This window comes from Cygnus atratus, chromosome 1 (assembly GCF_013377495.2).
Source record: "Cygnus atratus isolate AKBS03 ecotype Queensland, Australia chromosome 1, CAtr_DNAZoo_HiC_assembly, whole genome shotgun sequence".
NCBI lineage: Eukaryota > Metazoa > Chordata > Aves > Anseriformes > Anatidae > Cygnus > Cygnus atratus.
This window is the reverse complement of record NC_066362.1, coordinates 186232878-186375358: the sequence shown is the minus strand read 5'-3', so window position 1 is coordinate 186375358 and position 142481 is coordinate 186232878. Positions and strand designations below refer to the sequence as shown.

General features: G+C 48.1%; 3 protein-coding genes across 18 annotated transcripts in view; 1 reads left to right on the top strand and 2 right to left on the bottom strand.

Moving 5' to 3' along the window:
* Positions 1-24371: 24371 nt before the first annotated feature.
* KATNAL1 (katanin catalytic subunit A1 like 1) lies at positions 24372-64389 on the bottom strand. Of its 4 annotated transcripts, none has more exons than XM_050708379.1 (11): positions 64299-64389; positions 57338-57513; positions 48885-49045; positions 46714-46882; positions 39770-39897; positions 39160-39265; positions 34016-34174; positions 33018-33144; positions 31921-32055; positions 29455-29581; positions 24372-28006 (listed from the first exon to the last, which is right to left on the bottom strand). In XM_050708379.1, the coding sequence occupies exons 2-11, from the start codon at positions 57497-57499 to the stop codon at positions 27808-27810; spliced, it is 1473 nt and encodes a 490-aa protein (XP_050564336.1). In that variant the 5' UTR covers positions 57500-57513; positions 64299-64389; the 3' UTR covers positions 24372-27807. The 4 variants fall into 4 exon arrangements, with proteins under 4 accessions (XP_050564336.1, XP_035398414.1, XP_035398415.1 ...); XM_035542521.2 differs by lacking the exon at positions 64299-64389 and adding an exon at positions 63253-63555; XM_035542522.2 differs by lacking the exon at positions 64299-64389 and adding an exon at positions 59874-60093.
* Positions 64199-119166, top strand: LOC118245912 (uncharacterized). Of its 12 annotated transcripts, none has more exons than XR_004778019.2 (10): positions 64199-64313; positions 67727-67808; positions 84100-84255; positions 92274-92340; positions 97836-97963; positions 112415-112531; positions 114135-114737; positions 116535-116635; positions 118029-118183; positions 118731-119102. XR_004778019.2 is itself a non-coding variant. In XM_035542518.2 (10 exons), the coding sequence occupies exons 4-9, from the start codon at positions 81706-81708 to the stop codon at positions 104209-104211; spliced, it is 933 nt and encodes a 310-aa protein (XP_035398411.1). In that variant the 5' UTR covers positions 64199-64313; positions 67727-67808; positions 76704-77634; positions 81696-81705; the 3' UTR covers positions 104212-104260; positions 105395-106032. The 12 variants fall into 12 exon arrangements, 2 of the variants coding, with proteins under 2 accessions (XP_035398411.1, XP_035398413.1); XR_004778021.2 differs by lacking the exon at positions 97836-97963 and adding an exon at positions 94199-94363; XM_035542518.2 differs by lacking the exons at positions 112415-112531; positions 114135-114737; positions 116535-116635; positions 118029-118183; positions 118731-119102 and adding exons at positions 76704-77634; positions 81696-82035; positions 94199-94363; positions 104125-104260; positions 105395-106032.
* Positions 119167-137349: 18183 nt separating this feature from the next.
* The window catches only part of HMGB1 (high mobility group box 1), an 8484-nt gene continuing 3352 nt past the window's right edge, over positions 137350-142481 (bottom strand). For both annotated transcript variants that reach the window (XM_035542609.2, XM_050708381.1), the window contains exons 3-5: positions 142416-142481; positions 141283-141457; positions 137350-139320 (exon numbers count right to left, since the gene is read on the bottom strand). The exon at positions 142416-142481 is cut by the window's right edge and continues 80 nt beyond it. In XM_035542609.2, the coding sequence (XP_035398502.1) occupies positions 139144-139320; positions 141283-141457; positions 142416-142481 (418 nt within the window). In that variant the 3' untranslated portion in view covers positions 137350-139143. The remainder of the gene's footprint in view (positions 139321-141282; positions 141458-142415) is intronic.

Below are 142481 nucleotides of genomic sequence, written 5' to 3'. Positions count from 1 at the left end.
CCCGGCTGAGCAAAAGCCTTCTCCACCTTCTCTCCATCACCGGTTCCGTTCTCTGTAAGCACGTCCAAGGCCACTTGCAGCACCAGCATCTGAAACCACCAGCTTGACAGCCACAGGTTCCCAGTCCAGGTCCTCAGAAAAGCAGGTCTAGCTCCACAATTAGCCTTATTTAGTGCGAAAGAAAAGAAAGAGAGGGAAAAAAACCAAAGGCTATCAGTTGCTGAAGTCAGATTTACGTGTCCCCGATTTCTATGGCAACTGTCTGCAGTCCAGCAGTGACACTGATACATCCACAAGCCCTCGTATCAGCATCGACCAAACACCAGCAGCCACGATGGAGATGTGTCTGGCCACCCCGAGAGCATGGGATGGGAACTAAGGGTTTCCAGCAGCGCCAGAGCAATGCCAGGTAATGGGTCCAACAGTGTTTTTTTCACTTAAGTCTTAGGAGATCCTTGGTGCAAATGCAAACTGAAGTTTCTTGATACCGCCAGTGAATATTTCTCCATACCTTTTCCCTGAGGCTGAATATCTTTAATAGCTTATGTCCTCTTCCTTCTTTCTCATTTCCCACGTCATCCTCTTCATCTTATTCTAAGTAAATGCAGTCTTTAGGCTTCCTGAAAAGCCAAATATTGAAGCAGCTCTACCAGAAATGGCTTTTTCCCTCCAAACTCTGTGGCTAGCACATCACTGTTTGTTAGGAGCTTTGTTGAGGAGGTGAGGGCTGGCCACACGTGGGTCACCTTCAGCAGGAGCCTACTCGGTGGCTGAAGTACAAAACCCAAGGCCTGGGCTGGACTTTGAAGCTAGCCCCAGATTAAATTATTCTGTGATTTACAGTTTCATTATTCACATGAAAAAATTACTGCAAAAGTACAAAGAAGAGTAAATATGTTGTTTCTGTTTCATTTTTGACAGCAATAAAAAGTAAAGCAGCAGTCTTGAGTACAGCTCTGAAATGATTCAGTCTGATGAGTCTGCTGCTGGTTTTGCCTGGGAATAACAAAAACTGCAAAATATAGCTGAGTGTTGTTTATTTTAAACCTAACACAAAATTTTCCCTTTTTTTTTACTTAAGAGTTTCCAAGTTCACACACGCAGCTCCTGCCTCCCTCGCTGCACCCATACCAAATTTGCTTTGCTGTACGGAAGCAGAGCCCGTGCAGGAGCTTCTAAAAATCCATTTCCCAGCAGGAGGCTGTGTTTATTCTAGGTAAGCTCCTTGTCCCGTGGGGCTGTGGCATTTCTGATTTGCTGGAGGAGATCCCAGAGCCCCGTCTGCCTTCCTGCAAGCCGAGGGAATCCTCTCCATCCCACCAGCAGTGGTTTTCCCCACCACCAGGCGCAGCAGCAGCCACGCCTGATGTGTGCCATCTGCATGCTGCTCGCATCAGGCTTTTGAGCTGGGAAGGTCGGAGACGATCAGCTGGTGGTAAGGAGCCCGCTGCTATCTCTCAACATGGAGCTCTAAAAATACTGCAGACTGCGAGATGCTCGGGACCACATTTTTGGTGTTATAACTGGCGTTTCTAATTGTTTCACCAGGGTTGAGGATTTCATCAGTACCTGCTGCGACTGTCCCACAGACCAGCTGCCGACTTCCGCAGCCCCCCAGTGATGCTGGGCACTGAACCTCCTGAAGGGAAGCAGAGAAAGCTGAACAGGGAGCCCGGGCATCTCTTGTGAGTGATGCTGGGGAGCCCACGGGGTGCGACAGGGCTGGTGTAAAAGGGACGACTCGGGTCTGCCAGGATGCATCTCCCATGGGATGCCTGAAACTAATCCTTCAGGTATGGCCCTTCTCCATCGCAGGAAGGGAGTCGCTCTCCTGATGTGGCCATCGGCGGTGACGAGAGATTAGGAAGGAAGAGAGCTATCACGGTGACGAGCCGTGTTCATGTGACATCCTGCAGCGCAGATCCAGATAAGGATGCTGCCTCAGTCAGGCAAAAAATAGCAACGAGATTGCCTGGCCGGCTCGCAGCACCGTCACAGGTTTGGATGGGCCGCTGTGAGGGCAATTACAGAAGGATGTCTGTGCCCTGTCCCCGTGCTGTGGGCATGGTGCCAGCTCCAGGAGCATTGTCACAGCCACACGCTGCTCTGCGAGCTGGGCAGGGCTCCTGGGGGGGATGCTGGAGGGCACAGAAGGACCAAGGGACCCACTGAGGGGACATCTCCCCGAGGAATGGGTCCAGCAACCCATGTTGAAATGGATACAGCTGAGCAGGTGCCCGTGAGTCACAGCAGGGCGGGGAGTGAAGGGTTTCAGCATCTCATCCCCGTAAAGGGGTCACCTCAGATGATGCCTCCTGCACGATGAAGAGAAGGGAACCCTGCTGGTGTCCTCACCCCCAGGATGTGCCCATGGGGGCCCTGGGAGCCGCCGGAGGAGCTGTGGGATGCTGCGGGCAGGACCACGGGGTTCGCCTCCAGCCTCTGCATGAGGGGGATGCACAGTCAAAAGGAGACAGTTCCCACACACTCCCTTTCTTTCCCTTTTCCTATTTTTACCCCTGCCAAATCGAGAACAAAGCCAGCACCAAGGGAACGCAGCCCACATCTCTCCAAAGCGATGCGCTGGGGAGAAACCTGTGCAGGATCCACACACCGTGAGGGATACATCTATATCTATTTATATACCTAAATCTATATCGACCTGTGCCTGGGAGGTCTCCGTGTGGCACTGGCAGCCCCCAGGAGGAGCTGACCAGCTCCAGCCCAGCCCCTGGCCCCAGCAGCCTGGGCACAGGGACGTGCCTTTGCTCACAGGAGAGCACCGAGTCCCGCTGGCAGGCAGCTCTCCAAAATCCCATTGCAATGGAAAAACCCTCTTAGCCCGCCCACTTGCTCTGTCTGAGCATTGCCTCAGCATCTTACGAGACTTTATTGATCATTAGGCAGGTAATGAGGAGTGAAATTGCCCACCTCTCCCCCTCCCGCACCTGCCTTTCACAGAGTACACTCGGGGAGCCGACATAATATTTTCATTTATTACCCACTTGTCTCGGACACATACACTAAGTGATTACGGCACACAAAACAACAGCAATCAGAAGAAGGTATATAGTATAGCAAACCTGCAATCTACTTCTTTTTTTTAGCTGCAGAGTTGCATTTTAAGCTGGGTGTTATACAGCTTACTCACCGTCTTATTTTAAAACCTACGGAGAGCGGAGGAGCCCCGTGACTCACCCCGCCACACCGCTCCTCCCTCCTGGCCCCAGCTCCGAGTTCAGCTGCCCCGGTCCCCCCGGGAGATGATGTGAGACCAGATTCAGGGCACAGAAGTTAATTATTGAGTGCAAGCAAACATCCGAGCTCAGTAAAACACCAGTGCGTAAGGAAAGTGGCAGGAGAAGGAAGGTGCACAGGTATGCATGGTTAAGGCTCAGGGACTTGTTTCTGCAGCCAAAAGGGAAATGTGCTGGGTATCCAGCTCCTGGGCCCCCCACGGGAAGCAGCAGTGGGAACAATTTGGATTCATGGAGACCAGCGTTGTGGTTGACGCTGAGATGGGCTCAAAGTAAGATGCCATCTTCCTTCACCAGATCTTGGATGCAGATCAAAGGACGGGACACCAAGCAGTCTTTTTTGGGTCAAAGATGCTTTAGTTAGCCGGCTGAAGAGGCTCCACGGTTGGATAACCAGGCTGGGAGCAGAGTCACCGAGGGCTGCAGGGAGGAAGGTGAATTTCGAAAGGTCCACTTGCAGCTGAAAGATTTATCGCTCTGCCTGGCAGCGATGCCCACAGAGAGGGATGATGCACTAGCTCTGGCGAGATGCCTGCCTGCCTGAAGCACAAACTGCGCCCCCACTCATCCTTCCTGGGTTGTTCCAGATTCACCCGAGGAACCTGCCAGCGAGAAATGAGTTTGCTGCCCAGTGCACCTGCTGAGGTCTGTTTTTTTTCCCAGGTGATTTGGCTGCACAGTCCTGGAAGCAAAACCAGGTCTGGGAGTCAGCATCACCCCCTCTGCAGGGCTCACCCGCACCACATCCCGGAGGGTGCAGGGCACCCACGGCACAGTCTCCATTTGGAGTGACCCAGGGGACACCGCGACCCTCAGGCATTTTCAATTTCCCGGTCTAGGCTGGTTTTGGAAGAGGGCTATCAGCCTTTCCTGACCTTCTCATGTTAAACAGATGTTTCTGCTCTATCGTTCATGCACCGCAGAGACTTCAGGTGATGGCTGCCACTGTTTCTTTTAGGTTTTTGGACTCCGGTGCACAGCAGCAGCTCCAGGCTGAGCTAGCCTCTTTAATTAGTTATTAAAACGGAGGCGCTTTCTTCCTCACATCTCCTACCATTCTGGAACGGGTCCACTACAAGTAGACACAACTCAGACTAGCATCTATTACTAGGCTGTGAATAGAGGGAAGAGGCTGGCAAGCCAGACTCGCTCCTTGGAGCCTGCCAGGCATCTGACTTGTGCTAGCATCCACTTTTGGGAGGTGTCCTGGTTTCAGGTAGGACAGAGTTAATTTTCCTCCTAGTAGCTGGCAGGGTGCTATGTTTTGGATTAGGATGAGAAGAGCGCTGATAACATGCTGATGTTTTAATTGTTGTAGAGCAATGCTTACACCAAGCCAAGGACTTTTCAGCTTCTCGCTCTGTCCTGCTAGCGAGCAGGCTGGGGGTGCAGCAGGAGCTGGGAGGGGACAGACCCAGGACAGCTGACCCCAACTGGCCAAAGGGGTATTCCATACCATCTGACGTCATGCTGAACAATATATAGGGGTGGCTAGCCGGGGTGGGGGGGCCGGCTGCTCGGGGATAGGCTGGGCATCGGTCAGCGGGTGGTGAGCAATTGCATTGTGCATCACTTTGTACACATTATTACTATTATTATTATTATTATTATTATTATTGTTATTATTTTCTCTGTCTTAATAAACTGTCCTTATCTCAACTCACAGGCTTCACTTTCCCGTTTCTCTCCCCCATCCCGGAGAGGGAGGGGGGAGGGTGAGCGAACGGCTGTGTGGTGTTTGGCTGCCAGCCGGGCTAAACCACAACAGGAGGGTACGGCTGCCGTGTCACTGCACGGTCCCTGTCACCCCAGCATCCCCCGACTCCATCCATTTGGGGCGAGGGCTGTGGCACCCCGGCTGTGAAGGCCTGATTACTTGCCGGAGGTGTCTGGTGGCAGGGTTTTCACGTCCTCACCATGGCTGGGGAGCAGGGCAGGATGGCCGGGTGAGTCAGGAGAGCGCTGGGGACGATGTCTCTGGTCCAAACTGGGAAAGAGATAGAAACGTCTGGGGGCAGCTGCACCACGCTGTGCAGGGGCAGGCCCCAAAACACCCCCTCTTACCCCCCAAAAACCGGGATTTCAGCATTAGTTTTTCCAAAGCTCCTGGGAAAAGCTGAAAGTTTGCTGCTAAAAAAGAGTAAACTATCAAGGGGGATGTTTTCTGGTCAGATAGGAGCGTTTGTTACCGCTAAGCAAATAAGAAACGCCTCAGGGCTACGCAGAGCACTCGTGACCGCCTGCTTTTAGATATTTGCATGGGTGGCCGAGAGCAGAGCAGATCCCAGCAAGCTGCCATGCCTCTGTGGAAGCCAAATGTGCCTCTTATCTGATCTAACTCAGGGCTACGTCCCGCTACGCCGCATGTAATCGGATGCAGGTTGTGGCACTTTGCATCCCCGGCCGAAGGCGCTGTGCGAGGTTTCCTCCTGAAGGCTGGACGTGGTGCCTGGGGACATGGTTTAGTGGGTGACATTGGTGGCAGGGGGATGGTTGGACCAGATGATCTTGGAGGTCTTGTCCAACCTTGATGATGCTATGGTTCTCCTCATCCCCTGTCCCTCTTGTTGGCGTGCTTCGTGCTGAGAAAGAGGAGCCGTGTCCTGGCCAGGCAGGGCTGGGGTAGGCGCAGGGTGCGGGTGTGAGTGCATATCTGTAGAAAAAGCTTCCCACAGAAGCAGCAGAAGCTCTTTATCAGCTGGTGATTTCAGAATAGAAGGAGGGCCGGGCTGCTCCTGCAGCGTTTCCGAGGCGTTTGGCCCCAGGGACAACCCACAGCTGCTCCTGAGAGCGGGGACAGCAGCACCAGCTGTGGCTGCTTCCCCTTTCAGCCCCTACTCAGACTCGGGGCAGGAAAATCCCTCTAGATTTCATTTCTTGTTTTGATCATCGTTTTGTTTATATTGCAGTTTCCAAGGCTGGCACTGCCCCGGGGTCACCTCCCACCGTCACCTCTCTGTTTTCTCACACTGCCATGCAGCCTCGCAGGCTGGCCAAACCAAAGACCATGGAGGGGATAACTTCATAAGGCACGGCAGCCCCTGACAAGTCCAGCACGGGACACTTGGAGCATCCACGAGCTGTTCATAACACCTAAATTCATCTTTTGTACATTTAAGGCCAGGTGAGATGGCTCCCCATGGCACCCTCTCCCCAGCTCCTGGGGTTTGAGGTCCATCACCCCAAGACTTCCGCCGTCCTAATGTGGGCGATTACCATCCCATCTGGTCTCAGGGCAGCCCCAGCAACACCTCGACGTCTGCAAATAGAGAGCAGTGCCAGTTTACCTGATGGAGCTGCACCCACACGTGAGAACTGGCCCAGCAAAAGGGTCCTCCGACACTTCGATTGCAGCCGACTGAGTGAGGTTACGGTGGATGCTGTGCATCGAGAGGCCACAGCATTTCTGATTGTGTGTGAGGACCCCTCGTATTGGATTAATGTGTTGTTGAACATTTACACGCTGATATGTGAGTGGGAGACCCTCACCAGAAGATGGTCAGCTGGAGCCCCTGGGTGATGGCAGCTCCTCCAGTCCGATCCAAGTGTAGGCAGGTATCAGCGTGGTTTTCTTTCATTTCCACTCACCTGACCCCATCATAAATAAATTCCATATTTGTCCTGTATATATTTAGACCGCTTAACTGCTCTTAAGGGTCTTCTCAAGGCTACTGAGAGGCATGAGAGCACTCCACCCCTAAAGGCATGGGGAGCTTTTGAACCAAGGGGGGTTCACACAACGTCTCCAGCACCTCAATATGATTCTCAGTACGTGTGTTGGGTGCGTTAGCCAGGAAAACCTCACACCAGGCAGTGGGGTGGTGGGGACGCTCTGGTCATGCAGCAGGACCTGGTGGCGATGGCAGCAGAGGGGCAGCTTGTGTCCCAGCCTGCCCCACAGGATCTCCACCCAGGATCATATCGGGGTCCCCATCCAGGCACTCAATAACAGGTCTGAGGCTCTGGTAAGTAAGGTCTGCCTGCTTTCAGCAGGGCATTACCCATTACCTTTGGAAAAGCTGCATCCCCACGACCTGCCTGCGGCCGTCCTCCCTCGGCAAGCAAAGTGGCTGTGCAGCAGGACTCCCGTCACCGGGCTGGGAGCTGTCATCACGCAGCCTGTAATTGTCCTGCCAAACTGACGGGCTGCCGAGGCGTGCCACGAAATCACCACCACGGGAGAGCCGGAGGCAGGGCAGAAGCTGCGGTGTTCCTCCCTGCTTCGGAGAGGCCGAAGAAGGTGAGCACCGCTGCTCGGGTGATGAGGGTCACCCGTAGCCTTTCCCCCCAGCAGGGGGATGGCTTCATTGGTGGCTGCGGATCACTCAGGTCCCACGGTGACAGCATTAAAGAAGCACCTGGGAGGAAAATAATCGATATAACACCTGATCAGGGATCTCCTGGGATGCCCGCGATCAAGCCACACACTGAAGGCAGACAGCAAAAGCGGGAGGTGGGTGCGAGAAGGAGGTGAAGGTCCCAGACACAGCCCCAGGGTGGCTGGGGAGGGGACACCAGGCTGGTGTCTCCTGCCACCTCCCTGCTGCAGGACGTCCTTGCCCGGCCCCGGTGCGTCACGGCGCGATTAGAGGCTGCCGAAACGTGTCAGCGCGGGGTGGGTGGGGACGGGGCTCCGATCGCTGCTGGCATTTTTCTCATTTTTGGCAGCCTGAGTAATTTCAGACTCATTCGGTGTCTCCTTGTGCTCCGTCACTTGGGTTTGCTCTTTGTCATTATTACTATAATTGCATTTATGATCTTTTTTTTTGACTAAATATCAAATAGTAAATACCCACATTCAGTCATCACAGTAAGATACGCTCAGATTTTCTCTCCTGTCTCCAGCCTGCCCCGGAGCACCCAGCACAGGACTCGGGACCTGGGAGCAACATGTGAAATCAGGAAATGAAAATCAGAGCATCGCCTCTGGACAAGCCCAGAGCAAGCCCCAGGAGCCACCGTTTTAGGTCCTCGTTGCTTCCCTCCCTGTAGTCACCTCCTGCTTTTGCCTCCACCTACAGGAGGCATGAATATTCCCTGTGATATTTACTTCTGCAGTCTCTCATCTCTTAGGCATTTTAGGATGCTCAAAATTATCTTCAGATGCACTGAGATATGAGAGCACCCCCAGCAGCAACATCCACTAAGGCACCTGCAGTTTTCCTTGGCCAGGGCTGGGATTTATCCCCTCGGACACGTTACAATTCCTCATCCTGGGTAAGGATGGCACCTCGACTCGGGAAGTTATTCATGCCCACTGGTGATGCCAGCGATGGCCACAGCTGCTGGGTCTGCTTAAACCAAAGCCAGGGGCACACGTGTAGGTTAGTGCCAAGGCTCAGCCACGGGTTGTGTGCCCCATCTGTGACCACAGCATGCCCGTGGGCATCACGAGCTGGCGATGTGGGCAGGGGACACGAGGCAGGGATGGAGGAAGGAAGGAAGTCATTAAGGACAGGACAGGAGGTGTCCCGTCAACATCGCTGCTGCTTCTGGGCGGAGGTTGCCCTGCAAACGATGAGCACGGGGGACGTTGTGTGCTCGTGAGCTGTCCCACAGCCCCGGGCAGGCAAAGCCCTCCAGTGCTGCTTCGTTTTTTGGTCAGTTCCCATTTCTTGAAACCATTGGGATGGCAGAGCCAGGGCTCTCAGGGTGCCTGCCTGTCCCCATGGCAGGAGGGGACATCTTCGGCCAGCCAAGGAGGAATTCAAAACATGTGGCTGCAACCTGCCACGGAGGAGAAACCTGCCCTGAAAAATGCTGGGGGGCTCCAGGGTGTCCAACACTGACAGCACCGAGGAAGGATTGAACCAAACGGGCCTGGTTTGGACGGACGTGATGCCTGTGCTCTTGAGGAGTGCCGTGAGGCCGCTTTACACCTCGCTGCAGCCACCACGCACAGGACCTGGGGAGGACCACGCGTGACCATCCCCGCCAACACGCGGGCGGCAGAAATAGGAACTCGCCCACGAGAAGGTGCTCAGTCATTTCATTACACCCCGGGGTTTTCATCACCCCAGTCGGGCCAGTCGCAGCCTGACTAATGGGAGGCCAGGCCTATATTTACTGCAATTCATATAAATCAGGAGAGATCTCGTGGAAGACAAACAACCGGCCTAATTGCTCCAGGGACAAATTCCTTCTGACACACACACACACACACACATCCGATAACATCAATTACCTGGCAAACAGACTGATTCAAGTGTTGTGGGTGTTTCCAGAGGTGATAAACACAACGGGAGGAGGCTGGAAACATGCTGGCAAAGGCAAGGACCTGTAAGGCTCTGCATCCGTCGGGGGGCACACTCAGGGGCAACAAAGACGCCAGGCGGGCATGTTCACATGTCCCTGCACAGCACAGGCCCAAAGAAGCTTCCAGCATCTTAGAAATCTCAGACCTCTGTTTAAAAAATTAAAAAGAAAAGAAAAAAATCAAAGCTAGGCTGTGCTAGAGCACACTGCCATGTCAAAATCTCCTGCGATAGCAGGGAATACATTGAATAAAAGACATTTCAGAGTGCTTGGAGCCCTCTCCTCCACGAGCCTCTTCAAAGCCTCTCCAGCCCCATCCCAGTCTCCGTCCATACCCCATCCCGTCCGTAACCCATCTCCATCCCCATCCCCTCCCCATGTGCCAGAGTTGGCCTGGGCTTGGGGCCCCACACAGTGGCCCTGCAGCCATTCGATGTAATTGCGTTGTTGTTTTTTTTTTTTTTCTTTTTCTGTGGTTTTCCAGTTCAGAGCATCTGAAATAACAAGAGGGCTGTGTCATTGCCTGCCAGTGCTGCCTTCTCATAGAATGGCACCGCAGGTGAGTTTTGTGCGCCTTGGGGTGCAATAAAAGGGCTTGATGGCAGAGGGGCCACTGGGGTACAGCACCGGGGGACCATTGAGCCAGACACAGCGCAGCAAATAAAGGCTTGTTGGAGAGGCTCAGGGGGGCAAATCTCTCCCCTTGGTGCTCCCTTTGTCCTCAAAGAGAGTTTGTTGGCTTGGCAGTGAGGGGGGAAACCAGCGCTGGAGCCACGTGTGCCATCGTGGCGGGCAAGCCAAGCAAATTGTTAGTGCAGAGGTGCAAGCGTTGGCATCCTCCTGAAAGCAAACTCCTAGAACTTTTGTTTGGACTCACATTAGTCCCAGGGGCTCTTCAAGGCAGTTTTTACTGTCAGCTTCCAGCTCTTGCTTCCACCACAGAAGTGAGGACATCTCCAGCCCCCAGAGCGATGCAGGGTGGCTCGGGCCAGGCTGGTGCCACCAACCCGCAGGTCGGGCTAGATGTGGGACCGGGGCAGCCTGCCTCACTCAGGTCCTGAGCTCATCCCCAAATCGTGTGAAATGATAGAAAAATGTTTAGTGTTGTGGAAAACAAGGAGCCAGCTCCCACCACCACAGAGCCTTAGGATGTTTCACTGCTGGTGCCACCAGCACAGGGTGGCCCCGAGTCCCGCCCAGTGTCCCTGCACCTGGCCGTCCCTTCCCCACCCTGCACTATTGGGAATTGCTCTTTGAGTGCACTTTGCCCTAAGGTCAGGATGAACTGGGGCCAGCTGGATATTAGCCCTCTTTTAGGGGGTTTATTTTGGGGGTGATACCAACACCAAGTCTCTGCAGACCTTCCCAGCAGCCGTCCCGTCGAGCGTCTCACTCGCTGCAGGTAGGAAAGGGGAAGGGTGAAAGGAGGAGGAGGAGCCAGGCAGGAATTCGGAGCACTGCAAACTAGGCTAAAAGGAGGGGAAAAATTAAATAAAGTGATTGGGAAGCAGTAACTACAGGGGTCCTAAAGGAATCCTTGGGAAAAAAAAAAAGAGGACGGAGTCTCTGTTACAGCAGAAAGTAGGACTGAGCTCTCCGAAAGCACTTCCGTGGCTGTGAGAGCTGGATGCCAAAACGAATACATCACAGCCCACACTCCCACACTCAGAAACGCTGCAGCAAACCACAACACCATGAGGCACATCCGTAACTGAGGGACGGAGGGGCTCGAGCTGGGAAGGACCTACGGTCTTCGCCTTTTCCTAGGACCTGAAAATCCTACGGCCAGCCCCAGGTGAAATGCAGAAACTGAGAGGCAGGCGTATGGAGCTAATTGGTCCTGATTGGAAAGAACTAAAAATAAATCCTGGGGGAAGACCTCGGCAGACAGACGGCGCGTCCCAAGGGGATGCTGACTCAGCCAGCAGCAGCACGGCGCAGCCCCACGGGGCGGCGAGACCATCCCGAGAAGAAACCTCGAGACCATCCCGAGAAGAAACCTCATCACGGCTGCTGGGCCATTCCTGCTAACCTGCCTCCTATTTACTGCCCCCGGGGCTTCAGCAAGGAACGTTAGGACTGAAATACAGAAAGGAGAAATGCGGGTTGGCTGTCTGAAAAAAATCTCCCTGACACAGCAAGATGCGCCGAGCGTGTCCGCGGGGAGATTTTCCGACACCATCAGTCTGGATTGAAACTCCTTGGGGGCTGTCTCCCTCCCTGCCAGGCACCTGGGGGCTCCTGGTACCTGCAGATGGGGGCAGCAGGGATGCAAAATTCCCCCTGAGCATCCTCAGGGCAGGGATGCTCATGATGGATAGGAGGGGGATATGGACTTTCAGCCCCCAGATGCGCTGAGCGGAGAGGCGCAGGTCGCGTGCAGCGGTGGCCGTGCTGGAGCAATGAAACTCAAGCACGTGCCCACCCAGCACAAACCAACCAAAAAATGAGAAAATTAAAAAAATAGCACCATAGACCCAGCCCTGGCGGTGAACAGCATATCCCTTCCCATTCTCCTGTCCCCAGGGCTGTCCTCTCCGGCACCCAGCACAGGCACCCAGGCTGGCACCACAATTAGAAGCTGCCATGTGCCGTCTGTCCTCTAATTTCCTACACTAGCACAGGCGCCCGTGTGGGTAATTATGCACACAGTGGGCTCTGCAGCATTACACGGCGCCGCTAGCATGAGCAAAGAGCCAAAAGAGAGAGGCTTTTGTAAGAGGGCAGCTGGGGAAAAAGTCGGTGTGGTTAGAAAGCGTGGCACGAGGTGTGCCAGGGCTCCCCGTGGGGGGGCTGGTGGGAGATCACTGCCAACTTCCACCTTTATGGACAAGAGAGCAATAAATAATTTGTGATGATGGCATCCTTGTTTGCTTGTCCATCGCTTCTGCTATTGCAGTGTAGCCATCCTGGTGGGAATGGTGCCAGAGGCAGGGCTATCTCCGAGACGAGGAGCGTAGCCACCAGGAGGGCTGGTTTCCAAAATGCATGCTAGCACAGCAGCACTCGCTGCCAGTTTGGGTGGATGTACACCCACGTGGATGTACATCCTTCAGGAAGACAGTATTAATCCCCCGGGTACCTGTAAGCCAGGGAGGGCTGGAGGGCTGGAGGTGAGGGGCGCAGATCTCCAGCTCTCAGGAGGACAGCCCTGCGTTGAAGACTTCAAGCACGTGCCCAGCTTCAGCGATGGGCTCAGGTCCCAGCAAATCCCAAACACGGGACCATGACCACGCCAAGCCCCGTGCAGGCTCCTACCTCGTCTCTGCCACTGGGAACCCACCCCAGAGACTATAGCAGGAGCTGCTAGGGGCTTATTGGGCAGGTGGCGGCACTAAGTCTTTCTTCTCGAAAGGTTTCTGTCCCGAAGAGCTGCCGCTTGTGGGCTCCGTGCTGGCTGACCCTGGGCGAAACACCAACCTGAGCTATGGCTTCCTCCACCCAAAACAGTGCTTGTGTTCCCCAGAGCAAAATCATCCCAACAAACTCTTCCCATTCCCTTAAACAACATCAAAGTATTCCTGAAACTTGTGGCTGTCCAACCAAACAGCCATCAATCACATGAGATTAGAAAGCAGGGTGGGGACAGCTTGGTTTCAATTCATTGGTTTTGTTCCAAGAGGAGCAATGGGAATAAAGTTTTTATTCCCCGTTAGCACCCCCAGGATGCCCCCCAGGACCCCCAGTTTTTGCTGCTGATGCTCTGCAGGCGGCTCCAGGTGTGGCATTGAGTGGGACAAGAGGAAAGCAGGGTAGGGTGGGTGTGACAAGCAAAAGGACAACCCCAGATGGAGCTGGGAATTTTTCCTCGTGCTTTTTTGGTCATAAGGAATGGAAGGCCAGGTCTTGGGGGCCCAGCATCCAAGTGATGTGTACGAGCAGTCAGGATCCCACACAACATCTCAGCTGGCTGCCTTGCATGGGGAACGCAGGAGCTGACCACGCTGCTGTCATGTGGTGACACCACTGACCTGTAGCTGTTGTTGTCCTGCTGCACGGAGCCCCCACGCCCCAGAATTGCTAACAGGGATGCAGAGTAAGCGTCAGGGAACTTATGCCTTCTCCTTTCTTTTCTGGTCACCTGGAATGCCACATTGCCTGCTAAATGCACCAGCGTGCGACCACCAATCCTCCTTTATGACAAAAGAGATTTGCATTAAAAGCTACTATTTAAATTCATTTTTTAAATTTTATTCGAGGGATTTATTGCCCAATAAACCACCCCTCAGCCAGCTCTCCCTTTGCAGCAGCAGAAAAGCCCTGGGGGTGACGCAGGACCACCAGGAAACCCCAAAAGCAGAAGCAGCATCTGGGGACACCCGAGCCAAGCCCCTCCATCCTCTCCATGCCATCCAGGTGCAGCGGTGCTTACAGCTCTGATTTAATTTCCTCCTTCATCATACAGCAGTGGTGAGCCTGGGGAAGCTCCAGGCAGCCAAAACACCATTTCTGCACGCTTCCACGAGAAGATGCCGCAACGCAGGGAAGACCAGCTCATTTCCAGAAAGCCTTGTTGGCCGCAGAGGAGCGTGCCCATGCCGGCCCCTTTATATCCTAAATAATAAACAGGCGGGCAGCTGTACAGAGCGGAGACAGCAGAGGGCAGCTCCACCCTGCCTAACGCACAAAATATTGTGTGCAAGCAGTTTCTGTTTGCACGCTGCATGCAAAGGTGAGGCAGATAATTTCACAGCCAAAAAAGAGCTGGGATGATGCTCCTCATCCCATCCATCCATCCATCCAGAAGTGCTGGGGTCTGTCACATCGCTGGGGCTTTGAGGAACAATCTGTGTGGTCCTGCCCTGCTGCTGGGGGCTTGATGTGGCCCTGGAGCTGTCCCCCTGAAGCCCTGTGTCCACATGGGCGGGTGATGGGGCTGTGGGGATGCTGGCCTTGTCCTGGCCCTGCTGGGTATGGGCTGAAGTCTGCGTGGATGAAGCCTGTGCTGCCCGTGCTACAAATCACCATTATATGCATATATAAATCACCTATATGTACAAAAATCAGCAGTAAGCACTCTCTACCTTCCCTCGTGCAGTGGGTCCGACCCCCAGGCAGAGGAGGCTGCCCTATCCCCCCTACACCTCATTGGGCTGAAGCAATGAAGTGGGATAAAGTAAAATCCAGGATGTGCATTTCTGTAGCAGTTCCCGAGGTTTGGAAGATGGTGAAACCCAAGGGCTTTCACTGTGCTGTCGCAGGAGGTCTCTGCACATCTCCAGTGGCAGCCCATGTGTCGAGCAGTTGTGGGTGCACTGAGGACCCTCCCGCTGAGCTCAGCTGGGGCATCCTCAGCCCCCCCTTCCTTGTCCTCTGGATGAGGACAGCGTGTAGGGTGGTCCCACCAGGACTCACTTGGAAATGCCAAGCTGTGCATGCACGGCCACCATGACCCACACCAGGACCCAGCATCATCCCATCCACCTGATTTCCCTTCCAGTGACTCCCCCAGCTTTTCTCTTCGTGCCACAAAGCCCCAAGTTGGAGACCTTCCCATTTTTATAGGGGCTTTATGCACTGGTCCTTAAGCTCCTTCCCCCTGAGCCACAGCTCGCTCTCGGTTATACGCCTCCAGCAGAAGGTGGGCAGAGGAAGTTTTTTAGCTCTCAAGTGTACAACGAGCGCTCAATAAATAGAAATCGTTTCCCAGACATGAAAACGCAGCGGTGGAGTCACCGACACCCTGGGGCTGTTTGCTCGACTGTGCAATTGGCAGCGCATGGATCCGGCTTTGTGGTGCACACCGCGGGTTTCTGCTCGAGCACTTCTCCTGCCTGCCTGCTCGGCTCTGAAATAACCACGAGGTACAGCCTGCTGCTGGGGGGATGTCTCAAAGGGGGCAGCCCCAGCTCGGCCCTTCTTGGACGGGAGAACAAGAAGACCTGCTGGGAGGGGGGATCTTGCGGTCTCCCTCTTTTCCCTTCGTCCATCCCTTTTGGCTGCTCTTCCCCGGTGACTGCAGCAGCAGCAGGGGCCTGATCCTGCCGGGTTTGAAGGCAAAGCATTGCTCCTTACCTCGTGCGAGGGCACAGCCCTGCTCCTTCCAGCAGCCCCTCTCAGCACCCGTGGTGCTGGGGTAAATCCAGCACCCAGCTCTGCAAATATACATTATCATTCTTCATTGTTGTCTGACATCGTATTTTACAAAAGCAAGTGAAAACACACTCATGATGGACCAAAAATTGGAATTTCCTGTCAGATACCCTGTCAACAACATCCCTGTTCACACCACAGGCATGGCAGGCAGCATTCCCTGGGCTGGGCCTCAGTGCTCCCCTGCGCCTGTCCAGGCCGACCACAACTTCCCCATCCCCTCCTGAGGAGGCTCTGGGAGTAATTATGGGACAAAGACCCTTCCCAGTAGGCTCCCTGAGTGCAGCCACACAATTTGGGGCTGACACGGCCTGGGTGGGTGGGTGGGTGCCAGCTCCCTGCTGAGCCCCGTGTTCGGGTGCCCTTTGCCCACAGCTCACCTCCAGCCCACCTCTTGCTTTTGTGTCCCACCTGAGACAGCAAGAGCATCAGGGTGGATGTCACCAGGGCATCTTGACAGGGAAAACGTGGTTATTTGGGGTGTAATTTTGGTGTGCTGGTGCAGCTGTGGGGCAAGCATTGTCCCCACCCCTGAGCCATGCCTGGCCAGCAGGTCACACCTCCTTCCTTCTTCCCTCCCTCCGCTCCGTGCCCTGATAGCCCATCTCATTTGAAACCTCATCACCTTCATTTAAGAGGTTATTTTGTGAGGAAGAGCAACCTGTACTGAAGCTATGCATGACAGGAAGTGTCACCTTTTTACTCTTTAAGAAGTGCTTTTACTATTAGGAAAACATGCACCCTGCCCCTAACCTTTCCCCACTCAGAAAACCCATCCTGCCTATCAGGGTCACCAAGGACAGCCAAGAAATGAGGGGCCAGGCCTCAGCTCCTGTACGGCCCCAGTGCTTCGTGCCCTGTTACGAGCAGGACGTGTCGGGAGGAAGGAGGGGAGGAACCCCGACCAGCCGCTGTACGCCGTGGGGTTGCGAGATATCATCAGGAAGACATCGGGGCTCGTGGATAATATCTGGCTTCTTGAGCCTGGCAATTAAATGCTGAGCTCCTCATCTAATTTCCTACCACATTAAGCACAGAGAACGACAACTTAGTCTTTTATGATTGCTCCCAGGGGAAGCTGAGCCATTGCAGCAGCCTGCAAGATCTGAAGCGAAGGCTGGAGGTTGCTCCCACGTCGCCAACAACCTTGCTGGGAGAGCCCAAAATCCAGCAGCACCCACACTTTGGAGCCACCAGGCTTGTGCCTGCACCCTGCCAGCCAGCTCCCTGGCCTCGTCCTCGTGGGGTGGACAGCCCCTGAGATGCCAAACCCTAAATGATGGCTTTTTTTATGGCCATGGGAGAAGGAAATGGTCGTGTCTTTAAGAATTACAACAACAGAAAGGCCCTTTGCTAATAGGCAAAAATCATTAAAAATAATAATAATAATAATAAAAAGTGTAGGTATTTTCTTCCAGGGCTTTTCTTCCACCTCCCTGGTGAGCTCCTTTTGGCCATCCATCTCTCCTTGCTCTCTCTGACCCCTTGCTTCCCACCCCAGAGCAAAGCCTACCACCTCTCTGCAGCCTCCTTCTCACCCTACAGCTCTCACAAGAGATTCAGGGCTTTCCTCTTCGTCGTTCTCCTTCAATCTCATTTCTTCAGCTATCAAGTGATGCTTAATGCAAATGTCCTCATAGGTCAAGTCATTTCAGACGCTGAGCCTCCGGAGCTGAGAAAAGCAACAGGTTGCTGTGAAGTCTGCTCAGTTTCTATGGCAGCACCGAGAGAGATTTTCCATGAGGCTCCACTTTTGAGATGCTGCCTCCGGAGCCGATCCCAGGCCCTGGCAGCGAGCGGTCCCCATCTGACCTGGGGCATCAGGAGCCGCCAGACCCATGGAGGTGTTGCTGATGGAGCTGGATGGGTCAGGAACGGAGCAGGGGCCACAGGGCTGAAGGGCTATTGGGCAGCAATTCGGGGCAGCAAGTGAAGGAATAGGAAAACTTGGTGAGGGCGGACTGGTAGGTGAACCAGATGAACCAGCACTTGTGCTCCTTCAAGTGGTCTCATCACCAGAGGACACGGTCTCAACCCCTGAGACCTAACAAGAAAAAATCTGTTTTTACAAAGAGGTGAGATGCTGAACAAGCAACGAAAGGTTTTATCCTACATGACATTACGCTGGGCTGAAAGGGCATAATCAGATACTTAAAGAACAGGGAGACCTTTGCCTTGCAAGGGTGGAACAAAATCTACACGTTAAATTTGATTTCATGTTTCTTATGGACAACCTCAAGCCCACTTTTCCACTAGTGGTGTTTGGCAATGAATGAGAGCCTGTGGGTATCAGGGCTAGGAGTGCTGGGTGAGACAGCGGGGCTTTGTCCATACACTCATAGGGATCCTCCAAAATCTTGTTTTGAGTTTTCCACAGATAGAAAACCATATCCAGCAGGTTTATGCTGACAGAACACATCTTTTTTTTTAGCCGTAGCCCAATATTCATGGCTTTATTCTCAGCTCAATTGCACTGATAAGCCAGATTAGTTGTTTTCTTGACCAAAATACAGGTTGTCTTTGGGAATTCTTCCCCAAGTTTGTGCTCTTCTCTCTCTGAAGAGCAGGGAAGGCCTTTCTGAAGTCTCATGAGGCTGCCCCCAGAAGATGTGCCATGGTAGATGTGCTTGCAGAAGGGGCAGGAACCTCCTCTAGCACAGGAGGTAGGACCGGCAAACAAAACGATGGACACCATTTTGGGGAGAGGTCAGAACATCGGGGAGGTGTCTGCAGTCAGAAAGATCACGGCTGCAGATTACTTCAAACACGTCAAAGAATCACAGAATAGCAGGCTGGAAAGGACCTCTGGACGTGGCACGGTCCCATTCCAGCTCAAAGCAGGCCCAGTTTCAGCAAACTGGTCAGGGCTGTGATGACTTTGAACAGATCAAAGGACAGAGACACTTCTGTGGGCAACTCATGCCAGTGTTTGACTGCCCTTGTGGTGCCAACACAATCTGAAGTTTCCTGTGCTGCCTCATCCTTTCACCACACACCTCCAGGAGGGGTCTGGCTTCATCTTCCCTGTTACCTCCCCTTGGGTTGCTGTAGGCAAAATTAGCTATCTCCTTTGCCCTCTCTTCCTCTCTTTCCTTGAACACCCCCAGGACGGTGATGCCACCACCTCCCTGGACAACCTGTCCCAGTGCCTGACTGCTCTTTTTGGGAAGAAATGCCTCTGCCAGGCAGTGCAGGAGCACCCCGACCCCGCAGCACTCCCCAGCCCACCCAGCACATCCCACCCTGTGGTGCTGAGCCTGCCTGCCGCAGAGGTGCCTGGAGAAAACAGCCAGGGCACCGGCCTCTACCAGGCTCTGAAGTGGAAGAAAGTGTTTTCTCAGCATTTTATTTCAACTAACGCAGTCAGGCTAGTCTCACGCTGTGCTATTAATGCCGCCCCGGTTTGTAATTCTGCTTTCACGTCAGCTCCATTTTTCTCTTTTAATGCCGCTATCTAGCCTCGCGGGTCTCAAATGTGGGACCTATTTTTCCGGCTGCTGTAGCAGAAAGAACTAATTTGGTCCTTCTGTGTATAAGCAAGAGGACTGTGAAGAGGAATAGCGGGTGATTTTATCTCCGTGTACGTCCTTGGTCAGGCTGACACCATCCTGCTGAGGTGCCCATATTTTAAGGAGGACATCACAAAATTGGAGCGGGTGAAGAAAAGAGCCATAAAAAAATGGCTTTAGAGCTGAGGAAAACCACTTACAGGGGAGACTTCTGGAGGTCAGCCTCTGTAACTCCTCAGAAAGAAACCCAAGGAGTGATTTGATGATGTGTGTAAGTACATGTGAGGAGAGGAAATACGGGATGCTAAGGAGCACCAAAAAGTTCGTCCGAGAGAGGCACACAGCGAGGCAGTGATAGGCAGCCAATGCTCAGAGCTGAATTAGGAATCAGACTCGCTTTTTAATCACAGGGGTGTTCACTCTCGGAGCAAAATTGCAAAGTGAGTGATGGGTTGGAGGTGAGTTTGGGTGCTAGTGCTGCACTTCGGGCCAGAGGTCCCGGGGGAATCACGGTGAGGTTGCCCAGATACAGCCCGGGAAGGGACGGGAGTTTGGGGAAGGGTACTGCCCATGAGTTCACATCTTCAGTTTGGGAGAAGGCAACAAAATGTTGCAGTGGCCAAATCATCACAGAGATCATCAGGAGCAAGTCTGGAAGACGACATAGCACACCCGCAGCTAATACATGTCTGCAGGCAAGCGCTTCGGGTGCTGAAATTGCATCCAGCCCCAAACGCCGGAGCCGCCCCGAGCACAATCTGAAAGTGCCGAGCATGTAGAGCAACTTCTCACCCTTAAAACTTCCTCAAGTGCTTACGAATCTCAAAAGCAGCTAGACTATTTTCTTCCCCTGATGATTTCTTGCTCCTGAAGGACGTGTTTTTGCAGACGGGCACAGTCGGGAGGACACTATTAGCTTTAGGAGTCAAGTGGTCTTCAAGAATTCAGAGCCCAGTGCAGCTCTGAAACCTTTCCAGCTGAGCTCTCATGCTCTGCAGCCTCTGTGTCGGGAAAGAAATGTCAATACCTATGAATGTGGCACATCCCGAGGAACCCTAAATCAAAGGGGTTATAAGCTCTGCGAACACGGCCTTAAAAACGGGATCTGTCCATAAACCGCGTGGTTTTGTTTCGTCCCCAGCAGCTCACTCGGCAGCCCAGGTGTCCCTGCTGGCGGCCAGCTTTAATTTCCACCTTGGACTTGCTGAAGAGCGGGGCAGAAAGCCAAAAGGCTGGAATTTGTCGTGCATCAGGGGCTGCCAGTGGGTTAGCCGCAGGGCGCTTTCCTCCAGGGTTAACCGAGAACTGCTCACAGCTTTCCATCCCGCGGACATCCAGCTCCAGCAAAGCACAGGGGAGAGGAGGGGTGGGAACAGGCAGCCTGGCAATAAATAAGTCTGGGAGAATGAACCATCTGCTTACTGCTGGCCACAAAATGTGTCCAGCGATCTCCTGAATCAACCTCAAAGCTCTGGTCGGGGACCAAAACCCAGCGGGCTGCAGGGAGGTGTGAGGGGACAACCATTGCTCTGCAGCAGCTGGGGGATTTCTTGTTGAATCATCATGCCCCACGCGGAGGTCACAACTATTCATCTTGAGTGGCTCTGAGTCCTTCTGCAACCCGAATCCGGGGACTGGTTTCACCACGACCTAGCAGAACTCACCAGCTGTAAGAAACAAAGGTTCAACCACCAAAGCCATATAAACCGTGAAACACTTGCAGAGCAGTCGTCTTCCTTTTAGCACATTTGGAGCTCACAACATTTCCAGTCACCTTCCCCAGGAGGAGATCGAGCTTTGCCCCAGCCTGAAGGACGGGGAGACCTGGCTGTTATTTGCTTGATTACAACATGCCACCGTGGCAATCTCAATTTTCCTTGCCTTGCTGGGTCATTTGCCACGTGCGGCTTACTGTGCACCCTCCTCGTGACTTGTGTTAGAGAAAACCCAAGCAGGTGCAGGTGGAAAGAAAGGCTGCTGAAGACGATCTGTCTTATAAAAAAGGGCTGAAAGGGCTCGTGCTAACAAAGCACAAGGTGTTGCTTTACGTGGCGACTCTATAAATACATCCACGGATGTAGGGTAAGTGTAAGTGTCAGGGAGCAGAACTCTTCGTTACAAGACGGCACTAGCACAAGATCAGCTGGATACAAGTCAAGCAGGAACAGATTCAGACTGGAAACCAGTAGCAAGTTTCCAAATAACCCGAGAACGCCAAGCCTCTGGTTGTGCCACACAGCTGGAGGAGGGTCACTGGCAGTGGCGGGCTCCACTCCGTCTTCAAATTGGGTAAGGATTTGGATCCGGGGAGGAGAGCTGACCTGGCAGCACCTGCACCCTCCGGGCAGCACGAGGATTGCTCGGCTCCTCCTGGTCCCCCGGCACCACGGCAGAAATGTCTCATTAGGTACAGCAGAGAAATAGATATGCATGCTCAGGGCCCTTCCTACATGGGCATAAATTAAAGAAAGGCAAATATTTGTGTTAAACGGCTGTGCCATATGCTGATGAAATGCTAATCTGCGCAGAAAAGACGCAGCGTAAATAAACTCCCCAGAAGCACCTTGCATTCGCCGAGCTTCGTCTTTCTCAGCAAACTAACAAGAAAATAAACCCGACCGCATCCATCATCTTCCCTTTCATAGGAAATTCAGGCGAGCTTAGGATGACATGGGCCAGCGCCTTCAACGCTATTGCCTGCCACCCCTGGGAGCAGCACAGCCTGTTTGTAAGGTGCCTGCAGGAGGGACTGAAGAAAAAGAAACTTACTGGGTTTGGCTCACAATATCTTCGGCCTCGGTAGGAAAAACACTAGGGTGCTGCAAATCAAAAGCAACTGGAAAACACTATTGTACCATTTAGGAACTGGAAGTCAGAGGGATGGTTTTGGCCCCATGGCCTCAGGTGAGTCACTTCAGCTCTACCTCCTTCCCCAGCACACCTCCCTGCGAGCAGTACAGCATCTCTTCTTGTGCACTGGGGCGGTACCCAGCACTACAGAGCCCCAGCACCCTACAGAAACAACTCCTGCCCTGGCACACCCAAAAGCCTGAAGACATTTTGAGGTGGGAAGTGAGCCATTAGGATTTCAAATCCCTTCCCATGCAAGGCAGGTTTTGCCGTGGCTGTAAGAAGCCTGCCCTGGAGGCTGGCAGGTTTTTAAGCAGCAAGGCGGGCGATGCAACCTGTCAGCAGCATCTGCAGTCGGCTTTCTTTGTTCACCGAGAGCGACTTCCATCCCCTCACACACGTCCTCCTCCCTGCGAAGGATGCAGAGACCCCCCGCTTTCATCAACATGCACATTGCAGCGCTGTCGGCAGCTCCTTAAGGTTATTCCCTTTTCTTTGGGGCTATATTTATAAACCCTGCGCAGAGTTGCTATGGTTTCTGTTACCGTCAGTCCCATTGGTATTCAGAGCGTTTCCTCTCACCTTCCCCACGCCAGTGACCTTTCCTTCAGGAGGAAGATCTCTTGTACCATCGGCCCGCTCGGTGAGACGGCATGCAACGCGCCGTGCGAGAACACCCACCGCCGAGCAGGAGAGCGCTCCGTGGAACCAATTCATCTGCAAAACGCCGGCTGCGAGGCGGATAAACAATGGTAATTATTTCCAAACAAATTGGAACCAGAAAGCGCAACCCGGCAGCCTAGCTGCCAGACAACATGGGAAGCCACAAAAAGAAGAAATCTCAGCCCCTAACATCTCGGGTACTCTGCTATCTCCCTTTAGGCAAATGTTTTTCTACCTTTCTTGTTCTCCCAAGCTCAAAAACTTCTTACGTCCACGACAGCTTCTTTTACACCGGTCGAACAACTTATGCAAGGGGCTGCTCACAAATGGGAGCTACAGAGATGTGATCCACTGGTGAGAACTTCTCTCTTTGTCAGACCGATATTCTATTTTAAGAAACTTTGCACAATTCTCCGCTAGTTGCTGTACAGCAGGACAGCCAAGCAAGATACACGATGTTTTCCTCCCCAAATAAGCGCGCTGGGGATGGTCTCAACAGCTCCACGTGCCAACCAGATCATTGCATCCCCAAAGCCCAGACATGGAGCAAAAACACCGTGGCTTCCCCTTAACTCAAAGAAAAACGCTCCTCCTACTGCAGTCACAAATGCAGAAAAGCCAGAAAAATGGAGCCTGACCATAACACCACCCTAACCCTGCCCATGCAGTAGGGATGGGAACGTCCCAGCACTTTGCCTCTTCATAGCGAAACTTTTCTAGTGGCGCTTTCTTAGCTGCTGCCACCCTCCTGGGTGGCTTTATACCGCCCATTTCTTCCCACCCATTTCTTCAGAGGGCACTGAGGCTGCTCCCACCTGGCACACCAGTGACACCAGCGCGTCCCTCTGGGGTCCCTGGGCTCACTGCTTCCCCCCTGGCACCACCGTGTCACCCGTGTTTTCACCGCGTTCTTATCCGTAACTGCGGATCGGAAAAAAACCTCAGTCCGTGAGCTGATTCAGGAGAGTCCGTTCCAAAAACATTTTTTTTCACCCTTTCCTCTGCTGCTTTTACCTGCTCATGTCCGGATTGTGGGGCTCACTCTTTACTCACTTGAGGTATGCTGTAAAGAAGTCCTGCAAGCCCTTTAATCTTCTCCCTGATCAGAACAAGCCAGCGCACCTTTCCTATTGTGCAGTCTGTTAAAGCCGAGCGAGCTGAACTTTCTATGCAAAGATTTGACCTCTCCCCAAGTCCCTTGATCAGCAATTTCCCCTGCTCACTCTTTCATGTCGGAGGCATTATGAAACGCTGGAAACTACACATGCTTCCATGAGGAAGTTAGCGAGAAAATTCAAATAATCGACTCGGCCCCAAGAGATGTGGGGTCTCTTTCCAGCTCTGAAAGCTCTTTCCTAATAGGAGTTTGGCTTTTGAAAGCCTTCTGGTGAGCGAGCAGCTGATGATAGTTTCTCTAGAGCCTGGTTAGACGTTCAGCCCAGGGGCGAGCCATAAAAAAAAACCTGCCCAGCTCTGTGAGGTCTGAATCAGGTGCTAACACTGAACATCTGCTGGGGCCTCTGCTCTCCTCTCCCCCCTCCTTCCACGTGCTGGACGCTGGAACATTTACCATTTTATAGCCCGGGGCAATGAAAGGCCAATTTAAGAGGGAAAGCATTGCTGACAGTGTTATCCAAAAAAGACCAGGCTCTGCTGTAACTGCTCTCCGCCCAGGACTTCGGTGAATCCAACACCACTGGGACACGCTGAAAAAATCCGCCTTTGGAAACAGTCAGAGACAGGCAGACTCTCCACGTACATTTATTACTTCATACAACCAAACTGCTCGCTGTACAGAAATTAACAGTGCCGCCCAAGCGGGCATTTCACAGACGTTTTGAAGGAGACGCATAAACACAGCTTTAAAACGTGTTTTTATGTAAGGTAAAGTCCAAGCCACCGAAGCACCACGCGCCACACCGTGTGCGTATAGCCACGTACACACATCCACGCGTGTGCGTATGCAGCTCCACACACCAACAGGCTGAAGAAACGGTTGCAGCAGGCTGTGATATGCTAGCAAGTTGCTCTCTGATGAATCAAACGGCCCTAAGTAAGGGTTTCCCCCAGAGGGATGGGTGTTGGACTCATGTAGGGTCTTGCCTTGCTACCGCCGTTGGCCCGGCCTTCCTTCCCTGTTCCTCCTTGCTCCCTTTTTGAGACAATAACCCAGCCTCTAAAGGTGGGTGCACCAGTGAGACTTGGTGGAGATGTAAGGGTCAGCATACACGGTCTGACACCTACGCTGCGGTCTCGGCAAGGCAGGGGTGGTCTCTGTCTGATCAGCGCCTGATCTAGAGGAGCTCAACTCACGGGTGCAATGCTTGGGCACAGCCGTCGTATGGGTAAAGAGCTATGGCCTGGAAACTCTCCTTTCTGCAGAAGTATAAGATGAATGGGCCTGTACAGAAAAGAAAAACACATTTGGAGTAGAAATCAGGACCTTTCGAGAAAGACTGCAGCACCTGAACAATTGCCACTAGAGGGAACGTCCAGCGTAATGGATTTTGGTTACCATGCAAGAGGACAGTTTAACACCTTAGGGTAGGAGGTTCACCAAACACCCAAGGAAGGACATTTTTGCTAAACGTTGTGCTTTCAGCAGCAGCAAGGGCCCTGCTGCTTGCAACATGAAGCTGAGAAAAGGGGTAGCTACACCTTGCTAAGCAAAACACTGCTGAATCCAGCACTGCTCCCGGGCAGCCGAACGGTGTGGGTTATTGGCATTCACGTCTCTTCCCTTCTAGGGCTTGCCTGTGCAGAATAAGCTCCTCGGGCAGCAGTGGTCTGAGACTAGCGAGAGCCTCTGAAGTGCTAATCTGGCACCGGCCACAGAAGAGTCATAGCTTTACCCATTTCTACTGCAGTAAAAGAAAAAAAAAAAAAAAAAAAAAGAAAGCAAAGCAAAACAGCCGCAGCACACAGCTTTCAGGAGGAAGAACTGACAGACTGTGGCAAGGCTTTCAAAGCTTTCTCTCTGTAAAGATCCAGTTACTCCCTGGGAGGAACAGACTGGCACTGGGAGGAATTTATCCTAAAATTATAGAGTCGACACGGCTCTGTGCTTGCTCATCTTCCAGTGCAGAGAGAGCTGCTCCTTCCAGAGCCTGTGAAGCCCAAGGGCTGTTGGTGCAAAGTGGGCAGCCAGGAGGAAAGGGGAGCTTTAATTCTGCCCGGAGGTGAAGAGGGAAAAGCCGATGTTCTCCCTGCACTGACCTCCCTGGCCAAGAGGGTAACTCCAAGATGCGCTGTCCTTGGGCAGACGTGAACAGCAGCTGTGTCTCAGCCAGCCCGGGGACCACAGAAGGTGGATTTCTGCAGTGCCACGTGGAAACGTGCCTCCAAAGCCCCAGCTGACTTTTACGTCAAATGGAAGATTGACAAACTCCAAGGCGTTTCCCCATGGAAATTAGTGGGGCCCTTGAAAATGACAGGATCAGCCTGAGGTGTAGTCTTTACACAGAAAGGAAGAGAGAAGGAACGCTGGCAGACAAACGGAGATGGTAACACGACCACAAATGTTGCTCACGCAATCAGATAGATGCTGCAGAGTTGTCAAGCACGTATCCTGACAGTCCCTGCTACTGAACAGGAGGCGTGCTCAACAACCATTTGCCTTGGTGGTTCGCGTGTCATGCCCTGAGAGACCACTGTGCTGGATTACGGACATTATTTGCAACTTCCAGAACTAGCAAAAAGGAGCAATAAGGACATACTTCCATCCAAGAGGAGGTGAGCAACTGTGAATGCTTGGCCTAATTAAGAGATCCATGTCTTACTCCAGCTCCCCACATCTGGCAATGCCACCTGACGTCTCAGCAGAAAGCCAGAGCGCACAGTAACCCCCTGAACTGCACAGCAACTCAGATCCAACACAGTACTTGGCATCCAGCTCACAAAATCACCACGAATTTCAGAGCTTGCGTATTCCTCTGTAAATTTGACCTATCCTTCTCATTCCTTCCATGGGAAACCTTCACGTGTCAGACTCGCAGCCCAGGTCTGTGAAAAGCGTGACAATTATGCTCCAGAGAGGACTTCTCATGCTAGGGTTTGTAACCCAACCCTTCTCATCCTTGCACTTGGGAAGGGAAGAAACAGATAAGAACATAAATGAGATTGTACAGGTTATTTTCTCCCTAAATCAATTGCATTTATACATTTGTAAGAAATCTTCATAAAAAAAAAAACATTAACAGTTTAACAGTTCTGCAGTGTAAACAAGTGCAAATTCCATCGCCTAGTAAAGCTAGGAAAGGGTTCAGGCCTAACTGGAAGAACTGGAAGTCCACAGTCATGTATTTTTAGGACAGCCTTGATATTAGTGTCTTTACTGTATTAAAGTCCTACTTAAATAACAACAATAACAATAATAATAATATCTAGAAAGCAAAGTACAGGATTCTACATAAGCATAAAAGTGCACGATATAACTTAAGCCAAAGTGCCTACTGGTCAAACAGGTACAAGTTATGTTCAGAGATCAAGTATGGGCTGAAAGCAGCCAAGGCCCTTTCCTTTTCCTCTCATTTCCACCAGGAGAAGTCAAAAAAGTAACATCAGTCCAGTCTGAAGTCACATCGGTGCCAAACGGGTGTACGAGAGAGGCGAGCCCCCGTCTTGATGGCAAACCGATCCTCGTTTCCTCTGCGTAAATGCCAATTAATCCACAGGCTTTGCTCTGGAAATCTGTGCGGAGAACAGCAGCAAGGAACAGCAGCTTCGATGCCACGTCCAGGGGAGGCAGAGTCGGCGGCTCAACAGAAACGTAGCACTTCGAGCAGGGGGTGCAGCGAGCCCTTGTTAGCTCCTCTGGAGTCACGTCCCCCAGCTGATTTACTGATTCTAGCCATGAAAGATGACTATTAGAAGGTAAACAACACTGCTCGTCATTGGGAAAACGAAAAGGTTATTCTCAGAAGTATTTTTTTCCCTTCCTGTTTGTCTGATTTTACTATTTCAGACATAAAATATATATATTTTTTACAGTATCAGCTCGTTATTGTGTTCGCTCCCTTTAAAGGCAAATGGAGTTTAAAAGATCTTGTCACCAGAAGGGGGGCAGCACGGGAGGGGAGGCAGACCTTTTATTAAACCTTTAAAAAAAGATTTCTAACTCATTTTGCAAGTGAAAACAACAAAAGCCATAAAACTCTAGCAACGGAGAGCTGTCGGTGAGATTAAGCAGATCCAAACTCCGCCATCCATTTTTCATACTTCTCCAGGTCCGCAGCAGAAACAGATTTGGAGATTTTCTTCAGAGCCAGCTCAAAGTCCCCCTTGGTAACCGGCATCTGAAGTTCCTCTTTAGAAAGAGCCCGAATCTCTTCTGGAGTTAAGCCGTTAATACGCCGTCTCATTGCCATTAGAGAGGCATCCCTGGAAATACAGGACAAGGTATGGGAGCTAATTGCTAGCAGCACGTGCCGCAAGCCTATGAATTTTGATTGTGCTCTCTTGCTAGCAACCACTGGCAGGAACACTTAAGAGAGCATTTATTTACCACGGAAGATGCAGTTCGCGTCTTTGTTAGCATCCGCGTTCCCGGATCCCGACATCAATCCAACATAAAGAACGCACTGGCACCAAAACCCATTTAAGCATATGGCAAATGCGCAGAGCTAATTAAAACTATAAAACTGAAAGCCTTTTACAATGATTCATAGAGACGAGATTCTACATCTTCAGCGCAGGGAAGGGCACGGTGGGAGAGGAACTGCACCCAAGGAGATCTATTTATCTTTTTCTTTTTCAAAAGCACTCTGGATCTTGCAGACCCCTCTTTAAGATTTTCCCCTTCTCCCCACCATGCAGCCCCAAAGGACAGCCAGCGAGCGTCGTGCTAACGCCACGTGGCCCTGCAGGGCTGAGGCCATCGGTGCCCGTGGCTTCTCGTGCTCTACCTGCTCCTCCACTCCTCCCGGCTCTGACGCTTACTAGCGTGGCCAACTGACACGGAGAACACTGCTCATTTCTCACGCCACGGCCCACCTGCAGCTTGAAATTACCTTTTCTCTTTCCCCAGTTTTTTTCCCAGCAGGGGATAACACAGGCCTCGGGGAGAACAGGTAATTTAACTATTGCACTGTGTGACACACACCGAGTTTCCAAAACCACGGAGTCATTTCACAGTTTCAGCAAAGAAGCAAGGGAAAAAAAATAATCCCAAGCCGTGTTCCTGAAGGATCGGTTTCTCTTGGCAGGGACCCTATCTCTGTAAGGGACGGACAGCTCCTACTGGTAAGTTTAACCAAATACCTGTCCTCCCAGAAAAGCCTCATTTGTCAAAAATTGACACAAGTTGTGCAAACGGGATGGAAATGAATTCAATGCTAATGGTATACGCTATCTGTTATACCCTTGCACTTATAAAACTCCAGCAGAAATCGAGACACTGCTGTGCTGGGGCTGTCCAAACATACACCACTGGGAAGCCCCAAAGAAGGCAAAAAATTCAAGGAAAAATTCTTTTCCATTGCACAATTACAAAATTCTAGCTCTTAAACTCACAGGATTTAAGAAAAGAATCCAACCCAGTTTTGCACTGCATTAATAAACACCAGTAAATGCAGACAAGGGTAACACAAGATTTGCTCAATTTTTTTCCTCTTCAGATCTAAGCAAACTTGATTGCATCTCATGCAAAACACCACGGTTTTTAGAGTGCTCCACATGACAGCAATGCACACTTTCAGTAAATAGATTTGGGCCCCAAAAGTAGTCACTGTTAGCTCGGCTTCAGCTGTTGTGGGTATTGCCTTTTATCACATAATGCAAATGACGACTTGCCAGGCAATTTTGTTTGCAAATTAAGGGGAAGGAGATACCTGCAAACATTAGTGATGTCAGCACCAGAATAACCTTCAATCTTCTCAGCAATTTCTTCGAGGCTGATATCAGGATCCAGTTCTACTTCCCGAAGATTAATCTTAAGCAGATCTGCTCTGCCTTTTGCTACAACATAAAAAAATATTTGTTTGAAGCCTTGCAAGAGTAACATTAAAAAAAAAAAAAAAAGAAGATACGAGCACAACTTAGATTTTTCATACAAACAAAAGGCTTTAATATAAGGAAAGGAAAAGGACAGAACAAATCATAAATCTTAGCAAAGTGCGCAATCAAATACATCAGAGTATATGTTTTAAAATTGGATATTAAAACAGCATACTCTAGAGACGTTTTCCAAAGACATACATCATTAAAAATGCCTGTTATGTCTCAGGTGACAAAGCATTTGGTGACATGCTACCCAAAGGCACTAAAGTACAAGGCTACAAACGTCTGCTGCTTCTCACATCCCTTTGGATTCACTCTCTCCTCGAGTGTTTGATTGCATATTAGTCACACAGTTTCATTAAAAACACAACGAGGATTCTATTAACAGAGCTTTAAACAACACCAAAGCCCTAACAATAGGCTGAACTTTAAGCATGTGTTTAAGCACTTTACCCAGTTGGGACCCAAGAAAGCTGCTGAAGCCTGATAGAAAACAGATACATTAAGAGGGTAAATACATTAACGTATTTACAATCCAAACGTCCTGGCATCCCACTTTCAGACCTGGGTGCAGCGTACATACAGTGATAACCAGCTGTGTAAATGAGTACTTACGCAGCCAATTAACCATTTTGCTTGTGGAGAGCACACAGGCATGTGTGCATTTGGGTACATATGCTAAAGAGCCCAGGCTTCTAACAGGGAATTCGCACTTGACAGCTTGGGCCTCGGTGTTTCTCTGCATAATGGTGGTAAAGGAGGGACAAATGCTTTCCTAGCTTTCGCTGTGCGGAAACACAAAGCAGCTCAGCATCTTCATATCCACAGTGACCACTTTTTATGACTTTGAAATGAGGACAGCCATGGCAGAGGAAGTAGCACTAGGAAAAGCTAAAAGTCTGAAGGAAATATCCACACGTTTTTATTCACTGATGCCACAAATTAAAATAAATAAATAAATAAAAGCAGAGGGGAATCAGAAAGCTCATCCAAGGCTGCTGGCTTGGAGTGCTTTGCAGAACTGTCAAGAATACAGGCAGGTATCAATCAGACAGCTGGCACTGGATATAAAATGGGGATTTACTATTTACAGAGCGCAGTGTACACACGGCGTGCCTGCAGAGAGCTTCTTGGATCAGAGAATATTCTTCTAATTTTTCTACCGGGATGAGCAAGCCCCTACAGTATTCCAAAAATGAAACACTGTAGAATATATACTTGTGTCAAATTGTACAATATAGAAGCGTATATATGACGTATCTCTCTTTTTTTTTTTCAATTAAATTGCCTGACCACATCGAATGCCACAAGGCAGTTATAAATGCATCATTTAGACTTGCACAGAACAGCTCAACTTTCTTATACACAGAATAAACACGACAGCACAGAAGACTGGAAATAAAACAGGAGCCCATCTTGTATGTTGTCCAGGGTGTAATCTACTGTGTCAAAAAACAATCTTGTTTAATTAGAAACAAGAGCAGGAGCTGATAGGATTTTAAACTAATTGGTCATAAAGACAGGCATCCCGTTAGTAGCTGTTGCTGCCTGTAACCTGCACAGACAAGCTGTAGACTTATTAAGTGTCCTTATACCTGCTAAACTCAATCACAATTGCTGTCACCACACACACAGCATCTTGTTATCTTGAGTGCTCATGCAGGGAGACGAGGCGCCCGCTGCACCGCGCAGAAACAAAGCTATGCAAACTTCAAGCGAGAGGGATCTCAAAATTAATAGGACAGCTGAATGACAGCTAGAAAAGACAAGACAAGCTGAGCCGTCTCGGGGCAGGAAAGCAATCAGCCCGCTGCATTCGGAGTGACTCGAAGCCTAGTCGTAAGGCAAGCAAGTGGTGATTTACAATGAACTAAGCCTGTAAGCGAAAATTCATGGAGCCACTTCTTTGTATTCATCTGCAAGGGCACAGGTGCATTCGCAGTATTTCTTAACATGTCCAAAGGGTGCCTTTGATGATCAGTCAAGGACTGACTGTTAAACATTTAAAATAATTCCAGGCTCATTAAAATGAACTCTCTTTCAAAATGTAAGAACCCAGCAATGGGCTTGCAAAGCAATGCAGCAGCTCTTTGTTTTTAAGCCCCCAAGCAAGGGCTTTTTTTTTTTTTTTTCTCACTCTTTTTAAAAATAAAGCAATCCTACCAAACGATTAACTCCTGAATTTCACAGCTCATCACAAAAACATCATGATTCCTCCCAAATCCAACAGTCCCCGAGCAGTCCTAAGGTAGGCTTGTAAAGGCCATTTTAAAGTAAAATGCTTGTACCAAACATACCTGTGGGTAGAGGTATATAAATCCTCTTTTCCAGTCTCCTTCGGAGAGCTTCATCGATATCCCAGGGAAAATTAGTAGCAGCTAACACCATAACCATCTTGGAGGGGTCGTCGTTTTCCAGGGCACCACCTACCCCTGCAAGCACAATGGTTGAGAGAAATTTCTCTTGAGATGCTTGCTAAGAAACATTGCATGAATGTTGCAAAAGCTCAAACAAAGCTCAGCAACTGCTCCTTATGCTCCTAGAGCCACTTTCCAGACTTTCCATGGCTTAGATGTGGCATCATCACTGTCACAGAGAGGGGAACAGCTCATTCTTTTGCTGAGTCAAGGAAGGGCTTTCTTTGCCAGTGCTAATAACACTGTATGTGTGAAATAATGTGCGTGTTAATAAATTTATGTGTTAACTAATATGTGCATGCAGCGCTGTTGGCCCCACCAAAAATGCTCTCTGTCAAATCTGGCCACAGAAGTAAGAAAATCACTCCCTGGCCTCCCAAATGAGGACTGCAAAGAAATGATGACTTTGAGGCAAAAAGTTGTTTACGCAAGGTGAATATTTGAGGCAATTATACATGGTGGTTCAACAGCAACTGCAGTACAGAGGTGATTATCAAAGCACTACCCCACAAAATGTTCCTCAGGTGGTGGGGCCTCGGTGCACAGAACTGGTACTAGATGTGACTAAAAGGGTAATATTAGCTGCCACCACAGCACACAGCAAAATGAGATCTGATCACTGGGTCCCTGAGCAGGAGATTTGAGAAAAGAAGGGAAATTTGTTTAAATTGCATCAAAAATGAAGGCCTGCTTTAAACTTCACAAATTTCCATTATCTGCTTCTCCTAGAGTAAGGTGTCTCTTAAAAATGAGTTCTCAATTTTCCATCAAAATTGGTATCTTAGAAAGAAATAAAGCAGAGCACCTTTTTCAGTTATCTGCCTTCAAACACTCAGGAAATGTACTCCTCCCAGTTTGTCTTATTTTCCCCCCACCCACAAAGCTAGGTTTTCCAGATGGTTCAAGTTTTTTACATTCCCATCTGTAATGAAACAGCACCCCGGCCCCAAAATTAAAGCTAAGCCTGTAATCTTTACCGTCCATTTGCACCAGCAACTCCGACTTGACTCTGCGACTCGCCTCGTGCTCGTCAGACGTGCCTCTGCGACTGCAGATGGAATCTATTTCATCAATGAAGATTGTTGTTGGAGCGTAAAACCTCGCCTTTATTCAAATGGAAACATCGCTATTAAGACTTGTGCAGCAAGCACAGGCCCTCGTCTGACCACGACGCAGTTCAGCCTAAAATACCACATAGACGTCTTCCCCGCTTGTCACAAGAAAAATAATTCAAAATCTTTCATTTACAAACTGCTTAAGTTTATACACTTCAAATTGTGCCCCTCGAGTCAGAGGTCTTTCAGTGTTGGTTGGTTTTCCTCAGATACCAGTCTTGAAAAGGGGAAAAGGAACACAAGCACTGTACAGGCAGTTTTTAACGTCCAGGTTTTTGTGCTGGTGAGGGCAAGGCACAGGGGACAGAAAGGAACCTTGTCTACCCCAAAATAGAGAGGTTTCAGCTGAGAGTGTGCTAGAAGCGAAATGAAGATCCCAAAGAGGTGAATGACCCTGCAGTGTAGGTCCACATGGGCCTGTCTTTCACACAGCCCACATGACGGGCTGTGCTCAAAAATTCACTGAGAAGCTCGTGTCCATCACTCAGAACAGAAACAGATCTAAAATACGTATTGCTCCTAGAATAACAGCTCCCAATCCCTTCTAATTTCAAATTACTTCCTATTACTACGGGCTTGGTATCCCGTAACTAAATAACTGAATTTCTGTCAAGATCACTACTCTACCTTTAGCCTGGAAAAAGCTCTCCTGAACATGGGTGACGAACTCTTTCCTTCCTAATCCTCAGTGACATATCTGAACAAGATGGATACACACGGATTGTCTTTTTCTGCCTGGTTGAGGGGGGTCTCGGTGCAGTGAACTCCATACTTTCAGAGCGCTACAGAAGGGGCAGGGAGTCGAGACGGAGGTCCCTTCTCACCTTAGAGCTCCCCAGACCACACCATCGAGGACGTACCATTTCAAACAAGAGGCGGACTAGCTTCTCAGACTCGCCCCTGTACTTAGATGTCAGCGTGGAGGAAGACACGTTGAAGAACGTCGTTCCACATTCTGTAGCAACAGCTTTCGCTAGCATTGTTTTGCCAGTGCCGGGAGGGCCAACCATCAGCACACCCTGAAAGGTGAAAACAAAGGGAACGAACAACAAATAAAGGAAATTTGCACTATCGTCCTCTATACTGTACCTCAGTATAATCCAAAATCTGTATTTTAATTGCTTAATGACAATTGTCATCAGTGGAAAACAAAAGAACCCCGTATAATGAGAACAGCATGGAAGTGTTCTGCAATTTATTTGCCTTACCACTTCACCCGAGTCAGAATCATAACAGGCAACAGCTGCTGCTGCAGCTCTCACCTGGCAGGCAGGTGACAGATTTACAGCCTTGCTCTGAAACAGACAGAGCCTGGACTTGAACTTGGGCCCTTCCCGTCTCACAAGTGGCTGCACACGTGGATGAAGAGAGTGAAGTCATCATCTTTTTGGAACAAAGGCTCCGTCGTGAAGAAAGTTTCACAGAAACCAAAATACTTTTGCAGAAAGTAGAGCATTTTTCTACAGAACAACATTTTGCCAACAAATCCTAACCAAGTGTGTGTATGAATCTGGTTGATTTTTACAAGTCAGTGTGCTGAAGAGCATTCAGTGAACACAAGGACGTGTCGTACTGTTTAATCTCCCCATCTAAGTAGTTCTGTGGCCGTCAGGTTGGGCAAAAAACAGATTGAGAGCAGCCCTGTGGAGAAGGACTTGGGGGTACTGGCGGATGAAAAATTGGACATGAGCTGGCAGTGTGCACTTGCAGCCCAGAAAGCCACCCATATCCTGGGCTGCAAGGCCAGCAGGTGAGGGCGGGGATTGTCCCCCTCTGCTCTGCTCTTCTGAGACCCCACCTGGAGCCCTGCGTTCAGCTCTGGGGCCCCCAGCACAAGGACAGGGACCTGTTAGAGCAAGTCCAGAGGAGGGCCACGAGGATGGTCAGAGGGCTGGAGCACCTCTCCTATGGGGACAGGCTGAGGGAGTCGGGGTTGTTCAGCATGGAGAGGACAACAGGACAAGGGGTAATGGTTTTAAACTGAAAGAGGATAGATTTAGATGAGATATTTGGAAGAAATTCTTCCCTCAGAGGGTGGTGAGGCACTGGCACAGGTTGCCCAGAGAAGCTGTGGATGCCCCATCCCTGGAGGTGCTCAAGATCAGGTTGGATGAGGCCCTGGGCAACCTGGTCTGGTGGGAGGTGTCCCTGCCCATGGCAGGGGGTTGGAACTGGGTGGGCTTTAAGGTCCCTTCCAACCCAACCCGTTCTGTGATTCCATGGTTGTCTCAGCAGGACTTGCTCTCAGGACTCATGTTAAGACTGTAGCACGGAGACTGGTTAACCACCCTGACTATAAAGCAAAGACAGGCTCTTTAAGTGAGCCACGACAAAAACAATACAGGTTTCTGAAGACAGGTGACCCATCGTGAGGTTACCGCTCACTCTCAGCACTAAATCGGGATAACGTTTTTAAATAGTTATCTTCATGAATCATCTTTCCAACCCTTTCAGCACCAGAGCTGGGACAACACATTGTTCCACCCCCTCACAGCACTAGAAAAGGACACCGGCTTTTTGAGCATGCTATGAAAACGCAGTGCTCCAGCAGCTTTTTTTTTCCCCCCACTGCAAGGCCTGATTACATGCTAACAAGAGTTTCCTAAAGTAAAGTTGTGGTGTGTTGCAGGGGTAATGAAATTAGCTGGAATTAGAATTGCACATCATAATGTGCTTTGCAATTAATATCTTACATAAAACGCCACAGCAATAAAGTATCTGTTAAACGCAAGCCACGGAGCAAATTAGATTTCATCTGCTCCCCGCAAAAAATTTACTTCAAAAAGCACAAAGAATGACATGGAAGAGATCTATAAAAACAAATCAACCGGGAATGCAATTATTCAAAAACGCACTATTCAAAAGCAATCGCCTCTCTGTATTCCATTTTCCATTAACTCTTAATACCTTTATTGCCATTTAACACTTAGCTAACGCAAGCTCAACATACATTCATCGGGAAATTAAGTCAGAAATGTTCATACTTCCCCCGTACAGCTAACGGCCCAATGTCACTCTTCAGGCTGCTCAAGGTTCCCTAAATTCCAGGGCAGCGAGCATGAAAAGTAAATTGACTTTTTTTCTCTCCCCACGAACACTCAGACATATACGGATTTGAGTTGCTGCAGAGTCACACCGATGTTATGATAATATTGCAAGTACAAGCCCGGAGTGCCTGGGTGAAAATTACTCAGCCTGTAACAGGCAGGTCAGAGATGACTTACCGGCCTCTCGGAGTTTCAAAATGTGCTTATTTAATATTTTAAAACAAGCATCGCCTCACTTCAAATCGCACTTGACCTGCGTTCGACGAACTGCACTTACTGCAGGACCTAGTGACACAAGGGGCTAACATCATTTCTTTGGGATGTAGTTTTAGTCCTCCGTCACTCTGGAAGGTCAAATCCCAGCTTCAGCTACACACCCTGCTCACTGCTGAACCCAAAGCCCATCACTTCGTACCTCCTGTGCAAGTACTACAGCGAGCATTACCTAGCACAGGATACTGGTGGCATTATCTATGTGCCTGACACAGGTGCAAAGCCAGGGGAACACCATGTTCTACAGGGACTAAAAAAAAGAAAAAAAAGTCAGTAATAAAAAAAAAAATCAGACAAACCTTGAATACTCAGGAAAACAAGGTGTTCACGACTGCAAAGAGAAACACATCGGATCAAGTTGCTCTTTCTCTTTGCAACTAGGAGGGGCTGCCACTTACTCACTAGTTAAAATCCTTGACGAACACAAAGGCTTCTTTATTCCTCCTCTAAGGCTCTGTTAATCCAAAGTATTCCAATAAGAAGCTGAAACACACCACGGGGAGTAAGTGTTTTGATGAAATCACTGCGGGGTTACTTCTTGTTGTTGTAACAATCACTAGCAGAGCAGTGGGAAGCACAGAGAGCAACTGGGCCTTCTTGGAACAAAACAGTTCAGAGGAAAAGAAAGAGCAAGCCTTTGGACCCTCAGAAACCCACGGCTGCAAGCACACAGCCCAGTGCTGAATCGGGAAGGCAGCTGGCTCCTTCATGCAAGGCACTGTCCTGAGCATGAATGCAGGGGCAAACTGCGAGGGCTGTCGTGGAAATTGTTCTCAGGAGCATCTGAACATCCAAAAACAGATCTGGCTGCCTCTTCCCTGAGTTATTGTCCTGAATGCCCAGGCTCAACAAATGCCTGCTGCTCCACTGATTACCGCGAGAAACAGCCTTCCCTTCAGAACTTCTCATCCTTGTAGCACAGTCAGAGGTCAACAGTAGGGAAAATACACGCTGTTCTACGTGAAAAATAAATTCAGGAGAGTTACAGCTTCACAAGCCCCCAGGGAAAAGGCTAACAATGAAGACTCTTCATGGACTCGTCAGAAATCAGTCTGCATTTCAGGCTGAAGGGAGGAAATAATCTTAGCGCTTTCTTCCACGTCTGCAACCACCTAGCTTTCAGAAGTGATACTGGCCAGCAAGAAAGGATAATCTCATGCAAAGAGAAAGAGACTAACTCCGAAGATGAGGCTGTTGTTTCTCTATCTACTGCCACAATATTTGGAGAGACAAGCCATTGGCACTCTACATTCCCTGCAGCCTGCTGAGATATCTGCCTTAAAAGACAGATGGCCACTGCATGCTCTAGGCATGTTAATAGGTGGAAAAGCAGCACAGCAGCTCTTCAATCCCTTAAAAAGTTTCTGAAGGCTGGACAGGTAGTGCCCCAGTAGCCTAAAAAGGAATGGATCAAATTCCTCTGTGCCAAGAGGAAGGGAGAGAGATTCAATAGACATTAAAATCTCTCTACACTTGTGACCCACAATATCTAGGCTTCATCCAGCTTGCTTAACCTCGAGCACACTGGCACTGACCACAAACACACTAAACCCCAAAGGCCACGCAGCTCAGGCCCAGAAGGTGCGCTGACCTAGGCTGGGACTCTCTCCCTACAACAAAAACCTCCGTGAGCTTCCCTCAGGCAGCAATCCCACAGCTCCTGCTGCTACCTCCCACCCTTCCAACTTCCCCTCTTTGCTGCCTGCAGACACAAGCCCCAGGAATGACACGTCTTCCACTCGTCAGTTGCTGCAGCACTTTGTTCCATAAATAAACAGCGCAGGGGGATCTAGGGGTGGCTCAGGCTGGAGGAGGACAGCTTTGAAGGCCAGTCCTAAACGTGAGAGAAGTATAAGGACCAAACAGGAAAAGACGGGGCAAGCGTTAGTAACGCAAGGTCTGATGTACGCTGCTGAGCCAGCGTACTAAAAAACTACTCATGGACACAGCACTCCCTACACATGCCATTTCTTTGGAGACTCTGGATGGCAGACAACTTGCAGCAGAGCCTCTTCACCTCAGTTTATCACCAAATGCTTCCCCGTAACCAGAAGGCCCCTATGTTGTGACTAGTTATTCCCCAAACAAGTGTCAATCCATCCCATGACAAAAGCAAGATAATTTTATTTTTTGGCTACAGTAACACCCGCCAACCTCCTCGCTCCTCTTCATTTTTAGGTCTGAGCAAGGCCCAAGCTGGGCTCATCTCTGGTCCGTCAGGAGCCCAGCCCAGCCCCATATCCTTGCTGTTGCCTGCAGTTTGCAGTCAGCGTGAGAGAGAGCTGGCATATGCAGAATAAAACAGTCCAACAACTGCTTTCCTCGGTGAAATGCTGAAAAGCAGCCGTTCTATTAAGCAGAGCTTTCCATTAAGTGTTTCTGCTTCTCTCAGTGTACCCTATACGCTTGCTAATGTGTACAGGCTGACATACAGAAAGTATTAACATCAAGAAGCAATCACGGAGTAAACACTAGAGAATTATTTAGTGTAAAACCCGCATCCATTTCCAGCTGTTTATTTCAGCACATTTTACTTGAATCGTTACGAGAGGATTTCACGAACAAATTCCTGAACTTTCCTGTTCGGCGTTCTAGCCATCTACTGCAGCCATCCACACATGCTAAAACAGCAGACGTATGTAACTACGGCTTGCCATTTACTCAGACACCAAATAAATCCCCACCTTCCAAGGTCTTCTGATCCCTTTGAAGAAATCAGGCATCCACATCGGAAGAACGACAGCTTCTCTTAATAATTTCTTGGCTTCTTCCAAATCTGCTATGTCATCCCTGTGCAAGAAGAAACTTTTATGAGATTCCCGTACAGCAATATTCCTCCTGCTTTTACCTAAGGACAAACAAAAGCTTTTCACTCGGTGCCATCCCTTTTTAGCATGCCAGTGTATGCCTCGTGAGAGCACTCCTATAATCCCATGACCTAAAACTAGATCCGTTTGTGAAAGGTAGGGAAAAAATGATTTTCGACTCAAGTTACTCTGAGCTGCTTAATTAAAAATTGTTTTGGATAATGTGAGCACCAAAGCAGTATCTTTAGAGATCTCTGGAGTATGCCTTTATTTCGGCAGCACTTGCAATGGATGTGCTGCACTGCAATACCAGTTAGCAGCAAAAGCCTGATTGTAATCAAATTAATAAACTGTTAAAACCAAAAGATCTTGCTTTGCTCAATTGTATAAGATTGTGATGGCTCCCTGTTTTAAAGGCTTAAGAGAAGAATAATTTCTCCCCTCTTCCATGCTGGCAAAACCACTTCGATTGAGAAAATCCTCATACCAGTGAATGCTCGGATTCCTTGACACAATATCCCTTTCAAGAGCTTCAACCAAGTCTTTGTCGTAACCCGCTCCATCAAATTTTGGAATTTCCCCATCACCAACACCTTCCTGGGGTATTTTCTTTCCCTAGAAGTGAAAGTCACACAGGCTCGTAAGGACATTTTTCTTTGCACATATCCTTTACCATTAAAACATTGCAATAATGTCTGCTTTAGCCTCCGCTCGAGCCACATGGAGATATGAAGCTCTAATGCAACTATCACAGCACCACGATGGGCAGCAAAACCAACGTTTTCACACCCTGCACGCCACGAAGAGTCCCCAAACACCTGTGGTTGCTGCCACCACAGCTGCACAATGCTTTCTCCAGGGATGCAGCTCACGGTGACAAACCCATGCCAAACCTCATTACCTGTCACAGTGGGTGGGTTGGTTGGTTAAATTAGTGAACCTGATTCTCTTACCAGTGCTAAACCACTCTTTAGATGACTGACACACTCCTCGGACGGCTGAATGCACGAATGCAACTCGTGTAAGAACGGAGACGGTGCTGGAACTTTGTGCTGCACTGCAACCTGGCTGAAGACCAGACCATTTGAAGCCTGTTTGGAAGATGCTACCCCTGCTGCACCGCCTGCCCGAGCTCAGCCAGGGGCACCCCACCACGACAGAAGAACACAAAGCTCTTACACCCGCTGTCTTTGACAAAGGAAAACCGAGAAGGGTCTCTCCCCGTGTTCAAATAAAGCCTTCTTGCCCAGCAATTTCTCCTGCAAGCTATCCATTTTCCCTTCTCTCATTCACACGCAAGCTCCGTAAAGAGTTAAAAGCTTGCAAAAAGGCCATATTTATTTAAGGACAGCACTGAAAGCCCTAAGCAAGCTCCCCAACCATCCAGACGTCTTTAACTCCAGTCATTTCTGCAGCAAGCTGCAACCCATTCAGAGGCCAAGCCCAGCCTTGCCTCTGCCCCCAGCAGCCCCCACTTTCTGGTTTAATGCCTCCACAACGCCGGCAAGCTGACGGGGTCGAAGCAATATTTTCGCTTTGAAGCATCACAGCTCGTGCTCCTCCTTCTCTTGGGCCTCTGACGACAGAAAGCACTTCGACGGCAGCGTTGGGCCGTGCCTGAAAAGCAGCTGCACTGTTTTACCCAAGGGGGCCGAGCAAGGAGCTGCTTTAGGACTCTCTAACTCAGCCTCTAAATGCCATCAGCGAGCAAGTTAAAGAATCCCAGCTGGCGGCACAAGAGCGGCCTCAGCGAAGGCCTGAGAGGCAGCTGGAGAGAACACAAATAAACTCACAGTGGAGAAAGGACAAAGGTAGCGACTGCACCCCTCCTGCCTGCCGTCTGCCCACAAGGCCGGTGAGGGAGCAGTTTATCTCCCCCTTGTTTTTATTTCTTCCTTCCAAGCGAACGCGGTGTTGTTCAGTGCTCCCAGCTCAGGGTTTCTGCAATGGAAATCAAGCTGAGGGTTGTGGTTAGACAAAAAGGTAGTGTCAAAAATGTAATGGCCTGGCGTAGAAAGGAAAGGGAGAGAAAAAGCCCTGTGGAGTTCGGAAGGTTTCAGAAGAGAGAAAATGGAATCCAAATGTAACTATAGAAAAAATCAGTAAATAAAATAAAAATCAGTAAATAAAAAATTCAGTAAAGCAAAAGGTATTTGCTGTCTGTCTTTGTTAAAATTTCTCTCATATCCATCTATAAGGAACTGATTTTCCTAGTGGAAGAATTTCCCTGTGCCTCTCAAAACGCATCGGCTGTGTTGCTTTTTCAGGGTGAAACTGAGCAAGGGCAGCTCAGAAGGCAGGGCGAGCTGCTCAGCTGCTGCGCCTGGTGGAGGAGGCTGGAGCAGCTCGAACCCATGGCCCTGAGGCAGGGCTGCCTGCTGGAGAACAGGGGGGAAAGAAAAAGGGATAAACAAATAAATCAGCCCAGGTGATGGTGGGCTCTTAGTGTGATATAGCTGAAAGAAGGCCCAGCCCTGGCCCAGGGACTCTTCTCCTGCCTCCTGGGGGACAGCAAGAGGGGACGCCACCAGGAGACGCACTGTCAGCGTCATGCTGCTGCCATTTTGGTGAAATTCAGCGTCTGGGGGGTTTAGTCCTGGTGAGATTTAAAGAATTTACAGTCACGTGTGTAATAAGATTATTAGGGTTGGTCCCAAATTGGCCCAATATTCAATCCTCTGTCAACAGGTGAGTGGAGACCTGAAAGAAAGGAAAGCGTGTTGCCTGGGCGCAGGCAGCAGGACTGAGTGACATGTTCTCATAGTGAGTAAGCACGATTTCCCCAGCCATATCCTCGTCTCTTTCCCAGCTTTAAGTAAGGCTGCAGTGACGGCTTCTCTCTAGGGATGCCTGTCCGCAGACAGAGGCGTACAGGACTGCAAGAGACCGCTCCCACCCAGCCCCCTGGCAATCGCATCACCCAAACCTTCTCCTCAGACAAGTCCTGACCTCAACGCAGTCAGAAATCCACCAGGAAGGGGTATCAGACCCCCTCACTGGAATAAACACCTTATTTCCGAACTGAACCTCTCTGCTCTTGCACTAGGTTTGTGCATTGCTTGCAGCAGCCGTCTCTTTGCTGTGTCCACCACCCCGCTGTGCTTGCAGCACGCCTGTGCTCTGCCCTCATTTACCAACCCCTTTTCCCTCCCCTCTTGCAACACGAGCACATCTTTGTGGAGCACGGCTGCTGAAACGCACACAGAACAGCCCCACCAGCGCCTCACCAGTGTCACCTGTAACAGCATCAGTATCTCTCCTCTCATCCAGCTGGGCTGAGGATTTCACTCTCACTCCCATCACACTGCTGCCTTGCAGTCAACCTCCAGCAGATCATTCACGTAGGATAACCGTGGGGCTGCGATGACCAGAACCGGGTACGAAGACACCTTTTCTTCCTGCAGGCTCTTCCCACCACACAGAAGCAGCAACAACTGCCAGATGCCCTCCACACCCTGTGCTGCCAAAGCTGAAGGTGGCACCTCACTCAGGCAGCCAGCCCTTCCCATCACCACCAGGGAAAAGGTGATGTGCCAAAGCTGGACACGATGATTTCTGCTGATACATCCCAGCCTGTCTTCTCCACAGCTGCTGAGCTCCCCTCTTCCAGAAGAAATTGTCCTTACTGTCTCTGAGGGCATGGCCTGCCACTCCGCACCGCTGACCACCGTCCCATTTCCACGACATCCAACTCCTCTTGGCTCATCCTCCTCAACTGGTGATGGTGCTTCCCAGCTCAGTGACATCAGCAAATTTAATCCGCACTTTTGTGCAGAGGTCATTAACTTAAAGGTAAAATAAGAGTCCTGGTCTTGAGGAAATCCATAGGTGATTTGCCAGTTGACTGATATTTTTGGTTTAAACTCCCCTTGCTGCTTAATTCCTCCCCAACTCTTCTTCTCCACCATACGCCCTCTAGATTAACTAATTAATTCCCATGTGGCACCCAGGTAGATGAATTTCTTTCTCTAAGACATTAACTCAAACTCTGTTTGAGTTCTTTCTTTCACAGGAAGTGCTAGTAAAGGCAATACCTGTGCTCAAGCCATTCAATTTCCCTCCGTTCTGCATTTGTTCCACAACTTTGCGTACTGTTTAGATAAAATTAACAACTCCAGTTGCCTGGATCGCTTTTCCTCGTCCCGCCTAAATACAGGCATGGTCAACACAGCTCACCATTCCCCTGAGACAAGAGCAGACCCAGGAAGTTTGACTGGAAATCCCTGCTCCCAACCCTGCCATATCGCCTACCAGTTCTTTCAGCGTTCTGGAATGGAGATTAAAAAGCCTTCCAGTCCCAGCTCATGGAGGTCTGTACTTCCACCTACGTGCAACTACCTCATCTCGCATCTTCTTTTCCATAATCTGCCTTGCCTATATGCTTCTGATGTTGCATGCTGGAATAATCAAGCAAAAAACCTCTTTTATGGTATTTTAAAATCACATCTTGATCAATTTTAATATTCACTTCCCTGACAGAGCAGCACAGCCCTTCGCTATTTCATATCCTTTGCAGCAACCATCCTTGCCCACTGAGGATCAAAAATAATCTAAAGACCACTCCTAAAAGCATTCAGGTATGGTATTATGCAATTTCTAAAAGACAGACAAGGTAACATTCGTGCCACCTCTTTAAGCTGAACTATCGAACAGAAGCTACGATTCTTGGAAATGATGCAGCAGAAGGTACCTTGAGAACCAGCCTAACAATTTCCCATGGAAATAAGAAGAAAGCACCACTTGAAAGCAGTTATTTTACAAAAAGGGATGTGTAAATGTAAGGGTTTAGTGGATAAACACCATCCGTGTGGGTTTCGGTTCAAAATTATTTTACAGAGCACTCTAAAAGGCCATTTTACAGGCATAGTCAGGTTAAAGCTCCTAATAGCAGGATGGATACAGCCAGAATGAAAAGATGATATGGCCTGGGAAGGAGAAACAGTGATAAAAGGCTTCACACACATAGGCAAGATACTCTTAAAATATACATGCTATAGCTGCTTGAAAAATATTAGAAATAAATATGCATATTGCATGGTAATATAGCCAGGAAAGGGTACAACCTATTGTGCTGCAGCAAACATCTTAGGAAATGCTTTAACTGTTGTTTTTAACTGAACATAAAGTGTTAATGAACTTTTTGATTCAACATTCAGGGTGACCTCATTGCAGCTTTTCAATACTTAATATTATAAAAAAGACGGAGAGCAACTTTTTGCTCAGACAGACAATGACAGGACAAGGAGGAAAGGCTTTAAACTCTAAGAGGGGAGAATCAGATTAGAGGTTAGGAGGAGATTCTTCCCTCAGAGGGTGGTGAGGCCCTGGCACAGGTTGCCCAGAGAAGCTGTGGCTGCCCCATCCCTGGAGGTGCTCAAGGCCAGGCTGGATGGGGCTTTGGGCAACCTGGTGTGGTGGGAGGTGTCCCTGCCCATGGCAGGGGGTTGGAACTGGGTGGGCTTTAAGGTCCCTTCCAACCCAAGCTGTTCTACGATTCTACGAACATACTAGGCCACAGATGGAAGTTTCTCTTAGCTTTACTCCAGAATGAAAGCCTACAACACTTGCAAACTAAGATAGGATAAAGCTGAAAGGGAAGTTAAAACTATCTTCATGCCTGTGTATAAAACATAGGAAGTTGCTTTAACTTCTTTCACTTCCCTTGCCTGGCTATTTACTCTTTCATTCAAAATTTTCTTCAAAGGAAAACCATGGGTTCCTTACATAAATCACCAAACAACACAGGAGAAGTTGTAACCTGGTGTGACTTTTGCAAATATACCTCAGACAAAGAAAGTAAAATGACCACCAGGTAGCTAGAAAAATGCAAAAAGAAGAACACATTTTTTGAGTAGACATTAGTAGCTATTTTCCTTCTGCCACCTAGTGACCGATTTATTCAGATGAGGGTAGCATTTAAAACGTACCAGGTTAAACAGACCTTCATGACTTCCTCTGTCTGACAGCAGCAGTGTCACTAATCGTGTTATTCCCAGAGATAAGTATTGTACAAGTCATGTTGGTGTGGGCTCCTTATAGTAAACCCTGGTAATACTCTTCCCAGGGAAGCTTCTAGAGCCCAGTTCACCCTCATTAGAGCCAAGGCTCTGAAGGCTGCCTCACACGAACACAGCTGGTGAACCTGTCACAAACAACGCCTCCAAGTCCCTGTGTAGCTGGCATAACTGTAAACAAGTTCGCAGATCCTTACAAGCTTTTCGGAGCTTGTAGGACATACCCTTGTTATTTTAAATCTTACTGATCCAGAGGCGAGAGATTTCTAAACCGATTACACTTTAACCGTGCAGTCACTCGGTGGCACTGCTGAAGATGTGCCTGGCCCTACCTGCTAGCAGTAACAAGGGCTGATATTACTCAATGCTTTTCTTGAATATCAGAAAAGCAATTCATGATGGAAAGAGTGCATCTTCTGAGTTTTTCCTGCACTGAGACACAACCTGTAATAGAAGGGCCACAAAGAGACTAACCGAAGTCATCTGGAGGGAAACTGGACTAAACATTTTCTTATTTGTCTGCCTAGATCCATACAATGCTGACTGTGTGCCCCGTAGGAAGGGGCTTCTTGTATCACTGTCTGTCAGGAAGGGAAAGCCACTACAGCACACTCTGGACTTGAATCACGTATACCACAGATTCCTTGTGTTCCCAGCACTGACTCCACAGCTGAATTTAAAAATGCAAGCGTCTCAGAAAGCAGTTTGCGCACGCAGGCATTTTTCTCAGCCACAAAACAGTCCTTCCTATATATCAGTTGATTTGACATCATTATTTGACAGTGAGTCACTGTTTCTGCTTTTCTATCACTTCAGCACTGCTTCTTTGTCACGGGCCCACAGAGGAAAGAATCCCCAACTTACTCCAATTCAATGAATTGTTATTTTTTTTCTTAAAAAAAAAAAAAAAAAAAAGACAAAGCCTTTCCAAGAAGCATCTTCCTAAACACCATAATAATAACAAAAGCTTTTTCATAAACAAAAGAAAATTAAAGTTGCTCAGGGTTTGCTTTCATTGCATCTCCTTCACACCAATTTCAAATATGTAATTTCAGACAATTTGGCACACATTTGCATACCACCACATCACTTACAAAACCCTACTAGACTTCCATGCACACCCAATTTTACTTTGGCATGGCAGCAGCGACAGCACTGTGGAACTCTTTTTGTAATGACTGAAGTCTAGAGAAGGGCTCTGGTCCCACTTCCGTACTTTTTATGTGGAAATCTTTACACAAGACATGAATTGGACCCCTTTTTTTAAAAAAGGGGGGAGAAGGGACTTTACCCTGACAGATTAGAGTCAGGATTATTGTGGTTTCTTTTTCTTATTTAAAATTTGTATTTAATAAGTGGAAGTATGAATGCTTCCTTAGCCACCTGTGCATGGCAGCTCCTTCCCCCCATGTCTTACCTTGTCATCCCTCCCTCTAGCCCTCGGCTCCCTGTCACGGCTGCCTGCGGACTTGTCGCTCCTCGAGGCCGGGTGCGCTCTGCCCGCGGGCCCCCGGGGCTGCAGTCCTGGGGAGTCCTTCCTCAAGGGCTTTGCTTCTCGGTTGGGACGTTTTATCTGAGGCGGGGCCCTAACGATCAAAAAAAAAAAATCAAAACAAAAAACACAACAAAAACATGCTAGAAACAGAGCAAAGAGAGCAGTGTTAAGGAGGAAGGATTCTAGTAGTTCGTTAATGGCGTTTAGTGAATTATCATCAGAGCTGACAAGCCCCTGTGTCTTAGCTCTTGATATCTGAAAATCCTGCAACCTATTTCTAGTTTTGTCTAACACTCAAAGACAGAAAAATGGCAAAACACAGTTTCAACAGTGGGGAAAAAAAAGAAAATTATCAATATTATTATCAGCCAAAACTATTGTACAAATCTTACAACAAACCTGTACGCTTGCAACAAGAGAGGAAACAACTTGGTAAAAGAGATGGAATTACAGTTTCCTCTGACTCTAAATCACAAGAATATACCAGGCTATATTCATATGCACAAGTCCTATACAGCCAGGAGACACTGCTAGCAAAAAAAATAAATGCTGGCTAATAACTCTGACAGGCCCCAAAACAGAAAGAGAGAATTAAAAAAAAAAAAATCCTCCTACCTCCAACTTAATTCCCCTGAAAATGTCAAAACGTAGAAATTGCCCAGACAGCAAAAGCAAGCAGAGCCAAACTGCAAGCACCTATACTTGCGTGCATCACCCACGATATCAAAGGGAACTCAGCAGTGGCATGAGGAGGCAGAATTTGTTTTTATGACGAGGTGTCACAGTCATTTTGCTCTAGGGATAAAACTTGAACCAGAAAACTGAAATACGTGGCCAGAAATGTCACCCAACTTTAATTAGTGTTCCCTCCTTAATCTTCTACTTCGTCTTGCTCTGAGTAACTCAAAATTTGCTAACTGCAAAAAACATTTTCGTGGAACATGACTTAAAAGGAGTACGTATGGATACGCAGTCTTGCATAAAACTGCTGCATTTTGCTTTGTATACATTTTCATCAAGCTTAACAGCACACAAGAGTGGTTAGTTTTCCTTACTTATTTGCACAAAATTTAAATTTCAGCTTAAAAATGCAGATGAACTATTGGGCCCTTACCTCTACAACAGATATGAGAAGGAATACATCTTGTACTTCCCATGACATTACCACAAAATTCTGATAATCATTTCTACCACTCACTAAAGGAATCAACGTTAATATTAATTTCACATTTACATTTTTTATTTTTTTTTAAAGTGAAGAACAGCTTGTTTGATAATCATACAGCACATGAATTTACACATAAACTTGGCATTTCTTTCTGCCAACCCAGATCTTTCACTTTCCTTTTTTTCCTTTGAATATACGAGTACACAAACATCAAAATTCTTCGTTATTAAAATACTAGAAGAATGTTGGCATATTAACCTTTATTCTTGTATTTAAATTAGATTTGTTTTGGTTTATTTCTTCCAACAACCTGTGTCAAGTTCTATTAGGGTAAAAACAGGAATTTCACAAAACACACATGCAATTTATTTTAAGAAAACTATTAGTTAGCTGAAGTTACTTTTAGAGTGGTTACAAAAGGAAAACCAGCATGTATAGCAGAACATGGTTAGCTAACCAAACTAACCAGCTGATTAAATAAAGGTGATATTATCTCTAACTAGGGAGCAGTTTCTAACCACTCTGTCCTTCCAGCTCCTTCAGTTCCAGCTCCTTACAGAGCCCTCAGCCATAAACAAATTCAACTGCTTAAATAAATTGAAGTGGAAAAGTTTTCTCTCTCCATATGACAAAGGCAACCGTCACCAAAAGCTCACTGAGCTCTCCAGCAGACTCTAGCTCCAGGACTTACTTAGTCCCTCCCACCAGAATAAAAGCCTGACTTTCTTTAGAACTCCAGTAACAAATCTGACTGTAATTTATTTACACTTTTTCCCCAACGGATTATATTTAAGCTTTATTAAAAGTGACTACGGTATAAATGAAATGTGATTTTCGTGTTACAAATACAATCAGAATGAAAAAAGAACTTGAAATTAAGGCAAACCAGTTTTATTCCATCCACCCTGCCTGAGCCTCTCATTACCTGTGTTCAGCTGGAACAGGAGGGGGCCAAACAGCGGGGTCTCTGTAAGGCTCATCTTGACAGGATACGGGGATATCTGCAGGTCTGTCCATTTTAAAGCTCTCTAAAGTGTTGACAATGCTCTTAACTTGCTCGTATTCTTCAACTAATTCTTGTCGGACCTTCAGAAATAGATAACTTAAAAATAGTTACAATTCCAACTTCTTTCTTAAACCACAGAAAGCAGTTCAAAACACGCACTGCCCTCAAAAGCTGAACACTTCCACTCACCAAGCCCAGCCCTATCAGGCTGACAACACCATCAAAAATGGAATCTGCTGGGTTCATCTTCCTGCTTGTGAGCGTCACGACCAGACTTGGAGATGTGACTTTTAATGCAGGGGCCACCGCTCCGTAACATGTTACTGCCCAGATTTACACGTGCATGTTGACACATATGCACACACACACATGGTTTTGTAGTGTAAGGGCCCCACCGGCAGATCTTTAACATTTGGCATAAAAGAAGCACAATCTCTAAGGTCCTAGTTATAAAACTGAGTCTGTAAAATAACAATGCTATAAAATTAACTGTGATGTGCACAGAACTACCATGCAATCGAAGCACAAGACCATTCTTTTTTTGGATTAGAAAGATTAGAAGACAAAAACGGGATCACTAATGCCCTATAGCATCAATTCAAATGATAAGTAAAGCACGCGAGGCAAGAACGAGAGGAAATTATGTCTCAAAGAAATCTGGTTGCAGAATTCTGCAGCTGAATTACATACTTGACTTTTCCATCGCCACTTAGAACTAGCGCAGTAACTTCAAAATTACTTACTCAGTATTGGTTCACTTCAAGTTTTCTGTCCATAAAGCCTAGAAAAAATAAAATCTGAAGGTATTCCACAAGCTTTAAGTGATACGGCTTGTTACAAGACGAAGTTTTCTATGTTAAGGTCACCAGTTCTTAGCACACAACAGCAGCCAAGAAAAAGGCACCGTGCACCCTTGCTCAGAAACACAAGCTCTCGGTGCATTAGTTTAAGATGTACTTGAATTCACCTAAGTGCACTTGTACAGCATTTTACCCATCTTCTACCTATCGTTCAGTGATGCTTTCCATCCTGTGGGATCAACCTCCGCGCTTACTTCATTTCCACCTGCTCAAGGGTCGTAACATCCAGATGTCACCTCTTCACCGAAGGGCTGGTGCGCAGCTAAAACCAATCCCTGCCTCGCTGTGTGTGCCTGGAGGTCAGAATTGGCATGCCACAGCTAGGATTACCTTAGGGCAACGTGAATCTTACCCGTACCAGGCTGGCAGCTGGAACTACAGAGACATCTCGGACCTTTCTATCCTCTGGAAAGGCACACAGTCCCTAAAAGCTCTTGAGGAGACGCGCTACAGCAAGGGTTATTTGCAGGCTGCCACCAGGCACACAACTGAGCAAGGCCACAACTAGCATACCCTGCAGGGCTGAACCTAAAGCCAGGAGCAGAAGTCAACCTGTGAGACAGCCAAGGAAAGACACAGACACCCAGCTGTGCTCATGTCGTGCGTCCACATGATAAAGAGCTGGGACAAACACTGCCTGGGAATGCTACACCGAGGCTTTGCTCCGTGGCAAACAGAGGAAGGCAATCGAGGACAACATCAACAGATGTCAACGATGTTGCCCAAAATCCAGACAATCTTTGCTGTGCATATCCTGAGCAGATTCCAAGAGGAGAGGAGAAAGGAGGTCTGCACGGCCAGCCTGCCTCCTGAGGTTATAAATATAACAGCAGCAAATCAGGAAACTACTACTGAGCAGCATCACGCTTCATGAACTTTGTTCCTGGTGGTGGTTACTGATGAAACGATGTGGCCACTAACCTGAGATCTTCTCCATGCGTGCTTAGAAAGGAACCACAATGGGCAAGTGCAGGCGGCTGTGTCTCGTCAGCACATGTCCAGAAGCATGCCTGATTTTCACCTGCTTATCCCATTTCTCCCTCACACTCTTGGGACCATCAGAACGGCACCCTTCCTCACCCACCCCACTCTCCCTATTTAAAAGGGCAGCAGTGGCCCTCCACTTTTGCTGGGAAAGCTTCAAGACACAAAGTGCTGTCTCACGTAACCATTTGCTGGTGTATAAAAGAATGAACAGAGCGCATTCAGAAACAAGCACACATCACCTCCTCCTGGAAGTTACCGGTCTCCTAAAATACTACCAGGTACCTCCTGTGGTGATGTCTCATTCTGCTCTGTAATATTTTCCAGGAACTTCCCCCCACAAAGAATAAATTAGGACATTTTAGCAGTACAAAGAAATTATTTTCTAGACTAAAATTTAAGCCCTGTTTAAGAAGAAGAATATATATGACTATCCTCAGCCAAATACCAGCAAGGACAGAGGCAAAAATGAAGGATTAACCCTTGAGGTCCTGCCCAGTTCTTGCGACACCACATTTACTTCACCAGGATTTCTCCCTGCGTCTGTACCAAAGGTACCCGAGGGCATGGCAGAGCAGCCTTCTCGCTCATTCCCGATGGGATATCTGCGTCGTTCCAAAGATGCAGGACACCCAGCTCAGGCAGGGTTGTTCCACCGACAGTCAATGCTCGACGTGCCCTGCTACCCTGCTTTACTCCCTCTGCTTTCTCCTCACACAACCAGCACGCAGCCCCCGGAGCAAGAACTTGCTGCTGGGTTACAAATGTGATTGATTACTGCCTCGGTTCCCTCCAACTGCCTGACACGCATCCCTCCTGTCCAAAAATAAATCCAGCCGAACAGCTGCAGCGAGGTGCAGAGGTACAGATGCTGCAGCAGCCCTCCAGGGCACCGCTCCAGGAGACAGCCGCCGCCTCCTCTGGTGCTCCAGGAACACCGACGGGATTCCTCCTAGCAGCCTTCCAACACGTGCAGAAAAAGTTGGTGGAAAAGTAGTGGGAAACAACTTGCCACCACTGAGGACCGGTGCACCGGAGCAGGAAGGAGGGTGGTATCTGAAAATGCAGAGAAAGTGAGCTTTGGATGCCTTGGAAGCTGAAAATTTAACAGCTGGCCGTTTGTTATCGAGACCTGAGCAGCCCAAACTCTGAATTACACAGCCCCTGTCACTGACTTGGTACCTGGCAAGGCAACTAAAAACCCTCAACGTACTCAAACAACGTGACCACGAAGGGAAAACAGTTGACAAATTCCCAGAGGCCTTAAAGAGACCGAGTCAGATGAAACAGGTGCAGAGAGAGCTTCTTGCAGCTGGCAAACGAACAGCCCAGACCCCAGGCGAGAAGGGCCGGGCTGTAGTTACGGAGGTGACCGAGCGCAGCCTCTGAGCGATGAGCACGACTCTGCAGCAGCCTCAGAAAGCTGCAAACAGGGAAATCACTGGGCTGGGCTCACCCAGTCTCTTTGCCCCTTCCCTCCGGTGTAAGGGCTTCCAGACAGCTTCAGCTCAGGTTCTAGAGAACCCCCCAAAAATTTAGGTTATTCATGTTAAAGTAATTTTGAGAGAAAGCACGGGCTTAACAGCTCACCACCGCCAAACAGGAAGGTCTCGCTCTCCTTACTTCTTCTACCTAACCACGCTCTACTGGAACTCTTCTGGATTCAATTCTGGAAGAAAACTACCCTAGAAGGGTAATAAATAAGTATATATATATATATATATATAAATAAAGGAGAGCTTTGTGAGGTTAGCAAGCTGCACTGGCTGACTACCCTGTGACCAGATAACACCAGGACAAAGAACGACAGGGTGCAGAGGAGGGAGAGGAGCTGGTGATGCAGGAGGGAAGGCTAGGTGGGAAGAGCTTGGCCTCTGGGCACCAAGCAGAAAGCACATACGGGTATAAAACAGAGCTGGGTTCGGTCCTCCTTGTGACAGTTCCAAAAAAAACACCCCCCCAAAAAAACAAGCAAAAAAACCCACCACGTTTCAGAGTTCCTCTGTATTTCAAAATCTTGCAACTCCAGCAACCTTTGGGATCAACAGCTTTTCTTCATTATATTACAGCCTGTACTTCTACACAACTTTCCACAACGTGGGTATTTTATACTCTGGTAAATGCACACAACACGTGGGGTTGTTTTTAATTGCATCGTGCTGGAACTAAGCTGATCAAGTTTCTATAAAAGCGTTTTCCAAACCTGAAATTACTGCCTGCAATTAGCGTTAGTTGTTCAACAATCTCCATCCAAAAAAAAAAAAAAAATGAAAGTAATTCCCCCAACCTTACTGTCTGATCCCACAAAGTACAGCTCCGGCATTCGCAGATCTTCACGAGCTGCCTGCTGAATATCCCTTAATTACTCATGAAGAAATCTGTGAAGTGCTAATAAAATGGGCAAGAGGCAGAAACAGCATAAGCACAGACTGACCGAAACGGGCTCAAGATTAAAAACAAAAATTAACTGTTATTCTTTGAGCAAGACCACAGCGCACCTCACCACCTCCTCCAGCAACCGTGGATGGAAAGGGCGTGTTGTTGGCTGCTCAGAGCTCTCCAAGAGGATCCCTGAATTTCTGCCTCAGCTCCGGCTCCAGCGCTCCCAGACAGCGTGCAACACGCAGCACACAGTTACAACACGCAGCAGGTTTTGCTCAACAGCCTCTGGCCTTGTTGTAAGACGGCGCTCTCTCCCGGGGGCGCGCTCAGCTGTCGTTCTGCAGCTGCCGAACTGTCACCGAAGCAGCTCCTTCCTGCAAGCCAGCTGTCTAGCAAAAAGACCACAACAGCCAAGAAACTCTCTCGGAGTAAACAGGGGGAACGTCAGAACTAGTAAAGCTCACGACGGTGGTCAAGAGAGGAAATCTAGCTTTTATTGTTGGTAAGCACAGAGAGAGACGAGTTGCTTTTGATTTTAAACGGGGCTACTCTCAGCCATTTTTTTTTTTAACCTCAAGCCCTTTGAATTTTCCAAAGGGTTTGAGGAATTCTCGTATCGTCACATCGCTGCTTTGGCGGGCCGCGCACTGACCTCCAGGATGCATCTTTTGTCCTTTTGAAATTCTGCAGACTGTCCCAGACTAATCATCCCTCTCCCCTACTCAGCACTGGTTCTGACGCCTGGGATGCAGCATTGCTCCAAGTGGAGCTGCACCATTAAGTCGTTCCCAGCGGAGCAGATGATGCATGTTCATGTTCCTTCTCCTCCTAATTATCCTCTCCGTGCCAAGCACATGAACTCCTGGAAATCATGGCGCCCAGTTTCACAGCCGAAGCTGTCTGTGCTGTGTGGAATACAAGCTACCAAATACTCGGATTGTAGCACTGAGTTATTCTGTCCAGACCAACCCGTAGGAATATGAAAACGATGACACCTAGGCAAATAGAGGTGGACCAACAGTGTTTGGGAGTCTGACCCCAAACCCTACCTAGTTCTGGTTCACCTCTGCTCTACATCCCTCAGAAAACCGCTGGCAAAATCCTCTGTAGTACACGAAGCAACGAGCCAGATTCACCTAGCACGAGGGAGCTGCCCAGGATGGAGCACCCCTACGGAGAAGTGACCGTATGGGGAGTACAACGCTTCAGATCGGGGGTATGAGTTGGTCAGCTGCAGCGGCACGGCTGTAACTGCACTTTGAGGTGTGTTACCTTTACAGACATTCCTATTTTAGGAGGGAACGTGTACGCAAACACCTGAAACTGAGTTCCCGACCTGAGAAGTGGAAAGAAAAAACACCCTGTTCACAACCACACAGGAAAAAAAGGGCACGCTCCACGCTGCCAGCTTTCCTCAGCGCCCATTTCCCAGGAATCCTTCAGGGGGTTCAAGGAGGAAGGCAGATTGGGAACATGCATACAGACAGCAGATCCCAAAGAAGAACTGGTTTAAATAATAATCTTTTCTTCTCCTTTAAGCACTTACCTACGTGCACATTCACGCCATGGACCGCTCCCAACAGTTAAAGCTCTACCTACCCAGAGAATGCCAAACTCCACCTCCAGCAGGTACCAGTGGCATTATCCTCCTCAGGTTCATCAGAGGATGAAGAAACCAAAGTGACTAAAGAACAGGTTTGTTCCATATTCCAGGTGAGACAGAATTTAAGGTAAAAACCCATCAGCATTCATCCCCTTAACCACAACCTAAGGTTGTTTTGCTTCTGATGCTACTTACAAGAGGACACGAGGGCAGGAGAATATTCTAATTTTGTGCATTACTGGGTTAGACCTGAATTTTGATAAATCTATGTGTACAAATTCCGGTGATGTAAATTTTTCTTTCACTTTTCTCATAAGAGGCAGCGTGTCTGACAGGTACTGCTGACTGGAAGTTTGGAGGCAGCCACCACTGGAGCTGGAAAGCAGTGTTAACATCCAGATCATCAGAGTCCCTCTTACTCTGTCTCAGTGAGTGAGAAGGCACTGCAATTATTTATCTAGGGTGGGTTAGAAAGCACGTCTACCTCTCCAGGTCCCAGCAGAAAAGGGGCAGCTATGGAAAAGCTGGCGATTCCAGGGTTATCATTTGCTCCCAGGGCTACAGGTAGTCCCATCAATTAATGACAAGGCAAACAGCCTTGGGATGAAGAACAATATATTTTTTTCCACCCCATGCTTCTTATTCTTTGGTATTTGTCCCTGAGCCAAGGGCGGCACCAGTAATTGCAAAGCTATACTCTGACCAAGCTTATCTACCACCGCTGCGTTAGAAAGCTTCAGAACCAGCAGGAGCACACAGCATGACAGGCACTACCCCACCTGCTGCTGATCTTTCTGGGGATAGCTCTCTCTATAGTGTAAGGGACACTGTTGGGGCCATTCTGTTCTTATATAAAATGGGGTAATTTCTGAGACGGTGCCAACTTCAGATCCTCTGCTAAGGAACCAGCTGCCTTCCCCAAGGAGTAATCCTGCAGACTGTGTTACTGGCCCCTTTTAACATGAGGCTTGTCTGCAGTGTACAGCATCCAGTCCACGGTGCACAGGCTCCTCTGAAGCAGTTGAAACAACACCATGTCACGAGACTTGAAGTAATCTTCACAAGACAAGAGCTGTTAAAAGCTTAATGGAAGAATCGATGTAATCAGAGGAAACATGAAATACTAGAAGTGAAGACAATGCAGAGATACGGCTGCAGAACAAGGAACAAACTCATGCTCTACCTTCATGTCAGCTACAACCTCAGCAGGAACTAAGGACATGAACATCTCTCTGTACCAGAATGGCCAGGGGCGAGGAGGAGCTTGAATCCATACACCTGAATGCGAGTATCTCCTAGCCAACCTTCAGCTTGTCACAGCATCAAGACAGCTAGGCACTATCACTGCTGCCTGTCCGCACACATACTTTGCAGGCAACATCTTAATAAGCAAACAGACTTTTACGGTTTCATGATAAAGACCTATGAGTGGAATGTGATTAGAAAATGATTGCCAACAGTTTTAGCTGTCGGTATTCAAAAAATGTCAGACACTTAATGCACAAAATCATGACCACAGCACCTGCTGCAATAAACATAAAAATTTGCTTCCATTTTAAGTGACGTTAGTTAAACACTAATATTTGGAAAAACACTCCTTGAAATCTTCTCTTCACCCACTGCGGAATTTTATCTTCTGTAAAGGGGTTCTTTCAAAAATAACATTTACGCACCATGATTTTTTTTCCCTTCAATATACCTTTACATGTTTATCCTCCGAATATTATTATTGTTATTTCAGATGGAGTGCATTTTCTACAATGAAAAACATACACATGTAGAAGGGTGATGTATGCGATACATGATCCAGACTAAGAGTATTACCTGGGGTTTTAGAAACCTGATCCAAATTTGCACATTGTAGAGTCATAGCTACCTGCTACTCAGACAACCGCTCTGCTGATGCTAACCCATTCACAGAACCACAGAATATACCAAGTTGGAAGGGACCCACAAGGATCATCAAGTCCAACTCCTGGCTCCACACAGAACCATGTAAAAATCAGACCATGTGTCTGAGAGCGTTGTCCAAATGCTGCTCGAACTCTGGCAGCTTGGTGCCGTGACCACTGCCCTGGGGAGCCTGTCCCAGTGCCCGACCACCCTCTGGGTGCAGAACCTTTCCCTAACCCCCAGCCTGACCCTCCCCTGTCCCAGCTCCACGCCATTCCCTCAGGTCCTGTCGCTGTCCCCAGAGAGCAGAGCTCATTCACTCACATCTTAAGGTTACTGGACAAAAGATAAAACAGCAAGGAGAAGTCTTCAGCGAAACAGTTTTGCCAAAGAAAGCAATCACACACAAACAGACCAGTGATCAGCCAAACATCGCAAGTGAAAGCAAAAAGATGTTCAATGAGAACAAAATGATTCCTTTTAAGCACACCATAAGAAATACTTCCCCATAAATATCAACCAGATATTGTGAAGAAAATGTTAAAAACTTGGTTGAAATGTACATCCTCTACAGCACAGAAGTTTTGGGATGTACAGCGTACTTTACAAATATCAGGTAAGAGTGTCCAGGCAGCCTTACTTCACCTTACCTGTTGCCATTTGCCCTTTATCGCTGGATCTCTGATCGACTGGCAGTGTCTCTGGATCTGTTGGATTACACCCTGGTAATATACCATAGAGGAGTCATAATTCCCAAGGAGCGCGTATTCTCTTCCCTTTTTGGCATTATCGCAGATCTCTGCTAAATTCATCTTCGCTCAGAAGTCTAAAAAAGAACACAATCATCAGAAAAATTGCAGACTCTAGAATAATACAGGCCACGAAACTCCGGTTTTGTTGTTTCTCTCACAGCTGAATGGTGTCTTTTTTTTTCTTTACCAGTCATTTAGCTCTCGGAGTACTTCTTTACCAAATTAAGGTTAGAAGTCATACGTCGCAATTCTTTTACAGTGATTAAAAAACAAACACACAAAAAGACTGTACAGCTTCTTCATTGCCTTTGGTCCCAATCCTGTTAAATTAACGTAAGAAAATTAAATGCCCTGCCCACACTGAACTTCAAGGCCTTAACCAGCCAAACTTCCACTCGCAGATCACCACAATATATTAGCGCATGAATCACAGATCACACGAGGCATTAAATTGCTTTTTAAGCTGGTGGATCCTATACGTGCCTAAATGCTCTGAGCAGCACCAGGGAAGTCTGCGCTTAGCTCTTTCAAGAGCCCTCACCCTAATGAGACGACAACGCAGCTGAATGGCAGCTCCGCAACAGGCAAAGCTGAGAACCTCCTTCTGCTTCAATACTCCTGCGAAGTACTCCAACGTCCGCGTGTTGACTTGCACCTTTTCATTAAATTTAACGTGTCACTTGGGGGTTTATGGCAGTTCAAGGCTTCTTAAAACAGCAATTCTCAGAGCACCACCTTCCCCTAGCCCCCAGAACAATTTAAGGTTAATATTTTTACTAGCTTTTTCATGTATAAGCAGCAAATCACAGCACAACTTGAAGGCAAACCCGTAGTCCAACTTCTCCAGGCTGGAAGAAGGCAGTATTAAACCACACGCTCTCAGGCAAGGTGTGTTGGACAGAGTGGTTTGTATCTCAGGTTCAAGATGCAAGCGATGCCTGCCCCTTTAGTTTACCTGAATCCCCCACAACCCAACACCTAGGGCCTTCCCACCCAAAACAGCATCAGCTCCTGTGCCACGACGCAGAACATGGGGTTCCTCCACGTTCACCCAGATGGAGACCTGTGGAAATCCAAAATAACCTTCAGGTTCATAGCTCTGCAAGGCGAAGCCGCATCCTCCCAGCGAAGCCACCGGAGGCTGCCACCCGTCCCCAGACCCAGGGCCACCTCTGCTTCTCCTTGCTGAAGGCCGTCCTGGCAAGAACCCGCTGCTTGCCCGTAAGGAAAACACTCCTCAGCCCCCCGGATGTTTTCCATTTCTAAGGAACCGCTGCACTCAATTCCTAGAAATCCGTAATATTATGAAAAGAACATGTAGCTCCTTCAGCAGTCTGTTGGTTCTGTTCAGGACAGCCGGTTCCCACCTTGCTGTGCGCGTTTAATTCCCTGTGGCCCTAAGAAGGCTGACCCTCACGTCTGGATCCGCAATCCTGCTCGCAGGAGGAGATGGCCCCATCATTTTGGTGGGAGCTGGGCCACCCTACGGCACTCAGGAGGGCGCCTGGAAAGCAGGAGCTAGAAAACCTGGAAAGCAGGAGGTAGACAATTTTACATTTGGAAGGAAACGCCAGAAGAACGTCCCATTTCCTCCAGCAGCTCCGAGTTTGGGGGCTTCTGCCCTCGTGCTTGTGACGCAGAAGCTCAAGCAAGAGCTCGGTGCCTGGTGCACGACACCACAGGGTTCCCACACACCCACAGCACCGAAGCTTGGAGCTTACGGGGAAGTCACTGGATGTACACACGTGCTCCTAAAGACAGGAGAATGCCCATCAATGCCTGCAGAGGCAGAGTGACTAGCTGAATCTCTGGGATTCAGGCACTTTGGTTCTACCCAGCACCTTTTCTAGGCACCAGAGCAGATGCTATAGACCTGAGGTGTCCCTATCATCACCCCTATATACCTGAAACATGTTGGAAACTGCAGCTGTGGACCTCAGTCCTAAAGCAGCACTCAGGCAGTGCCGAGGACCTAGTGCAAAAAGACTGCCTCCTTTAAACTAATGGCCCCAAAATAGTTGAAACAAGTTCCAAACCTCTTACACCCATCAGCTACGGCACTCTCAGTTCAAAATAGCCAACTTCCAAAGCAAGTCAGAACAAATATATCCAAAATTAAGGGGAAAAAGAGTTCTTTTGGGGAAGGCACTTTCCTGGATGGTTTTCTGAACAACCCCCTGCTGCAGCGCCAGGGGTGGGAGGAGGTAACGAGATTTAGGTATGGATTTTTTCCATGCTATATATGTATTTTTACTGTCTGTTCTACATCATATAATGGAGTTCACACATTGTATACACCGAAGAAACCAGAAATAGAAAATGTATAGTTTGTGGTTTTTGCTTTGTTTTTAAATATTCGTTTTTCGCAGCCACGTGTTTTAAGAAGATGCACAGCGAGGGACGAGCGTTGTCAGGCACCCTCAGACCAACTTACACGTTCCTCGTGACACCAGCTCTCCATCCGACCGCAGCGTGGCTCCGTCCTGCACCAGACCGGGACAGCTCCACGGCACGCCAAGGTGCCCTCCGAGATCCCTCAGCGCACGGATCATCGACGAGGAGAGGCGTTACAGGCGTTCACGTCGGCGGAGTGGCCACACGCAGGGTCTTAGCCCACTCGTTAAAAACCCTGCCGCAGCAAGGCTAAAAGGTCGCGGGGGATATTAACCGCTGTGCTTTGGAGCATAAGCCCGGCTGATCCATCCCTAGCCGGGGTCAGGAGAGAGTTTTTCTCACGACTGAGCGAGATCCAAAATTTGGTCTGTAATATATCCGGTCTTTAACTCAACTCACGTCCTTCTCTGACCAAAATACGCCCAAGCAGACCAAAAATTTTCCGCAGCTCCCCGAGACTTGTGGCCACACGGCTTCACCTCGTAGCAGCTGAACTGCCCGACTGGGCAGCTGAACATCTGGAAAAGCCCGGGCAGGCACGGATGAAGAGCTGTTACTAATTCTGCTTTTCGTTTTCAGCACATCAGCCACACAGCGTGGCGCTGGGCGTCCCGAAACGCAACGTGAGAGCACCACCTTGCTGGCATCCAGCACCACCACCACGCTCCTTCCCCAGCAGGGGCAGCCCTCAGCACCGGGACGTTTTTCACGTGGAGCAAAGCAAGGAAGGCAACTCTGTGTTAAGAGGCTTCAATTTTTGGACATACCCACCTTTCACTTGCACCCATTTCCATTGCCAGAGCCTAAGGAGTGAACTGGTGGTTGCTCCTTTCTTCTTACTGCTTGGAAGCTTTTCCTTGCGATTAATCTAAAGCTGCCCTTCTTAGTTTAAGGCCACACTGTTCTTCTAAGTCAGCTCTGACCAGTTGCAAACATACTCCTCTCCTTCAATCATAATTTCATTGAACATAGCCCAACAGTCTTATTTTCCATCTTTCCCTTCAAGGTCAAAATTGGTTAAAACAGAGACACGGAACAGTATGACAACAGGGCCTTACCTGGAGAGGCATAACCTGCAACACTAACTGGAATGATGTCAGAGGAGGAAAAAACATTTTCACCACATCACCCGCAATCCCCACCAGAAGCCTGCAGAAGCGTATTTCTATCAGACTGTATTTCTTCATGTGCCTGATTTATTTTAATTGAGTTTTACGGATGTTGCTCAAAGACGCAATTCCAAAAGAAATTAAATAAACCTCGCCTGTTCTATTAGAAAGATCATCGCCTTTATTTTGGATGTGGGCGCAGAACCACTGGTCTTCCCTTCCCGTAACTGACCGGCCCTGCTCAGAAGCAATCCCTGATGCCGCAGACAATTGTCAGGCGTTACGCTGGCACGCCAAAACCAACATTTTAACCCATCGCTGTCCGACGAAGCACAAACAAACAGCAGGGCTTGCCAAGTCCCGCAGCTGAATTATTTTTTTCTTTCTCTAGTAACTTGGCTTTGCTTAAATTTGCTCCGTGGCCCTGGATGGGGACTAATGATTCTTACCTCACAGCATCCCAACTTCTTTTTGGTTTATATATATGTATGTATGTATGTATGTGGTTCTTTTTGTTATATATATATATCTATATACACCTGTGGTTCAGTTCCAGCAGGTCTGGATTTAAAGGGTGATTCAAGGAGCCATTTAAATAAAGATAAAAAGTGTGCTCTAAGATTTTTTTATGTTCTTTTTTTTTTTCCTTTTGCTGTGCACATCAGCAGTGGCACGTACGGATACAAACACGGCAGCGGCAGCAGCGCTGGGGGCTGCAGCAGGTAATGCCATCAGAGCGTTCCCTCCTCTTCAGACGTGTCGCTTTGAAGAGCACACACTGAATAAAGTGTGTGCACACCCTGGTCCAGGAATCCCAGCACTGAGGGGACTGTTTTCTGTCAACCAGTGTTCGGCTTCTTTGCACTGAAACTCTGTTGTGAAATAGAGTTAATATGGAATGCACGTGGGTGTCAAACAATGTGTGTGTGGATTCTTCTGAGAGCTAACTTAAAATATAAAGGGGAAAAAAAATCTTCAAATGAAGTAAAAACAATCACCACAAGTTAATGGAAATCACAAATATACAACAAACCACTGAGCAAGCTGGTCAGTGCTTCAGAGATAACATGCTATTGCACTGAACAGTGAGCATACTGGAGAATGAAATGACCATGTGCGAAGCCCCTGAACTACAGTTTTCTGAAGAACTAGAAAGAGAAGCACCAGAGACTGCTGTGCTGCTCCTAAGACTGACTTCAAACTATATTCTCCTCCCAGGCACCTTATGTGCCAACTTCAGGTATGCCCACAGCCACATCTGCACTACTTCAGGTGATGAGGTGCTCGTCACCCAGGCTAGGTAACAGAAATGAAAATGGCAAATACAAGCTCTGTGGGGCACTCAAGTGGACATAACTCCACACACACGTGGGTTACCCTGGGAGAAGATTACCATCTTCCTTACTGTCATGGCCCCGCTGGCCCACGCACCTCTCTTCCCTATGGCACGCTCTCCTGGGCTTCTGGCATTAGCGCCACACCAAACCCAAACCAGCATCAAGCGTCCATGCGGTACCAACCCTGAGGTGGTGGATCCCTTCCCCGACAGGATGCAGGGCTAAGATAACCTGAAGGCTTTTATAGGGCCTGCCCGGAGCTCAGCCCAACTCAGTAATCCCTCTGGCTCCTTGCGGAGCCACCTGCATCTCTGCACATCACACGCATAAGCGCTTCTGGCAGAGCAAACGTGCCACCAAAGACTCCCAAGATGGGTCTGTGCAGAGCCAGCTTGGGTTCAAAGCGTTTATTAGGTCAGGCTCTGAGCCAGGGTAGTTAAACTGCTTCTGCACCTGGCCCTGGATACGGCACATCCATGTTCCCACACCGCTGTGGCTCCTCAGCCCTGCCAGCCCGCAGCCAGCTCCGCACACATCCAGTTCTGGTGCTGCTACATTCCTAGCGCAGCCGATCTGCAAACCAGATAAACTTTCCATGAATAATTGCAGGCTTAATGGACTCGCATGTGTTTATAACCCTGACTCATAAGGTCAGAATTTAGGCCTGGATGCTTTTCCTCCTTTTGAATTCCCATTTGAATGCTGGAGAATTGGCTCCTTAGGACTATGACTGCATATCTTTTGGAATTTTGCTTTTTAAAAATTCTTTTGAAGAATGTATTCATTAAGTAGAAGAATTTTGAAGAATGTATTCTATGGATGTATTCTTTAACATGTGTATTTATATACATCCTGCTGTTAGTGCTACAGCCTTCAAGTCATTGGATTCCTCAGCTCATCACCAACAGAATGAGTTGTTCTGCAATTATTTACATAGAAAGCCGCAGATAAAGGCCTATTGGTATTTCCCTACCTTCCAGTTACTTTTCAATCTTGAGATTGTGACTGGCTCAGGGCAGGACCCGTTCCTTCACCAGCAGCTCAAAAGCCAAATCTCTGTGAGCAGAACACTTCTGTGGGAGCATGCTGCTGCAGAGGCAGTCACTCCTGCAGTACAGCAAGTGCCAAGAGCTGCTGAGAACGTGTCCGACATTGGGGAAAGGGAGAAGGAGAAGGAGGGCAACACCTTCAGCTGCAATAAAAATCAAGCACCCACTGGACAGAATCCCATCTCTGAGCCAGTTAATGCTGCATATACATGTGAAACTGTGCAGAACTGGAACAGACGCTCAATGTTAATACCCAAAGGAGCACTACTGCAGCGACGCTTGCACGATACCGCTCTGCAGGGAAACTAAAAAAAAAACCACACTTCCACACAGCATGCCTGCGATAAACACATATATTTTAAATATCCCCTAGGATGGGAGCTGCGGTTTTATTTCCCTGCCCCTCCCCACGCCTGTTGCAGACCAGAAGGACAACATCAAACCCATCACCAGGGGTAACGGGGGGGGGGGGGGCAGCAAACACACAAAAAAATCCAAGAGGCACGACAAAACCCCGCAGTTTCAACAAATAACGAAGAGCCTGCGGGCGTTAATACCCCCTCACGGACCCCCCCAGCCCCAAATTCCCCTCTTCTAGCCCCCAAACCCCCTCCTCTGGCCCCAAAAAAACCCCTCCCCAAGCCTCCTGCCCCTCCATCCCCTCACAGGGGGGTCGGGTCCCCCCCCCCCCCGGCCCCTCACAGCCCTCAGCGGGGGCAAAGCCGCTGCGCCCATCCCTGCGCATGCCCGCTGGGACTTGTAGTACCCGCCCGCCTCCTCCCCCCTCAGCGCCGAGCGCGCGGCGGCGGCCGCGGGACTACATTTCCCAGCAGGCTCCGCGGGAAGCTGCCCCCCCACCTCCCTATACACCCCCCCCCCCAGCTTCTTCCCTCAGCGCTGCCGCGGGGCCGAGCCGCCTCGGGCAGTGCCTTGAGGGACCGCCGAGGGGCCGCCGGGGCCCCGCCGTTACCTCGGGAGCAGCGGGGTGCGTGGCCGGGCGCCGGCGGAGCGGGGAGGGGGGGCGCGGCCCCTTCGGCTCGGCCACACCGGGGGGAAACGGGGGGGGGGGGGGAGGATGGGCGACGGGCGGTTGCCATGGCGGCGGTGGAGGGGGCGGGGCTTCCAGAAGGGGGCGGGGCCTCGCCTCAGGGAGGCGGGGCCTCGCCTCAGGGGCGGTGGGCGGGCTCGGGGCCGGCTGAGGGCGGCCGGTGCTGGCCCCTGGAGCGGGGGAGGGCTGAGGGGAAATATGCCCTTTATCCCCCATATACCCCTTACGGGGGGATTTGGGGTCGTGGTGAGGTGTTTTCGGCCAGCTGGAAGCAAATTAGGAGCCCCCCCGCCTGCTGGAGGGTGGCTGGGGGTATCGTGTACATCCCCCCCCTCCCGCTGAGAGCCGTTTTTGCGGTCGTTTTTGTGTGGTGATGGAGGAATACAATTTGGGATTTGCCTGTTCTGGCACCAAAGTGGCACCTGGTGAGGGTGGAAAGCACACGGGCTGACCCAGGTTGTGGTGTCTGAGGGTGAACATAACCTTACATTTCCGAGCACCCGTCGCCCAGCCCCTGCGGGCAGCCTCTGAGGGAGGCGGTGCCCGTACAAACCTCTCCCAGGGCACAAACCCCTCCGAGGGTGCGGCTTCGCTGTTAACGCAAAGCAGCCCCTGCCTGCATCGCCACCAGAAAGGGCAGACCTGCCCGCCTCTCATCTTGGCCGGGCTTTCCTGTTTATTTACACAGCAATAACCCTGCTGTTGCCATCTGGCGAGGCGTGCCTGGGCTCCAATGCGGCCGAAAGCCCGTTATGCCCCTCGCAGAAAAGAGCTGGTTTTCAGCGGGGTCAAGCTCCTGACCCTACAGAGCCGCGCCAGGCACGAGGAAGACGAAGATGTGGAGGCAGAAGGAGCCCGTTCGGATCACGGCCGCCCCGAGCTGCCTTTCTGTGTGCAGCTGCTCGCTGCCGCAGCTCCCTCGTGATAGCTCTGAGAGCGTCCCACTAACCATGATCTGGTGATAGCTCCCAACGGCGGCATGTGATTGCTCTGGAAAAATGTAAATTGTTATCTTAAGGTAGCAGCCTGAGGTTGCGTCTCGCAATAAGAGCCTCAGAAATGTTAACTGACACGAGTGAAAAGAGCAGGGACTGAAGCTAATGCTCAGGACGCCTCTTAAACAATACAGCATGTGTGGATGTGTCACTCATATATGTAGATATCTTGCTTCCCTCAAAATCATGTGGAGATTCTTATGCCTTTGTGAGTATTTTAGAACTGGAGCCAAAATCGTGATGAATTCATAACAGCTGCAACTCTGGCTTCCCCTTCTTCCAGATTTCTTCAAACTTGCCTGCCCATGACTCCAATTCCTGCTGTTTTTTCACATACCCAAAAGCGTAGATGCTGTGCAGACCTTACAGAGCTCAACGCTTTTTGAAGGGGGAGCAGATCATAAGCAGCCTGCCCCCCTGTACCACCATAAATATCCATTCCCACAAGGCTCTATACCTCTGATCCCATTAGACGACACATGAACTGCTTTGTCTGAGGATCGTATCCCTCAACTGGGAAACTGTGACACAGAGAAGGTTGGGTAGTTAGTCATAACCTCTGTCTGTTGTTTCTTTTATTTTTTTTCCCTTCAACTTTTTCAGTAATACTTGAGTCAAGTTGGGCTGCTTCCTAGTGGCATCGGGTACCCTTGCTCCCACTGATTTCCCTCTGAAAAGTAGTTGCTGAACGCTGTAGCAATACCTGAGTCGCTCTGGTTGGACCCCTCAGAGGGAAAGTTTGTTTTGGGAAGCATTGGTCTGCGTATTTTGCCAGGATTTGCTAAGGATTGGGACAGCAGGAAGGGAACCACATCTCCAAGCTCCCACCCCTGCACATTAGCTGTACTTCAGGATCATAGGATAACTGAGGCTGGAAGGGGCCTCAGGAGGTCGTCTAGTCCAGCCTCCTACTCTTTTTCGTGATCGAGCTTGTAGCCATACTGCTGCGTGGTCTCTGGTACAAGAAATGACAAAAGGAGGGGGAAGGATTAACAGGCCATCGAGAATTCATAAATTTGTTAATAAAGTAAAAGAATGGTAATCATGAGGGTGATATTTCATAGCTTTTACTACTGCGATGATCAGACAAACTCCAGCATATTTGGCTGGAGAGACCCAAGAAATATTGCTCCCCCGACCCTCTGTTCTGCCTCCTTACTGAAGGTTCCTGCCCCCACAACAGTCCCTGGAATGGAAACCACTAATGTTTCTAATCCATTTTAATACAAAATATGGCATTAAACTCATCTTTATCAGCAGTTTAAGCGAATTTGCTGGACCTTGTATCGAAACAGCTGGGACTTGTGCATGTATTTCATTTCAGCAACTCTGCTGTCAGGCAGTAATCTCAGGCAGAGGGAAGGTACAAAATTTCTGTGCGGGGGTGACACTCCAAACCACTGAAACTTTTTCTACTATGAGTGTGTTTTCGTGGCTTGCGTCCTTTTATTTTTCGATGGAGGCTGTATACCTAGCAGTTCTGGGTAAGACATGATGTTGGTGGGTGTCAGCAGCTGTGGCTAGATGGGCTCCAGCTGTGCTGGTGGAGAAGGGCATTACTCACAGCCAAGCCCCAGAGACTTATCATGCCCCTTTCAGCGATCTGCAAATCTGCCAGCTGAGCTGATTGCATGCCCTCTCTCTCTGATTTATTCTAGTCAGTTCAATCAGAAGCTGATATAAATTAATGTAGCTCTTTTGCTGCGAATGTTTGATTTGGTTCAAAAGTGTCTCTTAAGCTAGAGTAATTGCAGACTCTGTCAGATAAGTTTAGAGCTATCCACGCTTAGGGTCTGTGTCAGATTAGCAAAACTGGTTTCTACATTGATTTGGTTATTGTTACATAAATTCTGTAGACTGTGTCTAACTCAGATGGCTGGTACAGGCATTTAGGACAAAGTTGCAGGGATCTTCATTTGTAACCTTCTCCCACGCACAAAGTTCTGCAGGAGGAGGTTGAAAGCCTATGAGGCATCTATGAATTATCAGCTGCCCTTTGCTTTTGTCTTTCCTTCCCCTCACAATTATATTTAACTAGACTACCAGCATTATTATGCCTTCATGATATTGTTTAATGCTCACGTGCAAATATAACTCTACCAAAGGTCTTACAGGTTGCATTGAGAAATGCTGTAATAATGGGAGGTAAAAAAATGTAGGGAAGCAATAAGGAAAAGAGGGAGCATGTAACATATTCATGGACGTTAACCTTCTAAGGGAAGTTATGTACAACTCAGTAAAGGCATCAGTAGACACCCTCTGTTAATTTCCATGCACACATAGTAATTCTTCTGCCTATGTGTTTTTGTTGTATGATATTTATCAGAATGACGCATCCATGAATTTCTCTTCTAGGAAAGAATGTCAGAGCCTGAACCTTCAGAATCTGTGATGGAGGGGCAACGCAGAAGGGTATAGCCAACATCTTTCACACAAGGTACGTCTCAAATGCTATGGATTGTTAACAAAGAACAGTTCAAGGGAAAGCAGTTCATTTTCAAATGAGACTTCAAGTTAGCCACAAAATGAGAGTAGACATGGCCATAGTTTATTGTATTTAACTGGTGACACGTGGACATCTGCCTTGTAGACTTGTGCATCTGAATTAGCCTTCCTCTTGTTTTTTTCGTGGTGGAGAGAGAGGGAGGTACTTCCCTCTTTGATCAAGGTGGACTGTGTCCTGACTGTGTTTAATATTTTTTCCAGTGCTATTGAAGAACTTAGCCAATCACCATAAATGTGGGTGTTTGCAACTGTAGGTGCATAAAGTTAGATGAGAGGAGTACTACCTAAGGTGTTTGTTGCATCATTAGAGCCACAGAGAGAAAAATATGTCATGATAGTTATGACTAGGTTGATTAAAATGATGAAGAACGAGCCAGTGACAAATTAATGAAAAATACGGGTAGAAAAAAATGTACATCTCTGAGATGGGTTGAAATAAGCTCGCAGTAGGTTGGAAAAAAAAAAAAAAAAAAAAAAAAAAACAGTAATTCTGCTTGGAGTCTTTGGACAGAAATTGAAAGAATTATCAGAAATTAGGATAGTGAGTTTCTTTTCTGTGTATACTTAATATGCAGAAGCATTTTGCATCTGCTACAGTATTAGTCTTTGGAGAAGGATTAAGAAAGCAGTTTACAGAGGTCAAAAAGAGAGTAAGGCTTGGACAGAAACCTCAGAGAAAGTGGAGCCAGGCCCATGAAGCTGCATGTCAGCAATTGTTACCTGAAAGCTGAGGGCAGGAAAAGAAAAATCCGGTCACATCATCCCAGCCCTGTGACAGGTCACCAGACAGTGTAAAGTGGCAGAGTTGGTGGCAATTTCATCCGTGTGCGAGGGTTGACAACTAAGAATAAATCTATGATGCACGATTAAGCAAAAAAATATTTGGCAATATAATTCTTCTGTGGTGGGTTGTGGATTTTAGACTGCTTTGCTAACGATACAACGCTTCTGGAGTTGCACGCAGTCTGTCCCACTGCGGTGATTTTAAACCTCATTGGCCAATTTCTACTACATTTGAGAAAAGGGTGGAAGCCTTAACGATAACTGAGTTCCTTTTAGTTTTCAGTAAGTGGCCTGGTAGAAAGCGTGGGCTCAGCTGGTGCCTCTGCTGAGCACAAGGTAGGCAGGACGTAGCTGTTAAATATTTCATCTGGCAACAAGCTGCCCAGCCAGCGTGCATAAAGTGACTGACCGCTCCGCGCTGACTGCTGCTTGCAGCACCCACTTCTGTGCACGGTTGTGGCGTTACGCATGACCCGCAGGCAGCTGTTTTATTGAAGTATGAGGGCCGAGGGGAAACGATCACAGAGCCATAGGATGCTAGCCTTCCGTAGTTTGAACCAAACTGTTATCTCAGTCGAGCCGGTTAACTCAGACACAGGCATAAATTTAAGTCATGCTGGTATGTATTATTCTCCTTCCCCTGGAAATATGACTTAAACGTGGAAGTTTCAAATGAGGGAGCGGTTGGGCAGCTTTTTTTCACGCACTGCTCAGATGTGGAAACCAGTAGAATAAACATAGCATGGTCTAATACGTATTAATGCCTTGTCCAGCATCCTCCATTTCTTAGGCATTTTAGATCCAGTTCTGCAGTGTGGGATTTTAGAAGATGAATTGGCTTTAACAATCCATTCCTGTAAACACGTTCGTCCAGAGTAGGAGACAGCTACGTCCAAAAAGTGTCCTTTAAAGTATCAGAAATCCTTTTCAGGATTGTCTTGAACAGTCCTTTGAACAGTGCTGTGAGCAATGGCAGTGAAGGTGGTTATGTACAGAGAAAAATACACTGAAAATTTGTGTTCTGGCGTGTGGCTAAGAATCAAGAATGTGCGAGTCAGGAGTGCAAGAGGTAAGCAAACCAATGCCCATGAATCAAAAACAACTTTTGTCATTTATCCGTAACTTCTTACTTCCATCAAGTAACGTGTAAAAAGTTCTGAGTGGATAGGAGCAATGTACTAAATGGCAAAATGTAATTACCAGAACGTAATTAGCCAAAATCATCCACAAAAACTTCTAAAAAGTGCTTATGGAGAACAAAAAAATGGATAAGATATGCTGGTGATCATTTCAATAATCACTTTGTCCCTTTCTGGTCCTCTAATATGATCACTGTAGGGAACATGCCGTGGTTTCCACGTGAACGACTTAATCTGGTTTGTATTTTGAGAGTAAAATTGGGAATCTTTTTTTAACTTTAAAGTTTGGACTGCGTGTGGAAGATGTGCATTTCTTAACTTTGTTCGTTTATCTAACAAATGAGAAACATTATTGTGTCAGTGGAGGGTCAGTGGCGCAAAGACAGTATCTGCAAAAGAACAGACATTGTTATCATAGCTTCAGTTAAACATATTTCAAATTATTATAACATCCCATTCACATTCTCGGGGGAAATATTCACTGCATACGTTTAAACATCTAACTTACATGCCTAAATTAGGAGGCTTGTCTCCCTAGATGCCTTGCATAGTTGAAGGAGTGAGAGAGGTTCCTCCAGGGAGCAATTCAGACTATGTTAGCGAGGCTTCTGCTCTGAATTATCATCTGGAGGAGCCTCTTCAACTTTGAGTGCTGTTCTGTGCTATTCTTTGCATCTTTTCCTTGGCAACAAAACCGAGTTAGCTGATCTCCACCCCTCAACACTTGTTCTTGCTTTTGCTTATCACTCTGTTGCTTGTGCTGGTGCAGCTGTTTGTGCAGTGGCACCGCCGGATAGGCTGGTGAAATCAGCTGGATTAAAAGGCACCCTGAGAAAGAAGTCGTTGCTTTTCACCCAGACCACATCTCTGATCTGGTGCGTTGTACGATCTTGTAAACAGTTAAACCCACATATCCGAGGCAGCAAGGAGCTTTAGCAAGAGGCAGCGATTAATCAAACTCTGGGACGTGTTTGCCAAGTGTCCTACCAAGAAAAAGATCTATTCAACTTCAGGATTTAAGTAAAGGAGACTACGTCCTTTATCAAAGCATGTCTGTTTGTGTATGTGATTTTTATACCATTAGTGTTTCACAAATATCCTGGAGGTCTGTTATAGATTGCATCACTGTATGAAAGAGGTAAGCTAACCTTATGTCTGTGTTATTCACGTAAAAATGGCCATCATTTACAAACAAAGTAGCTTACAGGATTTACAAATGTACCATGAAAAGGTCTGCTGAACTTTAGAAATTAACCTAAAAGCACGGGGTAGCCACTAACACAGAGCAACTGCAGTCAGGCTTGAGTAGCAGAAGTTACCTGCCCTTCAGCCAAGAGTTGCTGATGTTTCGTCAGAGACACGCTCAATGCAATTTACCTAAATTTAATGATTTACAGTGCAGATACCTGCACACGAGCTAGCTGCCTTATATTCCTTTCAAAATCGCTGGAAAACCTGACCTTTTGGGTGGTGCTTCAAAAAACCTCTGCTAGATACCTGCTGTATGACAAAAACGAAGCAGTTCTGTAAGGCCGTGACTGCAGAGGGAGGCAGGTTGCCTTCGTCAGACGTGAAATAGCGGCGCTGGGCCAGCTGAATCCCACCCGCTGGTCCTCGTACACAGCACCACAGACCACAGACTACACTCACACTCAGCTGCAAACGTGACAGACTAAAACTTCATTTTCTGATTATTAAAAGCCCTTCCAGTTCAGAGGGATTTACTGCCACCGGTGACTACCGCTGGGACACTTTTGCAGTCTCTAGCAGTTAAGATATTTAACGTTGGTATAGAATTAACTATCGTGTTTTAAAGCAGTATGCTTTTAAAACAATTAGGAACGCTGGCCACAAACCCAATGAGCTGAGAGAATGGTTAATGGCTTGTAATGGTTAATAATTTTACATGGTATCTGGGGCGCTGCTTTTTAAAGTTGTGTAGCCATCAGGATAGGCTTCTTAATAACCTGTGAAGAGATTGTTTAGTTACATATTTATCTGTGACATTCCATATGCATTTATCTACGACGTGACCTGGCTAATTGCTTCTTCTAGCTGAAGTCTCACCTCTTTCTGGTCCTTCTCCATGTAAGTAAGACTGAAGACATTCCTCAAGAATCACTGGCTCACACCCAGCTACTTAGCACTACTACAGTGTCCTTTCCATGACACACAGCCCTCTAACCTGGAGCTTGAGGCATCCTCCTAGCCCTGGAGCAGAATTATTATTTTAATGTGTTTTTCAGCTTACATTGTGATATGTCAGGGCCGTACAACAACCTATCAGAGTGATGTTGTTATAGCTTGAAATGAAACATATGTATTATATGACCTGTGATACAAGTGAGGGCGTCTGGGTAGAGGGTTTGCGGAGTCTACTAGAATAGTGTTGCACAACAACATGGATCTGAGGGATCCAAATATAAAGTTTGTGGCCTTATTTCTGCTTGGGGGTAATCCCGAGAGCAAACTACCCGAGATCCATGCCTTATCCTGAAGGTAAGAGATGTACCTTGACAGATTCCCAAGGAGAACGCTAACAGTTAAGCAGTGGGGACAAGTGGATGCTCAAACTTTTTCCCTTTTATTGCTCTGTAGACTCAGTGTAGATGTCTAAGTGCCCAGTTTAGTCTCGTGGAGGAATGTGTACAATAAAACTACATAGGTTCAGACAGATTAACTGTAATTGTAAACAAATTTTGAGAACAGAAGTGGTTAATGCCATGTATCACAAGCGTCTGAACATTTCATACATGCTGCTGAAATAAAGCCGCTTGCATCCCTGGTTAATAGCTCTACCTGCAACTCAACAGAGCTTTGGCTGGCTCTTAGATCTAAAAATAAAATTCTCCTCACTGAGATACCATGTAATTCAGTGATGTTCTCTGTAGGAAGGGAGTGTAAAAGTGGAGTAGGTTATATTTAATTATTGTATGGAAGCTTTCGTACGTTGCGTAGGAAACTTTTATTGTATTCTTGATTGTACCATATGGCATCCAAGTGTAATGTGATAAAATTACTAATACAGGACAATAAATAACATCATGGTTATGCGTTCTGGGTGCCACCTCATCCATGCAAAACAAGTAATTATAGCTGGAGTGAATAATGGAGGTGTGAGTGTTATATCTAGGAATATATTAAAAAGGACACAGTTTGCTATTAAGGGTGGGAATTGTCTCATCTGACTTTATGGATTCAAGAAGTAGGTGTCTACACTAAGCCAGTCATCTGCAATTGCGTCTGTGATCAGCGGAGAGGAACAGGCACTTCAGAAGATAAATGGCCCCTCCAGTCTTAGACAAATATTTTCAGAGAAATGAATCTCAAAACCTCGCACAAACGGAAAATCTTCAGCAGTATCTTCCAGAGTGAAACACATCCAGGAAAACCTGGTCACACACTGTAACCTTTCTCAAACAAATCACCAAGCCTATTCTCTGCTTCAGTGGACAATCATCAATAGCAAAACTTTTGGTAATGTTTGTTTATGTTTTTTTACACATCCCAGCAATGAAAATTTCACCGTTTCTCTGGACAGTTTATAGTAATGCTTTATTTTCCTTAATCCTGGGCAATTGTCTAACGTAAATGTCTTTAACTGCAGTTTAACTCCATTGCTTGTGAGCTAATGGACACAAGTAGCAGTCTGCTTCATTCTTCTTTATGACTGCTTTCTGCGTATTTGGAGATTATTATTCCCGCTTCCCTCCAGTTTCCTCTATTCTTGACATCATTTGTATCTTGACACTGAAATAAAGCACTGCTGTGATACTAGCAGGATTTATGCGCAGTTAAGCCTCTCAGATAAAGTGTAAGTGGAGTTAAGGTCTGGAGACTGGGCTGGGGGAGGAGGAAGGTCTTTCTCCATCTCAGCCTTCCCTCAGCCCCCTGTCCTGCGGCCAATTTGACCTGATCCTGGACTGTTCCTGTTCCTGTCCACCACACTCTAATGGATGTTGTAGGACAAGGTGACACTGGGGCCCTGGAGCTTCCTCTTCGTTCCTCATTACTTGGATTTAGAAAGCAAACCAAACCAACGCCTGCTCTCACCTGCCCCTTCCCGGCCCCCGGTAATCTCCGTGATCCAGTAACTCCACGGGAGCACTGATACTTCCTGGTACGCTTACAATTGCAATACCATTATGTTGTTAGTCCGTCACTCAGCGCTAACTTAGGTTGAGCAATCCCAGTTCGTTCTGTCCTTCCTGATACATCGGGGGGAGGAGGGGATTAAGAATTGGATTGTTTCTCTCACTCTTTTCTGGCCTCTGACTGGTTCACCGCTCTTGAAGGCACGATGGCTACACTAAACAGTGAAAATGTTGAGGCTTGTTAGGCAGTTTTTACAAGCATAATGTAATTTTTGTATCTTATCTTCCTTTTTTTCCCCACGTGCTGTTTTCACTGAGTTTCTTCACTTTCTAATTTTAAACGCAAATCCAGCCATTTTATTTGTGTGTACTGAAATATGCTCCAGGATCTTGCAAGTTACCTTTAATACAGCACGATTCTCAGGACTATACGGTATACCACAAAAATATCCTCAACATGTTAATTTGAAACATATTTTTCTTTAGATTAGTTCATAAAGAGAGAGGAAGGAAGATATTTAGCTCCAGACAGAATTTGCAATAGAAACTGGTTATTTCTGTACAGCATCTTTCCTTTGAAATATCACTAAATGATTTCCAGAGAGAGGAAGAATGTAATTTAATGATCCCTTGCACAGCTCTAACACCTTTCATCAGAGCATCTCAAAGCACTTCAGGAAAGCCTGAAAGCTTGTCTCCTTTTCCCCAGCTCTATCAGTTGGCCTAATAAAAGATATTTTCTCTTCCTACACACCTTGTATTGTTTAGCACTCAAAGTATTATCATGCTTGTTTTACAGATAACTAAAAAGAGACCCCAAATCCTTGTAGTTTTATTTCAGGCAATGAATCCGAGATGAGCTCTGTGGGGTCCCATTTTCACCGAGGCTCCAGGACTTGCAGAATACGCGTTCTCGGATTACAGTCAGACATGTGGAGCGAAGTCTTCGTCCCACTGACATCAGTGGCAAGTTTCCCCTTGATCTGAATAAGGCTGAAATCGTGTCCTAGCTTCCCCGACTGCTGCCTGCCAAAATCGACTTCAGACCTGCACGTCCTTCCTGCTTTATGCATCACTGTTAGTAATGACGGCGCTGCGGCCCGCATCGTGCCTGCCGTTATGTTCTCGAGAAGCGATCGAGACGAATCTGACCGAGGAATGAGAGACCCCAGCAACAGGAGGGGTCGTCGCGCAGCGAGTGTGCTGTGTGTAGTTAGCAGTCTCCGTGCTGTCACCGCAGAGGGATCCATCTGCCTTTTATGCACATACTCTGTGCTGACGAAACGAGCCATACGAGAGCCCTTTGAATCAGCTCGTCCTGACGTGGATGTGTGCTGTCCTCACTGGTGAGCGTCCCAGGTTACAGGTGTGCTGCCAAGACCACTGCAAAGATTTGTCACGTCCCCTCTATCTTTGTCCTTTTCTGATTAAAGGCCAGCCTAACTTTTTGGAGAAAATGGAGAGATCTCTTCCAGCTTCATTTTTTGCCTAGTTAAGGCTGTGGATATGGGTCTACAGCACCCAGTGCACCTAAAGACAAGTGTTGTCTTGAGAAATTGCAGTCTCAGAGAATAATCGAGAAGTCTTTCTGCTGTATTGTCCTTGGAGTATGCGCTAGCATTAGAAGCTATATTCTACAACACAGACACTTTAAAATACAGATTTAAAAAAGAACACAAAGGGAGAAAATGCCTGTGTATGCAGTGTACAGCTGTCATCTTTTGCTCTTGAGGATGGCTGAATATGGTCCTGGTGAGGAAAAGGGGATTCATTCATTCTCTCCCCCTGTATTGTCCACTTTCCCCTTGCTGCAGGAGTCTTCTCAAGCTTGATGGAGATGTGGCCACCCAGTCTTAGTATGTTCTTGATGATTTTCTTGCTGGATGTTCAGTGAATGCTCCGGCTGTTGTGCTAGCCTGAGAAAAGAAAGCTCGTGCTCATCTGGCATTTGTTATCCACAGCTGCCTTTCCCTCTTTCATAGCATTTCAGGTTATGGATAAGCTGGAGGAAAAGAAGAGGGAGTTTTTTCATACCACCAGTTTCAATTTGAAGCTAAAGAGCACCAAACAGCTGAGGTCTGAGAGTAACTGCTAGTCTCACGGAAACGCTCTCGTGTCTTTTTGGCTGAATTAAACGTTGGTCTTTCTATTACGTCTCGTATTATGGGCTGCTTGCAGATCTTTCTATCTGATCGTTCTCTCATCCTGTTGGAAAACAATATGTGGGAGTTTCTTTCCACACCAGATCTTTGCGGGTTACTTGCTAGTAAACTAATTTTACATGACTCAGATTTAAATAATAAAAAGGCTTAACTCCAGTCTGAGAAGAGTTTATTGTCCACAACTGTAGCCTAGAGACAAACCCCAGCACCTTTGGGACTCAGCTGAGGCAGCAATTAGGCAGCATTTTATTGTGATGCAGTGAGTGCGCAAAAGATGAAGCTGGACTACTCTCAAGAGCTTAGAAACAAAATTGGCTTCCTGGAGAGAGAACATAAGAAATCTGGCAACCTAAAAATATTTAAAGAGCTTAGGGTTCCCAGGGGAGAATTTCAAGCTATTGAAGTGGAAAAGACTGAGCATTTGCTAAGATTGGAAAAAAAAAAGGGGGGGGAGGAGGGGGCTACATGAAAAACGACAAAGTGTACAGATTTTTTTTTTACTGTAGCATGTTTCAAAGGGGAAAATATAATAAACCTGAAATCAATCAGTAGCACAGACTTCAATGCAGCCTTCCAAATCAAACGGCCTCAGTTTGAAAACCGGAGTCGAAACAAGTTTTTTTTTTTTTATTTTTTTCTCTCATTTCAGAATTACGAGTGATCGAGGCCAAGAAAACATTAAATGAGGTGAAAGGTCTAGGCTAGAGGGCATCTTGAGCAAGTCTAATGAAGTCATGGTTGCTTCAGTGGCCGCGTTCCCAAAGGATTTTGCTGTGTCTGTCACTGCGTCTCTCTGTTCCTCCACACCAGGCACCCGCCGTAGCCCTGCTCCTGGCAGCAGCCCCGTAGCGTGTAGCATCCCCGTGTCAAAACAAAGACATGTGAAAGGGGATTTATCTCACCCAACGCTCCTAACAGACATTTACCTGTGGGCTGGTCGTGCCTGACTGCCTCTATTGTCAGCGGAGAGCAGCAGGAGCTTGCGAGGCACGATTTAGCCCAACTGAGTGTGAATTCCTAATGCCTGCTAAAAATGCCAATTTCTCTGTGACTTAAAAAGGGGTCCTAAGGTGGTTAACTCACAAGTGGACACCCACAAGTTAAATATCCCCGTTTGATCAATGAGCTCTACCCACACAGCTCCCATTCCTTTGGTGCAGGCTGTACATTAGAGGTTTCTCTGCTGGCTTTGGGCTATCCCTTCACGCACCCTCTAATTAGGCCTGTATCTAGGGCTACGGCAAATTACCCGAAGTGGTTTAGCTTATCCCAAGACTGACAACCACCCAGGCCCTGCTGCAGGAGCACCTGGGGCTGCACCGCAGGTAGGAAGCATGCCACCCCGCAGCTCTGGCACGAAATAAACCCTGCCAGGAGACACACATCCCATTTCGCGTGTCAGCTGTCTGTCAAACGAAAAAAGAAACCCCAAAAGATCTCTGACGGATTTCTGCACCGAGGGTCAGAGCCGGATGACTGATCCACGTGGGAGGTCTTCTCTGCTCTTCTGTACCTGAGGAAACTTCGTCTGCGCAAAGTCTTGATGTCTGTGTTGTGTTGACTTTGACAGAGCTACACTGGTAGGCAAAAGTTGTCCATGTTTTTTTTTAAATAGTCCCATAAGGAGTACCCACTCTGTGCTAAACGTACCCTAAGGCTTCCCTTTCAAGTGTTTTATGTCATAGGCTTCCCGTTCTGTTGTTCCACCACCAGTTGGGAGGTTTCTACACGCTGTGATTTGCAGGGCAGACAAAGTTTGTTGCCATTATCACTAACGGGGCGGTGTAAGGGCTCACCTTCTGCGAGCCCAAGGCTTGCTGCAAGCTGCCTGGTGTTCCAGGCTTTTGTGGAGCCCTACGCACAGTGCTGTGCGTATTGTAAAGCCATCCTGCTCTTGATTATTGCTAAATTGCCCAGAATCCATCCCTTTTGTTTGTCAGAAAGGAGGCACCTCCGGTAAACAATCAACAGCAGGAAAAAGGACGGCGTTATCCCCTCCGAAGCGTACCAGCAGAGCGTGCCAGTTGCATTCACAGAGCAGAAAGCAAACTGCTGGCTGGTGTGCAAATGTAGCAGCAAACACAGCGCTCCCCAGGGAGGCCGAGCTGCAAGGCGCACAGACGACGTGGGAGCAGCTCTGGATGAGCAGAGGACATGCGTATCGCAGTGCCTTGCGTGAGGCTGGGGTTCTGGTAGTCCCTGCTGCAAGGCCAGATATATATTTAAGGCATTTCCTGCTTCAGCATCGTCTGCTAGGAATATGAGCCACGTTTCCTAGGTTGGGTTTCTGTGCTTCCCAAAGACCCAGCGTAAACGCAGCCACGGCTGTAGGAGGGAAGGCACCAGACCCTATGCCCAGAAGTGCTCCCCGGCCCCTGCCACGTCAGTGCTGAGGAGCCATGCACACCGCACAGCTCCCCGTGGTGCTGAAGAGGGGACAGTGCCGAGGAGCTGCTCAAACACACCAGTCCCTGACTTCACCAGGTAACCCGCTTCACGCTCGAGATCCTGCTCTTTGCCAAAGTCACCTGGAGGAGGAACAGTGTTCGGGTTCGGTGGGATGTGGAAACGCTCAGCACGGGCTATGAAGGGAGATGGGTATACCTTAAATGTGTTTTCCTGCTGACAGCAGCAACCTGCAGCCCCAGAGCCAGGGCCTCACAGTAGGAAGAGCCACCTGTCCTACAGCACACCATTTCTTGCTGAAGAGCCCCTCCAGAAAAAGCACGTTTTGCAGCAAGACTCGAAAGAGGCAGGTATAATCAGTTGTCGTATCTGGGTGACAAGAAAAGAAATGTTTTTATGCCTACTGAGATGTGACTAGCCTGTCAGTTATGAAACCTGCTCGTTCATGCTGTTGTCATGATCTACGAGTAGTTTTTATGGCAACAGACCTTAGACAGCTTCTTGGCCTTAAAGATCTGGGCCATATTACACTAAGCATTATGTGTAGATATAGAAAGGTCTCAGAGTCTTCCGTGAGCTCTGCTTGTGGCCATACATTTGGTGTTCTCACATTAACCCAAATTTGAGATATAGAAACAAGCAGACTCTTTTGAAAGAGTTGTGTTTTTGTTGTTGTTGTTTGTCCGTTTGTTAATTAATTTATTTAATTTATTTTATGCTTCTGTAATAAATAGTTCAGCCAAATCAGGGCTTATTTTTTGGTAGACCTGATTGGAGACCGGCTGTGCAGTGTCAGGTCAGAAAGTGCTTGTTTAGGGCCCTTTAGCAGTGCTTCGTACTTTTGTTGAGATGTTCTTTGACCGTTTCAAACCGTCCTACAAACTGAAGCGTTAATCCTGACTCCGCTGTAAGAGATCTCAGCGTTGCTCCCATTACAGACAGGAAAATGAAAAAACCAAAAGGGGCGGGCATTCATCTCTTGTCAGTGGCTGGGACTGGATTCGCTTGTCCTGATTTTTGGCTCTAAGCACTAGACGCGTTGTTTCTTAGGTGTTATCACAGCCATCCTTTAGCTGATGAACGCTGGGGGCAGGAAACAAACTAAAGCCTAATGAGGCCAATGTTCTTCTCAAGGTAGATTGATACTAATGGAGCTGGAGAAGCTGCCTTGAAATTACTACAGGCTGACACCTCATTAAAGTCAGGAAGATCAAGAACAGCGTATTTTGGGGAGGAAAGAAGTCCTATGGGCAGAGCTCACACAAGACTGAAAGTAGCTGGAGGGCTAGCTTCTGATTATGGTATCAATTTCTCTCTTCTTCGTGGTATAACTGAGTTTGATAAATGGCTTTACTCTCCTTGTTTTACTGTCATTTTGTACCTGGAAACTCAAGCTCGAAGGAATTGTTCACCAGGTGCTCTGAAAGCACAGTGACACCAGGACACCATCACCCTGTGCTGTTCCTGAGCAGGATGTGAAATAAAGCTGGCCAGGGAAATAGAAGAGGCAAGGCAGCGTGCATCAGGACACCGAAATGAGATGGCGCCTTGATCTCCTGAACACCAGGACACCGCCTGCCTCTCCGCAGGCGTCCGCATGAGCAGACTCAGCTTTTAGAATTACAGGTTCCTGGGCACGGAGGAGAGGGAGCAGAAACCAAGATAAGATCCTTTCCCAGGCAGAGAGGAGCCCGGGCAAAGTGCTGTGCGTGCCATGCAGAGGGGGAACAGCTTTTTTTTGGTTTCTGTCATGTGGTCCTCTTGCAGGAGTGACTTCCCCCGAGCGTCCCTCTTCGCTCCCTGCTCTGCCATGCTCCTTGCCCTCTGCTCCCCGCACTCCTGTCCGGTGGCAGACGCAGCCAGGACGTGCCTCGGAGAAATCAGCTCCTCTCCAGGACTGCATGCTTCTTTTGGAGAAGAAAAGGACTGTGATTATTGCTCCCAGAAGAACCGTAATAGCTATTTACCCATGGCAAGAAAATGTTATTTTTGGGCAAAAGGGAGCTGTAGTGTTTTCCTGTTACAGTAGTTGGCAGCATTTCTCTATAGCCCAAACCTATCTGTCTTCATGGGATCTCTACTCGTTGCTGTAAGTTTACTAGAGGGAGAGAAGCGTATGAACAGTTTTGGAATTCAAAATATAATGAAAGTAAGGGAGCTTTAAACCCTGGGAGCCCAATAGCGATTGAATGAAAGAACGGCAGAATAGGACCCAGAACCAGGAGCCTAAGCTGAGAGGGCACTGGTGGTGAAGTGCAGTGTTGTATGTACAGTGACTGTCAGAGCACAGGCTGTTTGGAATACAGACGGCAAGGACATCGCTTCTCTGGGTTCGTCCAGATGTTTCAGCTTACTACATGTGAGTGGTGGCACGGGGAAATGGGAACCAAATGGATTAGCTGGGACAACCGCGTTCAGAGGCCAGCTTTGCTGAGCGAACTGATCAAAGACACCAAGGTGGATTTCATGGAATAATAAGAAGAAGAAATAAGAAAGATAGGTGGTGACCTACCTCTCCTACAGAACTGATTATAAACCATCCTGTGACCCCGATTTTCTCTCCCATTATCGTCTTGTCTCTAATCCGCCTTGGCTTCAGGGGAAGGTTACTGGAGAGGCTGCTGTGGGTAAGCCCTGGTAGAACTCGTCCTACCGTGCAGCTTCCTCTTGCAGTGCCTACACAAACCTGACACAGCAAGGGAGGAACGAGCTCCCGCTTCAGGGAACGCCTTGGGGGGCCTTGTTCAGCCAGGTGCCAGCGCTTGCCCCAGTTTTCCCTTATCACAGCGTGAGCACTGTGATGAGGGAAAGTGAGCCCTGCATGGCTCCCCATGCAGCTGCATCACTGGCACGTCACCAGATGCCCTCCCCGGGCACCCATCACAATACATCTCCCATCCTAAACCACCATCAGCCTTAAACAACGTGGGAAGCCACTCGATTTTGGCTGTCACTTTGTTCCCTGGAGAGTGCGTTGCCCGTGTTATGGCGCTGCTGACCGGTAACAGCCAGACTGCAAAGTGCTGTTGTAGCTACAACTGTGGTGCGTTGGGTGTTAAATCTAGTGCTTGCCTTGCTGGAGCTGGAGAGGAAGGTTGGTGCATAGCTGGATAATAAAACAGTAAGCACCTTAGGCCCAAATACCACAGGAAAACCCCTCGGTTACGTGTATATCAGATGCATGGCACTGTTCTTTAACAGATGGCTGTTAACCCCCTTCTCTCTATGTTCAAAGGCACCGAGGAATGTTTGCATCCCATCCCAAGGCAGCTGCTGGCCCTGACCCCCCATGGCTTTGGGGGTTTGCGAGGTGCCTCAGAAACCCATTTCGGGTTCACAGCCCCAGTGGTGCCCAGCGGCTGAACATCACATCTCCTTGGGCCAGCCCTGGCATCCACACGGCCACTCAGCCAGCCAGCAAGCTGAACGTCCTGCAGATTAACCCTACGGAAGGGAGAACAAGGAGGGAGGATTGCTCCGAGACCGCACAGCCAAAGAAGCACAAGTGTCAGCACAGGGGAGAGAGCGAGGGCGTGCGGCCGGCTGGGGGAGCTGCCTTCTGGCAGGAGCCCAGGGTAGGTCAGCTTAGGCCAGTTGTGAAACTGCACATTCACGCAGTTTCGATCTCAGGAAGCAGCCTGAGAGCTTCCCAGGGGCCCGTGGTCCAGTGTGGGTTCAGGAACCAGCAGCATCTTCACTGGATCCAGTTACTTCTGCAGTTCATCTCGAGACCTTGAAGATTTAATGCCCGTTTTCCCGAGCAGAAAGGAGCAGATTCATGCTGCACGTGAGGGTGATCCGGCGTTATCCCAAGAGACTAAGTGCCCCGGGGCAGCGCTAGGGTCTTGTTCTCCTCCAAAGCGGCTGGCATAAATAGTTAATTCAAGAACAAAAGAGGGCAGCCACACCGGGGTTTGCACCAGAGGGAGAGAGGGAGAGCGCAAATTAACCTTTATGGCTTGCCTTTAAAATAATGGTACAAAGTTTTGGATATCGTTTCAATGGTGCTGCAGCAGTAATGATGTCAGGCTATAAGCAAGGCAGGATTTATAGGAAGAGATAAGGCCTTTTATTAGACCAGCTGGCCGAGCTGTAGAAAGCAGACACATAAGCCCTCCTTCAGGCGCCTGTTTCAGATTGGTAGAGCTCGTGTCTCGGGAAGCATGTTTTGCCTTTGAGACGGGTTGGGTTCATAAACCTCTTTTCTACCAGCCTCACTCCACTCCTGGTTCATGTGGGCTCTTCAGGCCAAAGTTTCAGCTCGTTGAATACAAAGCTCATTTAAGTGGGCATCCCTGATCCTGGAAATTCACTTCTCACCCCTGAAACGTTAACTTGTAGGTCCACATTTTTAAATACACAGCAGAGGCAGGACCATGCTGAAGCCAGGTACGCAATGAATTAAGTCTTCCCTCGTCTCCCCCCGTGCCAGGCATAGCCACACGCCATCTAGTGAGGTGACACAGACCGCTGGGTTATGTATCCTGCACATGGAGCTTGCATTTATCCTATAAGCCCTGCAAGGACGCCTACTGGAGAGCAGGCAATTTTTTTCCAAAGTCAAACAAGTTATTTGTTTTAAGGTAGCTCTCCGAAGGAAAGGGCCTGTCCAAGCCATTGCTGCTCAGTAAACTGAGGCGCTTTCCGACCACCACCACAATGGGATAGACACATGGAAAATAAACTAGGTTTTCAGAAACAAATGCTTAGCACAAGACCAGTAACCTGCAAGGGGCCCATAAGGTAGCTGTTTCCTACGGTGCTCTCTGGCTACGGTAGCTGCTGTTGTAGAAGTAACTTTATCGCCGTGTAACCGAAGTGAAATGCAAACCTTGCAACTGAAAAGCTGAATTCCTTCCTCTAACCAGGCTGCAGCCGCCGAGGAGCTGAGGAATCCCCTCGCTTCTTCCTGCTTCGTGCTTCCTCGCTGTAGCTGCAGTCGGCGTTACAGGAAGCAATGCAGAACACACACCCTCCTTTTGTGCTTTATGAACCCTGCACTGGCAACAAACACTTGTCTTTTGTCAGCGAGTAAAGCAGCTAGCATAAGGCGCAGAAGATTTATAGGTGTAACATCCCAGCGCCGCGCACTTGGATTTACCCTCACTCCAATCCCATTTACTTTAATAGGAATGTTGCTGCTAAACCCCGATGCGATGCCGAGGATATTTACCCCATAGGGAGCAGATAATCTGGGAAGTAACAAGGTGCCGTTTCCTCCTGGATGTGTTGTCTGACTGCAACCACATGTTAGTGGTACAATTTAAGGCCACGCTGGAGCGAGGCGTCTATTCACCGCTTACCGGCGCGGTTATGTGCTGCCATGTGAGCTGGGAAGGCTCAGTTTGCTGTCATGCCGATAATTTTCAAATTAAAAAAATAAAAACATATATATTTAAAAAAAAAAGGATAAAGGAAAAAAATTAAGATACCAAAAAAATTAAAAAATTAAGATACCAAAACTGGAATGCCAGGCTTCATTGTGGGGCTTTGTTTTCGTATTTTTATTTATTTATAGTATACATTATAAGTAAGATTATATATATCGTAAATTATAAATAAATATTTATTTTGCATATTTTGGAGTCAAACTCCAAAGGTTATTAGATTTCTGCTAGATTTCTACCTCCTCCTCACAGGTGACAGGGTGGCTCCAGAGACCACAGGACAGCAGGTCGCTTCGTGTCAGAAATCCTGTCTTCCAAAAACGACAAAATGCTGCCTCGCCCTTCACTTCTCTGGTATTTTGTTTATCCTGCTGTGGACACCGGCAGATCTTATCCCATCCTTTGCAGGTGAGCAGCCAGGAGCTGAGCTATGCCACCACGTCCCCAGCACTCTGAGCCAGCACGACACTGTGAAACCTCAGGACACGTCAGCACACACAGCAGTTCCCGTGAATTTCTACTCAGTCACATAATGACAGGACAAGGGGGAATGGTTTTAAATTAAAAGAGGGGAGAGGTAGATGAGATGTTAGGAAGAAATTCTTCCCTCAGAGGGTGCTGAGGCCCTGGCACAGGCTGCCCAGAGAAGCTGTGGATGCCCCATCCCTGGAGGTGCTCAAGGCCAGGCTGGATGGGGCTTTGGGCAACCTGGTCTGGTGGGAGGTGTCCCTGCCCATGGCAGGGGGTTGGAACTGGGTGAGCTTTAAGGTCCCTTCCAACCCAACCCATCCTATAATTCCGTGATACTCTGAAGCCCGTGGCGTAGCTGTAGTTCTGCTCTTCCCCAGGCTGCAGCTGTACTTGGCCGACTCTCCTTGTCAGTGGACAAGGAGATGAGTTTGGGGATGTATTAATGAGTGTGTCAGGGGTGATTAACCACAGTCCCTCACCTTGAAATGGCTTCAGCTTGATTTCTTATGGAAATGAGGCTTCTGTGGTCGCATGGCAGCTGTATCCAAGTGTTTCGATGTGTGCCTTCCCCTGCGGCTGCCCTTCCCCTGGTAACTTTTAAATTCACTGACCAATTCCAGCAATCTTTAACAGAGCAGTAGCAGTTTTAAAGATAATTCAGTTGCTAAGCGTTCATTAAAGTCGGCAGTCAGCTGCAGGAGAAAGAGCCTATTGTCATTTAGAATAACAATGTGGCTCAAGGCTGCTTGCCCCAGAGAATCCCCGCCGGAGAGGATATTATGCAAAGCCCCTTTTCCGACCCACACGTGTTGCAGCAGAGCAGGATCCAGCCCTAAAAACTGCGGTTCTTTTCCAGATTGTTTATCAGGTGGGGGATCACAGATATGTTATTCAGCGGGTAAAAACTGCCAAAGACTAATGAATTCCTCCAAGCTCGGTGCAAGACTTAGCAGAGTGTGTCTTAGCACCCTGCCAAAGGAAGCAGTTCACTCAAAACTGTAAAAGGATTACCAGCAGCATTACCCAAACCACTAGAAATGATCTCGTGGGATTAGAAAAGTTAATTTTGATGTGGTATGTGTGGCAGCATCCAAACCGTTTTCAGCAGGTCTCTACGTCGAGCCGAGCGTTCTGCCTTCTCCTTCACCCATTTTGTGCTCGCCCTCATCCATTTTGTGAGTGCCAATGCAGCAGCACGAACCTCTGCCTAATGCATCAGAGGAACAGCTGCATCAGCCAGTTGTCGCTTTGCAGGGAGGAATTCTCTCCCTTTGCAGCCCTACCGTACAAATACGACAGGGCAGGGTCCCGAAGCACAGCTCGAGCAAGCGGGTGGCACGGAGGCATTGCTTCTTCGGGAGCCCGAAACCCCTCGTGCCACCGCGCAGTGCAGGGGTGGGGATGACAGGCGTTCCCTGCTCATCCCCGAGCCCAGAGCTACCACTTAAAACAGATGTCTGTGTAAAAAAAGGCCTCACACCTGCCAAACCACCAGCCTCAAGCTTCCTTCCTTGTTTCTTCAGGCCTCAGAATAACAAGAGCGTTTGTGCAATCTGCAGCGCGCCCTGCGGTTTTCTCCTCTCCCCGAAGACATGCTATCTAATCTCCTCAGAGCAAAAAAAAATCAGGCAGAGAGAGAGGAGAAAAGAGGTTAACAGAGAAGCAGCAAGCACGCGGCTCGGCTGGCTTCGCTTTTCGCCACCCTTGTTCAAAAAGGGTGGTACGGACCTTGCAGGAGGGGCGCGCTTGGGCGGATTGCACCGTGCGGCGCACGAGGCGCTGAACGAGACGAATCCGTTAGCTGAAAAGTCATCTCGAATCGGAAACTTTCCAGGGTTCGATTTTAAGCTGCGGCACGAGTTTAGTGTGCTGGTGCTGCTTTGCTTTTGGTTCCTGTTTTTTTTCTTTTTTCGCTAGCATTGAGAAACGAGGTGCCTTAGGAAGCGGCGTGGCGCGTAACACACAGCATCAGCCTGTATACAAAGGAAGGAAGATGATGTGGCAGAACATTGTTGAGGAAAGATCCTGTTTGTACAGGGAGCTGGAGAATAGTAAACCAGAACAGAACGGGGATGCAGAAATGAAAGGAAATGAGCCCCGAACGCTTGTGAATGCTGTTTGTGTGCAAGAGCCCACGAGAGGCGCTGAAACGATTTAAAAACCTGGCTTATTTGTCTTTTCTCAGATTTCCTATCGTTTAATGGAGGGGAGGAGGGAGGAGAAGAGAGAGGAGACACACTTGGCTGCGTTCCTCCGCCGGTCTTTTCTTCTGTGTCAGTCCGGCAGCAGTTAGGCATGTGACTCCTGCAACAGCGAGGTTTGCATGAAAACTGCCAGAGCTGACTAAAAGTTTCTGAACAGTAATTCCTCGCTCTGTTTTATCCCAGCAGCGCTCGGCTGCAGGAACAACTTCTGAAAAGGGCCCGTCTACATCTGTGATTTCGGGAGATATACAGAAAGCCTTCCCTTCGTTCAGCTCCACGAAATAATTAACTGATTTGATGAGCTTCGGTTCCCGATAAACATTTGCCTGTTCCACAGATGCTGTGTGTGTAACAGAGGGAAATTACTTCCCCCCAGTGTGTGCCCATTTGAGCTCATGTACTCTTTTGTTAGCCTTTTTAAAGCACAGCCACTTAAGGTCATTACATTCTCTAAATAAGCCTCTAATGCAATTTTAGATAAACCCATCTTTTCAGAGTCGTATCAAACATCTTGATAATGGAGCGTCTTGTCTCTGCAACAGGAGAATTAGTCTGTGAGTAAGCTGGGTGGTACTGCAGCAAGTGTTTTCTTCTGAATTGATTCAAGCAGTTTATGGTCAAATTTAGAGACCAATACGTGCACAGCAGCAAAACCTTGCATCCAAATACAAGCATCGGTAGTTCCTTTTTGCTTGTGCATAACCTTCCTGTGATGGTGCGAGCAACTTTGATCTTTGATACAGTGACCAGCTTCCTGCAGCAGGCGGAAGATAGAGTCTCAGCGGTGTCTGCAAGCCGTGTCAAGAATTTATCAAAGTTGCTGACTCCTAAAACGCAGGCAAAGCTTGTTATAAATGACCCTTTTCTCCTGGCCCACAGACTGTAAACAAATCTGATGCAAACTCAGGCAAGGAAAGCACCATGCCAAGGTGTTTATTGATTTCTTTGTGTTGTGACTCTGGTGGCCAGGGTGGACCCCGCTAAAGCCGTCTGTAAAAACGCAATGCCTGAAAATGCCTCCCGCATGAAATTAGCAATCATTTTAATTGCAACAACCCCGAGACATTCCAACGTACGACAGAGCCTTCCTGGATCAGAGCAACAAATAACACAATTCTTATCCCAAAGCTCCCATAATGTGGTTAGCCAGTGGGCCTGGAAGAGAAGCAACTGCTCAGGGATGTTCCTCTAAGCATGGAGACAAGCTCACTGCTCGGGTGATTTCCACAGGGAATTTGCCTGTTCTGAGCTTTTTTGTGGCTGTTGTGTGACATTGCTGGATAGTTTGGGTCATTCTCCTGGCAGGTGCAATATGGTGGGCAGGGGGAAAGCAAAGGAGGGTAAAATCCCTGCCGTGTTTAGGTGCCTGCACCGCTGAGGTGGTGGTGGCACCAAGTCCTCTGTGCTGATGGAGTGGGGTGAGAGGAGCCACTGGAGATGTCGGTGGCTCCTGTGCACAGCTGCAGCCAGGCAGGACGGAGCCACAGGCTCCACTGGCACTCTACCAGATATGGATGGGAGCCATATGGGTTGGAGATCTCAAGGCCGAGTCCTGAGGAGCTCCCGGAGGGGTCGGGGCTGTGCACACACAGCTCAGGTAGCCAGCAGCTACCCGCGCGGTGCAGACATCACGGAGCGCTTGGCCCAGGTGTGCCTCGTTCTGCTTCCGTGCTGACTGTGTACGGTAAAATCTTCGCTGTGGTAAGGGTGTCATCTCTTGTCACCGTTCTGGTAAGTTTGTGCAGCCTCTCTGGGTATTACGCGTGTCTAAAAAGGAAATAGGAAGGAGCTTCGAATGGAAATTGTGAGCAATCAGCGATGGAGCAGAACCCAGCCGACTTCCCATAGCTCAGGCGGAGAATCCAGGCTGTGTGCTTCGGCGTGAAATGCTCAGAGACCCTGAACTCTAGCTGGAGTCTTCCAAAATCAGCAGGTGTTGGAGATGCTTTGTCCTGGCCATATGTATCCTGGGTTCAAGCGGGGCAGCCACGCTGTTTTGCTGCTCACACACCCCCTGGCAAGGCTTGGCCTTTGCCTCTGAGCTCTCCCGAGATGCTGTTCCTCCAGGCCTGGACGAAACCAGCCTTTTTTGTCTGGGGGGTGGCTGCGGGAGGGGAGCATGCCCTACAGAGGAGCTCCGCTGTGCCACTTGCCAGAGGGCAAGAGAACACACCCTGGTCTGTTTTGTTTACAACATAAATCACGGTGTCAAATTTGTCTTTAGCTTCACCAGGGATGTACCAGAGAGAGTTTTGGCCCGGAACAGCGTGATGTATGTAGAGCTGCCATGAAAACACATATGAATAGAGCGGGGAAAAAGATCTGGGATCTGAGATCTTAATATCTGTTTTGTCTAATTTTTCTGTACAACACCCCCCAGTCAAGAAGTGGTTACCATGAACAGATAATGCACGGAGGAGTATTGTTACAGCACCTACATTCGTCTTCAGTTAATTAGCTTCTCATCCAAGGACTGCTGAGCGTGTCGTCTCGTCCCAGGGAAGAGCCACTCCCACCAGCAATGCAATTTGACAAAGCTCCGAACCAAAGGAATTGCCAGGCTGCAACACCCCCTTAACAATGGGATCCTCTCCTCGCTCCCTGCGAGGTGTGGTTTTCAGGCAGGCACTTTCAGGCTCTTGGATTCCTTTGCTAGGCTGAAGGAGCTTATGCCATGTGTGTAAGTTGGTACAAACCCTTCTGAGATCTACCAGAATGGAAAGGTTTGGTTCTACACTGAATCTACGCAGGTCTTGGGGACTTGCAGTGTCCCACCCAGGTGGTCGCAGTGCTGGACTGCGTTAATGCAGGTAAAGGCTTCCCTCTGTGCGTGTGTAAAGAGTGAGAATTTGATCGGGTCACACTGTTGCAGGTTTGTAAATACAATTTCTAGAGCAGTGAACTTCAGCGCTAGGTTTGGTGGAAGGGAAGGATGGGGGGATGATATCCCTTGGCAAGACGGGATAGCTGAACAGATGTTCACCTGAAAATGCTGAAAATAAGAGAGCGAGGGGTGCTGATCATCAGAGTGCTTCACAGTTAGAAAAAAGAGAGCAAGCATCCTCAGCTCATGGGGAGATGGATGGAGAGAGAAGGCAAGTCTGGAATATGTGAAGATCGGAGCTTCATACGGCCTTGCTGCTGGGTTTGTTTTCTGTGCCAGTAGCCTATGGAAATAGTAAAATTAGGCTGGGCTAGTAAAGGCTCTAATCCCAGCTCATCGCTTAGACCCTGCTCGTATCCAGGCCTCAGCTGCAGCAGGCTGCTGCATTTCACAACCCTGGGAAGGGCTCCCCAGCTGCACGATCCCAACGTTTTGAAGTGAAACATGGTGCATTATATTAACTCGGCTCAGACAATCGGCTTTAAACATCTGAATCTCATTTCTTGATGTTAATTCCCCTTGCTCAATCTTTATTTCAGCTGTGTGGAATTCTCAGACCTTTCTGACCCTGACTTATCGTTTCCTGATGTTTCCCTGCGAGCTCACCGAGGTTTCAGGGAGGCTGATGTTTCTAAAACGTGCACACCTTTGATTGCATGCGTGCCCAGCCCGTCAGACCCGATCTCTCATGTGCTGTGCATATATCATCGTCTCCATTGCTGTGTCCTCTGCAGCTTTCCCATTCGGCGCACTTATCTGCGTGCCCCACTGATGCAGTCCTCCTTAAAATGTGGTTATTATTTCAGGCTTTTCAAGCTCAGCCTCTGCATACTGCAAAACTTGATCTGAGCTTACGTCCGCTCTTGTCACTCATATACAGGTTCCATCTGTTCCCCTTTTCCTCTCCCGTCGCTGCTTGCCACATCCAGGCCACATGCTGCTTATACATTGTACCAGAGACATTTCTGCACACACACTTCTGAGAATGTGGCTCTTAGTGCTTTATTGTTCACATGTGTCTTGTTGCTTAGGGCAAGTTTTATCAGTAATGATTTTGTTGTTTACTGACATGTAGAATAAAATAGGGTACTGTTAAAATGTGGACGGGGGAGAGAAAGAGGGCCTTTGATACACCAATTACGCTGCTTCTGCCAGCTTTCTGATCGTGCCCCCCTGCCACCACTTCCCCAAATTTGGCAGTTGCCTGAGGATAACACCAGATCCTACCATCACAGCAATGTATGGACAGCTTCTCTCTGTGGTAAGGGCTCCCAAGCATCTCCTACACCCCTGTGCCCAGTGAGGAGAAGGGATGGGATCTTCTGTCACCAAAGGACTCCTTCCCAGCCCTCCAGCCCTAGCTTCCGCGTTAGGGCTGCTTTACGGTTGCACCTCAGCACCTCTACACAGCAGCTATACTCTTCCATTTGAAGGGGGAAAAAAAATCCCTGCAGAACCTAGTTTGGGAAGTGAAATCAGTGCTAGGAGCTGTGTGTGAAGCCCCTCCTCTCGCAGGAGCTGAGCTGACCCCCAGCACGGGGACTGGAGCGGACCCACGGGCGCGCGGCGGCGGTGAGTTGCTGCGGGCAGATCCACTGGGAGCCATTTCAGATCTCCCCCATCACGCCTTCCTCCGTGCCTGCGGTGAGGCCGAAGTACCTGCACACAGATCGCGCTGAGTGCAGCTCCCAGAAATGTTCCTGGGTGTCTGCAGCGGGGATGGCGCGGAGCCCATGAGGCTGGATTATTGCCACCCGGGGATTTCCCGCAGCAGGAAATCCCCAGCTGCCCCGAACCCCTGCTTTCCCACCTGCGGAAGCCCAAGACCTGCCTGTGGTGATGATAATTCCCACTGCTGGGGAAAGCGAAGGCTTATAGGAACCCACACATGATGGGAACAGACCCAGTTTCCATCGACGACTGTCGGCTGCTCCCTTCCCAAGAAGAGGGGCAAACAGCCACCCGGCTCCATTCGCAGGCCCACTGCGCAGCCACACGTCTGTTATGTACCACCCTGCACCCAAGTTTGAGGCCGTGGATCAGCCAGAGTGGATGCAGGAAGAGTATGAAAAAAAAGAGAAAGGAGCGGAGGTCTTGGCAAGCTGTCGTAGATTAAAAAGGAGGCAGGTAGGAGCAGAGCTGAAGCAAGTGCCTAAAAGAGTTATTCAGGAGAAACAAGAGCTTCGAGTGACATTTGAGTATGGGAAAGAAATCAGCATCCGTGGTTTTCATTGGTGTTCGGAGCGCTAAAAGCAGAAGTGGTTGCTGGAGTCTGAACAGGAATCTGAGGCTGAGCTCGCAGCTTCCTTCCAAACTGGGGGAGAAACTGCTCACTTGATTTACAGGCTCAGTGGCAAAAGAGTTCTTAGTTGTAGAAGTTTACTTTTTTGGGGGAAACAAATCACTTTGTGCGCTGTGGAACTAGTGACACCTGGTTTCCCATGGGTCCGTGACCCTTGCTCCTTGCTCCTCCTACACAGAGCAACAAGCCCAGCTCTCCCCTGCCTCTGTGTGCTAAGATTTCGCAGGGCAGCAGGCAGGTACGTGTGTTCAGGCTGACCAGCTAACGCCGGCACGGTCAGCCAGCGTGCAGGCAACCACTAGCCAAGTTGGCTGCTGGCCCCATTTCTCTAACCGAGGTCTCTATCCTGTGCCCAGCCAACCGTTTTCACAAAGTTTAGCAGGGAAATCAGTAACCTTTGAAATTTCTACCTCTCTGTGCTGTACAAAAGCAAGGTAAGAGTTACTAATGGGGCTGGATAGATTGAATCTGAGGTAAAATGTTCTGGTGTATTGTCTTTGGATGTATATTTAGGATGTCAGTTCAGGTTCTGGAAATCATTTCTCTCCCTCTCTCTCTTTTTCAGCTATTTTTAACCTGGACGTGTTCTGTGATTTGTTTCACGCACAGCACTGAAATGGCACAGCTGAGGGGTGAGTGGCTGGTGGGAGAGGGGAAGGGGGAATCAGGGGCTGCTGATGTTGGCAGTGCTGCTAGAAGAGGTGCTCATGAAACGATAGCCTCGGCCTCTGCCTCTCAGGTCTGGATAAAGTGGAGTCTCACACTGTTGTGAAGCCCAACAGATTCACAGTCCTGAACTGCCCAGATATAAGGAGGTAGAGAAATCAAGGCATCCTGTGAAAAAGCACCAGAGAAAACGGCCAGTTTTGAAACGTAATGTTTTCTGTCACAGCTCAACACGTCAATACTGCCCACGCTTCTGCGTGCGCCTCCCTCTGTGCAGGGTCTCCAAAGAGAAATCCTTTTTGTGGAAGCCCTGTCACTGTACGGAGTGTGCGTCGATTCACGGGATCAAGCCCTAACAACCCTTTATCTGAGCTACCGCCAATACAAACTGGGGGCTTGGAAGAAGGGAGGTTTTATCTGGAAAACACATAGGAAAAAAGCTTCTTGAGCGTTAATTTACAAAATGAGGGCTCTAATTGCAAAGCATTTCTTTTCTTCAGTTAAATATAGCTGATTATAATGTGTGAGATCTGTCTTTTCCCCTTGTGTTCTGTTTAACGCTGTTTGTTCGACATGAAAGGAAAAGAGGATTAAAAGGGAGAGATTGTATCGTAAACAGCCCTTCAGGGTAGGTGGGAAAACAACAGTAACTCTCTGAAACAGAAAACAGGGATGCCCTTAGGAAAAGGTTTTGAAAGTGTCCTGCATTTGAAAGTTAATGAGTAAATAGATCTCAAACATTACTTTAAAGACTGACAGTGCCAGCTTTAACATCTCAAGCATGCACCACAACTGAGAAGAGACAAAGGGAATTTTTAATGGGCAATAAGTGGACTAATATTTTTGGATGCAAAGCTAAAAGCGGGTTAGTTCTGATGGGATGTGGGTTTCTTCTCTACTTCCTGACACAGCAGCTTTACTGGGTTTGTTTGCCTTACAGTATCTTTGGATGAGACACCACTTTTTCCTTTAAAAAAAGAAAAGAAAAGAATAGCTGGTGTTAATAAATAATCTCCTTTGGACTACGGTAGATCTGTTGAGTATAGAGTTTGTAGGCCTTGGGGGTCCCTCGTTACTGCTCGCACACTGCCAGCAGCGGGAGCACGATTTCTCCCCACGAGTTTCTGTCCCACCCTGTTGCACTTCAAACGAACAGACTCTCAGTTACCGTGCTCCTGGATGTGAGGCGTTTCTGAGGAGTGATATTGCTGGGGAACAGGGATGGGAGGGACGCGTAGGTTGGGATGGAAATCCTGTATTAAGGGAATTGCCATCAAGTGAGGGTTGGGAGTCAAGGAGAGAAACAGAGACCAAGAATCCCCATTTCCAGCCCAACATCAAGGCTGTCAAAGTCCCCGTAGACCTAGGTATGCCTTTACCTGCCTAGAATCATTCAAAACCCCACTGATGTTCTCCAGACCCTTTACCCACTCAGAGCCCCCCAAACCATATCACCTATTGCCAGCCAGCCCCCACTTATCCTGATACCTCAGAAATTCATGGATTGTTTCACAAACCCTCTTCCTAACCCCATTTTTCCCCAAACTCCTCTGCTGTTACCACAATATTGAGACAATCTGCCTACACTGGCTCAAGTCACCAGCCTATAAAAAGAAGAATCAGCTCCCTAAGCCTCAGACGTCCAAACATGAGGGAGCCAGCCCTTGACAGAACACATTAATAGCATCTCCAGTCCCTTATCACAGCTGCTTTCTGAGTCACCCTTTTGCCAAGGGCCAGCCACCACCTTCCAGTGCTTTCTCGATTGATAAAAAATACTTGGTGTAATTTTCCTGCTCTGTCATTACGCTGTGCCTCTTCTAGAGCAAGTAAACCCTCGATCTGTCTGCTCACACCTTCATGCCAGACCAGCCTCTCAGAGCCAAGGATCTGCACTGCTCCCAGAAACCTTCCAGACTTCTCCCTGCGCTCAGCCTCTCACCGTGTTGCGTGTTGACCAAGGACATCATCTGCCTTTCTGCAGCAGAGGTACCTACAGAAGATCACATTCCTGCACAGATCACTTGACCCCCTGTCCGTGTGAACTTGAATATTTCAACAACTGGACAGAGGGACGGGCTGTGTGCTCTTCTTCCCCTTCTCAGGGCCTCTTTCAGTACATTCCCAGTCTCTTTCTTCTCACTAGCTCCTTCTGGGATAGTCTTGAGCATCTCCATGGCCAAGTGACAGGCTGCCAGGCAGGCACAGAGCCTTTCACTTGACTTTCTCCAGGGAATGGAGCTTTGACCTGATGCAGGTATGGCTGAGACTAATTCTCCTGCCCAGTTAGCGATGATGCCGTGTGGGGTCAGCTCTGCTGTGCCTTCTCTTTACGCTGTGGAACTTAGCAGCAAAATCTCTAGATTTCTTCTACCCAAAAGCAAGAACACTATTTAGTCCACCTTCCATCCACAGATACATAGGTACCTACATACATAGAGACGCATATATATGTAAGCTTTACCAAGTCCCGTGCAATTCCTGGCATCCTTCTGAGCTCCTGGAGCATGAAAGTCCAAAAGGAAGAGGAGGCAAAGCTGCTCTGTTTATGTTTGAGAGAGACTGCTTGCACAAGTGGCCGTGTCCTTCGGTGCAGTCCCAGCCCCAGGCAGTCAGGACACAGCTGATCGGTGTGAGGCTTCAGCCAAGCTTGTTGTGACCCTCTTTGGAAAAAACCTCAAGAGTTCAGCTTTCTTCTGGCTGATAAAGCCGGTATTGTGAAGAAACCAGAAATACTAGTCCTGCTCGAGAGCTGTGCTGTGCCCCAGGCAAGAATACTAACGCAGGATTCTCCCTTCAAATAAAAGTGAAACAATCAGGTATTCTTAACGCAGTCCCAGGTGGAAGGCCCTGCTAGCTGGGAATATGCAGTTGTGTGGCTCCAAGGGTGAAGATGTGAGGCTGGGGACAGGTGGAGCACGGGAACACAAACCCAACAGGAAAAAGGGGTTGCTCGTGGTGCAGAACCGAAGAATCTCATCACCTGCCTTCGCTAGGTGAAAGTTGGGTGATCTCGATGCCTCTTTGGATTTGGCTCGCTGGGAACAGCATCACATTCAGCAAAAGGTGAAGCACAGGGGAGAGGAACCGCATGGGCAAGTGTATGCAGAAGAGCAGATGGAAGAGGTGGGTGCTCTGATGCTGTTAAGGCAAGCACTGCAGAAAGAGGGAGAGTTCAAAGAAGGATGGGGGAAAAAAAAAACCTTACAGCGCATGAGATCAAATATCATAGAGCAAGGGTAGGTCTGGGACTTTTCAATGGGAGGAGGAAGCCTTGAGCTAAAAGCTATGCTCCCATTTCCTAGTCCACTGCCCAAAGACTCTTGGCAAGAAGCAATACCAAGTGTGAAACATTGGCCTTAGTGGATATCAGTTTAGCAAACCCCAAATTCAAACGAACACCAAATCACAGCCCATAGGATGGCCAGTTTCCCTGCTTGTTTCTTAGTCCTTCTGTGCCTTGCCTCATGCTAAACATGGGTTTATTCTTTAGAAAAAGACACTCTGACTAAACAAGCACTCCTGTTACCTGCTCTGACATCCCTTCCCTTCAGTCCCCTCACTTGAGTGCAGCACGGGGCATAAGTCATCTCTCCAAATCCAGGTGTGAAGCTCAGATGAATGCTCTCAGGACCCCAGTAACTGCAGTGACTAGATTTCCACTGCCTGTAATGGGTGAGCTGTGCTACAGGACTCACTAATACTCCCCAAAAGCCCTGTGGATGCACAGTCAGAGACCTAAAGACAGATCTATAATGTGCTACAGAAAAATAACAGGCGTTGCAAGTGTCTCATGTCCTGCCATAACAGGACTCTTTGGCAAGTATTTTAGAGTGAATGAGTCTCTCTGTTGCATCTAGACCCCTAACTCTGTTCCTGTCCAAAACTGCTGTGTACTTTTTCCTTGGACAGTGCCCAATCTGAAGAGTTAGTGTTTTCCACACAAAAATGCCTGGTTGGTAAACATCCAAGAAGTTCTATTTTTGATTCAATGAAGAACGGCAGCTTTCCATGGAATTTACTTTTCTTTCTCTGCCTCCCCCCCCCCGCCCCTAGTTCCCCACCCCCCAACAAGATTGCTCAAAAATCTGTAAATTTTCATTTGGAAATACTACCAGGGGGCCTTATGGATGTCAGAGTTCAATTGTCTTGGTCTGCAGGAGGCTGGATGGTTTCTGTAGTCATCATTTCTGACTCAAAAAACTACAGTTGTTTTTTTTTTTCCTTCTTTACCTTTTCATTGCTCTGTTTTTTCCTTCTCTTGAAGACAGTACAGCGGAGGCTCTGCCGTAGACTTCTGAAAACTCTCACATTTTTTTTAACACCGTGCTCCCGAGGCCATATGGTCACTTGTGACCATTAGGACAGGAGTCAGAGCTGTGAGGAAAGTGAAGGAACCCACTCCGTGTCAGAGGAAAGATCTGCTGACATGTGGTTGCCCAAGAGCTGGAGATACAGAACTTGCAGGATGGCTTTTATTCTCCTGCATCCAAGGTTCACCTACTTCTGTATACAAGCTGTTCCACAGTCTGCAAACCGTGTCCTAAATAGCTGAGATTTACAAGAGCATGCCGGCTCCTCACTGGCTCCCACGTTCTGATTCATTTCTTGTCCCATTCTCTGTCTCCAGAGTCCTCAGTGAACAAGAACTGAGCTTCTTCCAAGTCGTAATGATCCTCACTTGTTCGCTCTCTCACAAACAGAATCCCTTTGGCCAGCAGCCAGGACTGCAATAAGGGCCAGGCACATACAAGGGCAGCTTAAAAGTACCTCAGCTTTGGGAAATCCTGCTGGGCTGTAAAAGCTGCCCACAAACCCAAATCATATCAAGCAAGGCCTGTCTGATAATTCTTTGGCATAATCCCTGAACTCGCTGAACAGCTTTTCCATACTAAGTATTTCCAGGTGGGTTATTAGGTCCTGTATCCCTTCCATCTCGTATCCTCTTGTGGTTGAAAAAGGCATTCCTTAGAGCAAGCTATTTTTTTAAAGGAAAACAAATATCTTCCTTTACGTTTCTGGTTCCTGCAAACCAGAAGAATACTTTGCAAGACACAAACTCTTCCTGCCCTAACACATAGCATAGAGGTCTTATCTCTCCCCAATGCCTGTAAAAAACTTTCAGTTAGGGCAATAATTGCTATTTTCACAAGGAGGTTGATAGTGGTGCAACTACCAGTGTGCACACTGATATTAACACAAGGCATGCTCTGTTAAAACTAGCTTTCTTTCCTGTATTTTTATAGCGGTATCACTGTAGCCACGTTTGGGGCTGTACTTCTTTAATTGTGCCAGAGTAGTTAAAAGGAAACAGCTGAGCAGAGCACATCCTGCAGTGCCTGCTGGCAGAGCCCTGTGGCTCAGTGGTGCGAGGAGGTAGGATCCTGGACCTGAGCAGCCCTTCCAGCTCGGGGTGCGCACACTTCTGTTGGTTTACTAGTGTTTCCATGTATGCACACAGGACCCATCAGCAAAGCCCAGCTTTGCCAGGAAAAGCTGCATCCCTGTGAGGACCTCTCTGCTGCTGTAACACAGCGAAGCTTTGATCACTTTCTGCCAGGGAAGGCTGCTTTGCAAGGAGAGAGGCAGGTAGGGGGTTTGCTGACCTGCTGTTATTTTTGTTCACTGTGGAAATCCATGTCTACTGTGAACGGGATTATTGAAAATGGACCCCCAGTGTAAGACTTGCAGATCTCTAGGTACTGCATGAGAGCACTGGGTAAAGAAATGATAGAGGTTTTCATTTGGAAATCGTCAATGCAACAAACTGATTGCTTTGCTGATCTGAGCCTTTGGGGTCTCCACCACCACAGAAAACGAAGAGAGGTGGAAACAGAACAGTGCAAAACCCAAAAGGTTTCTGTGAGTTAAAACACGCTGTTTCACTTTGAGAAACTTTCAGGCAAGATGATTTTGAAAGTACACGTGTCTCTGGGAAAAAAAAAAATAACCAACTGTGACCGGTAAGATCTGACCAGGCAGCGTGGGGTTGGTTTGGAAGCAGCCCTGCCAGTGAGGCCTTACTCCCCAGGGAGGCCTGCCTCACCACGGGGTGAAGGACACGAGTGCTGGCTAGGATTTCTTCCACACCACCTCTTGAAAGAGGTAGGTACTGATGGGAGCCCAGTCCCACCTCGGCCGGCCCGTACTCGTGGTTGCAGTGAGGTCAAACAGGCCGCAGCCTTGCGCAGGCGCAGCGTGTTGGCGTGACTCACGGTCCTCCCCGCACAGACTTCCTGCCAGCATCCCCTCCCCGTGCTGGGATCTTGACACCTCCCATTCCTGAGATCTTCTTCTTTATTCCCACCACAGACATCCTGGCCTGTTCCTGTTTGTTTCTGGCCAGCCGTGACTAGCTGCGCCGAGCACCATGGCCTGCCACCATGTCAGGTGCTGGGCCAGCGCTCCTGCTTTTAACCTGCTCCATCTCCCCTCGGGTGGTGAGACCTGGTGAGACCATACCAAAGCTGGTCTGGGTGACAGAACAACCCGGGGTCTCTGAGGTCCTCGAAAAACTGCAGCTCCAACAGCCCTGGCAGGGCCTGCAGAGCCCCATGCTGCTGCTGGAGAGCAAAAACAAGGCAGGGGGTGTTGCAAAGACATTATTTTCCCTTGCAGTGAGCAGCAGAAAGCTCCACCCAAGTTTCACTCTCACTCCCATTTTAAATTAAAAAAAAAAGTTAAAATCAACACTTGCTGCTGTGCGTTGCCTGTGCTGCCATGTGATCCAGGCATGTGATTAAGTTGTTGATACTTGTTTTTTTTATTATTATTATTATTTTTTATAGGATCAAATTTGTAGCTGCTGTAGAAGCCTGTGTAACTTGTCAGAGCAATTCTCTACCCTGGCAAGTTACACAAGCTGTGGAGCTTCTCCCTGCCCCAGGGTATCCTACCGATCTCTGCCTTCTCCCTTCATGGATGACTCCTCCTCGGTGTCCTTTTTGCAAAGGCATCAGCTATAGCCATTTTTAGGAAAACAGGCAGAATTCCTCTTAGCTGCACTGTGGAACATGGTGAGACGCCTTGATGATGAGGCAGTAGTTTCTTCCAGCCCTTCCTCCCGTTGGAAGTAAATAAAAAGGGAGGATGAGTTTCAGCTGGAGGAAAAAAAATAATCAAAAAGAGACTGTGCTTGCCAGCCTGTAACATGCTCTGTGTGTTTGATTTCCTCTTGCAGTGTGCGCAGATCTGCCTGTGCAGATCTGTTTAGTCATGTTGCATGGACTGGATGGGGCTGTTTGGCGGTGTTTGTTCCCAGCTCTCCCGAATGATCAGATGTTACCCGTGCTGGTTTGCCATCACCTCTGAACCAGGCCCCTTCCCTCCCTCCCGGTTTGCTTATTATCAACCTGGTCTGCAGCCAGAGCTCCAGAAGATGAAGAGGGGTGTGCAGAGGGTTTTTTTTAGCAGGTTTTAGCAAGAGGATGTCCTTTTACTGCAGGACTAGAAACAGCCATTGGCCTGTGTCTGGAGTCTTTCTGTGACCAGTCTATGTGCAGCAGGCCAAATCCCAGTCTGATTCTCAGGTCTCAATGGTTCCAGTGACAAAATGGGGGAGCCTCTTCTTGAGTGAGTGCCCTTTTTTTTATGAGAGAAGGTGCAAGCCTTTGCGATAGCTTCATAATCCTTTGCTGTTAGGGCTGGCCTGGGACCAGGCCAGCACCTGATCTCTGATGAAGCATTTACAATCCTGGAGCCCAGCCACGGCCTCACGGTTACACGGAGGCATGAATGGGAAGCAGTCCCGTGCTGTTTGTCCTCCTCACGTGGGTGAGGAAGCACGGGAAGCGTGAAATGCCGGTGCTTACCTTTGTGGTGGTCATCACCCACCACCTCTGTGGGTTATTGAGGCAGAAGATGAAAGGTATGGTGTGAACACTACTGATCTCCCCAGTGTGCACCGCGTGCTTCCAAAGATGCACCACATGCTCTTCCCGGGATTTGATTTTAATTACAAACGAGCTTTTTGTTCATGGGAATAGATGCCAATCCTTCTTACGGGGTTTAACTGCTCATACGGCTGATCCTAGCGGCCTGGGGAGGCCTCTCCGCTCTTTCTCCAGGGCTCACTGTTGTTAGCTTGCTGTTGGTGCTTGTACCTGCCGACACCACCTCCCTATGGAGATGCTGCCTTGTTGCTTTAACTAGAAATCGGGTGTAACAGTTGTACAGCGATCGTGATCTCTATCTCCCCTGTACTGGAAATGTACATCCAAAGCTGCCCTGCAGGAAGCAAATGCTCACCTGAGCCTCCCACTGCTGCATGGCTTTCACTAGGGTATTAAGGTATGTGTTTCTCACTAGAAATAAACATACTGTTTTCCTGAAGATGGTTTGTATTGTTTGTGTCAAAGTCTAGAGGCAACAGTGGGCAAAGTGCTAGCTTTTCCTCCTCCCCTTTCCCATTTTCTTTATTTTGCTACAATATCTTCTCCCTGCTTAGAAAGGTATCTTTTTGATCTCAACCACCCATCATCACCTCTTTTCATACTGCCTGGATTTGAACCAGACAGTCACAGGCACTCCAACTCATTGCAAACTCCCTGAGTTGCCCCAATCTTTGTTTAAAAAAATAAAAATCTAATCTGGTGTTAGTGCTTTCCTCTTAAAAACAAACAAACAAAACCAAAGCTGATACTTAGAAAAGCCATGTGATTTTTAACAGTAGTTTGAACTGTTAAACCAGCAAATTTCAGGCTTCTTATTTCTATGCTTAAGTAGGACTTGAGGTGGATCACACAAAATACCTCTATTTCTTGATTGACTAGTTTTGCTGTGTTTTGCCCCATCTTTTCTCCATGGCCTGTTCGAGGATCCAGTTGTTTCTCTGGGCTCTAGAGCTCTTTCCTATGTCATGTCTGCCTGAAACTCCTTCTTTCCCAAGGATCTCAGGCAGCTCATGCCTGTTTTGTATCTGAGACCTCATGTCTCTGACAAATAATGGACTCCCTGCCCCATTGGTTTTGTTTTGCTGAACAGGAGCCTGCTAATGTTTTAAATCTTATTCCCGTGTTTGTAGAAGGTTCTGTTTTGCCAGATCACCAAACCTTCAGCCTGGAAATGCTGATTATCTGTATGTCACTAAACAATTATCCAGATAGCATTCAGTGTGTCATTCTCAGCAGCAGTCAGCATCATTCCTTGGTTTTCTCAGATCAGTATAGCTTCTTGTTCCGTGCTGAAAATGACTTTCTGCTCTTAACAACTATCTTTCTACTCAAAGCTCTTCTTTTTCCTTAGTGATACCAGCAGGAAACACGTTTATGATGGCAGATATATATATATGAATAATAGACCATCAGCTTTCTAAATTTCAACTTGTTTTCTACTTTTCATATTAAAAAAAAAATCTAAAATATTTTGAGAAGGCCTGTCATTTTCTGAGAAGCTCTGTTAAAAAATATTTTTAAGTTCCTTTCTTTTCTCCTTGCCAGTATTCTCCACTCAGGAAAAAAAAAAAGATATTTCCCTGTGAAAACTTATTCAGGCTCCTGAGCTAGCAAAGGGAGAAGAACCTAAGATGTTGTGGCCATCACGGCCGACCCAAAGCTGTTAGCAGAGGTTGCGGTTTCGCTAGCCCAGAGCTTTGCTGCGTGGAGGCTTCAGCTGCACTGAGACAAGCTGCTGCTTTAGAGACAAGCTTCCAGAGGCTAAACAGCAAGTCTGTTGCAATAACTCTGTTGATCAAATAAAATTTCTGTTCGCAGTGCAGAGCCAAAAACAGTTTTTGATTGCAGCCTTGAGGGGTATTTCTTGGCTCATGTTCGATGTTTTAAGCAATGTGCAGCTCTACAAGTCATTACCAATGTTTAAGATCTCTTCCGTCTTATTATTATCCTCAGAGATGTGGAATGAAGACTATTTACCTTCCCCTCATAGTTCATTAAGGTTATTAAACCATAAGAATGAGGACATGTGCATGAGAGTTGGATATATCAGGCCTGTTCTGGCTCTGTCAACATTATTTCCCCTAAAAAGAGAGTATATTTAGAAATATGGCCAAGTTTTCCTTTTATCATTTTATTCTTGTAACTATGTTTGTATACAAAGATTTCACAATGCCATGTTATATATGCGGTGTTTGCTGAAGCAGTAATACGCGGTTTCTCATTACCACGTTACCAAGACACTCAAACAAGTCCCTTCATTAATAATCCGTTGCCTTATACCTTCAGAATCCACAGTCTGATCTCACCTCTGCTTGCTATCTCATCTGCCCTCCCCTCCGCGTTAGATATGAAGCTATTTTAATTTTCCCACCTGCCCCCCATGCCCTACCAGCTCCTTTAAAATGGGTCCTAAGAATACCCCAGTGCAGTAAGGACCTGCTGAGACCCAAGAGAGATGGGATGGTGTAGGCACTGCAGAGACAAACAGAGGTACTAAAGAGGTTGGGAAGGGGAGTATATTTGCATTAACACTGGATTACACGGCAGCAAAAAAGTCAAAGCTTGTTGAGCCAGGCCTTGACCAATCTGGCTACAGTGATTGTGGCTCCAGGCATCTCAGGCTTTGCAGACCATGTTCACTTGATGCAGTGTAGGTATGTCTTGAAGTCCTTCGTGGCTTTCTAGTTAAATCAAATACTAGTAAGACATCTACATAGCCTGTGTGCGCTGTCATGCTATACAATTTTTCTCCTGAAAAGCAAGATTTTGTCTACTCTGAAAAATGTGCTTGTTTGCCAGACACACCAGTTTGTACCTTCTCCCCATACTACATGTCTTTTATCCTTTGGCAGAGAGCAGCCTTCCAGTACCTAAAAGGGGTACTACAAGAAAGCTGGAGAGGGACTTTCTGGAGGGGCACGTAGTGATAGGACAAGGGACAACAGTCCTAAACTAAAAGAGAGTGGATTTAGACTCAGTTTAAGAAAGAAAATCTTCCTTCAGAGGGTGGTGAGGCCCTGGCACAGGCTGCCCAGAGAAGCTGTGGCTGCCCCATCCCTGGAGGTGTTCAAGGCCAGGCTGGATGGGGCTTTGGGCAACCTGGTGTGGTGGGAGGTGTCCCTGCCCATGGCAGGGGGTTGGAACTGAGTGAGCTTTCAGGTCCCTTCCAACCCAAATTCTTCTGTGATTCTATGCTTCCATGATTCCCTGCTTCTAGATCATTGTGACACTACATTGGAGCCTGCAGGACCAGGGATCGTCTCATGACTTGCTCATGCAGCACCTACAAAAATGAGGTTTTAATCTAGACATGCATCCCTAGTGCATACTATGTAATAAATTGGTGAATGAAAATGGATAAACCGGGAACACAGCTCATTATGGAAATAGTACCTAATATGGGAACAATTCCTAACTCCTCAAGATTCCAGTACTCCTTTCTGCTTTGCTCTAAGCATTTGAAAACATGCTCGCTGCAAGATGGTTTGTGTTAGAAATGATGACATTTGCTTAATTATATTTCAGAAATATCGAAGTGGCAGCCCTACTGCACCAGAGTCAAGAACGTTTGCTTCCATATTTTATGGTGCTTACACTATGTTGCTAATTGGTGGCTAGTAAGTTTTCAGTTAATGTACTTAACATCACATTGCTGATGGCAAATAAAATTTAATGCTTCACTTGAGAACACTTATCAGCACAAATACACTGTTATATCCTAGTTATGCTATGCTAGTGAGAGAGCGGCATTAACTAATAGTTCTGTGGAAATATGGATGGCTTAATAACAACATATTTTGTTTTAGTGATTCTACTAACTAGGTTAATGTTGAAATATTATAATTTTCACCATTCCAGGACACAGGAGTCAATGCTTATAACCAGGATCGTGATGCATTGGACTCTGAACAAGGAACAAAACATGCATGCTCCAAGGAGTTTTGACTGTAAGAAATAACGGGTGGATATAGGCAGGCAGTGGTACTAGGAGCAGGTAGAGCCAAATGTAATATTTATATGCTCACTCGAGCTTTTCCTAGTAGCATTTGCATTCTGACCTATCCACTGCTTTTAAAAACAATATCCAAGGTCTTCTCTGTAGGTAGGTCACGACTGAGTTGCCTTTTAAGCAGTAGCAGATGTTCAGATACCGCTAAGACCATGTAAAGCTGCATGTACATATAAAATGTTGTCAGTTCCCAGCAGTGGGTCCTAAAAGCGTGCATACAACCCAGTCCATGTAGAAGCTCCCCCCAGCTCTCTCTCCGGTCACCCTGCCAGCTGAAAATGCAGTACATGCAGGTATTGTGGCCGCTCTGTGTCATCCTTCTCCTGCTGAGCTCTAGTTTGGGGTGACAAGAGTAGCACAGGCACCCAGACTGCTGGGATGCTCTCGGGAAGCCCTGAGGCAACACTTTTGTGACAAGGTCTTCCCTTTGAGGTTTGAATCTGGCCTAGAGGGCACCTCGGAGCCCTGGGAGGCATATTGAGGGCAGTACTGGGGCAGCATGTATGTGTGCTTTCAATTCAATATGGAAAAGTAAAGCTTTTGGTCAAGGAAACAGCAATTAGTGGGCAAATAGGCAAGTAACCCAGATGCATAAAACCAGACAAAGCAAGTTGTGCATAAACGGTCTATGTAACTGTTTATAAAGTCCAAAAGAAAGAGAAAATACAAAATATATTTTTTTTCCTGCCTGAAAACAGAGGACACAGGCACTATTTTTTGTCCTTTCCATCAGTGTTGTGTAGTCTACTGCTGGTGGTGACACGGCCTGTGCCTGTGGTGCTTTGGGGTGTAGGGCTCCTCACATTATACAAGCACTTCCAGCAGCCATCTAGCCATTTCTGCAGTCTCTGTCAGGTGCATCAGGAGAAGCGTAACAACCACAGGCACCCGCTCATTTGCCTTCTTTCTCTTCTGCCCTTCCCCCTGTATCAAAAGCGCCGACTCCTCCACTGCCATGGAGCAGTCAGTCATTAACAAACTTGCTCCTGCCAGGGTGCTTCTCAAGCCAGTGCAAAGATATTTCTGGGAAAAAGAGAAAACAAGTTAGATTTTCAGCTGCTGCAGAAAAGGAAAGAATAACCATTAAAAAAATATTTTTTTTTTCTTTTTACCCCCAAGGGGTAGCACTGTAGGGCTGCAGCACTGCAGATGGATGGCTTGTCAGAAGCTCTGGCCAGTGCTGTCGTGATGAGTTTATTCTGCGCATAGGTTCTCCTTGGCTTGGCAGGGGACATCCAGAGGATGGAAGGAGCTAGCAAACTTTACAAATTTTGGAGCGTGGAGTTGCTAATCTCTGGCTAAGGATACCCAAGGGCCAGAGAGACCAATTGTTTCAGACAGCCAGAGGATGCTTCATGGTCCCACTGTTAGCAGAAAGGGAGGTCGCTGAAGTGCCTGTGGAGTGGTGTGCATGGGTACGCTGTGGTGGAAGCAGCGATAGAGTCCCTACAGCCAAGAACCTCAAATGAACAGAAGCTGCTCCAAGGAGGCAAGGTCTGGGTTAGCTGACGACAAGCAGAAATCCCTGACACTGCAGCAATTGCCTCCTGCCATGGGATCTCTCTTCTTCGACCATTTACCTCTGAGTGAAGGAACTGGACTGTCAACACTCATGGCCAGACCGTGTTCACAGGACTGCCAGACACGTTTCCCAGGCAGAGAGGGTGTTGGAGGAGGGCACAACGTGCTGCTTCTGGCCATGGAAGGGGGAAGCAACATGCAGGAGGGGCTCAGATTTCTTAACCTTTACTGTTAGTTTCTTGGCAGCTGTCAGCTTAATAAACCAGCAGAGGAAACCTTGCTTGCTTTTTTTTTCCCCCTCTATGCATGGATAATGACACCCATTTTAAATTACTCTCCTTAGAAAGGTAAAGGAGTATGCCAAGAAAAAAAAAAAAAAAAAAACACGTGGTGGAAAAGCAGGAGCTGATGAACACAGCACTCAGTAGAGTGGCTTTGCCTTGGCTTGCTACCCCTGATTCAGTGGAATCAACTTCAACTTTGGCTTTCCAGGTTCCAAAGGCAGCTTTTATGATCTCCCAAGTTTCCCAACGATAGTGTAAGGCCAGTAGAGTCTTCATCTTACTTCTCACTTGTGTCCTGATGTCCTCCTCAGCGTGGAGCTCAGAGATGCTATTTTGGGGATTCCGTCATGTACTTTGCAGGTACAGTATTAGGATGGGATGGGTGATCATCGCCACCTCTTATAGCACATTCCTTCCTAGAGGAGGAACAGAAGAAGTAGGAGAATATTGGTTTTACTGGATGGTGTAGTGATACAACTGCCAAAGGTCCATTGCTTTGACTTGGTGCTGCTTTTCACCCAGCTTGTACCCCTTAGCTTTTGTTACAGGCTGGTTATCACAGAGCTCTGCATACAGTCATTTCTCCTCTTGAGGTTAGGAGAACCTCTTGTTCTAGATGAAAGCATGGGATTTCAGCTAGTGCAAGTACACATCTCCTGTGTAACTACGTTTGTCCTCCTGGAGCTCAAACTAACTTGGTGGAGTCCAAAATTGTGGCCACCCTGGCACCATGAAAATGTGGGATCTCCCTCAGAACTGGTACTTCCATTTCTCTGAAATGTTTTCTAAATAGTGTTTCAGGATTTTCAGATCCTTAGCTAGCATAAAAGGATATGGATCCACATAGCTGAACAGCACTCGGCTTCTTCAAACTAGGAAAACCACAAAATCACAGAAATGTTGGTTGGAAGGGACCTCTGACGGTTCCAAGCTTGTTCAGGCTCCCACTCAGCACAGGACCGCTGCACTAGGTCAGGTCAGCCTTGGCCTTGTCTAACCAGGTCTTGGGAGCCACCAAGGATGGAGAGTCCCCCCCTCTGGGAGATGTTTTTCCTAATGTCCAACCCTCCAAGCTCCATCCTGGTTTTGTTGCCCTTCATATCACCATCTGCCACTCACATGTGGTGTCAGTCTGTGTCACTCGTGTGGCTCCATGAGGCAGGTGTGATTTACGAGAGGCTATCACCCATTCGTCTCCCTATCTTTGGATTAAACCCAACCTTCAGCCTCTGGTACTGGCTTGTGAGGCCTATGCTTCAACCACCTTGATACCCCTCTTCCTCACTCTGAGGGGCCCAGAGGAACCCAGTGTGTCACCCGTGGCCTCCCTGGCACGAAGCTGAGGGGAATTAATAGCTTCCCTCACCCTCCTGGTGTGGCCCACCAGGCTCTTTGGCCTAGTTGCGATCCAGCACACCCTGGGCTCAAACAAGGTGTGACCTGCAGTTTGTAGCAACATGAACAGGAGCAGAGGTTTTGTTCACTGCACTTGAGATAGTACAGTGAGCAAGCAGTTTCAAAATCCAATTTCATAGACAGAGAGATTACATTAATCTCCCTTAATAGCTAAACAATTCAGTTTTCAAGATAGGACAAAGCATGGGATATTCTTGACAAAACTGGCGCTTCAAAGCTGCCTACATCAGATTTAAACTCCTAACTCCTAAGCTCCAAATGATGGAACCGATTGTATCTTTTCAGAGTAGCACCAAAAACTTGTGTTTAATCTCCCCTTTTTAAAACACGCTGTAGCTGCCTGGGCTTGCCTGTTGGGAAGCAAATGTAGATTGACTTTGCCTTCAAATACCATATGAGGAAACTCACTCAGCCCTCACCAAGTGATCTCTGGGGCCTGTGGAATGATAAAAGCTCAAGTTATCAAAGTATCTGTAAACTGCCTTCTGATTTCTAGCTCGAGCACCTCCCTGAATCTGGACCCTTTGATTTAAGGTGGCTGCTTTCCTTCACCGTGTCTCAACAGGCAGAAAAGGGCATAGCATTAATTCCTGTTGGCTCAGTTGCATTAGCTCAACGCGGTGGAAAAGCCCTCCTCAGCTCCAAAAACGCAGGACTGAATGCGGATCTTCATTACAAACTTCTGTCCGTGTAGTAACTACCTTACAATCTCCAGGGACGTTCCCATACCACCAGAAATATCGGTGTCAAAGTGCTTTTGTTGCTGGCGCTATTCAGATTGGAGAACAAACATCAGCTGTCCTGGAGAAGACGTTGTTTTTTGGGACAGACTGCATGTTTGCAGAGAATTTGCAGGTTTTGTGGTCGAGGCATATCCATTTCAGGCTGTTTTCCAGTGTTTGTGCTGTGATTTAGGGCTCTGGCAAATGAGCTCTAGCAAATCATAGCGAGGTGACTGAAGAGGCAACCGGGCCAGCTGTTTATGACTGTTCCGCTGGCAAGGATTTCTGTCCCTGCAGCAGACTTGGCAGAAGGCAACATATGTCCAGGGCAGAGCTGCTCCAAATTGTGTTTTAGCTGAAATCTCCAAGGAGGTGAGATTAGACCATCCAGAAGTCTGTGAACTGGAGATACTGAGATGTTGTCCCTAATGCTCTATGCCCATCAAGGCCAGCACCACTGCCATGCCATCTGTCCTCACAGCTTCTGTCCCGTGTTTCTGTCCCCTCCATGCACCAGAACTGGCAGTCGGCTGACCGTTTCGGGAGGTGATGCGGGGATTTCAGCCAGCCAAATGAACTCCTCACTCACCTAGCAGGAGAGTGTGGGGCTAAAACACCACCAGCTCCTAGCAGCTGAAACAATCGCGATGCCTCTCTACTGGGCAATGCTACAAGTGTCCTGGTAGAATGGCATCGAGCAACAGCAGGTGATAACATGTTCATCTGCAACCAAATGCTAATCAGAGGCCAGAGGCTTCCCCTCATGCTCCTGTACAGCCAACTAGGACCTCTGATGTCGGGGAAATCACCCCTTACCTCTTAGCTGCAATTGCAGCAGGTGGTCTGGCCATCACAGAATCACAGAATCATTAGGGTTGGACAAGACCTCCAAGATCATCTGGTCCAACCATCCCCCTACCACCAATGTCACCCACGAAACCATGTCCCTAAGCACCACGTCCAACCTTTCCTTGAACACCCCCAGGGACGGTGACTCCACCACCTCCCTGGACAACCCATCCCAGTGCCTGACTGCTCTTTCTGAGAAGAAATGTCTCCTCATTTCCAACCTGAACCTCCCCTGGCGCAACTTGAGGCCATTCCCTCTAGTCCTATCACTAGTTACCTGTGAGAAGAGGCCGACCCCCAGCTCCCCACACCTTCCTTTCAGGCAGCTGCAGAGAGCAATGAGGTCTCCCCTGAGCCTCCTCTTCTCCAGACTAAACAACCTCAGTGCCCTCAGCCGCTCCCCATAGGACTTGTGCTTCAGGCCCTTCACCAGCTCCATAGCCCTTCTCTGGACATCAACAACCATTAGAGGTCCCCTCCGTCCTCGGGTGACCCAGAGGGCAGCTGGCCAGAGCCTGCCCTTGCACCCCGGGGCAGCAGCAGACAGGAGCCGCTGCAGCAGCGAGTCAGGACCAGCCCTGATCTGAGCGTTATTCCCAGGCTGAAACACACGAGAGTTTTTCTCTCCAGATCCCATGACTAACATGGAAATAAACTGGGAAAAGGACTGGGCCTTAAATATACAACGAGCTCTTCCCCACCCATTACCACCTAACCGATAAGCTATTCCAGGCTATCTTGTTTATGTTTAAGAGCGTTTAATACCTCTTAGCATTCGTGTTTGCCTTGAAGCTACAGGCAGCTATGTGCTGTAGTGTGCTAAATATTTGTGCAGTAAGTACAAACAGATGTTTGAAGATCTGCTTTGAAGCAAATCTTTGCCCTCTAGATTCTCTCCCAAGACTCTTCAGGAACAGTACACATCGATATATTCAGAGCAAAGCCTTGAAGGGCAGGGAGAGAGGAAATACACAGGAATAGCCAGTAGTGGAGGAGGAACACATACTCACATCTCTACACATAAATCCTCCACAGCAACAGTTTGGACATCAGAGCTTTCATAAACAATTCATTTGCAGGGCCTCATTCCTATAAAGCAATCTCTGCTGTGTGCAGGGCTTCCAGGCTTGTTTTGACTCACTAGCCAGATCCTTGTCACCCTCAAGAGCTATTGCCTGCAACCTAAATAATCTCACTGAAGTCAAAAATCCCAGAGCGACCAGAGAGAGTAAAACCTGGCCGCTTTGCCCCGACGGCTCTTGCTCGCATGTATTGCTTCTGTGGGCTGCTCAAAGGGAGGGAAAGCCTTCCCCAGGCAGACACGAGTGGCATTAAATAATTTGATTCTCAGTCCCTCTGCAAGATACCCCAAGCGAAGCAGTGGGGAAGGTTGAACAGCCTCTGCCTCGGGCAGCTCCCAGCTCCTGTCAGGATGCAACAGAGAAGCTGAGAGGGGAAAGGTAACGCGGCAGCGGTGAAACCAGCCAGGATTGTGCGGTGGTTGCTGCGTGGGAGGTTGTGCTGAGGACTCTCAAATGACTTTAACCACTGTTTTATGGCTTTGCTTTTGTTTCTCCTTTTCTCACGTTTTCAGGGAGAAGAGGGTGTGTCTGGAGGTTCAGGTGTTAGCCTGGGATTTAGATGAGCTACGGCCAGGTTTCTGCTTTGCTAGCGACTCCCTTGGGCAAGCTGCTCAAATTGCCTCAGCCTTTTGCCCCTTATTCTTGAAGTAAGAATAACACTTCCATACCCCCAGGGCACAGGAGATTAATACTTCAAAGACTGGGAGGCATTCAGATATGGCACTGGAGAGAGCCATACGAGGTCCCGAGTAGGTTCGCTCTGCACTGTCTTTTGACTGTATGCTTTGGACAGCAGAGCGGATCCTTCAGTAGCTGACTTTCAGATGCAAAGAAATGTTTGACTGGAGCTGTATAGAGCCAATGATTTGCTGTAAGGCTCGCTAATTTGCTCTGTGGAGTGCTTTGACTTCACTCTTCTTTGTTTCACCTGTTCTTGTATTTCTTGGTTAAAACGTGAAAATGATTTGTAACTATACCATTCATTTTCTTTTCCTAGTAACCACTCTTTTTTGTCTTGCCTAATTCTACTTCATCTGAAACTGCTCTTCCTACACTTCCCTTCCCTTCCTCCTCCTCTTCTTCTTCCTCCTCCTCCTCCTTCTCCTCCTCCTGCTGCTCTCCCAAGGGCTCAGGCAGGAGCCACCCATCTCTCAGCTCCCCGCTAGGGCCGAGCAGGCAGCGAGTGGTGCTGCCAGCATCTAGAGACCCTTTGCTCACAGAGCGCTGGGTATATTGCAACAGAGGAGAATGCTTCCCAGCTCCTGCGTCCCCGCTGCATGTCAGGGTGAGGCCAAGGTGAGTGGTTCTTCCTCTCGTCCCATGCTAGCCATGTGTAGGAAAGACAGGTGAGTGCTTGGAGAGGAGCTGTGCTGCCTGATGGTGAGGAGCTGGCCTGGCTCATCCATGGACAGGCTTGCTGGAGTGATAATCGGGGAGAGAAAAGGGGGAAAAATAGGAGTGTGGCATCACGGGGATGCGAGCCTGTAAAGGTGCTGTCTCTCCCCTCTCCTTACCTTTGCTCTGTTCTTTTTTCTAGTTGCCTACTTGCAAAAAAAGGAGAGCTAGCGGCTAAGCTATTACTCAGGAGGCTGTCTTGGTTTGCAGAGAGAGTGTTCTTTGGTTTATATCCCTGAAACAGAGTCCATGGGGTGGGAGGCAGCAAAGTGCAAAGGCAGGAACAGGAGCAGAGCACCAGAGCTGGCGAGGAGCCCATCCTCATCTGCAGCATGATGCTGTCAGACTGACTCAGCTGTAACGTGAAGCTGCATCTTCCAGCCGCCTGGGCCGGTCATTTTGTCATCTGGTGCCCCTGTATAAGAGAGCAGTGTTTTCTTCCATTGTAAGGATGAAGCCTAGGACAGCAAAAGAGTCCTTTAAGGGCTGTAGCAATGACCACAAGCACTGGGCCAGGAGTCTTGCAGCTGCTTGCTGTACCTGCCTTTGCTCAGCACCGCCTGCAGTGGCCTGCGTGGGAGAAAGATGCCCTTTTGGGGGACAACTCTGTGACTTCGTTCTCAGTTGACCTCCTTGAGGTAGCAATGAAATCCATCGTGCTTTGTTTTCCCTTGTCTTCTGGCATCTGCAGCCCCAGTGGTCTTGGGATCAAGGATGAGTTTTTTCATTTCAAAAAGGGACGGGTGTGCTCAGCTCTTTATTAGTGGGTTGGGGAAAGAAAACCATGTGCCTGTTTTCATGGATTTGCAGCTGAAGCCTTATCAAGGACAGGAAAGCAAACACCTCTCTATTTCTTTTTCTCTCGTACAGGTTCCCTCCACAAACAGTAAGTGTTTTGCTGGTGTAAAACAGAGAGGAGGAAGGCTCTGTGGTGGTGATCTGATTCTGTGAATCTGCTTCAGACAGCTGTGAACAACCGAGTAAAAGGTAGGGGAAAAGAGCAACAGCCCCAAACCTCTGAATAAAGGAAAAGAGGGAAGGAACTAAGCAAAATGAATCCTCACATCCAATCTCCTGTTTCACCAGGAGAATGGAAACCTTTCTGAGGGAGCTGATACCTACTGCCAGCGTTAGCCGTTTTGCGCTTTGTTTTGGAAAGAAAAGCCAAGCTGCTCAATCTTAAGTTGAAACAAATAAATAGTACTGTTTTATTTCCCTTGATTTCCTGCTCGGTGCCAGTTTTTCTGGGCCAAGAAAAGTCTTCTCTTTTGTGAGAAGCTCTGCGAGTGGCTGTGTCTGGGGAGGCAGCTTCCTCCCCTGCCCACCTCCGCACTGACTAGCAAAGCGAAGCAAAGATCCCACAGCCAGCGAGCCCAAATCCCAACAGGTTGTCCCTCCAGCTCTGCCTTCAGAGGGCCAAATACTCTCTGGCATGTGCTGTGCTAATGCCTCAAGGCTTGGCCACGAGGCCAGCAAGTGTGGCTCATTTCAATGCCATAATTGCTAGCCCGGTACGCATGGTATTTTTTTGTGATGCTCCAGCTTCCTCCGAGGCCAGTGCCAGCAATTTGGTCCTGTTTGATAAACCATCATTCAGCCGTGGCATGGAGCTGTGGTCCTAATGGCCTGTGTTAATTAAAAATCTAATGGCTCCTTCTCGGGAGAAAGTTCGTTAGTTCCAGTGTTTTCCTAAGGTAATTATATCAAGCCAGCCTATCGCCCTCCCCTGCAGTTTCACTTATTGCTCGCTTTCTCTAAGCTCCTGCACGCCACATGCAAACTGCATTGGTGTGTCGTGTTCCACCCCATCACCTCAAACCGGGTTGCACATTTGCTTCAGAGCATGGGAAAGGTCTGTAGGAGAGAGATGCCCCGTCTTTACTGGGATGGTGTGCACCGTTTGCAGCTCCAATTGTGCTGCCCCGCAGCGCCAAATTGCGATTGAGAAACTCTTTGACGCTTCATCTCCCCTGCGTTCCGAAATAGCAAGAGATAAACAGGAAAAAGGGGAGACACGTTCTGCTTTATATTGTTCGGCTCTCCAGTCAGCTCCGTCTCTGATATTAATAACTTCCTGTTTTGTTTTAAGTCTTCTGACAAGTGAGGAGCCTTCATTTCAGCCTGAGGTTAGGCAACTGAATGACTAGCGTGCTTCCAGGCTCTGGGGTACAAATTCCAGTTTTCTGCTTACCTCTAGGCCAAAATTTTAGAGCTGGAAGTCAAACCGATGAAAATTGGGTGCTTAAATCAGCAATTAGTTGCCAAAGCACTAATGACCTGACTTTCACAATGGTTGAACACCTGCAGACCCTGTAGTAGAAGTCATGGGACTCAAGAGAGCAGGATCTGCAGAAATCAGACTGATTTTGTGTAGGAGCTCAAACAAGGATCCAAATTTAAAACTCCGGAGTTCTGCTCATATCGAAGGATGTGCTCAGAAACAAGAAACAGAAAAGAGGATCTGGAAAAAATGTGGAGAAAGGTGCATTTGTGTAATATCACTTTTGTAAGATGCTTGTGAAATATTCTGCACGTTGCATTGCGTCATTTTTCACATACACTTAAATTAGTAAGACTCTTTCTTTTCCAGGTCTCCAATAACTTCCCCTGTGAACTGAACCATTTCCTCTGGATAGTATGCTGGAGAAGTACAGTCCCTCTGCATGCTTACTTCATGTGTACTGCCCATGGCTACTGCTCTGCCTAACTGGGAACCGTCTCCCGATCGTGGTGTGTAACAGTTCAGCTTGGACTTACCGATTCTACGAGAGTTAAAAATTAAACCAGCTAATCAAGATCTGAAGCAGCACTGGATTTAAGAGACTAGCAAGTGGTCCAGCCTTGAGTTGATTCATTATAAATATCTCTAGAAGAGCTTGTCAAAAGGAAACATGAAGCAGCTGGAAAGAGACATCCTTATAGTGAATGCCAAAGTCATTTGCATCCAGTGGACCGGGAGACTCAAGGCTTTGGACAGACGATGTGGGTGAAAGAAATAAAAATCTGAATACAGAGGAGAAAGCACCAGTTCCCACTGAGTGATTGCAGAGGAAACAATCTTACCACTATAGGGACCTAATTAGAGACTCAGTCTCACAACAGCCTAATAACTCCTCCAGGACAGTGAGAAACCCAAACTAGCTACAACGGTCTGTTCAGGCCTGCAGCGTTTGGAAGCTCTTCCGCATCAGAGGTATGCTGAAATGCCAGGTTTATGTAGCAGAGGTAATTTCCAGCGTTCTTGAATCCCATACTGTGTTCAGTGCCCTCTTAGGATAAGGGGACCAAACTTATCGCCTGCATACATGGTCTGATCTACAGAGTGCAGCCCTGGGCTCCCACTGCCTCGGACCGCAGCCTCCTGAAGGAATTGCTTCCAGTACATGTATTCCCCTGCAAATATAATAATTAATTATCAACATTAACAAGCAAGATTTTCACATTTCTGTGCCTGATGTACAAATGTCTCAGGTAGTCTCTGAAGCGTCTTCTGCAGATGGGGTGTGGATCCTCAGCCCTCACTCAAGACATCAGGTTTTTATAAGCAGCAGTGAGGCTTTGCTGGATTTTAATTTAATTAATTAATTTAGCTGGCGTCACCATCAAAGGCCCTTTTTATGCGCCCCCATCCCTGCGGAGTGGCTCTGTACAGGTGCTGCTTCAGGGGAACTCAGGGATCTCTCCATGCTGCTGCAGGCGGCCCCGTCTGATCTCCGTGCCCCTAGGGGAGCTGGAAGGAGCAGGGCTGTCCAGGGGCATCGCGTATGGGGCAGTGGTTTCGGGTCTCCTCCAGAGCCAGGAGATGGTGCAACCTGCCCACAGAGCTCTCAGCACTGCTGACATTGGACAAGGACATTTCCATAACCAGGATAAATAAACAGATGCCTTTTCTTGCTCTAGGGAGATTATTTCTTCTGTGCCACTAGCCCGAGACTGTTTGCTTGGCTTAGCCCGTATTTTTACCATATGCAACAAGCCTTAACCACTTCATTTGAGGCTGTTATTCATTTGCAGCCAATATGAAACATTTCTGGTGTTTCTTTTTCTTTTTTTCTGGCTCTTGCACATTGCTAATCTCTCCCCTTCTCTACATACGCTCTCTTCTCTAACATTTCAGGTCTCCTCTCCTGTAATATTTTAAATCCTTTATTGCCTGATGCTGCAGATGGAGTATTAGTTACCTTCCATCACCAGTCTGGCCACGAGGACTTCCTTTGCTTGACAGGTTGATTACTTTGTCAAGGTGAATGTTAAGTCGAGCCTGTCTGGAGTACCTCCGTGTGTTTGCTGCCAGGCTCCAGTTGCAAGCTGGTTTCTTACCAGACACGCTGCTTCACCAGACACAGAATAAAATTAGGAGTAAAACTGGGATTTTGAGAGGCTTTTCTCCCCAGCTCCTTCCAAGGCTGACGTTGCTCCAGTTTATACCAATGGGGTTTGGATGGCTCTCTAAATGCAATAAGCTAATATATGGAAAGCAAACCCAACTGATGAAATCCCATTGATGAAAGAGATTCCCAATCCCAGCAAAAGCTCAGCAAAGCCCGCAGGTAGCAATTAGGAGTTAATAAAAATTGTACCAATTAAAACTAGGAAAGCTAATCAAGGTGGGAAAGAAACTGTCTCTCCGTTGCATAGGGCTTGGTGTCCTGGATAGCTCCCCTTACCAAATGCGGCGCACAGGGCTGGACCCAGTTATCTCCCTGCTCGCCAAATGGGCTACACACCGCACCAAACCTTGCCTCTGTGTGCCAGGCACATGCTGCCCGATTCTCCACAGACCCTCATTCTGTTCTCGTGTTCTGCTTGACCCCTAAACACCACAAATCAGTGGGAGTTTGTCCTTCATAGGTGGTTTTCCCTCATCTTTAGTAGAGAACCCCTAGAAGAGGGTAGCTGTAGCATTACCAGTGCTTTCAGGTGGCCCAGTGGATGTCATCAGGAAAAAACAGCAAAAAAAAACAAGTAAATTACATGCATTTCATTGCAGTTCCTGAGGGAGAGCAGGTTTGTGAGCTGCAAGCCAGGTCAAGAGGATTGGATCTTCCACGGAGGAATTGTTGACATTGGCCCAAAAATGTCATTGGTAAGGTAAGGAAAAGCATCCAAATCTCTCTTAATTGTTCTTAGTTGATACTTTATAGGAAGTGGCATCCAGAACACTTAAGAAATTGGGAAATAACAGTAAATAGCACAAAGAAAATGGAGGGTGAGGGTAAGGAAACTGAGTCACGAGGCTGAGTGCTCCAGGAAAGTAAGTCCCAATAACTGCCGGAGCCACACATCACCTGCGACCAGAGTGCAAACAACTCCTTGCTGCTACTGCTGAGATAGTGTCGCAACTTCTTGGGCAAGATACAAAAATAAAAGAGAAGGTTGGCCGGCGTTATTGTCTGGTGGTAGGGGAGCGTTTATTTCTCTAACCACATGTGGCTGTGCCTGACCATTTTGGACATCTGAGCAGGCCGTTCCGAGGAAAGCTGCATAGGCTTGGTTTTCGAAGGGACCCGTTTCCAGTATGTGCAAACTTCATTTCTCCTAGATAGGAGAAATCCTTGTTTATACTTTTAGGAATTCATTTCTGGCATATTGTAGCAGAAATTGTAAACAAGGTCATGGTGAACTGGTAAGATGAACCTAGGGAGCACAGCATCTACAGCCAAACCAGCACCGCAGCCAGCACAGCCCCGGGTGCAGAGCGAGTGCCAAGGGCAGGTGTCGGGCTGCCGTTCTCCCTCGCAGACGTGGTCCTGGGGTTGTTCTCCTCAGTGGGTCCCATATTGAGACCTTAGTGAAGAGGAGAGATGGAGCTGTTCTTGTGTCCCACCATACCTGACAAGGCAGGGGTGCGTTGCGTTCCCTATACATTGAGCTAGCTCAGACCAGCCTTGTACAATCATGGAATCATTAAGGTTGGAAAAGACCTCCAAGATCATCTGGTCCAACCATCCCCCTACCACCAGTGTCACCCACTAAGATGAGAAGAAGAGCAATACACAGCCACTTTTCGTTTTCCCCACTGATGTTAGTGGGAGAGAAGAAAAGCACCTTTTCCTGCCTGGGTCCGTGCATCCCTTCTTCCCCTTGGGTGGAGAGGGATGAGACATCTTCTCTCTCCATCTACGAGGGAAGCACTGAGTGCTGGTGTGAGTGATGGGCGAGAAGCTCTCAGTGCAGACCTCGTTCTCCCCATGGACCACCCTTGCCCTGGGCAGGTGTGCTGAAGTCCCATCACGGGCTTCCCCTTGTCCTGTAGCTCACAGCCCTGCCATTTTCCACCCTTGGAGATGCCAAGCAGGGGAGCAGGCTCCCAAGGGTCCAGAGGAGCAAGGGGTCTCCATCAGGGCATCTCCTACCAGGAGGTGAGGGGAGCATCTCTGCCACGGGGGCTGCAGCACCTGCACAAACCCTCCACAGCGAGCAGCACGGCTGCATTTCCCTGTCACTTGTCACCTGAAAACTGTTTCCTTGTGCTTCCCTCCAGGCCCCCGGCCAGGAGGGCTGGCGCTGGGGACACCTCCTCCTGGTGCTCAGCCAAGGACTGCAGCAGTGTCCTCCCGTGGAGGGCTGTGGCCACTGGGGCTGGGCGTGCAGCATCCATCCCTCCCCCGGGGACCGACTTTTGCTGGGCGATGCAAGGTAACCTCGCCACTGAGAACAGCCGGGACGGCAGCCAACCAAGATTAATGGCATCATTAACGTCCCCAGGTTATTTATAGGTTTAAAAACATCTTGGACCTGCAAACTGAGCAGCGTTACGCTGTGTAACGCAGGGACTCACAGGTCTCCTGCTTCTGTCCCGTTCCTGTCGTTTCACCCTGATTGCTGAGACTGTAAAACCTCATGGCAGGGACAGGCTCTCATTGCAAACCTACACTAAAAACCTTCTCAGCCAGGGGGATGCACACTGATTTTTTTCTTCCATGAATGCTATGTTTGTCCAGTCTCCTTTTTCCACCTAACTCATTCTGTGACCCCTATTTGGGAAAATTCTCTTTTTGAAGAATTCCTGAGGCCCAGGCTGGGCAGTCATCACTGGAATTAGAGATTTTCTGCCTCCGTTTCTAAGCTGCAAGCTCTGTGGGAGGAGGATTGAAAGTCTCGTAGCTGCGGAGAGCACCTAGATTGTGTGGGGCCCCAGTGAAACACGCAGATGTAATTAATGACCATGGAGGTCTTCCCACAGGTGCCGAGAGCCAGAAGAGCCAGCTCAGCTCCCAGGTCCTCGAGGAAACGCACAGGACTGTCAAGAAAAGAAAAAGCATCCCGAGGATGTTGGCCCCGGAGTGGGAGTTTTCAGCACATGGCCTGCCTCCAGGAGCTCAGGAGAAGGTGGGTGAGAGAGGAGGCTTCTTGTCAGCAGGCAGGAACCCAGGGGATCTGCTGTGCCACTGGCAGAGCCACAGGGGCTCAAGGGGTGGGAGGAGAACATACAAGTGTCAGGAGGGATCCCTGACCTCCAGAAACACCAGTAACCGGTGTATCACCTCGTAAAGATATGTTTTTGGAGGGCAACCACCCTTCACCTTACTGTTTGTGATGTATTCATCTGAGTTATACTCCTGTGTCAGACTCTCCTTGGCCCTCTGTCTTCTGTGGGGTAAAATAAAGAACTGGCAGAGAACTGCTCAAGCCACTGTTGTCTGTTTCTTTGGGAAATTAGACCATGTCAGGGGTGAGTAAAGGAGTCCAAGATACAAGAAGGGGCTGAAGGAGGATTTCTCTGCCATGAGCACAGCAGATGAAGCCACAACCCTGGCATCATCTCACCGCCAGTATCTGGTGGGCTCAAAGCATCTCAGCACCTTACTTTCCCCTTCCCCTCTTTCCCTCTTGGGTTCTGGGCTCCAGGTCCTCTCCATCCCTACCTGGACAGGACCCAGCTCTTTGCTGTGACAGGGAAGTTAGTGCTGGCTCTGCGCCTCAGTTTCCCTGTCTGACCATGACACTCAAGGAGTTTTGCACAGTCCTTTGAAGGACAAAAGCATAATTATTTCAGTCATCAAAAGACCATGACTGGGTGAGTATTTATTTCCTTGTCTGATATCTGTGAGATCCCATATAATATAAAAGGCTTCAAGGAAATGCAGGTCATATGCAGCATCTGAGATAAAAGGGGAAAAAAGGTAATGTTTTAACTGTGCTCCATTTATCCCAGGAAAGAGACACCTCTCACATAGTTGTTTCTCATCTAAATTCCTGAACATCTAACTCATGTTAGCTTAGAGGAGTGAGTCTCATGGTGTAAGAGGCCATCTACATCTCTCTCAGACTGATTATATGCTTTGAAATATGAATATAAAAGGTGCAAGGTGTGTTTTTTTTTAACATCTAAGCCGCAGAGGGACAGCTGTCTCCCAGACTTCAGTGCTAAATGGCTTCTGTGCAATTGCTCACCTCTGATACAGAAAGCAAGAGCTGGGATTTTTTTTTTTCTTTTTTTCCTGTTTCACTAGGCTACACCCTGTTGTAACCATATTTAACCTTTCTTTTTCTAGCTGCCAACACTGGGTGGCACTAGGTAACTCCTTCTGACATTATACAAAATTGACTCTCAAACTTGAATCACACTAACTTGGCTCCACTCTGTCCTGACAGCAAATGGTTTTGTTTGAGAAACTTAGGATCATATGGTATGATGCAGTAGACACATCTGACTCACATGGCACATTTTGTACTTCCTTGGTTTGTTAGACTGCTAAAGCACTCCTGAAACTCTGGCACTGCAGGTTTGGTAAAGACTCAATGTGCTCTTGGGCTTTAAAGCCAAGTTTCTTACTTACTGAGGTACAAATGGCTGGAATACTTTAAAATAACTGTGCTGTATGCTGGGGATTTAAACAAATTTCAGAGTTACAGAATAGTTGATGTTGGAAGGTACCTCTGGAAAGCATCTAATCCAAGACCCCTGCTCAAGCAGGGTCAGCCAGAGCAGGCTGTCCAGAACCGTGTCCAGTCAGGTTTTGAGTACCTCCAGGGATAGAGACACCACAACCTCTCTGGGGAGCATCCTGAGTGTTCAACCACCTTCAGTGTAAAAGAGTATTTCAGTTGGCCTATTGCCTCTTGTCCTGAGCTGGGTACCACTTAGAAGAGTTTGGCCCTGTCTTCTTTACTCTACCCCAACATCAGGTACTTAAACACATTGATGTGGACACTCTGTGATAAGATCCTGAGCCTTCTCTTCGCCAAGGTCAACAGCCCCAGCACTCTCAGCCTCTCCTCCTACATCAACTGCCCCGATCCCTGGATCATCCTCATGGCCCTTCAAGGGGCTCATTCTGGCATGTCAAAGTCTCTCTTGTTCTGGGGAGCTCAGACCTGGACACAGCACCCCATATGTTTCTCTCACCAATGCTGAGCAGACGGGAGGGATCGCTTCCCTTGATCTTCTAGTGATACTATTCTTAATGCAGCATACAAAGCCATTGGCCTTCTTCACCACGAGGGCACGTTGCTGGTTTGTGGTCAACTTGGTGTCCACCAGGAGCCCCAGGTCCTTCTCTAGAAAGCTGCTTGTCAGTCAGCTCCCAGCATGCATGGGTGTGTGGGGTCATTGCTCTCCAGGGGCAGGATTTGGCATTTCCCTCTGTTGAATTTGATGAGATTCCTGGCATAGAATCATAGAACCATTTAGGTTGGAAAAGACCTTCAAGATCAGCTGCTCCAACCAGCCCATTTCTTGAGCCAGTTGAGGTCTTACTGAAAGGCACCACTACCAGCTGGCACATAACTGCTCCTTCCCATTTTGTCTCCTCTGCAAATGTACTGAGGGCACACTCTGTCCCACCATCCAGGTCATTAATGAAGTTAAACAATACTGGATGCAGCATTCACCCCATGGTACTCCACTAGTGCCTGGCCTCCAGCCGGACTTCATGCACCTGGTCACGATCCTTTCGGGCTGGCAGTTCAGCCAATTTTCTGGCCACCTCACTGTCTATATATCTACCCTGTACTTCACCAACTTGTCTATGAGGATGTCATGGAAGGCAATGTCGAAAACCATGCTAAAGTGGAGGCATACGACATTCACTGCTCTTCCTTCATCCACCAGGACATTCATCCCATCATAGATGTCTATCTGGTTGGTTGAGTATACATCACCCTTCACAAAAACATGCTGACTTCTCCCCACCATCTGGGTCCCCTCTCCCCCCAGTCAGCAGCAAGCCCATATTTTCCCTAGTCTCCCTTTTCCTGCTCATATATATGTAGCAGCTCTTCTTGTTGTTTATGTCCCTCACCAGATTCAGCTCCAGCTGGGCTTTGCCTTTCCTAACCCCATAGTCTCTACATTATTTCCGGGGTGACCTGCCCCTGCTTCCACCTCTTTTGTGTTCCTTTTTTGGGTTTGACCTTTTTCAGGAGCTTTTTGTTCGTCCGTGCAGGCCTCCTGCTGCCTTTGCTTGACATCCTGCACATGGGGATGGACTATTCTTGAGCAGGAGGTAAAACTCAAAAATCAAGCAGCCCTCTTCTTTTCAGGGCTGTATCGTAATGGATTCTTCCAAGCGGCGATCCAAAGGGATTGAAGCCTGCCCTCCTGAAGTCCAGGGCTGTGGTCCTGCTCTTTGCCATGTTCCTCAATCACCCGTGTCCAGAGATTATCACTGGTGTACTCCAGAAACCTCCTACATTGCCGGAGCCCTGTTGCATTGCCCATCCAGTAGATATCAGGGTGAGTGAAGTCCCCAGTGAGGACCAGGACCTGCAAACATGAGGCTTTTTCAAGTTGTCTGAAGAGGGCCTCAGCTACTTCCTCTTCCCGACCAGGTGGTGTGTAGCAGCCATCCACAACCCATGTTGGTCTGCCCACTAACCCCGACCCATAAGCTCTCAGGTGACTCCAAGGCAGAGCTCCATGCAGCCCCTCAAACCAAGGGAATCCCCCCCCGTGCCTCCCCACCCTGTCACTCCTGCAGGGCCTGCATCCATCCCGTGCAGCGCCCACAGCAGTGACCTATCCCACCACTTCCTCATGTAATGGTGGGTCACCGTCTCCCTGCCCTACCATCCCTAGTTGGAAGCCCTTCCCACCAGGAAGCCTTCAGAGATCCTGCTGGCCCACTTTTGCCCCATTTGGTGAGGTGGATCCCTCCCTTCCCAGCAGCCCTCAATCCCCCAAGGGGTCCCACGGTCACCAAACCGAATCCTTGTTGTCACCAGCAGCTATGCCACCAGTAGTTCAACTGCAGGACCCATCTGCTCCTCCTGAAGCCCTTCAACAGCGACACTGAGGAGAAAATCTGCTGGGAGCTCATGCCTTGGCCCTTCCCACCAGGGCCATGAGGCCATGCTGGATGTGTTCCAGATTCCCCCCTGGCTGCATCATTGCTGACCTCGTGGAAGAGTTGGACCAGAGCCCCTGGCAAGCAGCAAACCTCCCCAAATGCTGGGTTGGGTCAGCACGTGAGGGCCTCCATCCCAGCAGTAGGGTGCTGCCACTTGCTGCCTTCCCCTGTGCCCTGCCCCGTATCTGCTGGAAGGGTCCCTTTCTTCAGGGTTCTCCTTTCTTCAGGGGTCCCCTCCCTTCAGGACCACGCTGGACCCCTTTTGAGGCTGTGGCATCCCCCCCTGCAGCAACACCCCGTCGCTCTGGCAGCCCCCTACCAGCCCCAAAGGCTTCTTGAAGATCTCGGAGCAGAGCCTGGAAGCAGCCGTGTCTGTTGGCTGCCGCTGCCAGCTGCGTGCTGTGAAAGTCCCGTTAAAATAAATCAGCTTTTAAAAGAACACAACCATAAATGCGTGCCTTCCCCCCCCCCCTGCAGTCGGTGCTTACTCTACAAACGCTGAGGTTGCCGTTTTAAAGACCTGTAATGGCTCCGCTGTGCTTTGTGTGACCCCAGTGACGGATGCTGGTGCGCATGGTGATGGAGGCAGCAAAAAATCGGGGCCAAGAAATGTGTCCTCGGAGGACGTGTGGCTAAGCCACCCATGGAGACCCATTACCGTGTCCTGGAAATAAAAGTGTGTTGGTACCTGTCCCTAAGAAGGTGTTTAAAATATAACAGTAGATGGAATAACCTAACGGGATCATAAAAAGTTCTGTCCTGAGAGCAAGGACATAGAAACATCGATGATATTCAGTAAAAATCTGTAATGTGGTAGTAAAGGTCAGTAACCAAACATCTACGTGGCTGTTCTCAAGGTAGCTGGGGGGGAAGAAGCAGAAGAAACCTTCTCATTAAAACTTCTACAGGACAAACAGAAGGGTTTTGAGCTTTACGTTTGTTTTTTTTTTTTTTTCCGTTAACTGCAATGTTGGCTACTGGCAGCTCTGCTTTGTCAAACACACAAGGACTCTGAAGAGGCAGAAGCCTTTCAGAGAGAGGCCCTGGCTTTGCAGGGATCATGGGGCTTTTGGCCACGTTCAGGCCGAGGATAAACCCCGCTGTCCAAGGGGATAACTTGGGGAAAGGCAGTCACACGGGGTTTTTCCATTGCTGTAGGAACCTTTGCTGCAATTCAGCTCATGTTGATTAACCCTGAACGCTAGATTCTTAAAAAGTGATTAGTGAGATCATACTGGAAACAGAAACAGATGCACCATCTGTTATGCAGTATATGGCTTTTAGAGGGAGGTTTTGCTGAAACATGGTTGTTGCAGAGACTGACGTGAGACTTCACTGCTGCCACCTTCCCGTTACCTCCCTAGAAGCTGAAAACCCCTCTGGACACGCACATTGAACCAGCGGGCTTTGCTTTTAGTGGAGTGGTGGTGCAGCTCTGGCCAGCAACTGGGCTGAGAGCTGAGCTACGTTGGGATTTCAGCCTTTGGGGTATGCCCTGCTATAGGTTTTTGCAGCAGAGATGCTTTCCAAGTGGCTGAAATCCCAGAGCGAAGTCTGGGCTTCGGTCTGGACTTGTGCCCATGCTTCAGAGCATCTCCTCCTCGAGTGAAATGAAAACACCGAGAGGTTAGAGGTGGGTTTTCTCACTCCTCCTGCGGAGCTGTTTCGTGCAGTGCATCCCTGCCCCCGACTGCTCCCAGTCTGCACCGTAGTTGCTCGCTGCGGGTCCTGGGGATTAGCAGAAGCCCTAAGCAGCTCTCAGACAGCAATTGCAATTACAATCCTGCGGCAGTGATCGTCCGCAGCCCTGCTCCGCGTCCCCAGCCAGAGCAGCAGGGGATTCGAAGGCGCGGTGCGAGGCCAAAGAAAGCAGCACACGCCAATGTGCTTCCCTCAATCTAATCTGGCATCCTTCTGGCTTTCATATCTACGAAGAGCAAAGAGCACGTTTGTGCTTTTCATAGCGGTGCTGCCTGATAACTAATATCTGGTCTAATATCTGCTCTGGGCGAAGTGTCGGAGAGCAGCAGCGGCTTCCCTTTGATCCCGAGCTCACCTTTGTCAGCGCAGCTGCACAACCGGGTCAAAAGCTTCCAGGATTCTTGCTTTCTTCTTCCTTTTTCACCGCACAAATCTCATGCCTCCCATCCAAAGAGCCTGGCAGGCCTCCGTTTGCAAACATAACTCCTATTTATTATTTACACAGAACCAGAGAGGGACTGCTGCTTTTTGAGCCCGTGGCAAAATGGCTCGCTGCTTCCAGCGTGCTTCGAAGCCGGGGACATGATTCAGTGGAGATGGAAAGCACGGGACTGCTGTCATTGCAAGGACCATATCTCAATACACACCATGCCTACAAAGCTCAGGTGTGGCTTTGCAGGGGGAAGGACCAAACCCCAGCACATCCCTTGAACAGCAGTGGGACAAGGGAAGCTGAGCACCGTGCTCCAGCATCACCCGTGGGCATCTCCTGAGTACGGGACCGGCTGCATGGCGCTGGTTTTACCCAGCTTAGGCCAGACGCCCTTAAATGCAATCCCTCTCCACCCCCAGGCTCGAACGGTGGGCAAGGAGGGCTCCATTTCACTGCCCCCACGAGCCCAGCTCCCCCACACAGACAACACGGCTCTCCTGGCCTCTCGCTTGTTCCCCCAGGGCTGATTCAAAAAAGATGTTGGCAGAAGATGTTAGGGAGCTCTCCGACAAAACCTCTTATGCTCCGGCACTTCCTTCTCTCCTTCCCCAAGCAGGTCTGGTCTGCACGCACCCGTCCCCACTGCTGCCTCACCGCAGGTCCTCCTGGTTAATTAAGAGCGCTTAATTAGAGAGCTGATCAGCCTTCTGCCCTGTAAAGTGTCACAGAGGGGTGAGGCTGGCAGGGACCCCTGGAGGCACCTGGTCCAACCCTGCCCAAGCAGGGCCACCCAGAGCAGGCTGCCCAGCACCACGTCCAGGTGGCATTTTAACAGAAAAAAATGGAAAGTATGGGGAAAAGAAAGGAGGGATTTGGGGTTTTCCTGCATTTTTTTGATATCTCAGAGCATCCCTGCCTGGCCATGCCGGTGGTGCTACCTGGTTCCCATGGGATTCAGGTCCCCGGGGCTCAGCGATGCTCAGGGTCCCCGCACAGAAACCCCGGTGATGAGAGCTGAGCCCTGTGCCCGAGGACATGGGGGGACCACGGTTTGATGGGACGTTAGATCCTCCTCAGGGACAGAAACCCCTCTGATGGCCAGACCTGCACCAGCCCACCGCCCTAATAATTCGGTAATAACTTGCCCCTGCACCCAAAAACAGTCCCGTTTTTTTTTTTTTTTTTCCCAAGTGTTTAGCAAATGTAACCTCTGTGTTTTATAACTTTCATTCATTGATCAAACTGATGTGTTTCTCCTTTGGACAAATAGTCATTACATCTGAAAGTTTACAGCCCGGCTTTGAAGTTAATGTTCGCTGAGATGAAGGAGAAAGTTCACACTTCTTCTATTGTTTCCATGCCTTTTGGCTCCCGACCAGATAGGACAGCAATGCCTTCAATTTACAAGTGATGACTATTTTTGCAGCCAGAAAAGCCAAAAAAACCTTCCTAAAATAATAACGGCTTGAATCCCGTAGTGCTCAGCAAAATGCTGGGAAAGGAGGGAAGTGGATCCAGGAAATCTACGAACGTTTCAGAACTGCTAATTTCTGTGTTTACTATTTTCGCTTCATCTGTCTCCCACGCAGGCTGCGTCTCCCTTCCTCGCTTTTTGCTGTTCCCTTCGAATAGGTAAAGGAAATGCTGAATTCACAGCATACCCTGTCGGCAGCCCAGCCCGAAGTTTTAATCTGTGATGACTGGGGGGAATTTTGGGGGGAAAACTCCAATTTAGCATCCTTCTATACTGGAAAATCTCTTTGCTTAGGAGGAGCCCACGGGTGCCCAGCACCGTGATGACCTCGCTGGAGCCAACGCCGCATCCTGCCTTGGAAGCAGTGAGCAGCCCCTCTAAAAAGACATTTGTGCTCCATTATTTTTTTGTGCTGCCTGCTTTCCCTCATTTCCAGTGGCTGGCACGGCTGGAAGCTCTTCCTGAGCTGTACCATAGCACGGTGGGTTTATTTCACCACCAAATTCCCTCTGTGCCCAACGCCGAGCAGGTTGGGAGCAGCCCCGAGAGGTGCGGGGCTCTGCATCCCATTAGGTCTCCCCAGAGGAAGCTGGGCGGAATTTTTTTTTTTTTTTTTTATTAAACCAAGCTCGTAGTCGATTCCTGAAGAAGGGCTTTTTGAACTAGGAGCCGAACCTTATGTTTGGTTCCCTGCCAAGCGCGGGATAGCGCGAGGAGGAGCGGAGATGTATTTTTGGGCTGCGTGTCTGCGCGCGGGCTGCTCGCTCGCATTAAAGGAGCTGTTTGTAAAGGATCCTCTGGTGGCGAAACAGATGTGGAGGCCCGGCCCTGTGACAAGATATATTCCCGGGGCTTCGCGTGAATAATCTTTCTCGTCCGGGACCTTCCTCGCGCTGCAATAACTTCTTCTCGCTGTTGTTTAATTTTAACCGGGACTGGCGCGACGCCCCGCTGCCTGGTGATAAACGTGTTTGTTTGCTTATTTCGTGGCAAGCAGAGGGCCGGACGGGGCCTCTGCTTCCTCTCATGCTGCTCGCTCCCCATCGGAGCGCTCGGGGTGGTTTGGGACGCAGGTACCCGGGCGCTAACAGCGCGCGGCGTTATTTTCTGTTCTCCTCTTCTGCTTTGTGAGCTGAATTTTGCTCCGGACCGGCTCTGCTCTTAACAGGGCTGTGTTCAGTGCTCAAGAAAACGCTTTGGGTTGTGCTTATAAAATATATAATACATGGAGTGTACTTCATAGATACCCCCGCGGTTCCATGGATTGAAAATGCGCCGCGCTCAGGGCTGCCGTGGGGAGCGAGGGCTGTGCCTTCGCGAGAAAACTCCGGGGCGCAAGTGCACATTTGTGAGTGAATGCACGGCCTCGTTAATTATGCATGCTCCGAGGTTTTGCTGACTCGTTCTTCACCGAGTCCTGGCTCTATTACGGCACCGATAATAATTTTTCAAAGAAACAAGGCCGGCACATCTCCCGCGACGAGCCTCTGTCTGCAGCAGGGCACGGCATATGGAAGGCATAACAGGAGACGGTAAATTTTTGCTTTGACATTACCGTGTAAGTTAAGCGAAAAGGTGTCAGCCTTGGCTTGGGCTTTCACGAGTGCCACGGGCAGGCTGCGGCTATCTGGGGCTCTTTCAAACAACCCCATCCTCTTCCAAAAGGAGAAACTCACAATCTGGACTCAATTGAACCTTAAAGCCATAAAGTCCCAGGTTCCAATAAATCGCTGTTTTAGAAAAACACATCCAGCGCAGAGCAAAACAGAGACCGTAAAAGAAATTAAAACACGTGTGGGTCACATACGCTGCTGGGTGCCCCTTAACAACGTTGCAAAACCGGTGACTTAAAGAGGAGGTAACGAGGCGAGACTTTGCCGTGAATTTTGGCGTCTCCTTGGGGTGCCCTCCTCAGGGGGCGCCCACCCGTGTCCCCACTGACCCATGGCTCGTGTGTCCCCTCCATCCTGCCCCTTTGTGCTCTTGCCTGGCTCTAGGGAACATCCCGATGGCCCCAGTGTGAGGCCAAGGCCAAAGAGAAGGGCAGCGCCAGAGCCAAGGCTCGTGGCAGCCCTGGGAGCCGGAGGGGGAGGAAAGCAACGGGGTATTTTTGGGGGAGGCTTCGCTTGCCTGCTCCGGTAAAGTTGAAGCTCAAAGCAAAAATGAAAGCAGCTGGGATCACGCCGCTGAGAAACGGGCTTTAACAAGCTCCTTTGCAGGGCTTTAAAGAATTTCTGCCTGTGATGTCATCCTGACATTTCCTGGCTCACTGGCGATTTCCTCGGACCAAGAGCCCAGGATCCCGGGGAATCATCACCGATTGCTCAGCACGGCCCAGGCGATGCGCTAAGCGCCCCACACAGGTACCAGGAGTGGCTGGGCGGCAGAAAGTGCCCCCTCGTTCACCTTCCTTCTTCCCAACCCCACCACGAGAGGCATCCCCACCAACCTGCAGCTCTGGCCATAATGGCGGTGCTGGTGATTTTCATTTTTCTGATTTTTTTAAAATAGTGTTTTGGAAGCAGCTCTGAAAATCTGGCCATTTTCCAGTGGGAGCTGCACCATTTGGAAGCTCAGACTTCATATCAAGGTATAATCTATTTTTTTTTGTATCTATTGTATTATGGCAATTGCATTAACCTCCAGGTGACTTCCTGGAGCTGTAACAACCCAGCCCAAAACCAAGCAAAGCCCTACAGACTCTGGGAGTGCTCCTGAAGGTTCATTGAATTTCTGCTGAAGATATTCTGAACTGGAAAATTAGGGAAGAAAAAAAAAAAAGGCAAGAAAAAAACAATCCACCATCCTTTGCTTTTCAGCGTTTCAGAAGGAGCCCTGTGGATGCCAGGAGCCCCCATACCTGCCTGCCACATATGGGGACAAGGGAACAATGGGGTCAATGAGGATGAATCGGTGGAGGTGATGGAGAAGATGGGAACAATGGGGACAATGAGGATGATGGGGACAGCAGGGATGCAGGGTCCAAGGCCCAAGGGATGAGGACAGCTCACATCAATCTCATGGCACAGTCGCCTCTTTGCAGTTTGGCACACACGAATCCTGCTGCTGTTTACATCAACCCTTGGAGAAGCAACTCGTTAAATCTGGAGGCTCAATTAAAAAATAAAAGCAGGATTTTCATCACTCTTTCCATCATGCAGATCCCCGTGCAGCTGTCCGTGTGCTGTCCCTGCCCACGTCACTCTCTGGTCTCACGCCTTGCAGAGCGCACGGGGCAGCTCCTCTTACCCGAGCCCCCATCTGCTGCAGGGAGTGGGATGCTTGAAACCAGGCTCTGCCTAAATTTTGTTGCCTGTACCCCTGAAGATGTTTGGCTCAGGAGCTCCCCAGTACTTATCACCCCAGAAAAATCGCCCCCTAGAAAAGGGGGTCAGTGGAGAGGGGCCCGGAGGAAGGTGCGTGGGCTGCACCACGGGGAAAAGGCTCCAGGAGCCTGGCACGCCTTTATGGTCGGGCATTATAAATTAAAAAGTAATTACATTAAAAATTAAAAATCTTAACGAGGTGACATCCTGTGCCAGACAGACAACAGGCCGGGCAGAGTGGATCCCCGGCCCTGAGGGCTGATTTTGCCAACTAAGCCATCACAGTTCAGAATGAATCCAGTCCAAGGCAGGCAACCAAGGATGCTTGTGGGAAGCAGTCATACTGCAGCCAGGGGTCTGGGCAGTGCTCCTCCACCTCTTCTTCCTCACTGCGGGAGGAAGGAGCTCCTGTGTTTAGGGATGTGAGCTGAGTTTAATGCCTGCTCTTACAAAGAAAACACCTGGAAAGTGCATTTAGAATATATCACCAGCTAACCGTGCAGCCCGAGCATGGCTTTAGAGGCAGTATTGAAAACTTCATTATTAAAAAACTTCTTTTATTTTTACCATTTCCGTGCAAACTGTAAATAATCAACCAAGGCAATCGCAGCCCCATCCAGCACAGCCCTGAGCGAGCAGAGCAGAAAGAGAAAGCGAAACGAAGCCGCCCGGGCGAGCCGGCCAAGCGAAGCCACAGCCCCGTGGCTCCCGGTGTCCCTGTGGCCCCCGGGGGCTGCCACCAGCATGGCTGGGCCAGATTCTTGCCCTGATAGTATTTCTTTAAGTCCACTTACAGACCTATCACAGGATTTTCTGACTCGGGTCATTTCAGTTTTATTGTTGCAGGTGGCCCAAATAAACTTTTCATTCGCTTTTGTTCAGGTTTCTTTTATATATATATATATTTTGTTTGTGTTTCTTATATATATATGAGCTGTTAAATGAATATTTTAGAGTTTTGAGCTTTTCACATAAAAATCATCGTCGACTTTGCCATCAGCTTTACAATTACACTTCTCATTTTGTATCAGCCACTCATCAAGTGCAGGGTAAGCTGCCCAGAAAACAGGACGGACATGGCAGGCCCAGCTAGTCAAGTCCACAGAACAACTTTTCCTTATAAAAAACACATTTGAGAATAACATTATGCATCCCTGCTTTCACACTTTCTACATTTTGCTTCACCAAAGTCCTTCAAAAAAATAAAAAAAATAAAAAAAAAATGTATGAAAAACTCTGCCTCACACAAGCAGGCTGACTGAATCCTGGCTTTTCTACAGCCTTCACTGGAGTTAACTCATCACCGATTAACCCGAGGTACTCAACACCTCTGCAAAAACTGGTGTGAATATTCCAAATCTACAGCCATAAAGCAAATACGGGTGTGTAATTTTTTTATATATATATATATATATATATTTTTTTTTTTTAAATAAAGGACACAAATGGTCACTGCTTGGTTTCCAAAACCAAAAGCAAGAGAAAAAGAGGGGGTCTAATGTAGGCAGCCCACTTTGGGAGCAAAGCTGCCCATGCTCTTGAAACACCGTGCGGCACGGTAATTTCTTTCTAAAGCACTTGTAAAGCAGCCTTCCATGGAATGGCTGCGTTGTCCCAAACTTTTATAGTTTTAAAGTTAACAGAGAAAAAGGAAAATAGGGAGTTTCCTCTGCAAAAGTTGCAGGGCGATCACTAAGCACTGGGGATTTCAACTCGGTCTCAAGTTGTACAGAAAGAGAAAAATCCATGTAAAATTCACATTCTGCTTGTTTTCCTTTGAAAAACCTCTGTCTTGCTTCCTCTGCCCTTTGCATGTGCTCACTAAAGCCAGGACGTCTGGGTGCCGAGAGGTTTTTATAAGCAGTGGGTGAGAGCCACCGACGTGAGCGGTGCCCTGGGACCTGTAGCCTCTGTGTTTATATTTCGGAGCTATGCATGGTTAATTCTCCGTTTCATTCACTGCAGCCTTACTTCTCTGCTGCTGGGAACAGTAAATAAGAGGGAAGTTGTAACCAGAGCCTCCCATTTATTCAGGGACCTTCTGTTTCCCGCAGGCTGGCGACTCCGAAGCAAATCACAGCTCTATTGTGCTCCCAGAGCCGTGTTAAATGATTCAAATGGAAAAAAAAAAATGTAGCATGTGAGTAGAAGCAAGGGACTCAGGGACAGCAGTGAGAGTGGCTGAGGAGGGACCTCCAGGCCTCCAGGCCATCGGCCTCTCCACACGGTGCCTTGGGATGCTGCACTCCCACTTGGTGCACAGCAGCACCAAAATGAGGGGTTTCTCCCCATTTCATGGGTCCCATGAAGCAGGACACAAGCAATTCAGGAGGTTCCTGGAGCACACTGGTGATAGTTTCCTTCTCCAAGGGATAAAGGAGCCAACAAGGAGAGGGGCTCACCATGCTCACCAGCAATGAGGAGCTGGTGGGGATGTGGAGGTTGAAGGCGGCCTTGGCTGCTGTCACCACAAAATGGGGGAGTTTGGGATCCTGAGGGCAGGGAGCAGCATTAAAACTTACAGCCCTGAACTTTGGGAGAGCAGAATTTGGCCTCTTCAAGGATCTGCCTGGTAAGGTCCTGTGTGATATGGCCCTGTGGGGAGGAGGGGCCCAAGAAAGCTGGTTAATATTCAAGGATCACCTCCTCCAAGCTCAGGAGCCATCCTTCCAAACAGAGAGGAAGTCAGGAAACAACACCAGGAGGCCTGCATGGAGGAGCAAGGAGGTCCTGGCCAAACTCACAAACTGCACAAAAAGGAAGCCTGCAGAGGGTGAAAGTGAGGACGGGTGACCTGGGAGGAATCCAGGGATACTGTCAGAGCTTCTAGGGGTAGAGCTACAAAAGCCCAAATGGAACTGAATCTGGCCAAGGTCATCAAGGACGACAAGAATGGTTTCTACAAGGACATCAAGGACAACAAGAATGGCTTCTACAAGGACATCAGTGACAACAGGAAGACCAGGGACAATGTGGGCCCTCCGCTGAAGGAAAAAGGAGACCTGGCTACCCGGGACAGTGAAAAGGATGAGGTGCTGAATGCCTTCTTTGCCTTCATCTTTGCCAGCAGGACTGACCAGGAAGGAAAAGGCCAGGCTGAAAGGCTGGAGCGAGGAAGATACACTTTAGTGGAAGAGGATCAGGTCAGGGAATGAATGCTTGAGCAAACCAGACACTCACAAGTCCACAGGCCCTGGTGGGATGCACCCACGAGCACTGAGGGAGCTGGCAGATATGATTGTGAGGCCACTCTATAACCTATGGTCAATCACAGCAACTGGGAGAAGTGCCTGAAGACCGGAGGAAATCAAATATCACTCCTAGCTTCAGGAAGAGCAAAAGGACCCTCAGCACTGGTGAGGCCATATCCGGAGTTCTGGGCTCAGTTCTGGGCCTCCCCAGCACGAGAAACCTGGGCATACTGGAGAGAGTCTAACGCAGGGCCATGAAGTTGACAAAGGCACTGGAGCATCTCCTGTGAAGAGAGGCTGGGAGACCTGGGGCTGCTCAGCCTGGAGAAGAGGAGGCTCAGGGGGATCTCATCCATGCCCCTAAATCCCTGAAGGGAGGGTGCAGAGGACGGAGCCAGGCTCTGCTCAGAGGTGCCCAGCCTGAGCAAGAGTTGGACCCCGTGACCTTCAGAGGTCCCTTCCAAACTCAGTCGTTTCGGGATTCTGTGACCCAAACCTGGTCAACCCAGGCACAGGAGCAACTGGACTCACTCCTGCCCACCCAGAGCCAGGGGACTGCACGACCACGTGCACACACGCAGCCCGGCCCCACATGCCCCCCCTGGGGGGCAGACAGCCACCAGCATCTCACAGAGCTAAACCCAACCCTTCTGTCCTCCAAATCCTCACCTCCATTTTCCAGTATCGGTTTTACGAACACAATGCCTGTACGTGGCATCATCCTTACGTGAAGGTACTGCTAGAAACACGCGTCAACAAAACTAAAACGGGTGTAAACACCGCTAGTCAGGTCTGATAATAAAACATGAGTCACCATTGTTCAATCATTTGCTAGCCCACATTTTACAAGTTCTCTCTTCTGGGAATCATCACCGCGTAAATTTTAGATTTTTATTTTTATTTTAGAGAACCGTGATTTAGCTTTTTACTCATTCTTCGCAGCACTGGCGCCAGCGATCCTTATCTCCAGCCTGCCACCTGGCTCCCTCTGCGTGTCTGGTTCAAGCCCACATAGGAGCCTCTCTCCAGCCTGAGCCCTCACCCTCGATTCCACACTGAGGAAAATGTGGCTGGCTCCTGCAGGGAAAAGGTGAAAAAAAACAAGGTTTTGCTGCCCTTCTTGCCCCCGAGTGGGCAGGGTGATGCTCTCCCTTCTCGTTCTCCAGGAGTGCAGGTGGGCATCAGTCCCATTTCCTTCATGCACTTCAGTTTCAAGAGCAACGCAAGGGGTTTGTGTGTGTGCAGTGTGTTCCTACACGTTTCTTAGCTGTTATTTTTACTCCCCCTAGCAAACTCGCTCCCCAAACGTCGCAGCGCGAGCCCTCGGTGTCTCCTCAGTAAGCGTGACTTTCTGGAAGGCAGCTTCAAGGAGCAGTTGAACCGTGACCTCTCGCTGCTTTAAGGCGTGCAGGCAGCTGGGTCTTTTCCAGACATTCAAGCCGTCGAGTTTGGTCTTTCCTGTTTTTCTTGAAGAACTTTTGGGAGGTCAGAAACGCGTTATTTGAGCTTCTGCCACTTTAATAGATGAAGGGCTGCTGGAATCATTAGGATGAACTTCCTTTGTGCCAAGTGTTCACCATTTAAGTTAAACGCGCTTTAACGATATAAGTGAAATTTTAAAAGGTGTAACTAAAAATCCACACTTCCCTTGCTCACTCGCTCCTTGCTGCTCTGTGGTCTCGCCGTGCAGCTTTATCCCGAGCACTTCTCCTGAAGGGCAGGAGCTTCTGGTGCAGAAAACAGGTAGACTAAGCTCATTTATAGCTGAAGTCTTTCATTCCGTTGTGAAGTAGCAAAAGGGAAGTCTTGTCTCTCTTGCAGGTCACCTTTAACAGCAATCACTTCAGCAAGATGGATTTCAAAATGAGGTACTCTCGGAACAGAACCCGTGCCGTATTTTTCAATAGCAGAAAGCAGCCGTAAGAGCAATCTGACCTTCATTCTTAATAGCAAATCCATTGGGAGAAAAAAAAAAAATCCATCTTTGTTTTTCAGCTTGAGGTACTGTCAAAGGAAAGTCGGGGAGCACGATGTACACGAAATAGAAGACAATTCCTACAGAAGTATACAAAACTCTTGGAGATTTACTTCTCGTGGTTTTTTTACTCAATGAAAGAAAGCGTGAAAGCTTGTCTACAAATATGTGATTTTGGAATAAGAGATGGTGTTAATTTAAAATAAAGTTTATTACATGAATAAAACTCGCCGAGTGTTTTTTCAGATGTAGGGTGCAATCCAGTACCAAAGTCCAGGAAAAAAACTTTTTAACACCCCCATTTCAGCATTGCATTGGACTAACTCACTTGTACAACACCCCTTAACGTATTTCGGGGTCTAAAATGATGCCTGTCGCAGCCTGCCCGAGCAAAATGCCACACGTGGCCATTTTCTCTTGAAGCAGACCCAAAAAGATGTGGTTTGTAGTCCTGAGTTAAGTACGGTGTGAGGGTAAGCTAGAGAGCATAAGGAAGGAACGTTGTTTGAGCACACTTGGAACCTCACCGTTATCAATAACCGACGGGTACGGTTGTGTCCTAGAAGCCTCTAGCTGGTCAGCTACTACAGGCAGACCCTGGAAATGGTGCTAATTAATTACCCCTTGTATTAAAAACTGCCTTTGTATTTTGCCATGTCTGTTACGGATTCAGTATTGAATAACGTATTGTGACCCAACACAGCTCGTTAGCTTCATTCCGTTCATCCTCTGCTAGGCATAGCTGGGAAGCCAAAACCGGACCGTTTATTCTAACGAGCTCTTTTAACCCTTAGGCTAGTGAAAATTAATAAAGTTTTTTCAAGCTCTGCTCATCACCCATATAAACAACCGGACGCTGCTGCTGCAGTCTGACCAGCTCCTCTTCTGGTGGAGTTACTCAACCCCTTCTTCTCACTTTCCAGCAACCCTACAACAGCTATTACTCGGCCTTCCCTCCATCACGACAGGCTTGTTATGCTACTGAAAGCAGCTTTACAGGGGCCCAGCGTCAGCAGTGCCAGCATTATCCCAACCAAGCTGCATAACTCTTTTCAGCCACTCGATACCTGTTATTTCAGACTTCTAGTGGCCTGTCTACCTGGAAACATTTTGTTAAATAAGCTCAAGATTTTGCTAGATAGCAAAAACTGCGATCACTGACAGTACTGCAGAAGGGATGAACACTTTCTCTACATCTGGTTAAACCAGTTTAAAATTATAACTAGTACCTATAAAGCCAGTGGCTGCAACTGCATCTCCTTCCAGGACTCTAGGCTAACTTAGATAAACAGCTGTGAAATCAGTATGAATTTAAATGACATTCAAGATATAATTACTTATTACTCTTCACGTCACCAAACCAATCCCGTTTTTTGGTTAGATTTCTTTTTCCTCTACAACAAGCATTTCTTTGAGGGTTAAAGCTCTTCAAAAATGCTTTTTGTTTTGACATTTGTCAGCATTAACCGACCTCAGCTCAGGTAACCTCGTAGTAGTCACGTTTGTCCTACTCCTGCTGAGAACCAGGCTGCGCCTACTGTCAGGATGACCTAGCTGCCAGACAGAGCTCCCGGGGGACCAGACGCAGTGAGCAGGGGGGTCCTCTCCAGCAACAGCTCTCAGAAACTTGTATTTTCAGAGAATCCATCTACCTAGCTACGGTATTTTTCCCCAAAAAGCAATGGTTTCATCACTTCAGGTGTTCTAGGAGAAACAACCGCTAACTCATCTGATAAACAAGTGCAAGCTCCACTGATTTACGGGCACCTACCAACTGCTCACAAGAAAACCGTGGCCACTCAGGAAAGCTCTGGAGGTTGTCAAGCACCTCTCACCCATCATCAGCCTCTGCAGAATATTGCTGGGGGTTCCTTTCCTCAGAAAGTAGCATTTGTAACGCTAGCTGCCCTCGTCAGCCTTGAGCGTGCTGTTTGTTATCAACCTGTTAACCCCTGAGCTAAAGGCGAGCACGCCTTGCTGGCGGGTAAGCACATCAAGATCAGCTGACCTCTACGTTGTAACCTCTACGTTACATCTGTCAACACCGCGCGCTGCGAACAAAGGCACAAGATTACAGGGATCTCATTAAGCACGCTTGCTCCAAGAACCAGAATTCCATCTACTTTTCTCTGATGACCCAAAGAAACAAACAACAACAACAACAAAAAAAACTCATCACCAAAAATTTGTCATCGGTTAGGATCATTTGAACAGGTACCATCCAATTAAAAACAAAACTCATCTGTCCTAAGTTGCCTGTATCACCATCTTCTGAAGGGCATCTTCCTTCTGTTTGAAACAGAAAGCAGGGATGCAAACATATCTGAAAGCACCAACGACAAAAAAAAAAAAAAAAAAGAAAAAAAGAAAGAAAACCCTTTAGGATATTAAGTGAGCCATTTAACTAAGTATTTAAAACCTCTGCAATTATTAGTTTATTAGTATCATCCAGGATTCAGATGTTCAATATTTCTCCTGAAGTTATACATAAATGCAAATTGAAATAAGAATCTGAAAGTCAAAATTGTATAACAAAACAATACTCCATCACAAAAGCGTGTAAAATTACAAGAATGCTTTTTTTTTTTTCCTTTTAAACACTGGCACTTAAGAGAACCATAATTTTGTAACCACAAAATTGCCAAATTGTCCCCCAAACTGGTAAGCAGGTATATGTGAAAATAGTTACAGTTGCCAGCACTTGAAGTTTTACTAAATATGCAAAAAAACCCTTAGCTTTGGTTTTGGAAGAGAACTGTATTTGACCAAATTAGACATTGTTGGTATACCATAAACATTTCACTTTTTAATGCAAAATTTAATAAAATGTACTTTTCCATACAGCTATATTTAACTTAAAAATGGGCAAACATCAAGAGTGCGGTATAAAACCTAACAGGAAAAATACATCTTATCTCATTTTCAATTTGAGACAATATACAACTTTGTTTAAAGGGCTAAAACTAGAATTTCAAGAATACAAATATGAATTTACATAGATTTAACAAATAATAATGGTACCATTTATAGAAATCTTAGAAAGAAAAATCATTTCTCGTGGGCCATTTGCTACCAGGAGAGTTTCATGGTATAAAGCCCGTGGCCGTCGCCAGACCTGTCACCAAAAAATATGGTAATTTCATGCTTTTAACTTTACACATTTTAGGTATGTTCATCTCTCGCTAGTGTTCAGAGATTTACAAACACAACTTCCATTACATGGTAACGGAGTCACGCCTGTAAATTCCTCTACACCGGATGGACATACCCTCTTCCTATGGGTCCTTCTAGGACAGAATTTAACACCCCCTCCCTCCCCTCCCCCGAAGTATTTCATTTCTGTAAAATTGAACTCTATACTTCTCAACTCTCCAAGACTGGTAAACTCATGCAACTCAATAGAATATTACATTTCACAAAATTCTGAACAAGTATCAGTTTGATGAGATTGAATTTGTTTTTTGTTTGTTTTGTTTCCAGTTACGGAAGAATATTCTTTCATCATATGCCTATATATTTCTTTTCTTACCCTATCATGATTATGCAGGGTATGTAGATCAAAGCTTTGTTTATCAGCTGGTTATATGAAAGATGAAAACTGTAATATTCACGTGATCCCAAACGGGCATTCAATAAAGCAAAAGGAGTTCCCCTCAAAAAAAAAAAAAAAAAAGAGAGAAAAGAAAAAGTATGATTTTCAAGGGCACCTATTGAAAGGACAACAATACTAATAAAAAAAAAATGTATTTACTTAGAAGCATTCAGAATGTCAACAAAACAGCTGCAACTTTTTTTTTTTTCCTTTTTGCAATTACAGAGTGGTATTCAGTTAACAGAACAACAATTATTTTTTTTTTTTATGATGCATCAGAGACAACTGAAGATGAGAATTGAACTACATCCCCATATATAACTAATTTGTGCTGTGCACCAACAAGAACCTGCTTTAAAACTCCCATGCCAATTTACAACCCCCACACTGTACCAGGCAAGGTTAGTGGCCATTGAAATACCACTAAGGACAGGGCTATCTAAAGACACATTCGGTAGTGTGTTAACTATACAAAAAAAGAGACACTGTACAGTTTAAAAACAAATCTTACACAGCCTTACATTTCAATTTTTTTTTTTCTTTAAAAGGAGTGAGTTGTGTACAGGGGGGTTAAATGCTTTATAGACAAGAAAGAAATTGCTCTAAAAGAGACTTATTCATCATCATCATCATCTTCATCCTCCTCTTCTTCCTCTTCTTCGTCATCTTCGTCCTCCTCATCTTCATCCTCATCTTCCTCCTCCTCCTTCTTCTTCTTGCTCTTCTCGGCCTTGGCAACTACTTTTTTGCCTGCATCAACCTTCCCTTTGGCCCGGTATGCAGCGATATCCTTGGAGGAGAAAAGCAGGAAGAATCTCTCTTAAAGTTTAACCAGTCAAGAGCTCCGAGCACCTTCCAAATGACACTTGAGTCGCAGCTCCACTTACAACAAAGTGAACCGAGGCCCAACACCAGGAGAACAAGGGAACGGGAACCCTCTAACTCACAAATGATACTCAGGTGCTGGAACATGCTGCTTAAGGCTGGTGAGGAATCTCCACTGTCTGGCTTTTAGGAATGGGTTGAAAGAGAGGCACAGCTGAACCCGCTTCCCCAGAAGGAAATGAAGCGAAGGGAGACCTCTTAAGGTCCCTTTCCAGCCCTACCTTGTAGGATGGCTGAAGAAACGCACAGAAAAATACTTATCTGAGACACAAAATCGTAATTAGCCATCCAAAACACATCAGGATGACACTGCACAGTATTTGTAATGTTATGCCTCAGCAAAGAGCAATTATACAGAATTCTGCCTAGCTGAAGTTTCCAAAATAAAAGGTATAACAACTTTGATTAAAGGGTAGACAGTGCCACCTTCTGCATGCAATAAATTTATTCTAGTGGTTTATAACGCACAAAATTCAGTTCCTGTTATAGGAAGCCAAAACTGCACTTGGGAGACTAAACCAGAAAAACAGTGAGACTTCCCAGCTTTATGCCAAAATCATAAAAACAATTACGTTCCAGAATCGATCTACAGGACTCTTACACTTATCAGCTACGGAGAAACGTGAACGCCTTTACACAGATGGTCCAAATCTTCTAATATTCCCCACCCTGTAAACATTATGCCCCTCACCTCAGTTTCCTCGCACTCTCTTAAAGCTTAGCGTTAGATTTTCAGAAGATAGTATCTACTACGTCAAATGCCAATCAGTTAAATACTGAGATTACTGCACCTCAAAACTCGTCTTGAAGTGTACGAAATGAAGATGAAGGTATCTCAGACTAAAGATTAGTGATTTAACTATATAAAAAGTTTCTGATGTGTTGCCGCAGCTGTATGTATGAGCAGTCACCATACTGGAGAGCTTTTAGTTGCATCAGAAGGACAACACAGGAAACCTAGACCTCTAATTCCTCTCCAGCACATAATTAGGTCCAAAAGGGGCCACTTTGCTCACTGTAATGCTACAGCTTTAAGGTGGTTTTGTTTGTCAGCAGGAGAAACGGCCAGAGAAAGGTCACGGCACATAAATGTATTGATATCCGTGGCATATATTAGCTATAGGCGGATTCTGACCACTATAAAGCAGAATCAGAGTACAAGCTGACACGCATCCCCTCCCCCTGTGGTTTCCTCATCCTGGGATGGGAATCTGCCTCTGGAAATAAAAACACCCCCAGCACTACTGTGTGCGCAACGTGCGACTACAGTTGCCGTTATTATGACGGGGTTAAGCTTTAATAATTCAAGGAACTCTATGATATATTGCTTCGTATGTATTATTAACTATGTTAATTACTAGAAAGGAGCTAGACACAAAGTAGGTACAGGAAAAAAATGTGTCTTAAAACTAGCTTCTTGTAAGCGTCCTGATATTAACCCAAGAATAAACTAAAACCAGCATCTATGTTCTTTTACTTATTCTAATATTTGGGGACATTCATCAGTGCCTAACACCTCCAGAACAAGAGACCCACTTAATTCTTTAGTGATGTTACTTAATACTACCAAATTAAGGCAGATACTGCTGTGACCTATTGTTTTAGTAACAATACAGACATGACGGCATCACTGACGGTCCTGAATTACAGATGAATGAAGAACACTCAACACAGAGGACTGCAATTCAGCGCTACAAGAATGAACCAGATGCCCCTTTGAGTGACATGGTCCTGCAAATATGACATTTGTCATCTGTATATGGTAATTTGCAACACAATTTTCAAGGATTAAGAGTACACGAGAATGGGAAAGGGTCTAAGTTGAGGTTTGCTCTCCCCACACCACCTCCATGAATGTCAGCGTTACCTTCTCATACTTCTCCTTCAGTTTAGCAGCCTTTTTTTCATAAGGCTGTTTATCATCTGCGGCGGTGTTGTTCCACATCTCTCCCAGTTTCTTTGCGACGTCCCCAATGGACAGACCAGGATGTTCTCCTTTGATTTTTGGACGAAACTCAGAGCAAAACAAGAAAAAAGCCGAACTACAGACAAAAGAAAACAAACCAAAAAAGTATTTTAATTTTAGACTTTAACCTACTGTAACAGAAAGTTTTGTGACCTTTGTTACTGTTTCTTAAGAGCGTTTTGGAACATCACCTAAAAGCGAAGCAAAGATTAATTACAATGGAAGATAATAGAATAAAACAAACTACCACGAAAACTTAACACATCCTCGTCTCCGAGTAATGCCGCACATCTGGTCCCGTTTTTGGCAGGACCCCCAGAGGGGCTAATTTTATACACCATATGCAGAGGAAACTCTTAAGAGAATGACTGAATGGCAACAGGAGAGCAAATATTATGTCAGAACTGTTGAAGGCAGGGAAACAGCAGTAACTTCTTGTGAAAATTAGGATTTCCAAATGACAGCATCAGCCCAGATACAGACAGCCTTTTGTACAGGAACTTCCCTGTTTCAGCATTAGCTTCATTTAAATCACATACACAACATGTATTTTGTGTGAATCCAAAGTTAGTAGTCTCTATGCAATGGCCGAAATCTCCCAGGCTGTTTTTGCGCAAGATCATCCCTCCGGCCTGCTTTGCGCACAAGCCTCTAACTTCAAACGGGCTGCCAACTAAAATTCCTGCTCAAGCCAACAGGTGGTAAGAACAGGGCCTGAAACATTTTATCACCATTCTGTTTGAGAACAACCCTCTTCACTAAATTTGGATACATCAGGTACAACTGCGCGTCATAGATTTTTGCACCTGCTTTTAAAAGCTGACATTATTCCACCTTCACTAAAGCGGGACAACCTAAAGACAAAAACCTAGTAGTCATAATTAAAATTTCAACCTATCTTGATTTTCCTGACCAGTGGTATAATCTTGTACTTCTTCTGAAGCTCCCAAACCTGGACAAAACGATCACTTTATAGATGATACAGTTTAGAGCGATGGTCCTGAACCATATAACCTGACTAAAAATCTACTTACGGAGGCCTCTTCGGTGCATTTGGATCCTTGAACTTCTTTTTTGTTTCCCCCTTAGGTGGTACATAG

Bases quoted from the DNA above. Each gene is read 5' to 3' on its own strand.
- KATNAL1 (XM_050708379.1), bottom strand. From the start codon at position 57,499: ATGAATTTAGCAGAGATCTGCGATAATGCCAAAAAGGGAAGAGAATAC. The intron at 39,898-46,713 runs GTAAGACATGGG...TTTCACTTCTAG, and splicing joins CTAGAGGGAGGGATGACAAG to GGAAAGAAAATACCCCAGGA. The intron at 33,145-34,015 runs GTACGTCCTCGA...ATTTGAATAAAG, and splicing joins TCCGCCTCTTGTTTGAAATG to GCGAGGTTTTACGCTCCAAC.
- LOC118245912 (XM_035542518.2), top strand. From the start codon at position 81,706: ATGTTTGCATCCCATCCCAAGGCAGCTGCTGGCCCTGACCCCCCATGG. The intron at 82,036-84,099 runs GTAGGTCAGCTT...TCCTCCTCACAG, and splicing joins CCTTCTGGCAGGAGCCCAGG to GTGACAGGGTGGCTCCAGAG. The intron at 92,341-94,198 runs GTGAGTGGCTGG...TGCCTCTTCTAG, and splicing joins TGAAATGGCACAGCTGAGGG to AGCAAGTAAACCCTCGATCT.